This window comes from Chelonoidis abingdonii, chromosome 7 (assembly GCF_003597395.2).
Source record: "Chelonoidis abingdonii isolate Lonesome George chromosome 7, CheloAbing_2.0, whole genome shotgun sequence".
In the NCBI taxonomy this organism is placed as follows: domain Eukaryota; kingdom Metazoa; phylum Chordata; order Testudines; family Testudinidae; genus Chelonoidis; species Chelonoidis abingdonii.
The window spans coordinates 105385033-105527219 of record NC_133775.1 but is presented as its reverse complement, the minus strand read 5'-3'; the positions used below and the strand labels follow the sequence as shown (position 1 = coordinate 105527219).

Genomic DNA, 142187 nt, shown 5'->3' with positions numbered 1-142187 from the left:
GGGACAGGGGTAAAGAGAGGAAAATTCCCGCCTGATAAGAAGCCAGCACATTCTGTCTCCCTGACAACTCTAGCCCTGAGTCTCCTTCCTGGTCCTTCTCTTCAGCTGGAGATGCTCCATTGTTCCCTCTGCCTCTGATCAGGCCTTTTAGATTTTATATCAAACAACAAGAAAGGGGCTGTCACTGAGTCATCCTTCTTGTGGGACCTCCTTCCTGTCCTACCTACATACTTCCCTCCAAGTCCTGGTGGTGGGACACCTAGAACGCCTGCCAGCTCCCAAGCTTTAATTCACACACACTCCAGCTTCCTCGGAGCAAAATTCTTCTTTTATACTATAGTATGATACAGCTTCCCCCCCACCTCATCTCTGTTTTATTTCTCTTCCCCATCCCAGGTGGTGATGACAACATGGATTTTGATATTGAAAAGAGCACAGGCAGCCTGGTCATTGCAAGAGCCCTAGATGCAAAGAAGAAGCCAAGCTATAATCTTACAGTCGAAGTCACTGATGGGTAGAGTTTCATCAGGACCCAGGTAAGTTCCTGAAGGCTGTTAAAGTTGCTCATCTTTCCATTGTCTTCAACAGGCTTTGGATCGGGCCTTAACAATGCAAGTCTCATTGCATTGTGCCCATTTGGGCTGGGCTATAAATCCTTCTTACACTTCCCGAGCTCAGGGTTTATATATTGCCAGAGAGTCACACAATGAAGGAAGAGGAGGCCTGCACCCTAAGGACCATACACTCTCATTTAAACTCTTGTGCTCAATCCTTTAGTCATTTATATCAGAAGAGTCCCACAAGAAATCAACCTAAGTGAAAGAAGGGAGCTGAGAGGGATGAGTAAGAAGGAGGCTGTTTAATCCTTTTATCCAGGTGCTTTGCTCAGCTCTTCCGGTTGGAGGAGTGAGAGTGAGACGTCAGAGAGGACACGTAGCACTGGAGTATCAGGATGTGTACACAGTGGAGACACAAGGCCCTGAGAACCGAAGAGGCAGCAGTGACCGATATAGGGGGGATACACCCATTCAAATGTTATTCCCATTTCTTTCTGTTTGGCACTGCAGCGACCTCTCTCGTTCTCTGCACAAAGGAGACTAGCCTCAGGCTGGTGACATGGAGAGAAGGCTGGGGAGCAGAAAGAAGGAGGCCAGGGCTCTCTGCTCTACCTCTTCCTCAATTCTGTATCCAAAGGCACAGCCCCTCTCCACCTGTACAGGTTGAGATTCTCCATCCTGAGAGGGATTGCTCAGTCTTGGACCATTACCCTGCAGAGAAGTCAAAAATCAACAAGCATTTTCCAATGAGGTTCTAACCTTGACTGACTCATCAGTGCGCCTTGTGGTAACTCGTGGTGGGGAATTCACTGGGGTGGTTTGTAGGGGGAGGTTAGCAAGGATGTTAGATAAGCAGAGTCTGCCATTCCACTGAAATTCACTGGTGACCACCTGCTATCTTCAGTGTCACAAATTATAATTCCAAATAAAAAACAGCCACCACCTTGGCCGCAGTAGCATAGCTAGGGGAGGAGCAGGGGGAGCGGCAGCTCCCACTGAGCACATTCCCCAAAAGTGGCACCTTTTTAATTTTTACTCACTCGGGGGCTGGGCGGCACTTCGGCGGTGGGTCCTTCAGTTGCTCCGGGTCTTTGGTGGCAATTCGGCAGCGGGTAATTTGGTGGCAAGTTCTTCAGTCTTCGGCAGCAAGACTTGGGTTTTTCTTTTTCTTCCTTTGCTGCTTCGCGGTGGGTGGCACCTTTTTTTATGTATTCGCTGCCCCTGCTGTCAGAACCTGGCTACACCTGTGCTTGGTTGATGCCCATTTCCGGCCTCCCACAATCTCATCATTGGTTTATTTTGGTCCTGGTGGGTCCTGCTGGTTGTCAGCAAACTTGCTGTTGCAAAACACTGTGGCATGTTTGATTTTCTTAAAGGGAAGCAAATCATTACAGCGGGCTGGGTAAGATTTGGTCAAGAGATGCAGAGGTGGGTGTGTAATGGAGAGGGGAAGAGAAGGATTCAGGGGGATTAGACATTGGAGAGATCCAGCCAACCTCCTCAGCAGAAACAGGATTTGCAGTCTGCAGGCTTTGCCATAAAATATGCAAGGGGATTATTATTTTTTTTTAAAAATAAGTGCAAATGGCAACACTTGTTTTTGGAGCCATATTTTCACACTGCTCCTGATATGTACAAGCACCTCCCACTCACCATTCCCACTCCCTCAGTTTCCCAATGTGAAATTAACAAGAAGCAGCATGACATTAGCCAGCAAAGCCAAGACCAGTGGCTGCATTAATGTTTTCAGGGCAAACCGTGAGCGTTTCTCCATACACCAACAGCAGACACTTTCAGTCTAAATGGCTTTTTAGATTGAGAGATCAGCAAGACTACAGTGAGCAAAGATAAAATCTCAATGAAAAGAACAGTGTGCATCTTCTTGGACAGCCTGCACTGAAATGAGCACAAAATGGCTGCTAATCTCTGCAGAGTCCTAGGGGATTTAAAGGTGCTGCATTCAGCAAACCGAGGCACAAGAGTTACATACCTATCTGTACCACACAATATTTACTGGTCAGGCTGTGTTTTTAATTTTTCCTGCAACACTTTGATTAGTAAATAGGATTGGCCCCCAAAACAGGATACCCCTGCATAATATACTACTTCGTCTGCAGGCCTACATCCATGTGATTGACATTAACCAGCACCGCCCCCAGTTCCGGGAGAGCCATTATGAGGTGATGATTCCTGAGGACACGCAACCTGGGACAGAAATCCTTCGGGTCAGTGCAACAGATGAGGACAAAGGGAAGGGTTTGATCTACACCCTCCATGGCAGCGTGGATCCCAGAAGCGCCCGGCTTTTCCAGTTGGATGCAAGCAGCGGAGCCATCGTGACTGCAGAGAGGCTCAGTTCTCAATCCGTGCTGCAGCACGTCTTAACAGTGATGGTATGTTAGAGCAAAAGCGTCAGACTGCTGAGCTGGAACATGGTATGGGGTCCCTTTGTCCATCAGAAATACGGCTGGGTGACTTGAGAAGTTTAAACTGGGGCCAACGTTTTTAGAGGGGAGGGAAAGGCAAGCCTTTCACTTTCACCATGTAGCACACCAGATAAACATGCTAATGCCTGATCCACATTGAGGTTAAGAGCCTATTGCTGCTGCCAGCTAACAAAGTTACTCCTTCAACTCAATTGGTAGACGCCTGTGCTTTGGCTCTGAAGGGAATAGGTTCAGTCCCTGCTGAGGATAGTACAGGGTTATTACAATCAAAACATCTCAGTCTTGATGAGCATTTGGAAGAGTAACTGAGAAGCACTGCCCCATAATGGCCATCCCCTCACTGAGCATAATGTTAACCTGCTCTTCCTCTCTGCCATTCAGGTGAGGGACCAGGAAGTCCCCATCAAAAGGAACTTTGCCAGGGTTGTCATCCACGTGGAAAACTGCAACATTCACCCTCCACAGTTCGCCAGGGTCCAGTATGAAGCAGAGGCACTGGACTCAGCGGCAGTAGGCACAGAGGTTGTACAAGTCAGAGCCCTGGATCAGGACCAAGGAGCTAATGCTGAAATCCACTACTCTCTTCAGGCAGGTGAGGGACATGTTAGTAAAGAACATGTGTGCAACATGGATCCAGACACTGGAGCAATCTTGTCGAATTAGTGGGATCCACCATTCGGTGGCTGGTCCTATTTCTATGTACTCTCAATATTACCACTGCTGAGCTCTTGTGATCTGCAGAGCTGAAACAGAGCTATCTCCCTGGCTGAGGCAGCAGGAGCCAGGCTGAACTTCTTTCATCGGGAAGTTGCTTTTGCATTCCCCCTTGTAGAAACAGACCTGTTGACCTCTCCTGATGTGCACAGACTCAGCCTCACTTGATGTAGAAAGTATCATTAGGAACCCTAAACAGTTGTGGTTGGTCATCCAATCTCATTCCTTTCTGGGTTCTGGTAGAAGGAAACAGGCAGCTCCTAAAAAATGGAGAAAATGCCGGAAAATCAGCCCTCTTGGTGAACTGCAGGAGAAGGCTTGCTAGGAATAAGACCTCCTGGCATTTCTTCCTTGTGCCCAGTCCCCCGACTCTGACTTCAGTTCAGCACAAACTCACATTATTCCCTATTGCCTCATATCTTCAGGCCACCAGAGCCTAGCTTCTGCATGAACATGCTTCCAGGGCACACTTCACGTCTCTAATTGACGTACAGGCTGACTGCATAGGGTCAGCAGAGCTGAACGAGCTCCAGATTCCCGAATATCTTAAAAAGAGCCATAGCCTGCCGGACAATCACAGCACATTATGCCGTTTCTAACAGCTATATCTATCCCCAACCTGTGTTGGAAATTGGAGCAGTACATGGATGCACATTTAGAAATGGTTCATTCCTCTATCATGTTACAGAATATTAACATACTTTCTTAGAGAAGATAATTTCACCCCTCGGCCACTAGTTCAAGTCTAACCTAAGACGTTCATGACTGAAAGCCTGGGATCAGCTGCAGCAGCCTCCAGACTACTGTTTGATGGCCTCTGTGAAATAAGTGGATGGTTTCTGTCCAGCCGCTAATGATCCCTAAAACTTATCACCACCTTTCTTGTTGGCTGTCTCTGTAGAGGCGCCAAGAAATTAATTGCTATAGAAATTGAAGTACCTCTTTTCAACTCCTAGTGATGGTCCCTCCAGTTCAAAGGTGCCCACAGACTGCAATGGTCATGTCTTTTATCACTCTAACAGTACAACCCAGACACGTAAGGAGGTGCCACTTTGGCTGCTTAGATTGTCAGCACTTTGGGTAGGGCCTGCTTTTTGTTCTGTGTTTGTACAGGGCCTGGCACATTAGGATCCTGGGCCATGACTGGAGCTCATAGATTCTACTGAAAAACACATATTATAATAATAATAGTAAGGGGGGGGTGGCGGGGGGATATGGCACAGCCCACGCTGTACCTGTTCAATACAAAAATAGAAAACTTCAAGTGCACATTTCACCAGCATTAAATTCACCCAAGTTAAAGAATAATTTTTCTAATAATCCGTATCCTTTATTTACAAGTTTGCCTACAGTTTACAGCAGGATCATTATGTTTAGAGGAAGACCAGCCTATAGGTGCTGGAACTAGAGGTGCCAGGGGTGCTGCTGCACCCTCTGGCTTGAAGTGGTTTCCATTATATATGGGGTTTATATATAGCTCTCAGCAACCCATATACAAATTGTTCCACCACGCCTGGACCAGCCTATCCATTAATATTGATTGTTATTTCCCAATGAAAGAAACAGACAACGGTTAGCACAAGTCATTTGCTATGATACCAGGAATGTCCCTGGAAACAATCCAAGAGAACACAGCCAAAGAGTGGAGTCATCTCTTGATGTTGCCATTTCTTTTATTTCAGGTAACAATGAAGAGTTCTTCAGCATTGACTCTCTGTCTGGAATTATTACAGTTGCCCAGAAACTTGACCAGTCCAAGCAAGAGCGGTTAACGCTCATTGTAAAGGCAGAAGATCAAGGGTTCCCCCAACTTAAGGACTCCACTGCTGTCCACATTCACATTAAACCCTCTGACAGCACCCTTCCTAAATTTCCAGAGGTGGAATACATCGCAGAGATCAGCGAATCTGTTGCTGCTGGCTCTCCTCTTATCCTGGTTTCAGCCACAAGTGTGTCACCTGTCAGCTATGAAATAAAAGAAGGAAACGGGGATGATGTATTCTCTATGAATTATCAATCAGGTCTTATTTCCACTCAGAAGAACTTAGATTTTGAGCAGGTCTCATTTTACCAGCTGAAAGTCCGAGGCACCAACATGGGGGGAGCATTTACGGACGTAACAGTGCTTATCTACGTCATGGATGAGAACGACAATGCACCTGCCTTTGTTAAGCCTTCCTTCGTCGGCTGGATCAGTGAGAATGCTCCATTGCAAAGCATGGTTATGGATGGAAACAATGCCCCACTGGTAGCACATGCAACAGATGCTGACCAAGATTCGAATGCCTTGCTGGCCTATGAAATTTTAGAACGGGAGGCACTGAAATATTTTAATATAGATCCGAGCATGGGAACACTTACCACTCGTGCCGACATTGATTATGAGCTCATCCAAGTTTTCTACTTCAGCATACATGTCCATGACAGGAGCAATCCCTGTTTATCTGCATCCATGCCTGCCAAGGTCATAGTTTACGTCAAAGATGTGAATGACTCTCCTCCAGTATTTTTAAATGACACTTATGAACTTTCTGTCTGGCTGCCTGCCCACCCAGGCATGGAACTTTTGGCAGTGCAAGCAGAAGATGCAGATTCGGAGGTGACATATAGCATAGCGGAAGGCAACCTTGACAATGCTTTCTGCATTCACCCACTCACCGGTCTCATCTCCGTGCTTAATGCTACCCTCCTGGGAAGTTATCGTGAGCTCACAGTCAGAGCTGGTGATGGCTCGTATAAGAGTATGGCTCTGGTCAGGATAAATTTAATTGAAGCCCAAGTTACTGCCTTAAAATTTGATCAGGACAGGTACACAGCAACGGTGCTGGAGAATGCTACAGAGCAAGAGACTCTGATTGTTCTTGGAGTCAGGGGGAATCAGCTAAATGAGCCGCTCTTTTATTCCCTCTTAAACGGCACGGAGAAGTTCAAAATGATCCAGTCGTCAGGAGTGCTGCAGACCAAGCATGTGGAGTTTGACCGTGAAACACAGGACACGTATGAGGTTGCCGTGGAAGTGAAGGACAGTAGAAACCCACCCAGGGTGTCTCAGGCTACAGTCAAAGTTTACGTGGAGGACGTCAATGACAATCCTCCAGAGTTTGAGAACGTGCCATATTACACATTGGTTCAGGATGGTACGGAACCAGGCGATGTTCTTTTTCAGATATCTGCCACTGACAGAGACATAGGAGACAATGGAGCCATTACTTATTCATTAGCGGAGTTCTATGAGTACTTCTGGATTGACCCCTACCTGGGGGACATCTCGCTCAAGAAACCCCTCGATTATCAAGCTTTAAATAAATACACCCTTAAAGTTATCGCTAGAGATGGTGGCAAGCTTCCCTTGCATGCTGAAGAAGAGGTTTTAATCACAGTGAGGAACAAATCCAATCCTTTGTTCCAAAGCCTTTACTATACTGTGAAAGTGCCGGAAAATATCCCCCTGTACACACCTATTCTCCACACGCAGGCTCGTAGTCCCGAAGGCCTGCGACTCATCTACAACATCATGGAAGAAGACTCCCTTAAACTGTTCAACATGGACTTCAAGACCGGTGTCCTTACTGTCACTGGGCAGCTGGACTACGAATCAGAGACAAAACATACATTTACGGTGAGAGCCACAGACACAGCGTTGGGGTCCTTTTCGGAAGCCACGGTAGAAGTGGAGGTGGAGGATATTAACGATAACCCACCTGTATTTTCTCAGATGCTTTACACAGCATCTGTCTCAGAAGGCTTGCCAGCTCAGACTCTCGTTGTCCAGCTCTTTGCTTCTGATAAGGATTCAGGACGAAACAAAGTAATTTCCTATCAGATCTTGGACGACAGTTCAGATGCTACCAAGTCCTTTGATATTGACGCTAACACAGGAGAAATCACAACGGCCCATGTGCTGGATCATGAAACAAACCACCAGTTTCTCATGAAAGTAAGTGCTACAGATCACGGAACGCCCCCACTTAGCAGCGAAGCCCTGGTAATCATTGACGTGGCAGACATAAATGACAACCCCCCAGAGTTCAGCCAACCTCAGTATGAAGCCAAGGTGAGTGAAATGGCCACTTGTGGCCATGCTGTGATAAAGGTCCAGGCCCTGGACCCTGACAGTGGAGACATCACCAGACTGGAGTATGTAATACTCTCAGGCAATGACAAAAGACATTTTGCCATCAACAGCACTTCTGGAATAATTTCCATGCTCAACCGCTGTAAAAAGGACCTCGAGTCATCTTACAACCTCAAGGTCTCTGCTTCAGATGGGGTTTTCAAGACCACTGTGCCCGTGTACATCAATACCACCAATGCAAATAAATACAACCCATCTTTTTGGCAAAATGTGTATGAAGCAGAGCTGGCTGAAAATGCCGAGGTAGGAACCAAGGTGATTGAGCTTCTGGCTATTGACCCAGACGATGGCCCATATGGCACTATAGATTATACTATCATAAACAAGCTTGCACATGAGAAGTTCTCCATCAACAATAAAGGCCACATTGCCACACTGCAGAAGCTGGACCGGGAAAATTCCACTGAGCGAGTCATTGCTATTAAAGTCATGGCAAAGGATGGTGGCGGGAAGGTGGCTTTCTGCACAGTCAAGATAATCCTTACAGATGAGAATGACAACCCACCTCAGTTCAAAGCCTCCGAGTACATCCTGTCCATTCAGTCCAATGTAAGCAAAGGCTCCCCGGTCATACAGGTCCTAGCTTATGACGCCGATGAAGGAGGGAATGCAGACGTCACCTACTCCGTTGATTCAGTGGAAGGCATTGCAGAGGATCTTGTTGAGATCAGTGCTGTCACTGGGGTTGTTAAAGTCAAAGAGAGCCTCGTTGGGTTAGAAAATAGAGCATTTAACTTCAAAATCAAAGCTGAAGACAGCAGACCCCCTCACTGGAACTCTCTTGTCCCCGTGAATCTTCAGATTGTCCCCAAAGAAGTGTCCTTGCCAAGGTTTTCTGAGCCACTGTATACGTTCTCAGCATCTGAGGACCTTCCAGAAGGATCAGAAATAGGGTCAGTGAAAGCTGTGGCAGAGGAGCCCATCATATACAGCCTGGTGAAGGGAACCACTGCTGAAAGCAATAAGGATGAGGTATTCACACTAGACAAGCAAACGGGGGCTTTGAAAGTCAAGAAGGCCGTGGATCATGAGAAGACCAAATGGTACCAGATTGATGTCATGGCTCACTGCTCACACCAGGGGACCAAGTTGGTCTCATTGGTCTCAGTAAGTATCCAAGTGAAAGATGTCAATGATAATAAGCCGGTTTTTGAGGCAGATCCCTATCAGGCTTTTGTCACGGAGAACATGCCATCAGGAACCACAGTAATTCAAGTTACCGCTAATGACCAGGACACAGGGAGTGACGGGCAGGTGACCTACAGCCTGGAAGCAGAACCTGGCAACATCAGAGGACTCTTCACCATTGATGGTGAGAGTGGGTGGATCACAACACTGAAAGAGCTGGATTGTGAAGCTCAGGAGACCTATCGTTTTTATGTGGTAGCCACAGACCATGGCAAGAAAGTCCAGCTGTCTTCCCAAACTTTGGTGGAGGTCACCATCTCAGACGAAAATGATAATGCTCCACAGTTCACCTCAGAGGTCTACAAAGGTTCGGTGACTGAGAACGCTGAGCCTGGGCAGATCATTACCACACTCAGAACCACAGATGCTGATATCTCAGAGCAGAACAGACGCATCACATGTTACCTAACTGGTGAGTTGCTATTAATTTTAACGCTTGAGCTGGCAAGAATAGTTAGCGTATAATCTTAGGGACAGATTCTGCTACCTTTAGTCACACTGAATAGTACCTTATTCTGCAAACAGTCCCATTGCAATACTTATTTCATGCATCGTATTAAGTGCTTTCCAGCAGGGGTGTTGCAGTATGTGCCTGATTTTCTGGTATAGAGCATGTTCAGGATGCAGTCAATGAGATCTTTGGGCACTCCGCACTTCTGAGAATCAGTCCTTATATATCTTGTAATTGCCTATGCTTACCCAGTGATGTAGTTAGCCCATTGTCTGTATCAAATAATGTCCAATATTGTCGTTTCAGACATACTAAAGTTTTCCACTATTAAGAAACAATAAGGAGGTTATTGCACACCCAGAATGGAAGCCAGGCCAATCAAAATTAACCACAGCCTATACAAAAAAAAAGTCAAAAGATGATTAAAAACTAAAATGTCCATACTTTATTTCGACAAGTAATTGCATGATTTTGTAGTATGTTTTGACTACAAAGGGTCTTTCTCGACAGTGAAACAAATGCTTAAAATTAAAATGTTTGTTCCAGCTCAGATAAAGACCCTTCAGGGTCAAAGCATTTAGCCAGATCATGCTGTAGCCTGTGATCTGTTCAATCTTTTAAAACAGAAGAAGTGTGTCTGTTTTTTCAATCTCTTTTTAGCCTGTTTTTTTGAATGCCTGGTTATTTTTAACTCATCTGGCTGAGTATGTTAGGCTGCTTTTGTCAGAACATTTCTGGCTTAAGATCTGGTTTCAGATTACTTTACGCCCTGGAAAATGCACTTTGATGTTGTTTGGGCTTTATTTATGTTTTCACTATTTTGGGTTGGGAGGCTCCATATGTAGTTAAAATTCTAAACAATAAATGTACTAACGCAGGCCCTACAAACTGTAGCAAAATAACACAGAATGCAGACAGGAAGCACTTATCCTTTAGGATCCATAGAAGAGAAACCATTCAGATCATTATTTTAGGGAGAATCCTCTCATGCATTCTTTCCCCCTTCCCCCCTTAACTGAACTGCCTGTTTTTTTAGCTAATGGGGAATGTGCATCAGAAAGAAAAGTGGGGTTAATAGGAGGTAAGCTGATGCCCGTCAAGCGCTGATGAACTGGATCATGGGACACAGCACATGCTATTTTGAAGTAAACTTATAGAAGGGGTTCATCATAAATATGCTAACAAATCCGGGGCATTCTAGGTCTTGGTCAGTGTCACTCTTCTGTATGCCAAGGCCACTTGGAACTTCCTGGGGTCATGGTGACAGAACTCTGAGCCCGCAACACAAGGATCTGTGCTGCCTCAGGTAATGGTGAGTTTCACATTGTGAGGCCTGCGGTTTTGTAGGAGGAGGATCTGGGTGCTATTCCCATTGCTGCCGTGAAGTTCTCAGTGGCCTAGTGAATAGCATGACAGCTGAGGAGGCCTAGGTGGCCACTGACTGGTCATTAGATATTTTAAACCAGTGGCTCTCAAACTAGGGCACTGGAATTGTGCCAGTGTAAGCAGAGGGTATATCAGGTGAGGGGAAGCAATGTGTGTGTGTGGCACAGGCGCTGCTACACCAGGTTCCTCACTTACATCAGGCCATGAAGCGCTGTACACCAGCAGCATATGTTCGAGTTGCCTCCTTGCAACTTTCCTTTACACTGGGGCGGGGTGGCTGAGAAGCAGGGAGCCAAACCGGCTTCCTCCATTGCACCCCAGGAGAATCAAGCCCAAGCATTTTTATTTTTAACGGGGACTGCAGGAGGGGTGGCCAACACATCCCTCGGCCTGCGCCGTTTCCCACAGCTCCCCATTGGCCTGGAGCAGCAAACTGCGGCCAGTGGGAGCCACAGTCGGCAGAACCTGCAGACATGGAAGGTAAACAAACCTGCCCAGCCCGCCAGGGGCTTTCCCTGAACAAGCAGTGGCCCTAGTTTGAGAAGCACTGTTTTAAAACACAGAGCAAGTTAAAAATAAAAATGCTTGGGCTTCCTGCTTTTCAGCCACCCAGCCCCAATGTAAATGAAAGTTGCAAGGAGGCGATTTGAACTTATGCCACTGGCGTACAGTGCTTCATGGCCTGATGTGAGTGAGGAACCTGGTGTAGCAGCACCTATGCCATGCACGCACAGACCCATTGCTTCCCCTTACCCAGTATACCCTCTGCTTCTGCTTACACTGGCACAATTCCAGTGCAGGCCATCAGTTCTTTGCCACAGGAGATTCCCACAATATGGGTGAATTCTCCAGGAGTAGTCAGGGGTGCTGGAACTAAGGGTGCTGCCGCACCCCCTGACTTGAAGTGGTTTCCATCAGATGCAGGGTTTGTAGTTTGGCTCAATGGCTCTCAGCACCCCCCACTATACAAACTGTTCCAGCGCCCCGGGGGTAGTTTCTGGCCACTTTAAAGTTCACTTTCTGTCATGTTAGCAGCACAAAGCGAACTTGGCAGACCGGAGAATCTAGCATTTACGCAACCGCCTCAATTCACTTATTATATCATTAAAAGTAGCTACAGGAGATCAGTTGCACTAGTACATTTAAAAAATATATCTTTTTTTGCACTGCAATAATGAATAATCAGTGTTTGCATTTCTGTGTATGTGTAGTTTCCAGGTCTCTTTAGCCAGATATAATTCTATTGTGTTTGGAGAGTGAGAAAGAGATGGACGGACTTTTGGAAATGGGATACAGTACATGCTTTTGTGCTGGCTCATGCGTATATCGCTGGGACATTTCAAAGCTGTTGAAAATAACTTTTTGAAAACAACTTGTTCTCCCCCCAAGTAGCTCATGTAATATTTAAGGAACCAATGACTGAGGCATAAATGATATTTCCTGGGGCTTCAAGTGCAGTGGGGAGGAGTCAGAGGTCTCAGATGGAGCCAATAGGACATTCCTGCCCATTTTTCCTTACAGCTGCTTCTAACACATGCAAGTTCTGCAGCAGGTTGCATGGAGTGGGTGAGGTGGTACAGGAGACAAGCAGCATAGCCGTCCCCAACCCCTGTCCCTTCACACTTTCAGTGCTCACTGGACACTATATTTACTCACTCTGTCTTCTATATCTTTCCAGAAGGAGACGTGTTAGGACAGTTCAGTGTTAAACAGATTAAGGAAGACTGGAAAATCATTTCCAAGAAGCCTCTCGACAGGGAAAATATAGAGAAATATCACCTCAAGGTCACAGCGTCCGATGGGAAATTTCAGGCTGTCACAGAAGTGGAGATTTTTGTCCTCGATATCAATGACAACAACCCTGAATGCAAGCAGGTAAGGCGAGGGGAAAGGCAATGGAAGTGGAACTGATGACAGAGCTGGCAAAGTGAACGTGGCTTGGTCTTGTTGTAATTCTTGTACAGAGCTATCTCCTTATTACTTTGACCGTACTCACCATCTTTTAATTAAGCAACACGGTAACTAGAGGGTCAGACCCAGACTCTAGATGAGTAAGGTAGCTGTGGGTTACAACATGAGCAGTGTGGCGGATAACATGTAGAGCCAAAGGGTGGGGGAAGCTTCCTGGGTAGGGGAATGAAAATCAACAAGCCAGGTTTCCCATTAGGCTAAAGGATGTCCATCACAGGGGATGGCTAAGGGGTTTGGCAGTAGTGGCCTCTAGGTCACTGGTATGAATCAAGCTCACGTTGGGAATGACCAAAAAGTTGTTACTCTCCAAGCGATGTTCAATAGCCTCTGTGAAATGAGTTTGCTGACCTCAGCCCAGTTTCCAATGGGCAGGCTTCCTCATCACAAAAGACACAGATGCTTATTAACAACCGTGAGGCACTCTCAGCAAAGAGACCAAGGAGCAGACATTAAATTATCCTCTCCCACCAGAGGTGGTCCCCCTAGCACAGAACACTGACCAGCCACATGGAGACACATTGATCTGTGCGTAGTGGGTTGAGTCCCCGGGCCTATCGTTCTACCACTGGTTATGAGCACTGTAATACACACCCACACATATATCATAAAACAGATTTCCCTTTGTATCAAATAGAAGCAGCAGTGAGACCTGAAGGAGACTGCTGCAGCTGAAGCAGCAGGACCCAATTCACTGGTAAATCTGATAGCCTCATGTTTCAGAAAACTCTGCTAAAGGTTCACAAAGACAATAATAACCCACTCAAATTGCCATAGACATGGCCTCCCCATTTCCATCTGCTTGGAGAAGAGGTGGGAGAAAAGCAGGAGAAGCCTGGACAATGTCAGCCTTCTTTTTACCAGCTCCCTGCTTCTTTATTTGAAATCACAACATCTAGTCGTAAAGTAAAGTTTTGTTATGTTGGCTGGAGCTTGCACGTCCTGTACACAGAATGACTCCAAGCACATCTGAGCGCGGTAACTTCTCTCCTTTGCAGATTCTCTACACAGGGAAAGTCTCTGAAGATGCACTCCCTGGGTTTTTCATTTTGAAAATATCAGCCACTGACTCTGATGTTGGCAGCAATGCGCAGATAACGTATAGTCTGCACGGTCCTGGTGCCGAGGAGTTCAGACTGGACCCACAGACAGGTAAGACCTTCACCTGCCATATGGCAGTTGGCAGAGAACAGCGGGTTTATGTTCTCTTCCCCACCCACTCAGTTCGGAGATCAGTTGCAGCTGCAGAGGAGGCTCCCTGGTGCTGCCTGCCCCTTATCTCTTGTTGAATAAACAAAAAAGCCTTTTAATTTCAGCTCTGTCAAGGTAGCAGGAAAGGGCAAACAGGGAGCCTCCTTCATTTATTGCAATATCTTTAGAATACTGGTTCTTTTCTTGAGTTAACTGAGTGCTCTTGTCACTGACTTCCTTTAAAAATGTTTGGAGTTACCCGGGTGGGTTTTTAATGCTTGGGGAAGGGGAAGGACTAAAGTCGGGCATAAGAGGAGAAGGTGGATTTTAGGGGGCAGGAATGAGCCAAGAGCTTTGAGCAGGGGGTTGGACTAGATGACCTCCTGAGGTCCCTTCCAGCCCTCATATTTTATGATTCTATGAAGAGACATGGGTTCCATTTGAAGCTGTAGCAAGGTCTTTCTGCATGACCTTTGGCAAGATTTCATCTCCCTGGGTCTCAGTTTCCCCATCTCTAAAAGAGAGAGAATACTTGTCTGCCTGGGGGTGATTAACTCAATGTTTGCAAAGATTGAGATCTTGCTATCAAAGTGCAGTTTATGACAGCTCAGACACATCCTGTGCAAACTTCCCTTGCATAGTGTCCTGCCTGTTCTGGGCCACTCCTGTGCAAAGGCGGAGAGTGATATCGGAATAGCTTATAGCATTGAGCTGGGCTTTTTCTCGCGGCTAACTGGGCCAGAGCTAGGTTTTGAACCCAAGTTTGCTGTCTCCCAAGGCTAGTGCATTGACAGAGCGTGTCATATAGCCCTCTTTACCAAAATTCTCTTAGATTGCAGCCGTTGCCGTCTCTTTTTATTTCACTAGGGGAGCTGACCACTTCTGCACCTCTAGACCGGGAGCAGAAACCTACGTACCATCTTGTCTCCAAGGCAACAGATGGTGGAGGCCGTTCCTGCCAGGCAGATATAACCCTAGTCATAGAGGATGCGAACGACAACGCTCCAAGGTTTTTTCCCAGTCATTTTGCCGTAGCTGTCTTTGATAACACCACAATGAAGACACCCATTGCAGTGGTCTCTGCCAGGGATCTTGATGAAGGTGAGTCAGAACGGGATTTCTAGCCGGAGTTCTTTTACGTCATGGATAGAATTTCTCAAAATAAAGGGAAGAAATGCAGCAAAGGGCATAGACGGCTGTGACTTGGTGCAAAGGTGTCTGGCTCTTTGAGCCAATCTCCTCGTTGCTTGCACATTCTGGAAGACCTTGAAGACCCTATAGGAAACTTGATACATGTGTAAACTTCAGAAGATACTAGCTGAGGGCATCTTAGTAACTTAGAAGTAGCTTTATGCACAACCAGGTAAAAGACTGAAGTTCCAGTCTCTACTGGCCTCTTTCTCATTGGGCCAGTATTTGCGGGAGCACTGCAGAGCTGCTGGATGCAAATATCACCGCTGATGGAGAATGGGTGCCAATGGCAGTAGTGAGGACGGCATATAAATGGGGTGGGAGGAAGAGAAGGCGAGGGAAGAGAAATGAAAATGATCTTCGGGAAATGGCTTGGATTTTTCTTGTGACCCTGGGTTTCCTGAGCCCTGAATAAGGCTCCTGGAAGAGCTCCTCTGTGAAGGTTTTTTTTTACAGTGGTGATTGTATATGTGAGACTAGAATCTCAAAAACTAGGGAGCAACAGCATATCAGAGACAAATATCTGATGGATGGTTACAGGGATGGATAAAAGGTTGGCTCCACATTGGATGGATGCACATGTGAACTGGGACTTAAAATGCAACCAAAAGACTCACTGTCTCTCTTGGGTTTAAGTTCATTTGGGTATGCGTAGCTCTACTGATTATAAACTATGAACCCATGTCAGTGCTGCCCTGTAATTAATCCAGTCTGCCCCGTTATCCTTTCAGGCTGCAATGCAGACGTGATCTATTCTCTCACTGACTCAGCTGATGGATACTTTTCAATTGAGGAGACTACTGGGATAATCCGGCTAGAGAAGCCCCTAAAGGACACTCATATTTCAGCGTTTGAGCTGACGGTTTGTGCAACAGACCGGGGCTCCCCACGCCCCCTCTCTGCTCTCACCACCGTCACTGTCTCTGTGGTGGATCTGACTGAATACCTGCCGGTTTTCCTGAGCACCGAATATGTGGTCATGGTCATGGAAGACGTGGCCGTGGGCACTGAGGTCCTCCGCCTGTCCACGCTGACCAGGGACGGCGCTGAGAACACGGAGATCAAGTATGAAATTGTGAATGGGAATGATCACGGGAAATTCCAAATCAGCTCAAACACAGGTAGAAGGTCTTGTTCCATGGCACATCCTGCTGGACTGGCAGTGACACCATCCTAGTCAGTGCTCGTTTTCGTGGTTTCTCTCTGTCTGCCTCATGCTGCTTCTTCCTTTCTCCTTCGTATTGTAAATCATGTAGTTTGTTTGCATTCCATAAGCTCTTTACCTGACTTCCCTCTTTTATTCTAGCCCCTTCTCATGTTTCTTAATACTTTCTTCTCCCCTCCTCATCCTCCCTTCCACACACACCCCTTTATCTTTCTCTGGAGGTCTTTTCTTATCTTCTTTCATTCCCATCTCTCTCTCCCCTTCCCTCTCCTTTGATCTTTCTCTCTCTCTCCCCTCTTTATCTTCCCTGCCTTCATTTAACGTTTTTCCTCCCTCTCTCCCCAAGTGCTTTTTTAAAACCATGTTTCATATTTTAAAATAGCTTCTCTCTTCTTTCCTCGCTCGACGGCTCCCCACCCCTATTCCCCATCCCCTACACTCAGGCCTGTGCGCTTTCTTGCCCGAGATACGGAGTATGATTTGTGAGGAGGGAGGGATACGTAATTCTCCGCTATCCTAAATACAGATGCCAGATTCTCTGAGGGAACAATCCAAAGTCCATTGAAGTCAACAGAAAGACTCCTATTGACTTCAGTGGGCTTTGAATCACGCTTCTGGGGGATGATGGATAAACATAGAACAGAGAGTGAAGATTTTTCCACTGTGAATGCTCAGGATGGTTTTGTTCCCTTGTTGTTTGGTACTGGAGGAAAAACACTCCATCCTGATCCCACAAGGAATCTGACAGAGCAGAGAGTGCTACAATAGGTAGCTATTCAACGAGCATGGATAAAAATGGGATTATTACTCATGCAGCAGGTGCTAAGTCAGCCCTGACGACCTAGCGTAATGCGCCATATTGTTTACCCAAAGAGATGATAAAGGCTGCCTATTGCAAGAACAATGTCAGATTCCCTGAGATAGCCACTTCAGTGTGACAATGGAGGCCTTCAGCCCTTCGCTAGATCATCTCAATCCAAGATGCCATCCTTATCTCTATCGTCCCAGCCCCAGCACTCTCGCTAATTTTTCCACAAAGATCACTTCTTCAGAACGTCCATCCTAACAGACTTGGAGCAGAGTAATTCCTAGTGAAAGGTTAATATGGGATTTTTGTAATAATCTCATGATGACTTGATTCGAGTACATGGCAACATTCCATCTCCCTCTTTGCTTTCATATAGACCTCGGTTTCTTGCCAATACACAGAGACATACCCTACCCTTCTGCTTATATATCCACAGACAAACCCAGACTCTCATGCCACCACTCTCAAAGGGGGACAGCTGGTGATCTCCAGCTGATACCTATCTGCCGATTGTCTCTCATATGTCCACATAGGCTTCGACAAGCACTTTTTCTTTCCTGGACATGGCACTTTTGATTGAATACCTATCTTGTTCTGGTTTCACCATAACCTAACCTTATCACCTTATGTATCTTTCTACTTTACTGCAAGGTGCTATTGGTTTATATTGTCCCATATCTGATCTTTTCCACATACAAATCCAGAAGCTGTTATGCAGTGAAAGGATATTTTACTTCTTCACGCATTTGACAGCAGAGTTGGGCTAGTTATGAAAAGAGTCTGTCTGATTAGAGCTCGTTTTATGTGACGTCACAATTGTTAGTGGCCTCGTATGATAGAATAGAGGTGTAGCCACCATGGCTTTATCTTCCGATGGTTTGCCAGTCATCTTCTTGATTGATCTGGGGGTCTCTGTAAGACTTTACATGTCCTGCATTCAAAGCATCTCCTGTCTTTGCTGTCTGTACACATATACAGGTATCTTGTACGTTAGCGGGAGCCTGGATTTTGAAGTGAGCCATGAGTATTACTTATCTGTTGAGGGCACAAGGAAGGGCTCTGCTTCTCTCAGTGACGTCATCATGGTGGTGATTAATATCACCGACATCAATGATAACATGCCAAAGTTCACCCAGGATCCTTACATCACCGAAATCCGCGAGGATGCAGCTCTTGGGGAAACTATCCTTACGGTAAGTCAAAACGGAACTACTCTTGCTTAGCAGCCTAAAGCCAGGTATCCACCCACATTCTCATTCACATTGTAGTAGAGCCTAGAGGCCTCAGTCAGAGGTTGATGCTGTACACGCACATTGATTAGAAGATCCCTGCCCCACAGAGCTTACAGGCTAACTGTATTACCAGAGACAACAGGTGGATCCAGAAAGTGGGGGGCCAGGAGTGAGAGGCACAAGGCAAGAGTGAAACTGTTACAACTGTGTGAAAAACACTGGTCCCAGCACACCGGCTGCAAGGCTGTTGTTGAGTGTTTTGTAGGCACCATGGCAGAGGTGAGTTTTAAGGAGGGACTTACGAGGAGAGGCTGAGGGAACTGGGATTATTTAATCTTCAGAAGAGAAGAATGAGGGGTATTTGATAGCTGCTTTCAACTACCTGAAAGGGGGTTCCAAAGAGGATGGATCTAGACTGCTCTCAGTGGTAGCAGATGACTTAACAAGGAGCAATGGTCTGAAGTTGCAGTAGGGGAGGTCTAGGTTGGATATTAGGAAAAACTATTTCATTAGGAGGGTGGTGAAGCACTGGAATGGGTTACTTAGGGAGGTGATGGAATCTCCATCCTTAGAGGTTTTTAAGGCCCGGCTTTACAATGCCCTGGCTGGGATGATTTAGCTGGGGTTGGTCCTGCTTTGAGCAGGGGTTTGGACAAGATGACTTCCTAAGGTCTCTTCCAACCCTACTCTTCTATGATTCTATGATTTGAAGGAAGATAGTGGAGTGGCCTTGCAGAGTTTTCTCTGTTCCTACCCTTGGCTTCTGCAAGGTACTCTTAAGCCTTGTACCAAAAGCAAACAGTCCATCTTCCCCTCTCATGCCTTAGTCAGAACCTCCCACCCTCAAACAACCAGCAAGACATTGCCTCTGAAACAGGAGACATTTGTTCAGGAGCCCCACCCCTCCTCTTATCACTTCCCCAATAGGTGTCAGCTGATGACCTGGATGGGGTGATGAACAATCAGATCACATACTCCATTGTGGGAGGGAACCTCCTGGAACACTTCACCATCCATCCCAAGAGCGGACAGATCTGTACTGCAAAGCACCTGGACCGGGAGGAGGTGAGTTACAGTCCTAAGATAAGGGCCACCTAAGGCTTGATGCTGTAGATGGGCGAGTTAGAAAACAATGTTATGTCACACCACCAGGAAGAGGCTGAAGAAGACTGGGGAAGCGCACAGTGCTCATCTGTCAGCCAGGTTTGGAATGATCCATTTAAAACATCGCACTCAGCAGGCCAGGGTAATCAGTTGCCACGCACATGAAACCTTTGGACCCAAGATATTGCTGAAGGGCCAGGAACACATGTGCTGGGGGGCTGGGCTAAAGCAGAGAGAGTATGATGTAATGGTTAGCGCACCTGACTAGAAGCCAAGAGACCTAAGTTCTCTGCCTGGCTAAGCCAGTAGCCTCCTGTGTGATCTTCAGCCCATCAGTTCTCATCTTTGTGACTAAGTTTGTCCACTTGCAAATAGGGGACGATAATATTTACTTTCTTGGTGAACCACTTTGAGACATACGGATGGAAAGCTCCAGAGAAGGACTAAGTGTGATTATCATTAAACTGCCCATTACCCTGTGCTCTTTAATAAGCCTGCACATGGGGAGAATACAACGTCGGGACACGAATCCCAGGCTTCCTTCCGCTTCTCCCAATAATCAGTGCATGCCGTACACTGTCTAGGTTCCCAGCTATGCCCTGACGGTCCGAGCCACAGACAGCGGCCAGCCCGCACTGTTCAGCGATGTTGCAGTGCGCGTCCGGGTGACGGACGTCAACGACAACCCACCCAGGTTCTTCCAGCTTAATTACAGTGTGGTGGTGCAGGTAAGGCAGAGCCTCTGCTCTGCGGAGACACTGTGTTGCCTCTCTTTCATTTCAGGACACCTAAGGGACCCTCAACGAATTACACCAGGGCTGGGGGTGGCGGTTAGCTGTGAAGGGAGATTCTGCTTTGTGATTGTGACACAATGAACTAATAGCCCTGGGGTCCTGCCCTGCCGCACCCTCCTCCCTCTCCTCTTCGATCTACATGGCAAGAGCCAGGCCCTGCACCTCTTCCTGGTCCTTCTGCAGGCTGTGCCCTCCCGCGCCACTACACCACAATCTGGTCACATGTAATTATGACGGCATTTTCTTGCCCTAGATAACCTGGATTCCCTGGTTAAAAACTGTCCAGTGCTTTGGGTAATTTGGGGTGTTTGGTGATGGGTATAATAGGAACAGTTTAAGAACTACAAGTCTGATTTGTGGTCTGGTGAACTAGTCTAGTCTATTTAGTTATCAAAGAGAAAGTTAAGAGGCAATTTAATCATGGCTTATAAATACCTACACAGGCAGAAGACATCTGATAGTAGAGAGCTCTTTAATCTTTCTGACAAAGGCACAGCAAAAGCCAATGGCTGGAAGTTGTATCTATAGATTATGAATTAATTATTTTGATTACTTAAGAATTCTCAGTTATCATTCTGAGGTTTGACATGTTCTTGTTCCAAGATCAGGCCCATTATTATTATTTTTAGATAGATAGATAGATAGATAGATAGATAGATAGAGGGGGTGTCTGGGGATAGATAGATAGATAGAGGGGGTGTCTGGGAATAGATAGATAGATAGATAGATAGAGGGGGTGTCTGGAGATAGATAGATAGATAGATAGATAGATAGATAGATAGAGGGGGTGTCTGGGAATAGATAGATAGAGAGATAGATAGATAGATAGATAGATAGATAGATATAATTATATATAAGTTACTGAAGTCGCAAATACTCCAACTCAGTAAAGTAGATAGAGCTGCTACAAAGTGGAAGTCAGCAAAGTTCAAACAGGAAATATGATGCACATTTTTAACAGTGAGGGTAATTAACCATTGGACCCTTACCTCAAGATGCTGTAAATGTTCCGTTACTTGGAGTCTTTAAATCAGGAAGGCTGTTTTAGCCATTGGTAGTTGGACTAGATGCAGGAATGCCCGGGGTGAAATCTATGGCCTGGGTTATGCAGGAGGACAGAGTAGATGAGCACAATGGTCCCTGACGACTCTACAGCAGTGGTGGGCAACCTGCCGCCCATCAGGGTAATTCACTGGTGGGCCGCAAGATAGTTTGTTTCCATTGACCATCCACAGGCACAGCCATCTGCAGCTCCGAGTGGATGAGAACAGCAAACCATAGCCGCTGGGAGCTGCAGACAGTCGGTGTGAACAAACTCTCTTGCAGCCTGCAAGCAGATTACCCTGATGGGCCGTGTGCGCCCATGGGCAGCAGGTTGCCCACCACTGCTCTACAGCCTATTGAACCTGCCCAACTGACTCCAGTGAAAACCTTGAGAACTGCCATGCCCTGGGCTATCGGAGAGACTAAGAGAGCCAATGCTGAGCGACAAGATTCACACAAAGGGCCAACCATTGAAAGCCCAGGGAGAGTTAATTCCTCAGGAGGCAGGGGAGGTTTCTACCTCCTCCCAAAGTTACAAGGAACAACAGCAAGTCAGAGAGTTACATGGATTTTCAGCAGTTAGCTGCAGCCTTGCGTCCAGCCCTGCTCACTGTTCTTCCCATAGCACAAGTGGAGTTGCCGTTACAGGAGTTGTAGTAACAGTTATTTGGAATGTAAAAATGGGGGTAACAAAACCATGCCCGAGCTGCTGGCTGTTTCCCCTTATGTTTCCATAGGCGTCTTCTCACGTCACCACAACCACCCTGCGCCTTTTCAGTGCCACAATCGAACAGCAACCCTAGAGGCAGAGAAATTCCACCCTTATCTTGGCCAGGTGTCTTCCCTCACTTTGCTCAACCCCTTTTCTCCCATATTTCAGGAGGTAGCCCCAGCTGGCACAAGTGTCCTGCAGCTGATCATGAGTGACAGAGATTCCCCTGAGAATGGGCCGCCATATTCATTCCAGATCACTGAGGGAAATGACGGGAAAGCCTTTGATGTCACCCAGGACGGTCTGCTGGTGACCTCGTCTGTTCTGGATAGAAGAACAAAAGAGCAGTATCTCCTACAGGTCCAGGTATATCCTGCCTTACCCTTTTAGGATATGAATTCACCAAGGCCTGTACAGTAACAATGAAGGCAATGGAAATTACATCCAAAAATCCAGATAGAAGCAACTCTAATCTTTGGGAAGTTTGGGTCCAGATCCAAATTTTGAAACCTGGATTCGTCTGTAGAGCTCACTTCCCAAGAGCTGTGTCTGCACAAAACTGGGGCCAGCTTTTCCAGCAATAAAACCTGCTGGTGTAGTCATGGGAACCTCTGCGATGCAACTGACCCTGTATGATGCTTTTCCCGATATAATTCTAGAGACCTTCCACTTCAGGAGAGACTCACGTCTGTTCCTGAAAGCTTCACCTAAGTACTCCAGCAAGGAGCACTTCCCTTCTATTCATGCTCGCATCAAGTAAACAAATTAGGGGAAAATAGCTTGTTTTCAAACTGAACTGAAACTGGGGGAACAAATCAACAGGGTCGGGAAATTATTTTTTTATTTGCAAGTTAAAATGCCTGAGCAGGCCTCACCCCCACAGCCCTGCTAGTGCACCTCAGCCCTGTGCTGCAATGCTCAATGCTATTCTACCCCTGGGCTCCACACACAGCTCCCCCAGTGCCTCCTGCCAATCTACTTCTGGAGTTCTGCTGAACCAAACTGACGATTTTCCCAAACTACATGGAGGTGTTGTGATGCGCTCAAAGTTAGGGATTCAGATGAGATCCAGTAAAATCATATTGCCTGGTAAATAATGAAGAATATAAGCCACAGTCTCCAGAGATGCACTAATCCACTGTTCCAGCCATAGAATGAGAAGAGGTAACAAGATTAGAGAGCGTGATCAGGCTCCTACTGAAATCAATAGCAAAGGTCTCATTGGCTCAGTGGTGCAGAACCAGAGCCTAGAATTATATATAGCTTGAAGAAAGAAGGATTTAGAGGTGACGTGAGAAGGAAATATGAAGCATCATAGCCATGCCCATCCCAGGATATTGGAGACACAGTCCTGGACTATACATGAGTTCTGTGTAGCGCAAAAGCTTGTACCGGCTTCCCCCCTCACCCCCTGTTGGCCCTGCATACACTCCTAGTCTCTCGGGACTTTTGCTTCAGCTGCAGAGACTAGAAGTGGGTGGGCCGGGGGTGGGGGAATAGGAAACTGGATAGATCAGGATTGAGGTGTGTCAACAGTGCCACGTGAAAAGCAGGGCTAGCACCTCAAACACAAGCAGTGGCACCTCCTCTTGATCCCCAGCCTGGGTGCAGTGCCAATGTAACTCAGAGCAGGCCTGTAATGGGTCCTTTTGTTTTCCTTGACAGGTCTCGGACAGCGGCATCCCTCCTCTTTCATCCTCTGCCTTTGTAAACATCCAGGTGAGTGAGCCAAGCCAATATGCACCCTCGACATTGCCCCTGGAGGTATTCATCACTACGAACGAGAGCGCCTTCCGAGGCGGTGTTCTCGGCAAGATCCATGCCACGGATCGAGACCCCCATGACACCCTGGTGTACACCTTGGCAGCAGAAGTACCCCAAGAGGGGCGCTTCTCAGTGGGGACAACGGATGGCAAAATCATCGCTGGTGAGAAGCTTCCCCATGGCCACTACACCCTGAATGTGTCTGTCAGCGATGGCACGTTCAAAACCACCACCACCGTCAACATCCATGTGTGGTGTTTCAGCCAGGAGGCACTGGACAAGGCCGTGGTGTTACACTTCCAGCACCTCTCCCCTGAGGAGTTTGTGGGTGACCACTGGCGCAACTTGCAGAGGTTTCTGGGAAACACCCTGGTCACAAGACGTCAGAACATCCACATGGCCAGCCTACAGCCCACGGCAGCCTCTAATGATGTGGAGCTCCTCTTGGTCGTCGGAGAGTCCCCTGGTGCCTTCTATGAGCCCCGCGTCCTAGCAAACAAGATTTCTCTGTCGGCTGGGGAGATGGACCAGCAGGTGGGGCTCCAGCTGAAGAAGGCCATTCACGTGCCATGTCATGGGCCAGCTTGTGCCCGGCGTGTCTGCAAGGAGACAATTCAGCTGGATCCAAGCATGGTGTCCACCTACAGCACTGCCCGACTCAGCGTTCTCACGCCCCGGCACAGCTTGGAGCAAATTTGTTCTTGCAATGGTGAGAAAGCCTCCTTATTGCTCTTGAATTCTCCCCCTTGGGAAAGCAATGCCAGCCTCTAGTGTGGGGGATTATCCTTTCAGCACATCGTGAAACTCAGGGAGTTCTCATGCAATTACTCTGTTCCATTAACTGGCCATTCTGGCTTCGCTTTCAGGGCCAGACCTAGCATCCTTGAGCTTTAAATTCCATCTGGCCTATAGGAAGAATTCCACTGGATAATGCTAAGCTCTTATCATGTGTCATTAAATAATAACAGGATCTCTGTTGCCCCGATGAGAGTAAAGTCACTCATATGTGGAGCAAAATGGTCTGGGCTCTACGGGTAGAACTTCGATCCTTGGGTTCCCATGCTTTGCTCCTGTGCCCAGCAAAACACAGACTAGTTAAAAGTGATGAATTCAAATAATAGAATCATAGAATATCAGGGTTGGACAGGACCTCAGTCATCTAGTCCAACCCCCGGCTCAAAGCAGGACCATTCCCCAACTAAATCATCCCAGCCAGGGCTTTGCCAAGCCTGACCTTAAAAAGCTGTAAGGAAAGAGATTCCACTACCTCCCTAGCTAACCCATTTCAGTGCTTCAAATCAAGCCAAAGAATTTGTATTCATATTTTAGGTACAGTAGCATTCACTTAGCAGCAACCTGGCTATAGTAGGAAGAGGGCTGGAAACATAAGATCTTGTATTAGAGGCCTGGTATGAGGCCTGAGACTAAAGTAATGATCAAAACATCTCTATTCATCATGCTGTCATCCTGACCTTATCTTTAGGATAGGTCAGCATGTTCCTGTTATGTTTGGGGAATGTGCTGGTATTGAGGTGTTCTGGTACCACCTTTCTGGAATGTGTTTGCATGTATATTCTTATGTCTAGCACTACTTAGGAATGTGTGTTTCTGCAATATCAACCCTGTTCTTGCCAGATTCTATGAGCAGGGCCTGCCTCTTGCTCACAACTTAACTTTGCTCTATATTAGCAAGTTTTGACCATTACTTTAGCCCAGGTCTCAGGCCTTCTACCAGGCCTCTAATACAAGGCCTCATGTTTCAGGCCCTTTTCCTACTGTACTGGCTATTGATAACTTGCTGTTAACAGCAACATTTTGCCAGGCACCAGTCCCGTCCCATTGACTTTAATGTTAATGAGATTCGGGTCCTGGCAACGGTTTGCTGCTCATTACCAACGTTTTTCAGAAGCCTGGCCCCAGCTGCAGCCCAGGTTTGGGAGGGAAGCTGCAGCCGGGGAAGGAAGTGCTGGGACCTGCCTTCTCTGGCGGCAGCCCTGCAAACCAACCTGTGGCTCGTGCTCAGCCCGTCCCATCGGTTCCTTCTGGGACTGCAGCCCGACAAACCTGCTTGCACAGGAATGCTCATGACATAAGGTGCTTTGGGCTGGGAGGGGAGGTTCTTGGCAGGGAAGATGCCTCTCCAGGCTGTGCCCTGTTGGGGAATTACACCCAGAGAAAGAAGTGCAGAGGCATGCTCTGCCCCAAAGAGTGCAGGGAGAAGCATTGTGCAGCCCCAGGGGTCCCCAGAGCCTCTGTTCCCCATAGAAAGTCCCAGCATCCGGGCAGCAGCCAGGGAAGGCATGGCCCAGTGCTTCTGTCCTGGCTGCAGCCCTGCAAACCTGCCTTCTGCTTATTAGTAACTGCTGGGTAATAGCAACTTTTTGCTGCTGACCGGAGGGTTACTAATAAGTGGAATCTACTGTATTTCCACATTGCCCATGGAATAGCAGTGGTTGGTAGGTTGGGATGAGCTGTCCTGGCAAAGCTGTTTGCAGCCCCCTAACAGGAATGTCCGGGGATGCTGCAGGACAGGCCTGAGCTGCCGGGGCAGAGCCACACGTTCTAGGTGAGAAATATCAAGAGAAGCTGCAGCTCAGGACTGAAGTGCACTAATAAGAGTTAGTGAACTCTCAGGACAGGAATAGGAGGGCTGCTGCAGTTCAGGACTGGGCTGCAGGTCATTATGGTGGAAGAGCTGTTGGGGAGGCTCAAAATGTGAATAGACGGGGGCACTGCAGGTCCTCACGAGCTTCACTGGCAGAGCTATGGAGAGACTGGGGGCAGCAAGGACTCCTTCAGGTCAGGCTGGAGTTACGGTGCCTGAAATAGGGGAAAGCACAGGGCTGGAGAAAGCACTGGATGCCGTAGGTTGACCACAGTCCAGAATCTCAGACTGTTTTCAGATGACCTGCCTTGCCTGGTTATATTTCTAGGCACAGCTGTGAGATTCAGTGGACACAGCTACATCTGGTACCATCACCAAGAGAGAGGGGACTGGCAGATGCAGTTCCGCCTGAAAACCCACCAGCTGCATGGTGTTCTGCTCTTCATCAATGGGACCAACACTGCTGTTCTGGAGGTAGGGTTTGCAAAATCTGAGGATTTATTTCTGCATTAAGGAACAGTTCCATTGCATGTGCACTGGGAAATATCACTAAAGGAAGGAACAGACTGAATAAAGAAATATCCACCTATGTTTGGGTGTAAGCCGTTCTAAAATACCATGTTGTGAAGACCTGTTGGTAACCTGGGTACTGTGCAACTTGGTATGTTCACCTAGGCGAGTGACACGTGACTACAGCATGACATGTTGTGATTACAGCACGACTGCTTGAGATGGGCTTTTTGCACCAACGGATTGTGTACGCAGCCAGTCTGTACTAAAGCTGCCTAATGCTACTACCTCTCTTCCTTTACCCCTCCTTGTTTGTTTCATCCTTCTGTTACATCACGTCCATTTGACTGTTGGCTCCTTGGAGAAAGGACTGTTACATACCAGTTGGTGTTTTCAAAACCGCTCTCCTCCTGTTTAGCCAATATGAAAATTCCCACTGACTTGAACAAAAGCACAAGTTAAGCTGATGCTGAGCATCTTTCGAAATGTCACCTTATATGTTCGTACAGCGCCAGGTATAATGCGGTCCCAACCCCAAGGGTACCGCGCTAACTAATAATAGTCCAAACAGCCCAGAAGACAATTCCGGAATGATATACACATAGAGTTCCCATATACACACAGCAGTCACTCAGGAAGCACAAGGAGCCAGATTCTCAGCTGGTACAAATTGACAGTGCTCCGCTGACTTCAGCAGAGCTGAATGGACTCACATCCGCAGAGGATCTGGCCCATGGTACCTACAGACTCACAAACAGGTCATTTGAGGGCCTGTGAACATGGTGTTTCCACCAACCCACAAGCTTGTAAGTGAGCAACCCAACCCCATTTATCCACCAGGGAATTAGTCAGAAACCCCTAAACATGGTGTTACCCATTAACTTACCACAGGAAACAACACCTGCTTCTTCTAGTTTCCTCAGTGGCTGAGCTGAGCACAGATCCAGTGGCCACCCAAAAAGATGCAGAGAAGGTGTCCAGATGGACACCAATGGATTAAAGGCTCTTTGTTTTAATGGCGGACAGGGAGAAGGTGAGGACAGAAGTCTTATAAAATGGCTTCTCACATCACTTACTATTTTATGAACGATCCAGGCAACTTTAGCCAGTGAGATGGAGGAGAACCCATTCAAGCTTAAACTTGCAGGCCTCTTAGCTTATGTTTCCTGCAGTGGGTTTCGTCATTCCGGACAACTGCCAGAACCAGGAACATCTTAATCTGATCTCTCCCCTTTCTTTGGCTGCAGTTGCTGAATCTATAAAGAACTCAAAGGAGCATGTGTCTGCTCCCTTCCACCTTGGCAGCAGAAGGAAATGAAGAGCCCTCCAGAAAAGGGTTCTACTGTCTGTGCCTCATTAATTATAATGGGCCTAATTTAAGTTTCATATCTTATAACTCACTTATTGACTTACTAGGTTTTCTCCCCTGACCCTATCTCTGTGTAATCTAGATTTACAACATAAATTAAATACAGCATCATGCTCATTTAAAGGGACCCAATCCATTTTTTAAACTGAGTTTAACAATACTGTCAAGTGCTTCTCCAGCCCCTGAATCCCCTGCCTATTTCTCTGGTGTTTTCCAATGTCAAATGTTTTTCTCGCCGCTGTTTTGGCATAAAAGACCCCCATAAACAACAAGGGAAATGGGCTAGCAGCGGAACCAGTGGTGCTGACAATACATCAAGTGATGTTAAATGAACAAACTGAAAAAATACAGGGAAATATGTTTTTTCTTCTCTAATTTCTTGCAGCTACAGCAATCATAGGGGATGGCTGGAACACTGGTGGGGGAATAATATTCAGACAGGAGGATGGTTTTTAAGATGACAGTGTCCATTTCAAACTGCTCAGAAGAGGCAGCTCACACAGTCCCCACCCCTGAACCCCATGGTGGCGATAAGCCATTAGCTGCAAAGCACTGGGGGAGATGGGGAAAGGGTCTGCTTACCAGCAGGAGTCCTTGGAGGAATTTTCTCAGCCAGAATTCCTTCTTGGCCATGAGGAGGAGCTCGCTGGAGCAGCAGCTAGAGGGCGTGACCTTGCACAGCTGCTTAGATCTGCTGGCCCCTCTGGCTGGGAAGCAAGACTGGTGCTAGCTTGCACCAGTCATTGAGCACAGTGAATGCAGGGACTGCGATTGTATCTGCCCATTGCCCCTGACCATTGCACAGGCTCATGAAAGCTGCAGAAGGCTCTTGTACCCTCTTTTGCACCTTGCACAGCTCCAGAGCGCCCTCTCTACTGCCCCAACCAGCCCCAATAAACCATTCAGAGAGCTCTCGTCTGATCTAAAAGGGGTGCCTCAGACTTCGCCCTGAAGGCCGGCAGAGTTAGGCTCCAGCAGGCGCTTGGAACAAGAAAGTCACATAACCAGGGATGCTCCACTGGAAGCCCCTTGCCTCCAAGTCTTGGAGCAGCTAAGAGACTGGTCAATAAAATCACCTCAACTGATCTTAGCCCTCAGGAAGGTGCTCAGGAAAAGAGGAGGAGGCCTGCATAGTAACCAAAAAGACAACTTATTAGCCAACCCCAACACATAGGACCTGGTGACAAAAGGCTAGTTAATGACTGAGTCCAAAGCCCCAGTCGTTTGGCTGTAAATAGACAGCTGTGCCTGTCCAATGGGTAAGTCTGCCCTGCAGCTGGAGGGGCAGCAGTGCCTTTGGCTCATTTCTTTGTCACGCTGTTTGTGGAGAGCATCGGTGGGACCAAAACATTGCCAGGACGTGTTGTCTGAGAAACTCTGGGTGCTCTCGAGTTTTTAGTTTTGCAAAACTAGGCAAATAAGCACAAATCAGTAGCATCTGTTATTTATTTGCTTATTGTCTTGGGTTTGTAGTTCCAGTGTTTGGAATAAATTCCTCCCAGGGTGAACATACCTGCCTTGTCCTCATGATCTCCAAACACTGCACCCGTGCTGAAACGGCTTTGTGAACCAGGAGGAGCAAAAAGACAGGTTAGCTGGAGGAGACTCATAAAGGAGTGTCTTTTTGTTCAGGGGCATTGAATCCTAACTTGTCCCCAGAATCTGAACAAGCCAGTTACTGATGCTCAGCTTGTGTTTAGAACAGAAGGGAAATGGCAAACCCTTCTCTGATATTCTCACCCCACTATGCAGAGATTCACACGCACAGCTCCCCCAAGACTCACCCAGGAGGGATCATCCACCAGCTTCTACGAGTCCTTCCAAAACAGATTTCCCCTTATCTAGATAGATAGATGGATAGATAGATAGAGGGGGTGTCTGGGGATAAATGGGGGGGGGGTGTCTGAGGATAGATAGATAGATAGATGAATGTTTAAAATTCTACCTGTGCATTCTCCCTATTCATGGCCCCCTGGGTTCTACAGAAGACACTCCCCTATGAATCAATAGGGTAGGAGAAAAGAGGAGTTTTCACCTGAATTCACCCTGAAACTACATTTATATGCTTCTCTCTCTTTTCACTATCCCACCAAAGTTTTTAAGAGGAGTCGCAGGCAATGGACAACATTTTTCCCCCACTGCCCCTCCATTATAATTCAGAGGACGTTTGTGTGGTTAGTAATCAATGATCTGATTGTGTCATTCCCAGCCCCTGGTGCTGGAGAGGGAGTATTGGATTGCAGAGGATATTAGCAGCTTTGGCCCTAGTTTCCAATGCGCTGATAAAAAGCTGGGGACTACAGCAGGTCTCTTTCTTTCTTCTTCGCCTCCTTTACCTGCTCCTACAATGTAGCCCTGCCAGCTGCTCTTGCGTGCCTAGAGTCTTTCAGCATTTCTCGTTAATGCCAAATGAGAAGCTCCAGCATGGGCAGCTTCCACACCGGTAACAAGATACCAAGTAATCACTTGGCAAATGGAGTTCACTTGTGCACAGGCATCCTGAATGCCAGCACTACGGTGATCCAGATTAAACCCCAATGCAGCAGGTGGGGTCTGCAAGTAGCTGGGAAGTAAAGTCATGCAGCTGCTGCATGCTGCCACATGGCGGTGTGGTCTGGAGCACAGAGTGTGGAACTCGGGGTCAGAAGATGTTAGCGCCTTAGGATGGCAATTGTCTCACTGTGCCTATGTACAGCACGCAGAAGGGCCCTGATCTCTGTTGTGGCTTGTGGGTGCTACCACTATCCAAATCATACCTATTATAGCATGATGAATCACAGCACAGAGATGATTCCTTCCCACCTCCCAGCTCTTTACCAAGGGAAACAGGAGGGACTAAATCCCGCCTGTCCTAGCGTGCACTCTGAACCCACAGGGTGATGCAAGTATAAGTTAGAGCAGAATTTGACCTTACATATTACAGGAGTCCCAGCGGCAGCTAACAACGTATCTTTGGCCAACTGAAAAAGTGACAGGAGCTGGGTTTTGGTTCAGAGCCATTTCTAGAGAGAACGAAAAACAAAGGAAATAATGAAATGTCGTTAGGTTTGTTCACATTAAGAATGGTTTTCTCCTGCCCTGCCCTCTTCCTCCCCATTGTAACTGAGGATTGGAATGGTCCAGCAGTTAGAAGGAGGTGATCCTAGAGCAGCTTTCTAGAGACCTCACACAGCCCAGCATGATCATTTATAGAAGCAGTTCCCATCTAGCTGCTGGGGAGGACACAGAGTCCTTCTGTGCACTGTCCCAGCTATGCTGATTAGTGCACGATCTGCTTGAAACCCCTGCAAAAAATGGAGCAGAGCAGCTCCTGGCTTTACAGGCCATCTCATGAGCAGCACTCTCCACTTACCAGTCAAGGGCTGCAGGAGAGGACGGATCGAGCTGCAGGAGCAAGATGAGATGGACTAGTTGTTTTCCAAAATAGCAATGTGAACCTAATTTTAAAGTAGGTTTGACTTCTTGGGTGCGAAGTTTAGCGCTGGCGAAAGGTGACTGCCTTCTCCAGGCCAGCACCTACCTACTCCAGCTTCCCCCAAGACTGCCCTGCCAATTGGCAAGAGGAGACTTTTGGTTGCAAGGCTCATGTAATTCTTCAGCTTCCTGCTGAGGCTGCCAGCACAGTTAATGGTGAAGGTGGTAGTTCAGTCCACCACGAACTGCAGTGAGACGCATTGTAATTTAAAAGATATATACAGTCATCCCCCACCATGGACAGTCCCATGGGCATTTCATTTCTAACGCAAGGCAATACCTCAAAAGGTTTAGCTGGTGGAATGGTCCTATTGGCTGAATGTTCTTGGGTCCTGGAAATCCCAAGTGTTTGCCTCTTGCCTTGCACAGAAGGGGAAGGAGGGAAGCAGGGAGTGTTGAAAGCCCAGCGGCACAACGGTGTTTGCATCACTGCTAATTCTGGCTGTTTGGGCATGTTTTGCAGCTCGTTAACGGGGTGCCTCATCTCGGACACCGATGCCGTGGCAATATCAACGGGAACATTTCCTCCCTGCGTTTTGTGAGCAACGGAGAGTGGCACTCGGTCCTTCTGGAAATGAAAAGCACATCCCTCCATTTGCTCGTCAATAGCTTGGGAAATACGTCTCTCCGGCTGCCCGTGGCCTGCAGGATCTCCCCTTCCAGGAGAGATCTGCTCTTCGGGGGGATCGTCCAGTCCCAACAGCCCCAGCGGGTCACTCAGGGGTTTAGAGGTTGCCTGGATGCTGTCAGAATTGACAGCGAAGACGTGATGCTCCTGCCTGGGGACAGCCAGGCTAAGGGGATTGTGGAGGAGGTGGGGATAAAGCAGTGCTGCCCACATACCGGCGCCTGCAGCAGCAGCCCCTGCCTCAATGAGGGAATGTGCGCCGAGACTCACGGAGGAGGTACGTGCATGTCCCGCTGTGACTTTCTGGGCATTTAGAAATCAATAGTCTGGAGGCGAGCATGGAAAACAGCTGAGCTGAATGGGCCAATTTAAGGGGGCTGCCCCAGAGGAGGGGAAGTTCTGGCTTTTCACAGCGCTGCGTCTCCCAGCAGGCTGTCAGGGGGCAATGTCCTCAATCAGTGAAACAACACACTGGAAGCATTATGAAGCAGTCCTTGGCAGATCAGACTGGGTGCAGCGCTGTTTCTGGGTGGAGTGAGCACAGGGCCATGGGTTCAGCTGTATTTTCGTTCAGGCTTTTACAAAGCCTCAAGGAGCTGGAATAACGTGAGGTCTGGTCATCCCGTGATGTTCCAGCTCCTGGAAAGTGGAAACACTATGGGAAGACGAGATGTGGATTTGTTCCCATCCTATAAGTGACTCCCGGGGGCCGGGGAGGGAACCTGTGAAAGTCATTAACACAAGCTCATGCCTGCAATTCTCGGGTTCATCTGAACCTGGTTGCCCAGCAGTTATTTGTAGCAGGATTTCATCCATGTCGCAAACATGGGTGTATCTATCTGTGCACCTCATCAACCTCACCACTTCCCTGTGAGGCAGGGCAGTGCTATCATCCCCATTTCACAGATGGGGCGCTGAGACACAGAGAGACTAAGTGACTCGACCAAGGCCTCACAGGAAACCTGTAGCAGAGTTGGGGATTAAAGTTGGGTCTCCCAATCCCAGGCTAGCACCCTAACCACTGCACTACCTTTCCTCTCCAGAACATCCTGCTCTGATTTCTGTGGGTGAACATAGTGTGAGAGGAACTCATGTGGATAGCATAACATTACAGCACTGAGTCTCTTGAGACAGCCACTGCCCATGCTCAGGCTTTCCTGCTCTGGCTTCCATTCCCCTGTCTTGGGGGCATCTGGAGGCGGCTCTGATACAGCTACATGGTGATGGGAGACATGCACAGGGGAATCCTTTGAACCCTGTCTGTGCTTATTGATGTTTTGTTTTTCTGCCTGAGGTCTGCTGCAGAGTCCCACGCCCTATTGGGTTAGCAGCACTCAAAGGGCTGAGAGCACACCTCCCTCCTTCTCTCCCTGCCTGCCCCCTCCGGCAACAGGACTTAGATTCCTGTCAGTTAGGCAGCTGTTTAACTCAGGTGAACTTGTTCGAGGTAAAGTGCATAGACACAGAGTGTATGAGTGTACAACCCTGCAAAAGGGTGCATGTGTGTACAGGTGGACATGTGCACGTATGTGCAAATGTACTTGTGCAAGTGTGTGTGTGTGTGTATGCTGGAGTGCAAGGGCATGTGTGTTTGTGCGAGAAAGTGTTTGTGTAAATATGCTTGGATCTCATGCAAATGTCACAATAATGCCAATCAGCAAGTGACAGGATCACGCTCAGGGATACTGTGTGTGAGCATGTACATGTATCTGTGTTTGCATGGCTGGATGGTTGTGCCTGCCATGTGTATGAGTGTGTGCACATGTCTTAACTAGTGACGCGGAAGTGAGCCGGAACTTGCCTGAGTTACTCTATGCACAGAGGATGGAGACGTTTATTTTGTGGGTCATAACCAGGCACTTTTCTAGGATGCTCCAGGGTGGAGGGGCTGCACTTCCCCAGTGCAGCTTGCTATTGCATGGTGCGAAAGAGCTCAGCAGAGCGGTTGCAGTTCCCAGGATCAGAATTTGATTTGGCAGATACCAGAAAAATAGAACCTCAGCCACCCAACCCATTGGGTTTTCTCTCCTGCTGTTGACATGACAACCCCCATGGGGAAGTGGAACAAAGCGTGTCTGGACAGGAACTGCCTAGCACATGGCCTTTTGCTGGGCGCTCGGTGGGCTAAAGACTATCATCTTTAGACAACATCTCTAAAAGAGTCATAAAAATCTGCAGCCGGTGGATCAGCTTTGCCCTCCGGCGAGGGAGAGGGCCACCGGCTACATTTAGGACCTCACTTGAGCTGTACTTTGGCTTCCCCAGTGTTACAGGACAACACCTATGTGCTCTTCAGATGGCGCATTCAGGAGAGGCTCAGCGCTGGGCAGTTGTGGTGTGTCTTATTATGCAGCCTCAACCCCAGGTTCACCCCCGCTGCTAATTCCCACCGTGTCAGATTCCATCTCCAATACCAGTTCCCGCCTAGCTGGTGCAGCAATCTCACAGCTCTCTATCGCCCTCTCTAGGTTACACTTGCATCTGCCCGGTGCTGTTTTCTGGCGACCGCTGTGAGCTGGGGGACAGCCCGTGTGAATCCAAGCCCTGCTTGCATGGGGGCACCTGCCTCCTCTCCAAAACAGGCTACACCTGCCGCTGCCCAGATTGGTATCTGGGGGAAAGGTAAGGCCAAGGAATGGCTTTTTGACTGCATGTTCCCCTGTGCAGAGCCCTCAGCTTACAAGACACATTTAACTTTGGGCACCTTTTTCGTGGCTGGGGTGAATACCCAGGAACTCCACGTTCCTGCAGTTTACCTGGTCACAAATCTTAATACCCCAGACAGCCACTCCAAGATTGATTGCCATGTTACATGCACTTTTTGGATTGCATTCTCAGACTGTAGGAGGCAGAAGGTACCAGACAATGAATTAATCCCCCTGCGATTGCATTGTCACTAGCTAAGCCATGTACTCACAGTTCTCAGAGCCTGAGAGAATAATCTCCTTTAGTCGGCATTTCGCTGGGTGCCTGTGAATGTTTTGTTTGGTGCCGATTCAAAGTGTCTTCTTGTGAAAGAGCTGTTCCTAGAACTGTTCTTTTAACAAGTACACACTTCGCTCAGCTGTGTTACAAATTACCCGTGACATGTCAGGGCTCCTTCGGAACTGGGACCAGCACAGAGGATGCATTGTTCTGGGGAAGACTGATGACGGCTCTGTATGTGATACCTGTTGAGTTTTACAGCTGAAAAGCAAGTTGGTTAATATCAGCCAAGAGTCAGATCCTTACAGTTACCAAGTCACTGCTGGTGGGGATATTCCAGGGACCACATTTGTCAGACACCAGATCTGCAGTGCTAAGGAACATAGGAATGTCTACACTGGATCAGACCCAAGGGCCATCCAGCCCAGTATTCTGTCACTGATAGTTGCCAGCACCAGATGCTTCAGGGAAAGGTGTAAGAACCCTACAGCAGGCAGATATAGAATAATCTGCCCCTATAGTGGGTCTCATCCTGGTCTCCAATAATTAAAGACTGGCTTAAGCCCTGAAGCACACGGTTTAAGGCACCTTTCCAAATTATTGTTGTCATTAATTTTGATAATTCTGGCTATTCTTCATATCCACATTAGTGCATGTTCAGAATATGCATTCAGCACTGAAAGAGTTAACATGGCTCCAGAAGTAGATTTCACTGTGCATGCCACCTTGGGTCATCAGTAAGGAAGCAGTTACGCCTGCCGTAACCACATGTCCCTCTCTGGGCTCCTCGCTCCTGCCTGCCCTGCAACATGGCCGAAAATAGCCCAGCTCAAGTGGAATGTGAAGTGAATCTAGCACATCTCTACTGCCTTTCAGTTAAAGCTGCCCGGCATGTAGACAGGCCTCTTGGGTGAATATGAAGGTTGAAATTATACACCTTATTTTTGGGAAAATATGCAACTGATCACCAGGTGGTACTGATGTACCTGAAACAAGCTGCACCCGCTAGTCAGACAAGGTGGATGAGGTAATATCTCTTATTGGACCAACTTCTGTTGGTGAGAGAGAGAAGCTTTCGAGCTCCATGGAGCACGTCTGCAGGTTTGGGAAAGGTACTCTGAGCATCACAGCTAAATGCAAGATGGAACAGATTGTTTAGCACAAGGAGGTAGCCTTAAAAGGTGTGCGAATGTCTCCCTTAAATAAATTGTTATGCACGAGAAGACACTGAGAGGAAGCTGAAAAAGAAAAGTAATGTGATAAAAAAAGGCACCTGGAAGGCTGATGCTTCTGGATGGGAGGATCCCAAATCCAACTTTTCGAGCCCTGAAGGAGTTCAGAGTTCTAGAATCATTCCAAAGTTGATGGGATTCCTGTTCTATTCAGGAATGAGAGAGTGTCAGGTTTTTAAATGGGGGTAGGGATTTAGATCAGTATTTTGGTCTTGATTCCTCGGACTTTTCATAAAATCTCTAAGTGCCTAAGGGCTGGTCTTTACTGGAGCTTCTAGAAATTCATGCATTTGTCAAAGCTACTCTGGACACTCCCCAGATGTTTGCTCCAGGCAGCAAATATCTGTAGCTTCCCTTGCGGAGACAGCCTAGGGTAAACTACATCTGAGGAGGTTTCTTAAAGATCAGTGCAGTTCAAAGTGTCCCTGGATTTCCTAGCCTGATTTATCAGAGACTTCAAGAGTGGAGAGGTTCCAAGCATCCAGTTCTCCCCAGCAAAGGAGAGGAGTGTACTGGAGAAGAATCTTCCTCCGAACTTTGGAAAGAGGAGTTGTGTCTCTTGGCCTTTCGTATTGCAATGATCTGTTTTATGTCTCTGTGGTGTGGTGAAATGTATTGGTTAATGGCTGAGGAAGGTGGAGGCATTTTCAGGGTTACTTGGGTGGCATGACGGGGTAGTGCATCAACCTGCAGAAAACCAGGGAGAAGGAAATTTATGGTAGCCAGTGCTACCATGAAAGGACTAAAAATGGGGATAAAGCAGCTGCTCCAGTTCAAGTCTGCCTTTGAGAGCTGGCCATTCCTCTGCCCCACCCCATAAATCTCCTGCTAGTTGGGAGAATTGGAGAAAAGGGAACTTTGCTCCTGTTCCCTGAAAACTTATCATTTAACTTATTGCCAGGGGCAAGTCCCTGTGGGCCCTTCCTCGCCTTCACCAACAGAGGGAGCAACACACCACATTTCAGAGAAAGGCCCATTCAGAAATCAACCTCACAGGTTCCCCAGCCTGGCCCCACCTTCATCCAAGCTAGAGAACTTGGGAGCGCAGTGGACAGAAAAGTCCCACAAAATCCCCTGGTGGCAATACACCATCTCCTGAACTGAAGGGCTGGTTCTTGGCTGGCAGGTGTCCCCAGCTCTGATGGCCAGTGTCTCCCTTCCCCTTCCCCACTGCAGGTGTGAGAAGGTGGCTGAGGAATGTCAGGACAACCCTTGCCGGAACGCAGGGCGCTGTGTGAAAGCCGGCGGCTCCCTCCGCTGCATCTGCACGGGGGAGTACCAGGGGACATTCTGCACACAGAGGCTCGTTACCCCCGACATCGCGCCCACCAAGTGGGGGATGGGTCCCGAGGAGATCGGCGAGATCGTTGCTGGGGTGCTGGGCGTTGCCATCCTGGCGGCGGCCTTCGCCTTAGTCCGTAGGCGCTACTGCCGCCCCGCCAAGGCTCACAAGCCGGTGGCCAGCGAGGACCCAGACCTGCTCTCCAAAAGCGAGTTCTCCAAGAGTGTGGGGGTGGCCACACACGCCCCGCCACCTATCGAGCTGAACATCCTCAGCAACGGCCTGCACAACAACCTTGACAGGGGCACACCAGAGCAGCGCAAGCCCACCCCCACGCCGGAGTTTGTGACCTTCAGCTCGGGCAATGCCCAGAAACCCCGGGGCACTATCGTGTGCAGCGTGGCCCCCAACCTCCCGTCGGCAGCGCCGTCTTCCAACTCCGACAATGAGTCCTTCATTAAGAGCTCCTGGGCCAGGGAGCAGATGGGTCAGTGCTCCCCCTCCACATGCCCCTTCCTCCTGCTAGAGATGACTCCCCAATGCATTCGGGCTTCAGGCTTGTGAAGGGCCAACAGCACTGGCAAGAGCCAGCATAGTGTGGGCAGATGCTGTCCAAGCCTGTGCCACAGCCCTCCCCATGCGGTCTAGTCCCTACTGCTACACCCGACTATTCCACCTCCCAACCCCACCAACACCCATCACTCCTGACCTGCTACATCTCTCACATCTGACCAGCTACACCCAGTTATTCACCCCCACAGCCCTGCCAATACCCCTCGCTCCTGACCTACTACACCCGGCTATTCCCCCCACCACAGCCCTGCCAACACCTCTCACTCCTGACCCACTACACCCGGCTATTCCTCCCACCACAGCCCTGCCAACACCCCTCACTCCTAACCTGCTACACCTCTCACATCTGACCAGCTACATCCCCCTATTCACCCCCACAACCCTGCCAACACCCCTCACTCCTGACCCGTTACACCCAGCTATCCCCCCCCCACAGACCTGCCAACACCCCTCACTCCTAACCTGCTACATCCCTTGCACCCTGACCAGCTACACCCAGCTATTCACCCCCACAAACCTGCTAACACCCCTCAATCTTGACCTGCTACACCCAGCCATTCACCCCCACAAGCCTGCCAACACCCCTCAATCTAGACCTGCTACACCCGTCACTCCTGACCTGCTACATCCCTCACACCCTGACCAGCTACACCCAGCTATTCACCCCCACAGCCCTGCCAACACCCCTCAATCTTGACCTGCTACATCCCTCACACCCTGACCGGCTACACCCAGCTATTCACCCCCACAAACCTGCCGATACCCTTCACTCCTAACCTGTTACATCCCTCACACCCTGACCAGCTACACCCAGTTATTCACCCCCACAACCCTGCTAACACCCCTCACTCCCGACCTGCTACATCCCTCACACCTGACCCACTACACCCCTCTTTTCTACCTGTGCTCTCTTCCTTTCTCTCTAATATACCCAGATTTGGATGGATAGAGAGAGAGGGAAAGATGGCTAGAGAGGAAGAAGAGATAAAGAGCTATTGGGTGACTAGATGTATACTTATGTATACTTAATTCTGTCTCAGCACAGGGGATAGACTAGACGGCCTCTTGAGGCCCCTTCCAGCCTACCTTGCTCTGATTCCAAGTAGGAATGGCTATGGACAGCTGCTAACCTGATTCTGATTTATTTCCAGTATATCCAGCAGAAACCACCTACTGGCCTCCCAGGTACCACCCATCGGACGTCCAGGACCACCCCCACTACGACGTTATTCAAGGCCCTTTTCTGCCATCTCCCCATCCTCCTCCTCTTCCTCCTCCTCCCCAAATAGACTCTGAACCAGCTGGTCTTTATGGTGGCTTTCCCTTCCCACTAGACCAGAGCAATAAGCGGGCCCCCATCCCTCCACGCTACAGCAACCAGAACCTGGAGGACTTCCTGCCACCTGACCCAATGGAACTGTCCACCTCCCAGTGCCAGAACGAATACACCGCCATCAGCTACTACCCTTCCCAGCTGCTGCAGAGCGAGGGGACCCCCTACCCACCGGACGCTGGCTACAAAAGGGTGAGCATGCGCCTCAGCGTGGCCCAGCCATCCTACGCAGACTGTGAGGTGGGGCACCAGCCCGGCACCAGGGCCCAGCCAATGCTACCCCCACACTACGAGGGCTCTGACATGGTGGAAAGTGACTATGGGAGTTGCGAGGAGGTGATGTTTTAATGGGGCCGTATGCTTGAAACGAGAAGGAAGCAGCGTGAGCAGTGACTGGGACGTGTATGGAGGGAGAAGTTACCTTGTTTTAGTCCCCTCTCTCCTGGGCCATACAACGCCACCTGTACCCCATTAACAGCTTCCCCATGCTCAGTCGGGCTGTAATGTAGCATGGACTCTCATCCCTGGCGTTCTATAAATCGCTCCTGGTGCTGCTCCGGACTGGATCACAGCCGGGCAGAAAACACACAGGCCAGTGCTAAAGAACACAAAGGGAATTCCTCAGATGCCAACAGGCACTTATGGCAAATCACTCTTCATGCCCAGAGCTTCCTTAGACAGGGAGGCACCACCTCTCCCTGCCCTGGACATGGAGCCTGGTAGCAGGAGAGAGGACCATGGAACCTTGGGACAGTCGGTTGCCAGGGTAGCAGAAGGTGGGACTGGATTAGTTCCTCACCGTAGTCCAGGGAGATCTGAGCTATGTCTCTGAGCAGTCTCTTGTGCTTGGCTCCAAGGGCCTAAGGTGGGCTAATCATTCTCTAAGCAGAACTGTGGAGTTTTGATGACAGCCTGCCCCCAATGCCATCCATCCTCAGGGCTGGCGCCCCTCATGGCCGTGAGGAGGGAGAGAGAAGGGGGAATTTAGCCTTTACATTAGTTCATTCCTGGGCTTGTCTCCCTGCAACTGTAAAGAGCCCAGAAAAATGTCCATTTCTACAGGAGAAACTGAGCAAAGAATCCTGCCTCCCTAACCCACATCATGAGGTACCACAGGTTGCTGGCAGGAGAAGGCACAAGATATACAGGCAGACCTGAAATGAAAGTAGGTAGGTGTTTGACTGGACAGTTACTTCAGCACCTTCCCATCTGGAAATCTGCCAGGCTACATCTGCACTGCAAGTGTTACCGGTCATCTATCCACATCTACAGCATCCCTCGTGCTGGAGACATGGTTCCGTTGTCATCATATAAAGGGGGATTATTCATAAAGGCTGCTGGGTTCAGAGGGGAACCTGAGGTTCTCGCTGGCTCTCTCATGCCCAGACTCACACAGCCTATGCTGCTGAGCATCTCCACCCAAGGTCTGCCCAGGTCCTGGCCTAGGGATCAGGGACCCAGAAAGAACTGCTGCCTACACTACAGCAGCTCACTATGTGCAATGACCCACAGACATGTGAATGTGCGTCCTGTGCATGTGCGAGTGTTTGTGTGCGCGTGTCAATGTGTGTATGGGCGGCCATGAATATCCGCACGTCAGCGGAGGAGGAGACAGTGTGCTGGTTCCTCCCAGGTCCCCTCCCGGCGAGAAAGGATTATTTAAGATGGGATTCGCTTGGATCTCCTTGTGCTTGGGAATGGATTGTTTCTCTGAGAGAGTTTATCTTTTTCTGTTTGGTCAGTTTTTGAAAGCAATTAAAAAAGAGGCAATTTTGTATTATTATTTTACTTGAAAACTAACTGGAGCTCCTTTGTAAGCGCCAGGCAGCTGCCTAGCTCAGAGGAAAGACAGGCATGAGGTGCATCATTTGGATCTGGATGTCCTACATTTCAGGCGCAATCAGATTCTGGCTGTTGACTGAACCCGTTCTAAAGACAGAGGGCACCTGCACATTTTGGCTCTGGATCTGGCTCAGATTTCAAACACCCTCAAAGTCTGCAGGCCTTTGAATCCATGGATTTGGGCCCCGGCTCTAGAGGGTGGGGAAAGTATGAGCAAGTTTGTGCTGGGGTCACACACGACCAGGAACAGAACTCCAGCTTCTGTACATATTTTCCTAGCAATGGGCGCGAGAGCCCCCAGTGTTACGCGGGGAGTGGTCAGGACTCACGCCCTTGGTAAACATCCCTGCTTCAGTCAGAGGAGAGTGATTTTTCCAGGAAATGGGATGTTTCACACGAGGCTCCCTTTTCATTTCATTTATCAGTCAGCTTGAAGCCCTAGCATGTCGGGCATGGGGGGGCATGATGCAAGCAATGTGACCCCCAGAAGCAACCCCAAGTTGTAAACCCAAAGTCTCACACCACTAGATAGTCGGTCACAAACCTGAGATGCACCAAGGCCAAAGAGATCCGCAAAGCAGGACACGTATAGCCCCCCACGCAAAGGAACATTCATTTTCTCCCACTCAGAAACCGGATAACTGGGCAAAGGGAGAGAGAGGTTGTCCAGGGTGCTCACTGGCTGGCATTACTAGACCCTATCAAGTCCTGAATTGATACATAAATGATTTTGTGTTAGGAAGGCAAGTGACGATGACCCTACCCGTTCTCAGACTCACATAGGGTCAGTACCGCCCATATAGGAACCAGTTGTCCCCATGGGGGCAGAAGAGTTTGTATGGAAAAGAGATGCACTCAGAGAAGAAATGCAAACAGCACTCTGTTGTCCCCTGACACCACTGGAGACCTGAGTGCATCCAGGGTTAATGATGTCCTAGGAGTGCATCATGCCCACACAAGGGCAGAGGAAGGTAGAATTATAGCTGCATACATAGCTCAGGGGAGCAGCCATCCCTGGACAGAGAAGGACATGGCAGGATCAAGGAGTGGTGCAATAGGTAGGGTGGTGTAAAGGAAGCATCTGAGCCACAGGTACTAGGACAGTGGATGGAGCAGGCCTGGCAGAGCACGCCAGGATCAGGAGAAAGACCACTCTGGAAATGCAGCAGAGACAGCCCCAAGGACACAGTGATACACCAGGCTTTGCTTGCAATACCGGGGCACAATGCAAAAAAACCAGCACCCAAAGTCAGGATTACCCCATAAACCACTGAGCACTGGATCACGGGCAGCGGCACAGCAGTCTCAGCCCATAAGCCACTAGATCCTGTTCAAGTGGAACAGGAAATAGGGGACACGTATCAGCGTGATCCCCTGCCCCATTTCCAGTTGACAGTGTTATGCCACAGGGGTTATTTGGGGCATGTTTGCCAGCAGGTCCAGCGTTAACTGAGGGAGGATATGCAAGATTTCAAGACAGCAATCCAAGAGCTTTCCTCTGCCACAAGGCTGCACCTGCGCAGCAGTCACGAGGATCTGGATGACTTGTGCTTTCCGTGTGTAAAACACCCCCACACGTAGAGATTCAGGGGAGTGAAGGCCCAGAGCAGGCCACACTGGTGAGAACAGATTTGCTTGTTTATTGGAACCAATATTAGTGGACGCTTGTTTGCACTATTCAGCCAGCTCCCCCAGTGCCCGTCCAGGTGAACAGGGAACTCCCTCTCCCCCAGCCATGCCAGCCTGTTGGGCTGCAGAGACTGACAGCGTAATGATTGGGTATTAACCCCTTCCATGCTGCATGGAACGAGGCTCTCCAGCCCAGATGGTTATGCTGGGTGCTCTGTGGGTGCGAATGAGCAACCCAGGGATACAATGGTGGGGATGTGAAGCCCTGAGCAACAGCCGGGCATTGGAAGGTTTCACACAGAGATGGGGGCAAAAAGCAGAACCATCTCTCCAAGCCCCTCCCCCTGCTGCTCTCCTACATAGCATCATAGAATATCAGGGTTAGAAGAGACCTCAGGAGGCCATCTAGTCCAACCCCCTGCTCAAAGCAAGACCAATCCAACTAAATCATCCCAGCCAGGGCTTTGTCAAGCCTGACCTTAAAAACCTCTAAGGATGGATATTCCACCACCTCCCTAGGTAACCCATTGCAGTGCTTCAACCACCCTCCACATCAGAACTGCGGGGCCTGATTCTGCTCTCTCCACAGACCCTATTGTAAGTAACCCCATTAGAGTCCAGGGAAACCTCACAGTGTCAGTGAGTGGACAGGCAGGCTCTTGGAGTTCAGACAGCATTCACTGCCGCATCTGAGCACCGGCCCGTGGCACATTAAGCAAAGTGACTAAAATGTGTCCTGTGTGGTTGGTTCTCTCCCATCAGCTCTGTGTTCACAATAAGCCTCCCCATCAAATAAAAACACAGCACATTCTAACAGGGACAACTTGTCGCAAGCAACATGAGTTACTAAATCTTTATTGCAACAGCATACAAACGTTCAGACTAGAGCCAGCAGCGGTGAGGCGCTCACCACGTGGCAATGGCATTGGGGTGGTCTCTCAAACGAGCCAAGCAAGCATTAAGTGTAACCCTTTAAGCATATGCACCGTAACCCTTCCAGACTGCACATCTGTGCAAGCAAAGATGGGAACATGGTCTTACATACCAGTCTCAGTTTGGGTCACCTGAAGAGTTAGAGGGTGCCAAGCCCTCCTTTGGGTATACATGGACGGATTGAGACCATTTTGGCCCACATCATGGTTTAAGAACATAAGAAGGGTCATAATGGGTCAGATCAAAGGTCCATCCACCCCACTATCCGTCTTCCAACAGCAGCCAATGCCAGGCGCCCCAGAGGGAGTGAACCTAACAGATAATGATCTAGTGATCTGTCTCCTGCCATCCATCTCCACCCTCTGACAAACAGAGGCTAAGGACACCATTCCTTACACAGCCTGGCTAATGGACTTAACCTCCATGAATTTATCTAGTTCTCTTTTAAACCCTGTTATAGTCGCTGCTTCACACCCTCCTCAATAAAATGGCAATAGTTAGATCTCCAGTGCCATGCAAATAAAACAAAGCTCACCTAAAACCTTTCCTCTACACTTCCCTAGGCTCTGGGAGGCACGAGCTGGCCTGTTCAGCTCCGTGGGAAGGTCTCAGCTGAATGAGAACACCCCATGGGGAGGATACAGCCTAAAACAGCCGCTTTGAGACCTCTGAACAGCTCCACTCAGCTCAGTCGGTGTGCCCATCCCCCCTCCGGAGTGCTTTAGAGCCTGTGGTATGTATGAAGCATGCCTGTTCTCAGCTCCCCCACAAAGGGACAGGCCTTCCCAGAACCTGGCTCACATGGGGGCAGCAAGAGGGACTCAGAAAGCCCCAGAAGGGTAAGGGGCCCCATATCCCAGCCCCTAGGAGGGGGACAGGGAAATGAGCTCAAAATACCAAAGTGGGGCAAGAGCCCCCCAGATCTGGGCACACACATGGGAGGGGAGAACGTGGGCTGAGAGGTGCCCCTGCCCCTACTCTCCCCCAGTTACTCTGCCACTCACCCTTTCCCCATGTCCCACCTCTCCACTCCCTCACCTGAGCCCCCCAAACCCCTCTCCCCTCCCCTGTACTACTCATTCCCATTTATCCCCCTTCTCATAACCCTGTCCCCTCACTGAAGCCCCAAGCCCCCTGCCTCCTATGGCCCCTCTCTTCTGCCCCCTGATACCTCTCTAATTTCCACCCAAATACTTGGATTACTTTCCCCCCACCCCGTGCATGACTCACATAGCATAGCACTCCCCAGCCACTCACTCCCAAACTCCTTTTGTCTCAGGTGGGGCTTGTGATTAATTTATCCTTAGTTACATCAATTGAAGGGTGAATTCACAGCTATCAATCTCAGTGAGGTCTGACTCATCCAATCATTACTATCTAGTCAAACTGTTGGTATTTAGAATGGTCTCAAGCTGTTGAGTTTTACCAAAGGGATGCGTGTGCATAATTGGTTGGAAAATCATTCCCAGAGAGTAGTTATCAGTGGCTCACAGACATGCTGGAAGGGCATAACCAGTGGGATCCCACAGGGAGCAGTTCTGGGTCCAGTTCTGTTTAATAAATCAGCGTTTAGAAAATCAATCTTAAATCAGTGATTTAGAAAATGGTATAGAGAGCACACTTATAAAGTCTGTGGACGATACCAAGCTGGGCGGGCTTGCAAGTGCTTTGGAAGATAGGATTAAAATTCAAAATGATCTGGACAAACTGGAGAAATGGTCTGAAGTAAATAGAATGAAATTAAATAGGAACAAAAACCAAATACTCCAGTTAGGAAGGAACAATCAGTTGCACGCATACAAAATGGGAAATGACTGCGTATGGAGGAGCACTGCGGAAAGGGATCTGGGGGTCATAGTGGATCACAAGCTAAATGAATCAACAGTGTAACACTGTTACAAAACAAAGCAAACATCATTCTGGGGTGTATTAGCAGAAGAATTGTAAGCAAGACACGAGAAGTAATTCTTCCGCTCTACTCTGCAGTGATTAGGCCTCAGCTGGAGTATTGTGTCCAGTTCTGGGCACCGCATTTCAGGGAAGATGCGGAGAAATTGGAGAAAGTCCAGAAAAGGGTAACAAAAATGATTAAAAGTCTAGAAAGCATGACCTATGGGGGAAGATTGAAAAAAAACAGGTTTGTTTAGTTTGGAGAAGAGAAGACTGAGAGGGGACATGATAACAGTTTTCAAGTACATACAAGGTTGTTACAAGAAAGAGGGAGAAAAAATGTTCTTCTTAACCTCTGAGGACAGGACAAGAAGCAATGGGCTTAAATTGCAGCAAGGGCAGTTTAGGTTGGACATGAGGAAAGACTTCCTGTAAGAGTGGTTAAACCCTGAAATAAATTGCCTAGGGAGGTTGTGGAATCTCCATCACTGGGGATTTTTAAGAGCAGGTTAGACCTGTCAGGGATGGTCTAGATAATCCTTAGTCCTGCCATGAGTGCAGGGAACTGGACTAGATGACCTCTCGGGGTCCCTTCCAGTCCATTGATTTGTGCCTCCAAGTTTAACAGTACAAGACAGTGCCACATCCCCATGAGGCACACCATATTTCAAAGCAATCCAAGCAGCTAGTTGGATTTCAGAGCCCTTACAAGAGTCAAGTTGCAAAGCATAGAGAACAATGGGAATGGAAATTCTCTAGCCATTTTTTTCTACGTACCTGTCTGTGTAGAAAGGTACATTTTCTGAAACCTGTTCTCAATTTGGGTCCCCCAAAGATTTAGGGGATCCATACACACCCCTTTGGTAAAACTCAACAGCTTGAGACCATTCTGACCAGCATCATACCAAGAGTTTGATCTTTAGTTCTGTGCAAACGACACCCTAGAAACTGAAATGCCTATATTTTTCAGGGCTTATATCTCTGCAACTCCTAACTCAAACCACCCCAAATTTGGGACACAACCCCTACTCTGCACCCTTCTGAGGCACACCAAACCTCAAAGGTATCTGATTAAGTATATCAATTTCATAAGATTTAGAAAGGTCGCCCTTTGAAAAGAAGCAGTGATGCAACCTTAACTACAGCCACTCTGATGTAGCCAGCACTTCTCATTAAGGAAGGGTGAAACTGAATTGCACCGGAGTCAGGTTTGAATGAGTCACACAGAAGGCCTTAAGGAAATGGGTTTTGCTAGGAAAAAAAAAATCAAAGTAACACCCCTCCTCCCTTTTTCCATCCCCCCAGCGTGCTGAAAATGGGCTTGGAGTGGAAGTGGACAGGTTTATTCTGCAAAGGAGCCTTTGTTAAAGGAGCAACTGCCATTTATTACTGTCCCCTGGCTTTCGGTTAGTGCAGAGAAAATAAATTGTTCTTTTTTAACAGCCGCTTCCAGGAAGCACTCTGCATGAGTATGATTCCTCCCCCCGACCTCCTCGCTTTAATGTAAAAAATGGGGCTGATTTGTTTGGGAGAGGGGGCCTTTCAAAGCTCAGTGCTCGGAAATCTTCCTTTGTGCCAAGATAATGAAAGTGGGACCCCAGTCAGAAACTCTGGTGGCTCTTCAAAATGAGGCCCACGAACACAGAGGCGGGGTCTTAAACTATCTCCCTCACCCCCTTTTTCAAATGGACTCTGTCATTGGAAAAGGGAGCACTCTCTTCTCTCTCTCCCCCCGCCCCCAAAGGAAGAACCCACCCACCCCCTTCAGACACCAGGTGAAGAAGCATGTAACTTTTAAGCTGCAAGTTCCTAACCAGCTGCAGCAAAAACCGTCAGAACTAAAGGGAGGACACAGTGAATGCAGCTCAAAGCACCCGGCCATTTTCATTCCTTCCTTTTTAGAAGGCAAGGCAAGAGAAGTTAAATGTTAGAGGCCAACCTGCCCCTTCTCATGGGAGGGGCTCTCAAAGGGGGAAATTCTCCCAGAAGGGTCTCAAAGGAGAACAGGGGGTTGTCCATGCCCCCCATCACCACCAGAAGGAAGAGAGGTTCTAGCCCCAAGGCCCATAGTCTCACAGGATGTTCTGGAGCTAGTCATCTGCCTGGAGGCTCTGGGCTGGCTCCCAAGCATGCAGCCCATGGGGTCCCACTGACCAGGCTTATTCCAGGGGCAGATGTCCCTAAAGCTATATGGGCAAGTTCCCATAGCACCAAGCAGAGGCTTAGGCTGCATTAACTCTCTTGCATTGCTTGGGGAGGGGAAGGGGGAGTGGTGCATGTCCCCACTAGCCCTGCATCCAGCCCTTCCAACACACCGAGCTTCTGCCTGACAAAGGCCACTTGGTGGGGGATCCAGAACAGGGGGCCTTGTTTCCCGCAGGTGGCCGACCCTATCACCACCACTCCCGGCCTGCAGGATGGAGGGCTGCCAAGTGGGAAGGGTCCCTTCTGCACACTGCTATGTGGGGATGATCCCGCTTTTGGATTGTTTCCTCTTCCTGTGAGCCAGAGGGCCAAAATCCACCTTGGTGGAAATGGCCACAGCTCCAATACCTTCAGCAAGGTCCTGCAGAGAGTGGAGGGTGCTCAACAAGCCAGTCCCCACAAAATACAAGAGAACTGGCTCAGCACAGGACAGCAGTCAGATTGGGTTTAAGATCTTGGCCTTCTGATTGTGATCAGGGGACCGAGGGGGTGGCTCCAGCCCCACCTTCCCCCTCCATCCATACCATTGTGCCCCAAAATTGGAGTTAAAGACGGACGTCTAGCAGAGCAGCTAATGCCCTGGTGCCAATGACTGGAGCATATGGTTTAGCACCTCTGTACCTCTCCTGGCCCACTGTGCTTCATTGGCTGGCCTCTGCTTTCTTCCCCAGCTTCGCGTGCTCAGAGTTCCCTATTGCTGGCAGGCATGCACCAGTCTTAAAGGTCGTGCTGGTTTTTACTGGCCATGGGTTCACTGCTGCTCTCCGTTACACCCTGGTCAATCAGGAGTCACTCCACTGACCTCCCAGCAGATTTACACCAGTATCAGAGACACAGGATTGGGCCCCATGAATTCAGCTGGTTCTGAATCTCCCCAACAACAGGGGGTGACATCAGCACTGAAGCCCTTCGGTGTCAGTGATGTCATCAGCAGTTGCCATGGAGTCAGACAAAAGGGAGAAATGGGGGGGGTTGGGCTCACAACCCAGGGTAAAAAAAAAAAAATCACCAGTGATTTAGATAATGCCATAGAGAGTACACTTTTCAGACAATACCAAGCTGGGCAGGACTGCAAGTGCTTTGAAGGATAGCATTAAAATTCAAAATGATCTGGACAAACTGGAGAAATGGTCTGAAGTAAATAAGATGAAATTCAATGAGGACAAATGCCAAGTGCTCCACTTAGGAAGGAACAATCAGTTGCACACATACAAAATGGGAAATGACTGCGTAGGAAGGAGCATTGTGGAAAGGGATCTGGGGTCATAGTGGATCATAAGCTAAATATGAGTCAACAGTGTAACACGGTTGCAAAAACAGAGAACATCATTCTGAGCTGTATTAGCAGGAGTTTTGTAAGCAAGACACAAGAAGTAATTCTTCCGCTCTACTCCGCGCTGCTTAGGCCTCAGCTGGAGTATTATGTCCAGTTCTGGGCACCGCATTTCAGGGAAGATGTGGAGAAATTGGAGAAAGTCCAGAAAAGAGCAACAAAAATGATTAAAAGTCTAGAAAAAATGACTATGAGGGACGATTGAAAAAATTGGGTTTGTTTAGTCTGGCAAAGAGGAGACTGAGAGGGGACATGAGAACAGTTTTCAAATACACAAAATGTTGTTACAAAGAGGAGGGAGGTAAATTGTTCTTGTTCACCTCTGAGGCTAGGACAAGAAGCAATGGGCTTAAATGCAGCAAGGGCAGTTTAGGTTGGACGTTAGGAAAAACTTCCTGTCAGGATAGTTAAGCACTGAAATAAATTGCCTAGGGAGGTTGTAGAATCTCCATCACTGGAGATTGTAAAGAGCAGGTTAGACAAACACCTGTCAGAGATGGTCTAGATAATCCTTAGTCCTGCCATGAGTGCAGGGGACTGGACTAGATGACCTCTCGAGGTCCCTTCCAGTCCTATGATTCTATGAAAACTGAGCCCTGGATGGCAAAGTCTGTCACTCAAACTAAAACCCACTTCCCTCAAACTAACATTCAGCACTTTGTGCCTAGTGAAGGGTGGAAGGTCATGCCACTGCTCACCCCTTCTGAGTGCTACTGCTGCTGGAAGAGCACAGAGGCCAAACCGACACAGGGAGGGGATACTCAGGAAAGTGGAGGCAAATCAACTACAACTGATGTTAAGGCAACACGCATGAATTAAGGCCCCTTAAGCCCCAGGTGGATGTTTTCAGTTCATCGTAACTTAACTCTCCAGTTGGCAAGGCCACTGCACTCCCAAAAGCATCTGCACTGGGGGGCAATGGCGAGCTGTGAGATGTTTCGCCAGGCATGCAATGCTGCTACACATACATGCAAAATTGCCTCCTCTGCGAGGCGAGTCCTTGCACATACGCTGCACGCCAGGTCATGCTGTGTGGAGAAGGCCATGTTGTCCTAGAAAATGGTCTGGCAGGCACATGTCTGGGGTCTGGAGGGATCATCCTGCAGGCACAGCTGGTCCTGGGCCATGTGTTGCATATGCAGACAGCAAGCCACTGCTGGGGGCGCTGGGGAAGTGAGTTAACCAATGTGCAACAACCTCACACCTTGGGTTGATTTTCCCCTAACGTTCCTGAGCATCCCCCTGTAGAGGAGCCCCCAGACCAAGTGGAAAGTGGCTCATACAGCTTCCCCCCACCCCACAGGGCAGCAGCATGCCATGACCACACCATCCTCTCCAGGCATCCCAGCCTGCTGCCTGTAGGATGGAGAACATTGGCGCAGTGCTTCTGCGTGCTGCTTTGGCAATTTACTCTGTGATGTTTGCCTTGGCCTCCCTTTGGCTGGAAGAGCAGAGAAGGAGAGAAACTTGTGGGAGATCAAACTAGCAATCGTGGAGCCAGGCTTCCCACAGCGACCAAGGCCGCAATGCCGGGACTGTTACCAAGTGGCCAAAACAGAGGCAGAATTGAGGTCCCACTTCAGACATGGGTCACCGGGACTCCTTTGCTAGTGGGCTGATTGTACCGGGTGGGACAGGGGGCAGCATAGCTCGCCTCGCTGAGAGGGGTTGAGTGACTGTGACCAGCTGCCTGCAGGGCTCCTGCCTTCCCCTCGCACCATAGGGACCTGTTCCCCACCTGCGCGCATCCAGAGCTTGGTTCAGTAGGCGGGGCTCAGTGAGCCGCTGCTCTCCGCCCCGGGCAGGGAGGAGTCACCAGCCCCTAACCAGGAGCAAGCAGCGCACCCAAGGCAGGTGCCTATAAATGCGCGAAGGAGACAGCTGCGGTGCGGAGGCTGAGCCTCGGAAGCTACTTCACGGGGACTGGGAGACACGGAGCTCTCCTGGCCCAGAGCCGCAGCTCAGGGGGGCTGAGAGAGGCGATGGAAGGGCCAAGGGCAAAGAGGGGAACGTGACCAAGCGCCGCTGCAGGAGACGGGGACTGGAAGGCGCAGGGCAGCGGCAGGGCTCCGCCAGCCGGGGCCCCGGGGGAAGCGTGGCGCACGGGCAGCCTGGCGCACGGCTGCGCGGCGGTGTCCGGTTCTGCCGCAGGCTGCAAAGTTTCTCCCCACCAAGGGGAACTTTTTCGGAGGAGCGCACGGGACAGCGCGGAGCACCGGCTGCCGAGGGAGTCCGGGGACGGGGTTGAACGGAGCCGAAAGGATGAACGAGGTGGGAAGAGCATCAGCGAGGCTGGAGAGGTGCCCGAGGCCCGGCGCTTGGCACCCAGAGCGCGGCACCGGGAAGGGAGCGCCCCCTGCAAGGGGCTGGCTGCGCTGAGCTCCCCCGGGCTCCTAGCGCTGCCTGCGGGAGCGGGACTTCCCCAACCAGAGCCACAGAAACCGCTTGACGCGTGTGGGCAGCGGCCCCCGTCCGCCCCCCAGGCACGAGGCTTTGGAGAGAGCGCCCCGCGGAGCAGCCAGAGCGCCGGTCGCAGAGCAGCGTGTGAGCAATTCTTAGCTCCCCTCGGGTGCCCGAAGCGGTGATCGGCCGGGGAATCCCACCTCCCCGCAGGGCCTGCGGACAGGGACAAAAGGCGAGACCCTGCCACGCCGGCCGCGGGAGCGAGCCAAACTTCCAAGGAACTTCTCCGGGAGGGGCCCATGCGGCTCTCCTGGCGCTTTGAGAGAGGCACTGAGCCTTGCCTGACCTCCTGGATCAGGGCCACTGGAAACTCCTAGTCCTGACTGGCTGAGGACTCTGCTCTGCCCTGGGAGGCAGGTTAGATGATCCAGGATGGAGGAGGAAGGTTCTCTGCTGAAGATCCTGTCTGCTGGCTTGGGAAGGGAGGATGGTCTCTACCCCACCTGGGTGGTGATCACACTGGCTGTCATCCTCATCGTCACCATCGTTGTGGACATCCTGGGCAACCTCCTGGTGATTGTCTCAGTCTTCAAGAACAAGAACCTGAGAAAAGCAGGTAATGGCCTTGCTAGGATGGGGGTGGGTTCGCTCTCCAGGCTCCCTGGAGCAGCTCTGCCTCCCTCTGCAGGGCCCAGGAGCAGTAAGCCAGCCTCCTGCCCCACTAGTGCAGTGACATACCAGTGCTAGTAGACTCCACCTTTATGTCTGTGTGTCGTCCCCATGTGTGTCTGCCTGTCCGTCCATCTCTGGGTGTAAACTTCTCCCACCCAGCACAGCTGGGATTCAAGGCAAATTTCTAGTAGGTGTGGAGTGCCTGGAGTTGGAAAGGCTAATAAAATAGGCTACCAAAGCTTAGAGGGGGAAATTCTGTTGTCCATACTGACCCGGGCTTCCATGCCCGAGATACATTGCACCCATTGGCTTACAATCTCAACCAGATCTGCGGCTAAGTGACTAGTGATTTTGGCTGCTCAACTTGGGACACCCTAAAAAAGAGCCTTATTTTTCAGAGAGTGGGTACTCAGTGCTTTCTGCAAGCCCTTTTGAAGAAGTCTCAGCCAGGGCACCCCAAAAACTGAAACACCCCAAATCACTCATCACTTCTGAAAATCTTGACCCAGATTCCACCAGCTGGCTTCAGGGCTCATCAGCACCCTCTCCAGGGGAATTCTGGCCAAGTTCCTTGTAGGATCTAGATTCTTCTTAGCTCAATTAAGGGGTTTGGAGGACCTAAAGTTCCCCCCTCCTAGCCTGTCTGGTGATTTTGTAAGTGCATGGATAGAATAGGACACAAAATGAATGGTAAGAATTGTTCTAGCCTTCATGCAGGAGAAAACAGCTATTTTCCATTTGCACAGCCTGATTCTAGCAGCCAACTACTGTTCAGTTGGCATTTAATAAATCCGGGTGTTTTGGTTTTTGTCCATCTTAATGCACTAAAAAAGTTAACAGTAACTTTAGGTTAGGTTGTTTCTGCTGCAACGAAGTGAAGAATTTTGCTGACCTCACTCTCTGCTTGCAAGCCCCATATAGGTAGAAAGTTTTCTGTCTTCCCTTGCCTATAATAAACCCAGGTTACAAACCAAGGTCTTGGTCAGTAATCATTAGCCTCCATCCCTGGAAAAGCCCTTCAGTCACTTCATGTAACAATACTTTGTACTTCTGCAGCATTGGATCCCGAAGCATTTTATACTAAATCTGACTCTCAGCACCACTAGAAAATTATTATAAGGGGGGACACTGAGGCAGCAACTCGGCCGTTTATACTGTCAAGGATGTCTACTAGTTTTTGATGTCTAACTGGAGATAAATTGGGTCTGATTTTTCAGTGGTGCTGAGCATCCAAGAATCCCAAGTGACTTCGGTGGGAGCCAGGCAAATCCCATGCCTCTTAAAAGCAGGCTGTCTTTCTCCCCAGAATTCAGTGACTCAAAGTCAGCATACCTTGGAAAGCTCAGGTCTAAGAGGCAAAGCCAGGAATGGAATCTAGGCGTCCTGACACCTAGTCCTGTTCAGAAACTGCTAGACACTACATTTCTAGTTATCACCTCCTTATCTTTGAATAGGTCCTCTCCCTTGCTGGGCAGGGACGATGGAATCCTTACAACATCACAGTCTTTGCAATAGGAGCGGAAGCAATGCTATGTATGCTCCAATACGACAGGCCTTCGCTGGCATGACTAGGTATACAAACGTGGAGGGCTCTCAGGCTTGGCAGAAGTAGGTCCGTGATGGCCAGGGTTGGGTTCCAGGCTGTGTCCGGGGTTTGATCCCCTGGATCTCAGCATTCTGACTTCACTGCTAGGAAAAGGCAGGAGGGGCTGAGAGAGCAGACAAATAACTTTGATAGGCGTATGTGCACCTGCATGTCCCTTACCAGAGGGCACCTAACCACTGCTTCATTTATGCTGCCTAGACTGTTGCTGCCTAACCAAATTCGAAGTCAGTAGCTGGGGATAGCCCAGGTGCCACTGGTGCAATCTAACACCAGGATCAATCTGATCCTACAAAGCCGAGAAATGTCAAAGGATGTTGAAAAGCACAAAGCCAGAACCAAATCGGTCATCACAGTAGGACTGACTTTAACATGGTCCTCAGTGTCAAAATCCAGAGCCCATCCCAAGCATCTGAGTATAACCAACCCCGCCAGGCATGGAGTGGCCAATTCCACATCCCTGCTGGAGCGGAGCCTTGGCGAGGACAACTAAGTGCAGCCAGCTTGAATGGACACTCTGCATTAAACTGAGTGGTTACCATCTGCTTTGGCTTCAGCTGCAAGTGCCATCCAGGAGAACACGTCTCAGTTGTATTGTCTCCCGGAAGAGCAATGATTTAAACCCCTCGCCTGCTCTTTTCTTTCATTGCAAACCATAGAGGGGTCAGGTTGGGTACAGAATATTGCAAGCTCTCTGCCTCTTCCATCACACAGTTCCATCTGACTGTTGTCCTGCAGCCAAGACATTGTATTGTATTCTCTCACCTACCACCGCACAACCAGTGCACCATTTCCCTAGAGCTGCTCCAAAGAGAGGGAAAACCCCACCTCTCGCGTGTCACGGTGAGGAAGAAAAAAGATCCCTGCATGAAAAGACACTGCCGGTGGCTCAGGAGTCCTCTTGCGGAAGAGGAAGCACAGATAGCTCTGGGCAGCATTATCCCCTTTGGGGCTTTAATTCCCAAATCAGCCCAGCAGAGAGCAAGCACGCTTTTGTGGACCAAAGAACTGCAAAGCATCCATTCGGCTTTCCTTGCCCAACTGCTAGATACGCAACTCAAATTTGGCCCAGTGGTTAGGGTCTGACACTGCAGGAGACCCAGGTTCGATGCCTGGCTCTACCACAGACATTCTCTGTGATTTTGGGCCTGTCACTCACAGCCCAATTTTCAAAAGTGGGTTTCACTTTAAAAAACAAATCTAGCCACTAGCTCGTCTGTTCCTCAGCTGCCCATCTGTACTAATAGCACTGCCCTGCCTCCCAGGGGTGTACGAGGATAATATATTGGATGGATGGTCAATGTTCTTTAAATTGTGGTAGCACATAAGGGCAATCAAGGCCCCGTTGCGCTAGATGCTGTACAAAATGAATAAAACAGACAGTGTCTGCGCCAGGGAGCTGAAAATCTAGGATTGTGACAAGATGCAACAAAGGGATAAATAGACAAATAGGGTTGGGGGTACAAGGTAGCGATGAAAGGAAGCAGCCGTGATAGTTAAAGCAGTAATAAGTTAAGTATCAGAGGGGTAGCCGTGTTAGTCTGGCTCTGTAAAAAGCGACAAAGAGTCCTGGGACACCTTATATACTAACAGAAGTATTGGAGCATAAGCTTTCGTGGGTGAATAAGTCTGACGAAGTGGGTATTCACCCACGAAAACTTATGTTCCAATAAGTTAAGCTACTCTGTAGGTGATGCACGAGCCAGAACAGAATCCAGCTCTCAAAGCCATCTCTGTCATGCAAAAAGAAGTAAAAAGACAGTACGGCAAGCAGGTGTAATTTGAAGTAGGCACAGGAAGCTGATCTGTTTGGCAAGGAGAAAGCATTTTCCTGGCTGCTGCTGCATTCCGATCATAGGTTTTAACTGGTTTTTTTGTGTTGCCCTCCCCAGGCAATGCCTTTGTGGTGAGCTTGGCCATTGCAGATCTACTAGTGGCTTTTTACCCTTATCCCCTGGTCCTGATGGCTATTTTCCATGATGGCTGGGTGATGGGGCACCTCCATTGCCAGGTCAGCGGCTTCCTGATGGGCATCAGCGTTATAGGCTCCATCTTCAACATCACTGGCATTGCCATTAACCGCTACTGCTACATCTGCCACAGCCTGAAGTACGACAAGCTTTTCTCAGGTGCCAACACCATGTGCTATGTGGGGCTGGTCTGGGCGCTCACCTTGCTGGCCATCGTGCCAAACCTCTTTGTGGAGTCCCTGCAGTACGACCCGCGAGTGTACTCCTGCACTTTTGCCCAGTCCGTCAGTGCCCTCTACACCATCGCCTTGGTGGTCATCCATTTCTTCCTACCCATTACCATCGTCAGCTACTGCTACCTGCGGATTTGGGTGCTGGTCATCCAGGTGCGGCGCAGGATCAAGCCGGACACACAGCCCAAAATCAAGTCCCATGATTTCTGGAACTTCCTGACCATGTTCGTGGTCTTTGTGCTCTTCGCTGTCTGCTGGGCACCGTTAAACTTCATCGGCTTCACGGTGGCGGTCCAGCCCACACTGGGTTCCTTGATACCCGAGTGGCTCTTCACGGCCAGCTACTTCTTGGCTTACTTCAACAGCTGTCTGAATGCTGTGGTTTACGGGGCAATGAACCATAACTTTAGGAAAGAGTACAAGAGAATCATACTGACTGTGTTGCAGCTGGCTTACAGGGCTGATGGAGACTAGCACTCATGTGCTGAGACAGACGGGAGGAGGTTTTACCGTATTCACACTGATCCCCTGCTCCACTTGTAAGTGAAGTGCAAAGAATGCAGCCAAAACAGCGAGAGGTTGGCAGAGGACACAGCTCCATATATAAGCTGTCTGCAACAAGAACAGTGCAGTTCTGTGACATACTGTCCTTTTTAGAATGCAATGAGGTTTGAAAACGGCTCCTCCTCGCTTAATTGCCCTGGCATAGTCTCCCCAGCCTCAGTCGGATAGGCATGCTGGAAACAGCTACGGCAAAGTGATTCCTAGTAAATTTATTCAGTGAACTATCCACAAACTTCTCAGCATTTTCTCTAATTTTTCCATGATTCGCCTGCTAATTCTGTGCATCTCAAGGACGTTTGTGAACAGCTACCTGAGTGTTGGAGACCCCAAATCCAACTGGTTTCATTTGGACCCATGAAATAGTTACTGTTCTACGATTGGATGAGCAGAAGTCCTAGCACTGAAGTTTCCCATGTGAACACTCACCTCTATGACTTGGGATCTGTCTTCCCTAAGTATTCTCCAGTATTGACTGAATATTTGCACTAGCCACAAGGTTACCCCAGAGTGAAAGCAGAAAGGGGTGCAAACTCAGCCAAAGGGAATTCAATATTTTTATTGAATGGTGGGATTTTCCAGAAGCTCCTGAAGGAGACAGGTACCCCTGAAAGCCCCACCATACATGAATATACACAACAATTGTAGTGTTTGCTAGGTCATGTGAATGAGCTGAGGTAGTGAACCGTTTCCCTTCTCTTTGGAGCCAAGGGTGAACCCATCAACAGACAACTGAATCCACTTCAGAAGAAGACAATTGTCAGTGAGACTTGACTGCTCCTCTTATGAAAAACCATCACAATGGGAAGTGGAAACCACCACAGTGAGGCTGAATCTAAAAGTCAGAAGATAATCCACAATGATGACAAGTCCTTTGCAAATGGCAGCGGCTCGGCTCGAAGAGAGCATGTTACTTTTAAATGAGACCAGACCTGGAGGCTCTTGACAAGCTATTTAGAACACAGGTGTGAATACTGTTCCCATGCTGAGAGGAGCTTATGGAAGCCAATTTTTCTCTTGTTTGGTATTTAATTCAAGAGATATTTTGGACTAGAGGAAAGGGAGTTGGGCCCAGATCCTTAAGGTATTTAGGATTCCAATTTCCATTGATTTCATTGAAGAATCTGGGCCTTGGTCCCCAGTGGTCCCAAATGGCAATGGTTTGTTGGGCTTGAATTTAAGGGACTGAGGAGAAGGGAATAAGGAAGACAGAGCCAAGATGGTTCAACAAGTCTGACCAGCAGTAAGAAAATTATCCACTTGTTGTACTTGCATATGCAACATGTTCCAGTGTGCAATGGGGTGTGGCACCACAGAACAAATTTTGCATGAGATTTTCCTTTGATCCCTGGAGATGTTCTGATCTGGTTACCCCAGCATGTAAAGCATAAAGCTGCTTTTGTGCATGGCCATCCAGGAAGACACGAAAATGTGTTTTAAATCAGTGATACTCAGACTGAGGTTCCTGAGCTGCAAGTGGCTCTTTAATGGGTTTCCTGCGGCTCTTCCCACCACATGCTATTAAAACACTGTGTGATTGAATTATTACCCAATCAGGAGGCTTCTACTATGTTATTAACCAACTGTAGTTTATAAAATAATACTATTTGGTCAGTCATTTTGCTGTGAGAATAGTAAACTAAATATTTTCCATCACACTGTTTAAATATGACTATATAGTAAATGAAATAATGAATTCACACAATCATGGCTCTTTTGGGTAATGTTGATTGCTAATTTGACTCCTGAACCACTGAGGTCTGAGTATCGTTTTAAATGCAAGTTTACAAGTGAGTATGTCTGTAACGCATTATGGGTGGGATTTTCAAATGAGCCTAAACTACTTATAAATGTAAGTCCCATTGACTTTCAATGCAACAAAAGTACCTCCCTGTATATGTGTGTGTGTGTGTGTGTGTGTGTGTGTGTGTATACACACACACACATACATACCCCTACCTTGATTAAAAACATCATCTTGTCTTCCTTGATAGGCATGAAAGAGAAAAGAAAAATCAGTGTTTTTTCCCCAGATGCAGTCATTGGTTTAATGAGGTTATTTTTATGTGGGTTCAAAAAACAACACAAATACCCAAGTAAAAAAGCTTTTCTGTAGATTCAGTCAGATCTGATTCACCTCCACCTCACCCGTTGCTCGGACAGAGCAAAGGGATAACTAGGCTTACGACAGGTATGAACTCACCTATTTTGCTCACCCTGCTCCCAAATAAAATGATATTTTCTGAATTGTTGTTATAGAATCTTTGTTGCAACAGCACTAGAAAGGCAACAAGAAAGATTTAAGAGATTTAAGTGACACAGACCCCAGAATTGCTCTATGCCACCATAACATTGTGATGAACTGGCGGGGAATGTCTTTCGAACACTAAATAGCCACCATCCCATTGCCACAAATAAAGAAGTCCCTGCCACCCCAAGCCACTATCTTAGTACATGCCACCAAAAAACCCATAGTGTAATAATTCCCTTGTCGGATTGTGCATCAGCACGTCAACTGCTGTGCACCTCACTGCAGAACTCCGAGGCCACGCACAAGCCTGGAAACAAACAAGAGGCAGCAGTGTCAGCGTCTGATCCAAGCCTGGCCATGCAAGCTGTTTTGACAGAATACTGGGGGGCTGACGGAACATTCATGCTTTCACAGCAGTCTCTACTTTCCACAGAAAATTTTGACATATCAAAAATGAAAAAAAGATTTTGGTTGAAAACCAAAACTTAACAGGTTTTGAGTTTTTTGACCAAAGGAAAAAAAAAATCCAAATTTCCCACAATCCCCCTCCCTGAAAAATAACCTTTTCTCTGACCAGTTCTAATCGGCTCCATTAGAAACACCTGAGTGCAACAGAAACATTACCTTGTGCGACAGATTCCTAGGGAGTCTGTGAGCTCACATGGACACAGCCATTCACTTCTTGGTCAGGACACCGGTTTGACGGAGCTTGTGGAGATTATTGTGCCTTCCATTTAGCACAGAAACCTCTAATTTGTGCCAAAAATGACAATGTCCCTGCACTTTATTTCAGCTGGCTCTGAATGCTTTGTGCCACGGTTCCTCAGACCCTGATGGGAAGGCTCAGACAAGCCAAAGGGAGAATGAACAACGCTAATCTTTTATTCATACCAACCCTTTCAGCCGGGAGGATCCCAAAGCACTGTAAAAACTGATCCATGAATGATGCACAGGGATCGCTTCATCTGTCACTGAAACACAGCCCCTGTAACAGTGCCCAGCAATACTATCCAAAGATGTGGGGCACAAGATAAAAGAGAATACTGTGGCCGAGGAATCTGCAGCCAGACACATGAGCAGTTCAGTCACCCTCTAAGAGTGTACAGGGGCTGGAATATACCCAGTGCAGGTGGAAGGTTTGGAGATTTTAGCTGTGAAGCTTTAACAAGCCTTCATGGCTTATGTCTGAGGAGATTATTCAAAGGCTCATAACGTAGCCAAATTTGGGCGTTTTCTTATGGGAACAGTAATAGGCACCTCACTGACACCCCGATGACACATCTGCTCATTTTCAAGTCCCTGCTCTCAAGCACAGCGGCACGAGGGCTTCTCAACACGACAGTTAAGAATATTTTTTTAACCTGGCAGAATGTATTTTTTTACCCATTCTCATTCTCAAAACCAATATAACTGGTCTGGCTGAAATTTTCAGAACACATGAGCCTGAGGCAAACTCCCAGCATGGAAAATTTCAGCCCTAGTGGGTAACATTGGGCAAAGATATAAACATCTGGAACCAGGCGCTTATAATGGGAAGTGCCAGGACACCCTAATTATAGGTGTGTCTACCTGCGCCACTTATACATAAGACCCAAATCCTGCAATTCTAACATTGAGCAGAGGCTGACTGTGGGAGCTGTCCCCCTGGAGTGAAAGGGACCAAGTGTGTTAGGGAGGAGGACGAGAAGCAGAGGCAGAGATAGATAGGATTTAACAGGCACTGTTCTACAGATGCACACCCACTGATGGAGCACACACCCGGTTCGGGAGAGAGCAGGCGGTGGCTCTCAAAGGAGTCAGCACTCATCCACAGAGAATACCTAATCTTGGTTGATCTCTTTAAAAAAAATGCTCCCCCCATCATTGCTAATATGCTAACACCCCAGAAATGGGATTTTAATGAGTTTTGTTGCCATTTGCCAACTTCAGACAGCGGTGGCTGGCTGCCCTGTGAATTCCAAATGGCAAATAATAGTTGTTAAAATGCGAGGATCAATTTCCAGCCTTTTATGACAGTCCACGTTCAAGAGTGTCTGAAGTGCTTTGGAAAATTCAAATGAAAACATAATCCCTGCACTTGGGGATGATGATAGAGGGAAACACGTGTTCCATTAATATGGCTCACTCACAACCTTGAATTGTGAAGTGCAGTGTCACGAACCGCAGGGAGGCCACATCTCCTCAGAGGTGATGTCACAATTGGGACTCTGACCTTCTTAAGAATTAAAAGTCAAGCTGTGACGAAACTCTACTTTACAACCCTCAAAGTGGCTAGAAAGAGAAGACATAGGACCAAGATTTCCAACCCTGGATCAGACTTTAGTCACTGTCTGATGTCAGAGGCTTAGAAAGAGACTACAATCTGTAATGCATCTGGCAGATTATTGTACAATAGTGTAAAAAAAATCCTTAATACTCATGCTCTAGCAGTGATGGGAGCTATCGCCTGAGTGTATTTTGTAGGTGTCTTTAAAAGAATTATTAAAGCTTGTGAAATAAACCTGACATCGCAAGCCATTGGAGAGAGGGCAAAGGCCAAGGGGATAGTCTGTGAAAGGGTCAAATTGGTAACAGCTATGATCTGTAATAAAATTCCTTATTGAAGCTCGGGGAGATACAATGAATCCCCCACTTGCGGGGATGGTTTCCTCTTTCGAGATACTCTGATCTTGAACTAATGAAGCCTTTGGAATTGTTATCATGGGGTAACATAATGGTGGAGTTTTCTTTGGAGCTGAAAGAGATCCCTGTGTTTGCAGCTGGCCGTGACATTCCATTTTTGGGTCATGTGGAAGGGGCTGATTGGCTAAAACCAATCGGGGGAGAGAGAGCTCAGCGGTTTGAGCGTTAACCTGCTAAATGCAGGGATGTGAGCTCAATCCTTTGAGGGGGCCATTTAGGGATCTGGGGCAAAAATCTGTCTGGGGACTGGTCCTGCTTTGAGCAGGGGGTTGGACTAGATTACCTCCTGAGGTCCCGTCCAACCCTTATATTCCATGATGATGAATTCCGGCTGGGAATACCTCACTGCAGCCTAGGAGCTCAGTTTAGTCAGATGTCTATTCCAGCCCTTCAACATAGTCAGGAACCTGGTCCAACCTAGAAATTTAGCACAACTCAGGACCTTGCTCCAGTTCTGGGAGCTCATCCCAGTTTCAGAAGCTTAATGCAAGTTAAGCACTCAGCCTAGACTAAGATGTAGAGCTGCTAGATTTTACCTAAGGGTTTCAATTAAAAGCCTTCCCACCTTAAGGTGGAGTGGATTTATTTCTTAAGAAGCTGCTGGTGGAATATTGTGAATTAAATGAACAGATTTTGTGAGCTTGGATATTAGAAATTCTTTATTTTCTAATGGACCCCTGGCTTTTTTCCTTGACCTACAGCACATATGCAGTGACTAGTGTAAGGGTTGCCAGGTGTCCGGTTTTCAACTGGAACACCCAGTTGAAAAGGGACCCTTCCTAGCCTAGTGAAAATGAGCGAGTGAGCGTGGGGGAGAGCGAGTGACGGAAAGAGGGGAGATGGAATGAGTGTGGCAGAGCCTTGGAGAAAGGGTGGGGCAAGGGTGTTTGGTTTTGTGCAATTAGAAAGTTGGCAACCCATTGCATGGTGGGAAAAAATCAGCTCTCCTTAAACTTTCAATAAAGCATATAGAGGTAACGAACAGAATGACGCAAACTCAACTGATCAACTTCAGTGCATGCTGAGGACACCCAGCACTTCAAATGAAAGGGCCCTTAAATTAGTAAAATCAGATAGAGTTAGAAGGGCTCTAGCGCTGGTAAGTTGGCCCTGAAGAAAATGAGATGTATTAATTTGCAGTCAGTCTGAACCCAGCTCGGCCTAGGGTAGCACCTGCTTTACTAAATGCATGCTCAGACTACAAACAAGTGGGAGAGGAGGACGTGTAATTGAAACCTACTGGTGAGAGCAATGGCCATACTGAATACCAGTGGACTGGTTCTCAACCCACAGCCCAATTAGCACACAGCTGGGCTGCAGCTGTGTGCTAAAAAAATTCATAATTTGCCGCTCCCATCTGGCAGGGATGGCTGAGGAGGAGAGGGTGCCAGACAGTCCTCTGGGGCCTGGCAGGGTGCAGGAGTTAGGGCAGATGGACTCTCAGAACTGGAGTAAAGTCCTGAGCTGCCCTAAACTTCCAGGCTGGAGCCACTTTGGTCCTGTTCCAGGGCTCATACATTCCCAGTGCTCAGGCCTTCCCTCCATTATGGACAATTTCTTATGGTTGGAAGCCAAGCATCCTTCAAACACAGACTAAGTTCTTTAGAGTTGATTTTCCAAATGGCTCTGCTAGCGAGATACTGCTGAATAATTCATGTTGCTGCTGTATCTGAAGAGAATTCAAGTTCCAGCCTTGTTGCTGTACTTTCCAAATGAATAACTATCAAAGAGTGCAGGTTGAATTTCAGTTACTCAGTGCGTCATACCACGCTGTTGGGTGGATCAGGTATAACTGTGCATCCATGTGCACACAGACTCACTCTCATATACGGGAGGTAGATCTACAGACCTTTCTGATCATATTGATACCTTCTGAAAACCCTAGCTCCAGCTGCAGTTTAGAAAGAAAAGGCCCTGTCCGTACTGTAGAAAGGTTAACATACCCCATACTTAGAGCCCTGCAAACCTGCAGCTATCTGCTTTGTATCTGCAGACCAAGCTTCAGATGGATGCAGATAGGAATTTTGCATCCATGCAGGGCTCTACCCAGGCTTGTCTCCCTCGCTGATAGGAAGAACAAATTAATTTCAATTGATAAGTCACAGCCATTGGAGCCACAAGCTTGACCTGCTAATTGAAGATCAAACTTTTGTTTCTGCTTTGCACACTGGGACTAGCAGTAAAGATTCTGTAACAAGCATTTAGGCAGCAATTATATTGATCATGCAGGAGGCTAATAGAACACAGTTGGCTTTCCTGCAGTCCCTCCCAGTAGGAACATTTTGACCAACACTAGACAGTGACAGGAAGAAACCCAGGTCCTTCCACCCAGATGCAGGATTAAGATGTTCTTACAAGTAGGTTCTAAAGTGAGATGATGGTCAGAACTTATTATAGGAGAAACAGAAAATGTTAAACTGAATACTAGTAAGCTGAGCCATTTACTAGAGAGGAAAAATCATTTTATGGGGCAGGCACAAGAGGAGGAGCAAGGACACCCAAGTCCTATTCACAGCTTTGCTGCAGCTTCCAACATGACCTTGAGTAAACTCACTTAGTTTCTCCCTGCCTCAGTTTCCCCACCTGTAATATGGGGATACATGAATTAACTGGCGAGTTAGTTCATTGGTGTTTGGAAGGGGAAGTACTATACAAGTGCAAAATCAATTCACTGGGTGTACCAATCCGTTTCTCGGGCACTGGGAAGCGACATTCCAGAGTTACGGTAATGGTGTTAAACACAATTTAGCATTCAGTGTTCACAACTCGCTGACAGAATGTCAAATGACAGGCCTTGCTTGCAATTCGCCAGCATAGACAAGTCACTTGGAAGAAAATAAAAAGGAAGGTCATGCCATATGAGGGCAAACAGGCTGGGCTATTTTAATAAAGTACTTGCTTAGCATACTGCCCAGTAAAATTAGCAGTTTCTGTTGCTCCCATTTGAATTTCTTGGATGCACCATGATGCACCTGCTCAATAATCCACTCCCAACCAGCTCCCATTGAGTATGATTTCTTGCAGATGAAGCCCTGTGAATTCGCCAGTGCCGTAGAAGTCTCTACACGTTTAGATACAGTGCTTGGAACTGAGGGATTACAGGGTCTGCGTGCCCACCGCAGAAGGGCTGGTTCGGTCTCTCTCAAAAGCAACTTATTAGAAAGTGCTAGGAGGGAAGGGAGAAGAGCGAGTTAGGAGGTGTAGGCATAGATTTTCAAAGCTGCCTCATGGCAATTAGAAATACATGGGAGCTGGACAGCTATTTCCCCTGCTGGCTTTGAAACCTCTTCTCCCACAATGCAGATTTATAGTCACCATGACCTCTCCTTTCCTGCTCAGGGGAGATGTAACCAATTTGCACAGATCTGGGATACTTTAGAACCAGACTTATTCATTTTATGTTGCACATGCAACTTCCGTCTCCTTATTTCCCTGTCAGCTGCCTTCTCTTTTGTTTTTCCCTCCCGCGCCATTGCCATGACCAATGTGTCTAAAACCTGGGCCCAGAAGACTCCTGAAGGTCAATGCTCCACCCAACAGCTTAATGGTATCAGCTAGAAGGCTCCACCTCTGGGTTCTGGTTGGCGGAACACCCGATGTCTTGATTGGCCTATGCCCCCCCCACCTACTTAAGCCAGGAGGAACAGGAAGTCATCTGTACAATTGGGCTCCACTCTGATCACTGAATGCTAACTGCTCCTGTCTCCTGATCCTTAACAGGCCTGATTTCTGACCCTCAGTTCCTGACCTCAGTTCCTGGTCCTGAACCCCATTCTGACATGGGAAACCAGTCCCCATCCTACACTAACCCCTAGGCCCAGCCACCTATGCCCTGGATCTGACAGGAGTTTCATCATTTACATGCCAAGCCCTTTGGAGGCTGGGACCCATGGCTTAAGGTCATTGATAAAAGGGCCTTGCACATTTTGGGTGCCAAACAATATTTAACAGTGTTAAATAATTAAGAACAGCCTATTTGTTACATATAAATGATCACAGCTGGTAACTATGGACATTTAACCCAAAAGGGTAAAATTTATCCAACATCTAAAAAAATTAGATTTAGTATAAAAATTGCATCATGGAAGCCTTTGATAAAATAAAAATAGACCTTTTATTGAATAAAACAACAGAACACATGATCCAGGTACAGCACCAAATACAAAAGTTCTTTCACTGGGCAGATATACATAATGTGTGCTGGCAATATACATACATACTGGCACAAAAAACACACACATCAACAGATTAGATATATTTACACACACACACACTTTTCCTGGTCACTGACCTGCTGACAATGTAGAAGTCAAATGGTAGGTCTCACTGATCATCCAGTCCAATGTTGGCTGTGACTACCTTATGTCAAAATACACTTCACTCTGCAATTATTCAGTTATTCCATGGATAAGTGTAACCCCAGATAAATGCACCCTGCTCCCCACCCCTTCATTTTCATTTAAATATAGTGGAAAGGCCCAACATTTAAGCTAATCAAAAAAATTTGAATAACGTTGTCCTGATCATAAGAATCTACAATGCGAGGACTTCAGCACTGATTACAGTCTAAATTCACAGCTATTTGAGCTGCCAGGTCAACCATTCATTCTGAACACCAGGGACCAAATGCTGTTCTCATTAGGGGTAAAGCCAGCGCAACTCCATTCACAGTCAATGGAGTTATTCCAGGGGCAGATCTAAAGTGGAATTTTGTCCCAGGTTTCTTGACCATTGCAGATGGGCATGTCATGCACTCCTTCCCTCTGCTCTGCCACGAAATGCCCTTTTCATTCCCTTGATTGAAGACGTGGCACCACACCAGAACTAGACTCCCACTGGGAGTGAAGAGGGACAGCATGATATGCATGTCAAATGCGACCAGGGGCTCCAAACGTAGATATGGCCACTTTTGCAATAGCCTTCTAAACATGATTATGTGGCCAAAAGGCAGTTACTACAAACAAAACTGTTTTCCCCCTCTTCTGAGCCAGCAGCAAGCTGCTAATATTCAGAGAGCAAATAATCCCATGTTATCCAAGTGCTATTCAACGTTATATTTAATCTATATTGTGTTCTGTGCAAGAGTGCCCACTGAGCCAACCCCCCCAAGCAGTACAGTGTTGCATCAGCTCAGGGCTGACAACAGAAAAAGCTTTTAAACAGAGGTGGGGGAAGAGGACACAGACATGTTATTGCCCCCAACAGTACGCGTCCCATTAGCAATCAATCATTCTGACATTAGTATTTTACATGGCGTGAGGGAGGGGAGGTTGATGCAGTGCTGGGGTTAATTTGAACTGCCACTTCTACCTGGGGAAAATGGAGGAGACACACCCCTCAGTGGTCAGTCAGGACTGCCTATGGCCAAGAGCAGCATGTGTGGATGGGTGGGAGTGGCAGGGGGAGCAACACACATTAGTGTTCCATTAGACGTAACAATCTTTATGCTGGCTGGCTGGCCGGCAGGCGAGGAGAGCCCTGCTGATAACAGGAGGTAGTGGCTATCAGTTGCTGCCAACGTTCCATCAAACAGAAGACAAAGCCATGAGACTGTTCCCCAAGCCTCCAGCACGCAATGATGCTGGGTAGAAAAGGTGAGGCCCAATGATTTTGCATGTCAGTAATGAAACCAGACACCAAAGTAAGTTCTACACACACACACACAATGATATTTTACATTGCACTCTTGCCATACAAAGTGTGCACGTCAGGCTCCATTCCCCAATGCAGTTCCATGGAACAGGAGCCTGCTGATCCTGATCTCGCTCACACTGATTTCAGGGCCGTTACTTGAACTTTACATCAAAGCAAGCAACATCAGGGTCAGGTCCTTGGTCTTAAAGGGACACTCCAGCTAGACATCAACTGGCAACTCAAGAGCATCCCCTAAGTAAACAGTAATAAGCCCTCACTGGCTGCTAGGCTTGCTATGACCTTCAGCAGGAAGGCTGCAGATGGAGCAGGTTTTGCTTTGCAACTGCAGCCACTCCAATGATGTGAGTGGCAGTAAAAATGTAAAGGGTGGGGACCTGCAGCTAAAAAAAAAGAGCTATACCACCACACGACTGTCTTGACAATCTTGCAGAAAGACACCAGGCCTGGGCACACTAGTGTAGAGGTCTCAACAACGTATGCACCCTGTGCTGAACTGAATGCAATTTCTATACTGCGACTGCACTGCGAGGAAAGAGGCTACGTAAGTAGCCTCTGCACAATAGCAGGGACCCAGGGGCAGCTTATGTATTGGAGCTCGTCTCTAGATGGCTTCTCATCCTGGCATTTTGTCTTCTCTCCAAAGAGGTCTAGAGAACCAGAGAACTGTAAGCCCTGTTGTTCTCCAGTGTCAGAAACAAGAAGCGAGCATGCCAGATTTGCCTATATTTCCTCAAGTTCAGTTCAAACCAATCACGGTGTTCCCTGCTGAAACCAGGCCTGGCTCTCGGACCAGCTGGGACCTGTTCCTAGAATCTGTTGGCTGCACTGAGGCTGCAGAGAGAGCAGGGTATCTGTGAGGTGGGAGAGGGGATCTCTAAAGGAAAGGGGTGCCCCTGGGGAGGACACACTTTGAGGCTTTGAAGGAGAGGTGATAGAGAGTGGAAAAGAAGCTTGGCCCACACGAGGGGTTGGAGAGGTGCCAATATGCATTGTTTTGGTCAGGCTGTTTTCAAGGAGATATGAACAATGCTCTGTGAAGAGTTGTTTGCTTCAGGAAACAACCTGAGAAACAGGAGCTGATGAAGGAAGTGAACTCTCCATTTAATGAAAACATCTGTGTTAGGAATGTACACGGAGAGAGCAGCACAGAAAATGTAGGTCCACAATTGCTTCCTAAACATCCCCCTAAGGGTTCCTGGAGCCAGAAGCAGCTTTTGGGGAGTGCAAAAGCACAACAGCCCTATTTACCAGGTTAACCTCTAAAACCAACCCTTGGTACTGCCACAGCATAAATGGACATCTTCCAGTAAAGCCCTCGGGGTCAGGTACTCACAACCCAACCTCTTGGGTACAGCAGGACCTGCCAGCCGTGTTTTGGAATTGCCATTAAAAAAAAAAAAAAAAAGAAAATGCACATAGACTTAATTTCCAGGCCTGCGTTAGGGCTGCAGAGGTTAGCAGCTAGGCCCTGCTAGTTACCTACGACAGCCACTTTGCAGCCAAGGGGAAAAAATCAAACCCTGCTCCCGTTCTAATTAAATGAAATGCTCCAGCCATTGTATAGACTGAGCTTTCCATTGCTACACTAGTCCAAGAGCTCAGCGGTTTTGGATGGTTTAGAGACAGCATCAACTTTCCCTTCTGACCATTCATATTACAGCACAGGGCTTTGGGAACAAACTTCTGTTGATCACCTGCTGCAAGTCTGGTTTCCAAGCTTCTATTTCAAGATGAATATACATTGGCCCTGCCTTGCAAAAAAACCACCCTAGCAAATAAATAAGTTCAGTCCAATGCATGTTCAGACTGTGCTTTCTTTTAGACATGAGATTAACTAACCATCCTGCTGAGCTGTCGGTGGCACCTTTAAAAATCAATGTAAAGCTAAAAAATAAATCACTACAAAGTCATCCTGGACGGGTCTGCGTGCTGAAGCGCACACTGGGATGCTATTTGATTTCCAGCCGTCGCTCTACGAACACTCCATTCATTAGCACTTTCATTCAGACGTGAGTGATGCTTGCCTCTTACGCTAACCGGAAGGAAGAGATTAAGTCAAACCCTCCACCCAGGTCCAAGATCGCTTACTCTAGTCCTTTGGTCATTGATAAACTGTTACAAGCCGCATGAATGAGAGCTATGGCGTCCTGACCAGCCTCGCTTTACCAAAGCATGACAATGAAAGCTTTAAACAGCTTATCGCTGTCTAGAGATTAGCATGAAGTAAAGGGAAATGAATGAAAGAGGAACACAAAAGAGACAGCTCCCTTCCCTCACTAATCAAACCAAGTGGGTAAAACAGATAACGCTTCTTCCTACCTAGCAAGTGGTGGGACCCCAACTTAACTAGCCGGAGAACAAAAGATAGATCCAGCAAGGGAAGAGAAGAGGAATGCAGGCTCATTATAACAATGTGCCTTCAGTTCTCCTTGTCATGATTCAGCATTTGTGCTATCAGTGATTTATAACAAACAGTGAGGTAGCACCACCCAGCAGGGGCGTAGCTATGGTGGGTGTAAACACAAGACATCCCTTGTAGGCAGGGTGCGTTCCAGGGGGAAGGGAAGTGAGCTTAAAGTACTGACAAGGGGACATCCCGGTCCCATGCTCTGTTTTTGAAGAAAAGGTGTAAAGGAAAGTGGGCTCCTAGTTCAAGAATAAAATAACTGCCTCAGCAGTTAAGTACTTTAGAGCCCTCAGACACCCTCCCAGCCTGCTCCTTGCGTACCTTGTTCCTAGTGCTTTCAATAAAGCCCATATCCCTTATACAGAGTCCACAAGGGGGGTGAGGGGGGAGAGAAATCACAACTAAACTTTAAGTCAGGGATTTAGCACAACCCCCCATTCCTCTCTGAAACCCAGACACACACACTTGCCTCAACCCACACTACCTAGAATGAACGGAGCTGGAGATGGGGTGTGGCAGGGGGGTCTAGGCCCAGACGGGGTTTGTAACATGGCTTCCAATAAACGTTGCCATCTAATGCTCATGTGTTTGGCTCGTCAAGCTAGAGAGCGCTCTATCCACTGAGGCCTGGCTTATACACAGCGAGTGTCAGACGGGGCTGTGACGTCAGCCCGCCAGGGCAGCGCACACAAGAGATTTCCTCTCCTTGTGCAGTTTCCTGCTCCCTTTTCTCCTTGTTGTCACTGTAACTTTCTAGGTTCTACGGCTCTTAGGGATGAGGGCTCTAATGTGTCACTCACTGGCTGGAGCTGCTCTGTTGCCATGAATTAAAGTGCTCAAAAAAAGAGTTGGCACCAGAAAAGACTCAGATTCTCTTTTTCTGGGCAGAGGGGAGTTTGGAAGGGTAGAGGTACCCTTGGTTGTGAAGCAGTCATCTAGATCCCTGAAACAGCCCAAAGGTTTCTCCCCTCCCCTCGGTACTCTATAGTCTAGAAGCATGTCCACTTAAAACTGCAGTACCTTGGCACCTGTAGGTATGTCATCTGAATCTGCCAGAAGGATCCTGGTGGAGCAAAGGAAAGCTCTCCATCCCAACCAGGGGCCGCAAGTCATCTCTGCAGGGCTCCCAGACCCAAGCAATGAGACCCCCAAAGTGGGAACTGCACGCTAAGAGGAGAGGGAAAGGAAATCAGGGTCCTGTCTTTTCTGGTTGTGCACTCACTCTCATTTCTCCTGGACAATGCCTTTAAAGAGAAGGAAGGGAGATTCGCTGCCATGACCCTGAGGAAAACCCAGTGAGCGGCATTGCTGGGGTGGAGCGGGAGAAAGAAAAGGGGTCACTGTACCAAGGCACTGGTGGTGTTGGAAATGGGGGGGGTGGCCAGTGCCCAAAGGGACTCGTAGGTGCCCACCACAAACCCCGCAAAGCCCAGGACGCTGATCAGGATGTCTTTGGCGATGGTGACGGGGTGGAGACCGTCTGAGTAATAGGTGGTGATCTCCAGCAGGGGAGGGATGATGAGGGCGAGAGCACTGCTGCTCACGGAGCCCACCAGAGAGATGACGATGTCCAGGCGGGGAATCAGGATTGCCAGCAGGCCTGGGAGAGAGAGAGAAAGAAACATAGGGCTGTTAGTACTGGCACCTGGAGAGAGACCGCTCTGCTCTGAGCAGGTGGGAACAGACAGGCCACCACAGCATAAGGTAAATGAGGCATGAGGGGTCTATGTTTGGCCCCCTGGATTATCTCTCTGCCTCTGCCCACCAATCAAAGCAAGCTTTGCTGGAAGCCAGCAGCCTGGGTGTCTCTTCCCACCTCCCTCCCCAAGACTGTTAAAGTGACAACACACGTCTAGGGTACAGAACGACCCAATCCAGGCACAACTTCCCCCGAGGCAGCATTGTCTGTTAGATAGGGCACTCCGGAGCCCTGGGCTTTACTCCTGGATCTGCCAATTGAGTTGCTGTAAGCTGGGCACGTGAGATTCTCTCTGGGGATAGCACTTGCCCACCCATCTAAAGCTGAGAGAGCTACAGATGATGGGCGCTGGGGTCATTAACCAAAGCAAGCGGTAGTTTTTCAGAGATTGGTCTTCCTGAATGGCCCCTTGGTGCTCAGTATTTAGAGGCCATTAGGAGCTCTACCTTGCCCCAGTGTGCACACAATGTACGAGGAGACTTTGGCAAACCAGTAACGTGCCTAAAACCACTATGGCTTATTGTTAAAAAGCAACCTAATCAGCAAGCTGTAAAGTGGCCATTCAGCTTGACCAAGGCAGGAGGGGAGGGGGGTTTTGGGTGCCTCAGAAAGGGCAGCTTGACCCTGCGTCCTTCCTGATAAGAATTGTGTTGAAGTTGCTGACGCATGCTTTTTAAAAGAGCAGGATATATCCTCAGGAATGTCTAATAGGGTGTCTAGGCTGCAGACTTTGGAAAAACCCACACTTGGTTAATCAATAATCAGAAGGAACCTCTTGCTTGACCATTGAAACTGCTCACTTAACAAGGTTTAAGGGACATGTCATTCTATCACTAACATATAAATAAGGGGAAAAAGCCTGAGATAGTTGGACTCGTTTGTGGACTCTTTTTGGACTCTCCCTCTGGATTCATCTCGTGGTCCCCACCAGCAGACGGAAGATTTGGCCACCGGAAGCCTGCCACAGTGTTACTCAAGAGCCACACAGCTCTGGTAATTATCAAGGGTTGATTTACTTATCTGTTGCGGATTTGTGTAAGTGCTTGAGATTAAGTAAAGTTTAGCTTTAAGCAAAAGCACTCGTGTGTTGTCCTGTTTGTGCCAGCCATCGATCGGTCGGATGGCCACGCCTCCCCTGATTTATTTCCTGACACAGAGTAAAAATTACCAAGAGCTTTGGGTTGAAAGAACCCCACGTAACAACAAGAGTGGCTAGAGAGACTGTGACCAGATTTTGGGGGGCGGGGGACAGGACGACTCTTCCTCCAGGAGTGCACTACGGCGCCATGGAAAGCCATTGTGCAAAGGGATTCGGCATCATTATTCCTGGACTCGCATATTATTAAAATGATGAGAAACACACTAGACAGCACCCAGAAATCCCCATGGTGGCAGCTTCGCACCAAGAACTGGTCAGGTTCACGGTCCCAAGAACCATGGCCACTATCTTTTCCCAGAAGAACACTGACACACGGCCAAGCCCTCTCCCCTTCAGTCCGGGGAGTACGGGGTCCCCTCAGCGGCCACCAGACCAAGGTGTCTTGTTTGAGCGAGAGTCAGCTGAGAGTCAGAAGGGTGACGTGCTCCCAGCTGGCTAGACCACAGAAAGGCCAGCAGCCTGAAGCGTGAGTGCCTCCTTGGAATGGGGAATGCTGCTCTTCAGCAGAGGGGAGGTTCCTTCAGAGCAACAGGTCATGTCAGACAACAGCCCTGTACAAAGGAATAAGCCCCAGATTCCCAAGCCTCATCTGCTGTCTCAAGACTCCCTGGGCATACAGGGCAAGTTATTTTAGAGTTTAAGCTTAAGCCCCATCTACTGCCAATGTAACCCTCCCTATCCCTTTATGAGTTCTGCTGCCTCTGCAGGAAGGTGGAGGGAAGATGAGGCTGGATCATTAGTGCACTGGGCAGCTTGCAATGGAGGTGGGGAGGGGCGACCCAGCGCTCTCACTAGTCAAACATTTACATATGCAAGGGCTCCCTATGGAACAGAGGCCCACCAGCTAGGGTGAAGCAAGGCACCAATGTGGAAAGCAGAAGGCAAAGCCCACTGGACAGGAAGAGTTCAGACCGCTGTTCGGAAACGGCATTTTGAAGTGAGAGCCATTAATGGCACCATGGCAATAGGACTGGACTACTCGCAGAGCCTCAGTTTTATGAGGCAGCTCATTTAACTTATTTCTATAGGGGCTATGATTGTGGCAGTGCGACACCCACTTATGGACAGGAGGCGCGTCCCCTGAGAACAAGAGCTAAAACATAGCTTGTTGCTAAAGACCCAGGCCTTTGGCATCATGCCCTGGAGGTCTGCTGGACTCTGGCTCCAACAGGCTACAGAGACGAGCGAGCCTATAGCTGAGAAAGCCGGGCATGCACAGGGCCAGACAGCCAGAGTCCCCCAGCCAATCTTCACAGCAGTGGCAAAAAGCCCAGCTAGGCACTAACAAGCCTTGGGCCAACCTGGGCCTTTACAAGCCTGCCAAGGCCTTGGACTGCATCTGGAGGAGCCAGCACAGAGACCAGGTGGTATGTGCTTACAGCAGGTGAGCAGTTGTGTGCTGCACCCTCTGCACAGGGACACCAAGGCCTTTGTCATTCTGCGCACAAACGGAGCTTTCCAGCTAGTCCAGAGTCACGTTTCCCCCCACCCCACCCGGCCAAGTAAGGACCCAATTTTCAAAATCAGGGGGTTAAACTCAGATCTACGTACCCAGCGTCAGGAACCCACGCTTCACATTAGGGCCGACACCAGAAGGGTTGGCTGAGTAACAGGTGCTCAGATCGATGGTTGTGGGGACCATAAGAGCAATAAAGAGGATTCTCGAGGGACACTGATCTCTTAAGGCAGAGGAAGGGTTAAACAGCCATGACCTGCTGCGTGTAAGGAACACCACGAGATCCACTGCCTTCGTAGCATTCCAACTGCCAACAAGCACCATGGCCATTAGCAACCATCAAGGCAATATGCATCAACAACATGATTGTTTTTCTTTCCAGTTCTAGTATGAAAATTCCTCCCCAACAGGCCAAGCTCCCTTTTTAAAGCATCATGTTCCTTGGCCAGGCATTTTCTCTATTTGCCAATGTGCATGTATCCGATATTGTGTTGAAACAGCAGCTCTTTCCTTAATCCCCCAGCCAAGTCAGAGTCCTGAATTAGTGGAACCATTCTCTTGCTATGGAAGGTAATCGTAGTGTCACACGTGGCATGGCAACTTCAACCCTTCCCGCCTCAGGGCTTGGATGGTAGTTAGAAACATGCAGACATTCGCCACACATCCCATTTTCATGAGGAACCTCCTGACTTGAGCAGCTAGCAGTGAAGGGAAATTACTGCAGTTCTACCTTCGTCACTAGAGGATGCCTCTCCTGGCCATCTTCAGACAGCCATGAATGAGGGTCACAGTTCTGGCTCAGCCCTCACTGAGAAGATGGGAAACGTGTTCAAACAAGAGGGAGGAGTGGAGGGTGACACCACAGAGGCCAGGGCAGAGGTGGGAACAACACAGAGCAGGAAAAGACGTCAAAGGCAGCAGAGGAAGCAGGACAGCGCTGTCTCCGAGTTTACCACTTAACACGCTGAGTTGGTTAAACAATGATCTCCATGATAATGACCCAAAACAAGGATCCTGCTGCCGGGCCAGTGCCTTCGTTTTTTTGTTAATAGAATCTGTAAAGTATTACAGGCCCCACTGAACTCTATCTGCAGTCCCAGCATTCCTGCACAATTCATATTCTTCACCCAGACTAACTGCCCAAAGGAAAAAGAAAATAAGAAAAAAACTTAGCAAACCCTACTCAACCCCAAAAGGTTGAAATTAAAACAGAGGTCGGTGCCCATCTTCTGGCACCAGTGCCGAAGGGCCATCATTGCAGTGAAGAAAGGAGCACACGACGCCAAGTCAGTGAGAGTGACAGCCAATAGACTCCACTTCCAGAAATGTGAACAACTGACACTCAGGTCCAACGAAAGGCCCTACCAGCCACATGCTGTCATGAGACTCCTCACATCCATCTGCACCTTTCCCCACTTTCCCAGCGTCTCAGGCCACTCCAGTGCTCCACCATAGCCACCAGAACACCTTGGGTTTCATACCACAGTTTAAACCATTGACTCTGTGAGCTCCAAGCCCATAAATCCAAGAACTCTCAAACCACAAAGAAGAGGAAGAGGAAAAGTTGTATCCCACTGCCTCAGAATAGAGCAGAGAGTTTTTGTTTTTTTTTTTATTACATTCAGAAATGACACCAGCACAGATGAGCCTATCAATAAATCTAGAGAGGTTTTTAGAGTTAAGGAATTACTTAAAAAAACCCACAGGTGGCCTAGTTTTTTGTTTGACATTACAAGAGCCCCCAAAACAGTGCAAGCTTCATTATTTTGACTTTATTCAGTTGTCGGGGAGAAGTATTCCCAAGATGGCGCACACCTCCAGCCCCAGGCCATTGATTTGGTGGGTGTAGCTCTTGACATGATTTGTAGAACCGGTTGAAAGTTTTTTGTTGAAGCTGCACCCAGCAAAACATGGCTTTTTGATAAGGACAAAAATTGTGGAAAATTTGTTTTGGGTCAAAATTTTGAAGACTGAAAACACTAGACTGGCAACTGAAAAATGTGGAGAATCTGGGATTCTCTACCCCCAAACCCCCTCAATTCCCCCTACTCTTCCAGTTGGGATGAGATGAGAAAGACAAAACTCTCAATTTTTGTTTCAAGCCATAGTTTTATTTAGTGAAAACCCACAAGATTCCATGGATAGTTTCAACTCCCCCCACCCCTGGCTTCAACACTTACAGAAACCACTTACCCTGGTTTAACTGCCCCTAATGATTTCCATTACTGAAGTTGCATATTGGGCCCTGGGTGTGACACATGCTCTGCTACACAGAAATGAAGAGAGAAACTCCAAGCTAGTTGGGAGATATTCTCTCACCTGCCAGCCACATTAGCCTGGCTGTATGCAGTTTCATTTTTTGCAATTCTAAGCAGAATGATGAACCTACAGCACCGAAGAGAGACGGCCCAGTGGTTAGGGCACTAGCCTGGATACTAGAGAGCTGAGTACAATCCTCTGCTCCGCCACAGATGTCCTGTGTGACCTTGGGCAAGTCACTTAGCTTTATACTGCCTCCGCTTCCCATCTGTAAAATGGCAACACCACTACTTCCCTACGTCACAAGACTGTTGTGAAGATTAGTGCCTTAAAGACTGAGGCACTCCAACACTACAGTAGTGGGGCCGCATAAGTACCATAGACAGTAGTTCAGTAAAATAAATCAAATTTAAAAAATTGCTGTAAGGGCCAAAGCCTCAGACAGCCAACTTATTAGGAAAGGAAAAAAAAGAAGGTGGGTAGCTCTCCAGCCCGCTTCATCTCTGGTGCTCAATGGCATTGTTAGGATTTTGTGTAACTGAAAAGCCCTAAGGAAGGAAGGCAACTGGATTCTGCACAACAAACAAAGATTCTCGGCAATGAAAGTAGGGCACTTCAAAGCATAATCACCACAGAGAAAAGGAAATTGGTTGACTGCTTTGAAAACGCGGCCTGTCAAAAAATACTGTCTGCTACACACTCAGGGGAGGTGGGGGGATCCAACTCCTCGAGCCCAGGATATAGAAAAAACAAAAAACATTCCATTTCTGCACCCAGAGCTTATTTGTTTCAATATGGGTCACCAGAAAATGGATCTCTTGTGCAACGGAACAAGAAACGTGCTTGGAAAGAAACGTGGCTCTGTTCCGCTTGCATCACAACACCCCCAATGCCAGGGGTCATTCTGCCAATACAGCTGCAGCATGAGGTCTGCGGGCAGCAGGGTAAGATGGCAGCTCTATTACAGCCACGGGAACCAAGGGTTCTGACAGCATGGGAGTCTGCATCTAGTTCAGTTGCTACGCTGCCCCATGACGCTCAAAGTTAAGTACAGAGCCGCCACTAAAGGCAACTTGCTCAGGTTAACGCCTCTGACAGACCTTTCTAATCACGTCACAAGATCAGGGCCTTAAAAAGTAACAGCCATCTAATTCCACAGCACGGGCAAGCCTGGCTGGTTAGCTAAGGACTGGCCACGGTGAAAGCGCAGGGAGGCAGAGGGGTTGCAACAGAAATCTGTTCTCTAACGAGTTTTGCTGGAATTAAACACAATGTGTCAACACAGGCAGCAACTCCTGAGTTAAGGCCAACTTGTCCTTCCGTGGCCCCACTGTGCTTAGACAGCGCAGGACCTTTAGCATGTGCTGCAGTCAGACTCTGGTTAAGGTTAGAGCAGCAGGAGACCAACTGAATGCAGCACTCATCCTAGCCCTTTCCACTGTAAAGGTGACCTGAGAAGAAAACAAATCCAGTGTGTGCTCTTGCCTGTCTTTGGCGCATAGGGAAAAGGGGCGGGCAAGTAGTCTTAGGGTTTGTCTATCCCTTACAACACTAAGCTGCGGTGGCGCTTAGCAAAGGCGCTATCTTTGCGGACAGGAGAGCTTCTCCCATTGGCATAGGTACTCCACCTCCCTGAGAGATGGTAGCCATGGTGACAGGAGAAGCCCTCCCGTCGACATCGCACGGTCTACACCAGGAGTTCAGTCGGTATAAATGCATCACTCGGGGGTGTGCATTTTCCACACCCATGAGCGGTGCACTTACACCAACATACGTCTGTAGTGTAGCCCAGGGCTTGGTGTCAAGTCTACTGCAAGTCTCCCTGGAAAGTCCAGGAGCACTGGACTTAAAGTTGTCTCATCACACTGATCTGAGGCACAGAGGAATATGGCTTTTATGGTTGAGAGGTTTGGAGCAAGTAGCTACAACTCACTCCACCTGCTGGAAGAAGTAGAGTAGGCACCAGGGTTCTGGCACATTATGGCACTTTCCTCAATGAGGCGACATCTTTTTGCATGGTACGTAGCAGGAGCCAGCCCACTAGAAGGCATGCAGTACCTAGCAAAGGAGACGACATGTTCACTGATTAAGCAGAAATGAGGATAGGAGAGATGATCACAATCAAGCCAGCAAGCAGCTCACCCTATGAGTGCTGGAATGACAGTCCTGCTACAACAGGGGTTCTCAAACTGGGGTCAGGACTATTGTGTGTGTGTGGAGGGTGGGGTCCTGAGCTGTCAGCATCCACCCCAAACCCCGCTTTGCCTCCAGCGTTTATAATGGTGTTAAATATATAAAAAAGTGTTTTTAATTTAAAAGTCGGGGGGGCGGGGGTCGCACTCAGAGGGTTGTTGTGTGAAAGGGGACACCAGTATAAGAGTTTAAGAACCGCTGCATGCACCACAACCTGTTCATAATGCAGCATCCTCTAATGCCAGTAGGGGCACCTTTGAGCAACGTGTGAACTTGTAGCTTTCCTGTAACTTTTCCTATATTACCACCACAGCTCTGTCTGCCTGGAGTCCTGTGGTTTGCTCTAGAGAAACATCAGTGCATTGAATTTTGGTGTCACCAGCTCATCTAAAGATAGTAAATTAGTCTCTGTAAGCAGGCTGTTGCTTGCATAAGATAGCCACAGATGATTGCACGTTATCCCCCGAACCACAGCATCAGGATGTTCATTTGAGTAACACAGGGACAACCTGCAGACATGGAACTGGCATTTCAAATGGGAAGGACCCAGTGCGATAACTCTGCCAGGATCACAACGTCCCCCCTCCCCATTCTTCTCTTCAGTAGCAAGAACAGCTGAGAGAGGGGGCCGCAGTGCAAGAAAAGCTTGTTGTGAAGCGTTCTCAGGCATTGAATATCAGAGGGGTAGCCGTGTTAGTCTGCATTCACAAAAACGAGGAGTCCAGTTGCACCCTGAAGACTAACAGCTTTATTTGGGCATAAGCTTTCCTGGGTAAAAAACCCACTTCTTCAGATGCATGGAGTGAAAAGTTACAGATGCAGGCATAAATATACTGATACATGGAGAGAAGGGATTTACCTTACAGGCATTGAAAAAATCCCACCAGCTAGTCTGAGGGCACTTTTGGAACGGTTTCTTCTATCACCTCCAGATCTTCCTTTGCAAGAGTGACTCACCGTCCATAAGGATCATGTTAGAACTGGCCTCAGTCTCAGGAATTGTGTGCATGGACAATAAGTTCCCACGTCACCTGCTGAGAACTAGATTAAAAATCCTGACTTGGGTAACTAATGCAATGGGGTCTGATCGTCTCACTGCAGTCTTCCAGGGGGCTTTTCGTCCCTATCCCAACACTGTGGTTTGCCAGAGTTCAGCTGGACTGAGAGCTGCAGGGTTAATGGAGAACAGACCCACAGTCTTGTTGCTGCCATCATCAGTTTCTCATTTATGTGCACTAAAGCCACAAACCAAGGGAAGCCTACAATTGTGCCAATGAGAAAGGGAGCAATCTTGTTTTCCCACTTTTGATGGTTTTGCACCCAAATATTATTGGCAGGGGTTATACAGAGAACCCTACGAGCCTGGACATTTTACACTGGGGGGGCGGACCACATGCTTGTAGATCTTAAAAACTAACGTGTTCTGACAATACTGGGACCCAACTCTGTCCTCAGTTACAGGGTGTCGTTCCCACTGAAGTCAATAGGAATTGTAGCCACATAAGTGATGGCAGATGCAGCCTCTCAGAATTTACACAGTCCTTTTCACCTCAAGGTGAACCACCTTGTCAGGAAGGCTGGTTAGTGTCAAAAGCAACATTAGAACTCAGGTCTTTGGCTCCCAGGCCTCAGACGCAGGCTCAACAAGTGGTCCAAATACGACACCGGACAGAGTGGTCGTATTGAGATACTGGCTGCTACATAGAAGCAGATATTTCACTGACACTGAGCCACTTCCAGGAACAGCCGGCCAACGGGCCACGGCAACAGAGCGAAGGAAGCCAGGATCACTTACAAAGCTCCAGAAGGAAAAAGAGGCTTCACCTCTTGACAAAAGCTCCCAACTCCAATGCTGCAGCTTGAGGAGGGGGCTGCCCTGTTCCACTGCATAACTCAAGTACGGTGCTTGCTCCGTTCTGGCTCAAGTTATGGGAGGGAGGATGCTGAGGGATAACAGGAACCAGACATTTTACACCTCATTTTCCGCTCTCTCCTCTCCCTCCCGCTTCCCTCAATCAAAATAAATTTCCCCCTCCCCAGTCTCCAAAGGGCACAACCCTCCAGAGAAAACTCACAGGACAAGCAGAGTAACAGGCTGCAAAATATGCCATCGTGAGCCCCCTACGACTCCTTGGATTGTGATGGCTTAGAGTAAACAAGCTTAAAACCCCACTAAAAACAAGCAGCAAAAGTAAAGCGCCAGCGGCAGTTCCGCAGCCTCAGGGGACAACCATTGTGCTTTGCACAGATATTAACTCAAAGGGCTTTTAACAGTGTAGGTTTTGAAGTGCTAAACTAGAACAAATCCAAACTGCACCCTCTCTCCAGCCACTGAAGCTGTGACGCAGGCTTGGTCCAAGGCCATGAGATCATGCCAATTAATATTCATGCAAAACACTTAATGGCTTTTATCCTCTCCGAGAACCTGGCACTGATCTCACACTCATTCAGCCTGTCCCCTTAGCACCTCTGGGATGATCGTTAATCTACCATCCACTTGCTGACAGCCACCAAAACCCATCTCCTTTAACCCTTTGTTCTTTCCCAGCCTCTTGACATATCTGCTCGGTCCCAGCCCTGGATTCACTCCAGCCTATTCCGCTTAGCTGCTTGAAACTGTCAACTCCAGGTGTGTCTCGGACCTGGAGAGTCTGCATTGTGCTGCACTACTAGGGCAGCAATGGGGGGAAGCATTCCCAGCAGAGCATCCCCCAGCACCAGGGGATCTCTGCTCCTGGAGTAAAGAGCCCCGCAGTAGAGGAAGGCAGAAGGGTCTGTTTCCTGTGCACACCCCCACCTTATTTCATCTGTTCTGTCCCACTCTAGCACTCCAGATGCTGGCAAATTCCTGTCACCCTATCCTTCTGAATGACAGTTCTAATCTTTCCAGTATTATCCTTAGTTCAAAGTAGAGCGGAGACCACCACACCTGCCTTGCACTCTTTAATTCCATCTTCTGCTAGCTACATCTCTTTTCAAACTCAGAGAGGAAGGAATAAGTCACTAGAGAATTAAAAAGGCCCCACACTTATTAGCCGGGTGGACAATAGGTCTAAGGCAAGGAAGGGTTCTCAAACTGGGGGTCGGAACCCCTCAGGGGGGTCGCAAGATTATTAAGTGGAGGGTCATGAGCTGTCACTTTCCACCTCAAACCCCACTTCACCTCCAGCATTTATGGTAGAGTTAAATATTTTTCAAATGTTTTTAATTTGTAAGGGGGGGAGATGGAGATGCAGAGTTTTACTTTCAGAACAGTCCATAGAATGCGAAAGAAAGAGGCCTGGTGAAGTAGGTCAGTTATATATGAAAGTGTGGTTGGCCGATATAAAATGCTCCTCCTCCCTATCTTGCCCCCTCCCATCCAGCTACCGTGTTAGCCAGCCACTTCTGAGTCACTGGAGGGAGTTGCCTATTTGTGAGCTGCTCACAAGCCTTAAAGCAGGGAAGAGCAGCTAGAAACCATCTGCAGGGCGTGTAACGAATGCACATGAGCCCCTACACAAGCAGCCAGGGAAGGCACTGCATGGTGTACTCAGTGGATCAGGTTTGCCCCCACCTCTGCATTCAGAAAGGGATTTCATCGCCCAACAACCAGCACTTTAGGAATGTGACCTAACACAGGCAAGCATTGTGCAAGTTTCCCACGTGCTGCTCCAACACACAGATCACCTGCAGCTCCTACTCTGGGTGCATGCAGAGCCAAGCATGACAGCCCCTGAGTAAAGCCAGGGAAGGGACAGATGCTGGGCAAATCCTAACCAGCAATCTCTGATCCCACTCCACGGGCTCTCCTGGGCGTGTCCGACTGTGTGGAGGAGGCGAGCGTCCAGTAAGCAATGGGAGAGATTCAAGGATACGCTGCCAATACTTTCCCAAGGGGTGCCACAGTGCTGGCACCCCATCCCCTCCCTAGAAGGCGAGCAAACCCAAGGGCTTGGCTCCTACTCACATGTCACGCAGACGAGGCATGTCCTGAGGAGCAGGTTGACCCACAGTGCCCAGCGCTCCGGCACCTGGGAAACAGCCCCGGGCACAATGATTTCAGCAGGGACGTAGAACTGCAGCGCATAGGTGAAGAAGATCCCAATGGAGTAGAGCAGCTTGACAGATTGGTACAGCCTGCAAAGGGAACAGGGAGAAATCCAGTCACCTCCACTCACACCCCAGCTCCCTCGGGGGCAGATTTAAGACAAAGCAACATAAAAATACCTCTGCGACAAGAGTGAATTTAGACGGGAAAGAGAGCCGGGCTTAATCCCCGTGGCTGTGAAGCCTGCCCCGCGATCCCTGGTTAAGGGGGAAGCGAGCAGCTCATTCCCAAGACAGGACAGCACCAGCCTTACACCCACAGCTGAAAGGCACTTGCTCTGGCCAGATGGCTCTGTATCCGCGGGGAGAGAGACCTCAGTGTGGGCTGGTGCCCTAGGAGTCAACAGGACCAGAGTTAGAGGACAAGCATTTCGAGTGCTCTGACCCCGCCCCGCCCATCGTGAAGGTACGAAGGGCCAGACTGAAACAGGTATTTAAGTGCTTAAAGGTGCAGCTGGGTGCTTGGGGGAATTTACAAAACTGCCTAAGGGAAGTGCCTGCCATTGAAAACAATGGGAATTAGGCACCTAACCTACTTTGAATGTTTGGAAAATCCCACTAGATGCCTTGCTGGGCACCTAAATACCTTTGGCTTCCGTGGAAACTCCTCAGACCACATGTTCAGCCCCTGGCTTAAAGCAGGCTGCTGCTAGTCAGTTCTGGGGCTCTGCCGCTTGCATAGGAGTCTTCTCCCACTGCTCAGAAAGGGGGACATTTCATACCCTAGTCAGGGTGCGTCACAGGGGCCAGGGATTTGAACTTGTGAGCACATGCACACACAGCATGACACTGTCCACCAAACTCCTGCCGACTGGAGTCCGAAGGCCTTCACTCAGCTACAGAACAGAACAGGCACTGTCCTGGCAGCGCAAGCTCCCTGACTTGCAGGGGCCACCTTTTAAAGGAATGCAGGGAGGTTAATCCCCACGAGGGCACTAATCACTGGGGCACCTGGCCAGCCATCCACCAGGGACCACAGGTCACCTCACAGAGGAGCCAGCTGATCAGACTTCAGTTTTCACCAGCAACCTACGCTGGCTGTGAGCCAGAATTACAGAAGTTGTCTCTTATTACCTGTTCCCTGGGCTCTCTCTCATACCTACCTTTGCTAGCAAAATTTGGGTTCTTTGCGGGAGGAAGAAAAAGCTACTTTTCGCCTTGCTCTGAGGCAAGCCCGATTTTACTCTGTGCCTTAAAATAAAAAGATCAAGGCTATCTTCAAAGCAGTTTATCAGCTTTTGACATGAATATTTCACAGTTTTTGATTACTGTCTTTCCCTGCAGCTAGGGGGAAGGACCGCACTGCCATGATTAGCATGGGCTTAGGAAGTTAAACGTAACGCGGACGTTACCACTGCCAGCACTTTAACCCGCTTGATTTAAAATAAGAACGACTATTTTTGGAGCTCGGCGCAGAGGGTTTGGGGGACAGGACTGTTAAAATAGCAGTGCTGGGCAGGTTGTGTGTCCTGGTAGAGACCCTAGCTAAGTTCCCAAGTCAGCAGTGTCTCGCTAGGTACTCATTCTACAGTGACAGGCACCAGCGATACAAAGGGAAGGAGTTTGTGTTCTCTGTGCGAAAATGACTCCGTTCTCAGACCAAGGATGACTAGGGGATACCAATCGCTGTGCAATGTCAAGGGATCCATAGGCAAGAGAACCAGCCTTTTATAAAAGAGTGTTGTATTACCTAGGCCACCCAGCTGACTAGATCCAAGCATTGCATGTGGCAATCTAGATCAGGCTTCCAGCTGGTGCGCGTGCACGCGCCTGTCTGGAGAAATAAGAACATGCATAGGGGAGCAGAGCTAGAAAGCACTTGTGCAGCACGGGGGAAGACAAACGGAAGCTGGAGACTCAAAAACTCCAGCTAAGGCAGGAGGGGCTAGCCATGTTTTTACAATCCTTTGGCTTCTACAGGCTGGAGGTGCTGCCCCTTAGTAATCATACAAGGGATCAAAGCAAAGTATGCTGAGAAACTGCAACTCTGTGAAGTCAGGGTTGGTGCACAGGTGGGGGGGAGAGGAGGAGAAGAGGCCTGAACACATTCTTATGGGCGAGAGGCTCTTGAGCATTGCAACCCACCAGTGAGGGATTCAAAGATAGGAGTCAGGCAGCTGCGATGAGGAGAGAACCGCCTGATCAATGGGGCATCGTCAGTGTGAGGATGAAGCACTTTGCAGTTCTAATCTAGAGACAATAAAAAAATAAAATAAAAAAAAAAAACACACACACACCCTTCCTCTTGAGACTCAGTTTCAAGCAGTGTTGCTTCTCTGCTCCACACACAACCTGATGGGGGTTGTGGTGAAATGACATTCCTGCTTTGGCTTGGGAAGATCAAGTCAATGGTGGCGGTGCTGGGAGAAAAACCTATACCCTGGCTGAAGTAGTGATGGGGACAGGTGAGGTACAAAGCACAAGCTATACACAGGAGCTATTTGCTGCACATATTGGAATAGATCTCCCTCAGGTTATTCCCACGGCAATATGCCTGGAATATCTTTTATAAATTCTCTAGTCACTTGATGCAGTCTTCTTCAGATAGCGAGTAACTCAGGAATTCAGACTACATGGCCCACAGAACATCCTAGCTTCTGAAAATGCCCACACTTATCAAGGCAGCCTAATGTACAAAAAGCTACAGGCAAAGTTTTCACATTGGCGAGAGTCCAATTTAAGGGTGTAAATACTCTGATGCCTGTGCAAGGTGGGGCGTGGGGCATAAGCCACATCCAGGTATGGGAGTGAGGTTCTGAACATCTGACCGTAAGTCACTCGTTCCTGTGTTTGGTTATATTCCTACTGTGTCACACTAAGTGACCACCAAAGATGGGAAAAGGCTACAGAGAACTAGTTCCTAAAGCAAGAAGCTTGTATCAACGCAATGCAGGTCTTCCAAAGATCCAGGGCAGGGCTGGCCCAGGAGTTTGTGCAGGTCACAAGGAGTCAACAACTTCACCCCTGCTCCCCTAGGTAGGGGCAAAGCACAACAGAAGCCCGAGTGCAGGAAGAGGGCCAGGAGGCACTAGCGACTGCTCAGCCTTCACCCCCAGCAAAGATGGTCCTAGTCAGGGATGATAAAGAAGAGGGAGTCCTGCAGACGAGTGGTGCCGTCACTGCACTCTGAGGGGCAGACATGCCCACCTTTGAGGCCATGCTTCAAGAGCTCCCACTGAGGCTGTCGTCCACACCAGCTCCCACCCAGGGTGCCATCAGTGTCACAACCGCTCAGCTTTCAGTCTGCACAGTTTGACAGCCACGGCCATAAACCCCTGGAAAGGAAGGAACAGTGCAAAGCCCTCAACAGCCGCAAACCTGGCATTGCTGCTCAGCATCCCACTAATGCTGTGGTTACACGGACTTGCATTCCTCCATTGACGTAGCCCACCAGCTTATGGGGAATAAACCATTCTGCGTATGAACAGCAGGCTGGGACACATGCTCCATGGACAGACATTCATCAGCCACCTTAACTCAGCATTTTCACACTTAACAGAAAATTTTTTTACCCTAATTTAGGATCCCAAGTTTGTTTTTTGTAATACTTCCAAGTTACCGATACTTATTTACAACTTGATCCAAGTGTTCTGTCTGGAAATATAAACAATGGCTGCACAGTGCTATGAAAATATTAAGTGCTCTGCTTGCAAGGTGTAGAGGATTCCATTTCCCCCAGAGACTGTACTGTCCATCTCTTCATCTCCACAAAAACCCACCGGTCGGCGATCTCTTGAGGTCAAGGATGATATCTTTCACAGGTTTTATTTTTCATGGGATGGAGCAATTGCCCTTTAAGGGGAAATGAAAGCAATGTTGCTTTAAGGATGAGGCATGCCGGGAGTTTTCTGCAAAGTATAAGGCCCAATCTCTGAGAGGACTCAATCTGATGCAGACTCCAAGGACCCGCAGGGGACTGGGACATAGTTCAGAATCTAGAGATGTATGTATATAAAAATAAAACTCTGGGGCAATCTGGTCCAAATGGGTGGAGATAGATGTATATCTTTGCAGCTGGATTGGAGCCTGATAGACTTCCACCTCTGCATTGTGCGTGATGAATCAGAAACCCCAGCAAAGTTTCCGCTTACAAAGGAATACTCACCGCAGCATCCCAAGGAAAGGGGCAGAAGTGGCACTTAACCAGTATCAGACGACGTGAGCCCGGAGAGAAAAGCTCTGCAATCTAAGCACCTGCTCGGCAGCTATGGGTTCAAGGCCCACCAGAACCAAGCTTAGTCCTTATACAGCTGCAATTTAGTGCCTGTCTTTTGGAGACCACCTTTACATTAAAGCTCCTATGGCACTTTTCACAATGGAAGGGGTCTCCCCTGGTGACTTTGGCCAAAACCTCCCTTCCTGATACACTACACTCCACACCTGGCACCAGCTGCGTGTCACTGAGGCATTTCACAGCTTATGGCTCCTTTGAGATAGAAAGTGCCATGTTCACATTAACCCTGCCTTCCCTGCACCCACATGACGAAAACAAGTAGAGGGCTCCATGATAGTAGAAAATCTGGGCTACTCTTACAAGTATGCTGAGGAGACCAGGACAGCCAGAGCCAAATCTCTCCAGAAATGGCAGACATTCACTTTCGCTCTCCTGCCACAGAGGAAGTGACAGCAGACATGGGACAGGGCAAAGGCTGCAGGGCCATACACAAGTGTCAGTCAGACCACAGGACAAGTGGTATCCCGATATGCTTCTCAGAACAGCAGGCAAGTGTGGTCAAGCTACACTCCTCCCCTCAGCAGTCCTGCACTGAGACCAATTACATCCACCAATTCTCTTTCGGCATCACGTGAAATGCAACCTCCACACACAGAGAACACAAGAATGGCCACACTGGGTCAGACCAATGGCCCATCTAGTCCAGGATCCTGCCTTCCAAGTAACTGGTGCTACAGAGGCAACGGACAGAAAAGGGCAATTTATCGAGTGATCCAGCCCGTTGTACAGTGGCAGCTCCTGGCAGTTAGAAGTTTAGGGACACCCAGAACACGGGGTTGCATCCCTGGCCATCTTGGCTAACAGCCACTGACAGACCTATCCTCCATGAACTCATCTCATTCTTTTTTTTTCTTAAGCTATATTTTGGCCATCACAACATCCTCTGGCAAGGAGTTCCACAGGCTGTCTCTGCACTGGGTGAAGAAGAATTCCTTACGTTAGTTTTAAACTGCTGCCTATTCATGTCACCTGGTGACCCCTAGTTCTTGTGTTACGGGAAGTGGTAAATAGCATTGATTGGAGACTCACCAGCAGTCGGGCAGGTTGAGAGTAATGCTGGCCTGGATGCTGGCTCCAAATCGCAGGTAACCCAAGGTCCCCAGGCTGATGTACAAAATGGTGACTATGGCCATTCCCACATACAGGACCACTGGGAAGTGTCGAGGATTCTTCATTTTGTTTTCCAGGGGGAGCACCTGGGAGGAGGAGGAAGAGGAGGAGAAGGAAAAAAATTGAATTCATTTCCCTACCCTTCACCTCCATGGGTTCGGAGTCTAGCACATCACCTCTGAGCAAGCATCTTCCTGGACGGGGCTGGCTCGGGAAGACTCTTTGGGTCCGTAACCCATAGTCAGAGGAGACCCTAAGCAGCAGTGAGAAGCAGCCATGGCACACAGTGAACTGCTGCAGTTTAGCCATTTGCTAACAGTGCAGCAGCCACACAGGACGAGATGTCCCTGGATCACAGGGAACCTTCCCCACCTATGCCATGTTGCAACAAGACCCAAGGAAAAGGAGCAGGGAATCATGTGACTGTAGAGACTAACCAAGTCACTATGCTGCAGAGGAGTTAAGGAATTGGGAAGGTAACAGTAGGGTGAATGCAGGCCCAGGGGTGGATTACATGGTTTAAGACTCTGGCATGAGGTATCCAGACTCCTAGGAATCATATGGTCAAATTCTAATGGGGTCAGCTCATTCCTTCAACTTTTCAAAAGAAGAGGAGAGTGCCGCACAATGTACCATAGCACCAAAAGCCCTGCTGCTACCTTCTGTGTGCGGTTAGACACCCATACCATAATCCGTCCCCCTTAAATCCTGCTCTTGGGCAAGATTTCCTCTGTTGCATCAGCTGGTCACCACACTCCACTCCAGAGGCAGGCATCATCACCATCCCCCTGTCCAACCCAGTCTCCCTGCACTGCTGGCTCTCAGAGAGCTACTGGCTGGGATTGCTGGGGGTGGGGAAGAATTCTATGGCATAGGTGGGATTAGTCTATACTGGGATGATAAAGTTATATTTTAGTTTGTCCTATATCTAGAACTGTTAACTGGCTTAACTACCTTTGTGAATCCTGTAGGTTTCCATTCCCCCACTTCACAATAAATGGTTTCAAGAGACCACCCCCCCTCTTCCCTTAATAGATAAAAAAGGAACCCCCCTCTTGCGTTCTTCCTCATTCCTTAAGACTAACTGGCTTTACCATGTCATGTCCTGGTGAAAGTACCAGCACTGCACCCCTGTAAGTTATACATGAACTTCACTCAGGATCTACCAGAACGCCATTAAACTCATGTACTTTCTCTGTACAGCCTCGTCTGCTATTCTCATGCTTGGGCCGCAGGTAATGTAGCTACTAAAGGAGTTGCGTAGGAGTTAGCAGGCATCAGGTTTTATTTACAGGAAGCTACTATGCCTTCCCTACTTTGTAAACACAGTGCAATCTTGAGTAATTTTCTATCATCTGCAAATTTTGCCACCCCACTGTTCACCCCTTTTCCAGATCATTTATGAATATATATTGAACAGCACTGGTCCCCATACAGATCCCCGGGGGGGAGGAGGGGGGGGGCTCAGCTATTTACCTCTTCATTGTGAAAACTGGCCATTTTATTCCGACCCTTAGTTTATCATCTTTTAACCAGATCCTGATCCATGCGAGGACCTTCCCTCTTATTCCATGACTGCTTACTTTGCTTAAGAGCCTCTGGTAAGGGACTGTGTCAAAGGCTTCCTAAAGTCCAATTTCCTTTTCCCACTAGACCACCCTTGTTACAAGTTTGTCGACATCCTCAAAGAATTGTAATAGATTTGTAAAGTGAAATCTTGCTGTGAGACCTGTTCCCCAACAAATCATGTTCATCTGCAGGTCTAATAATTCTGTTCTTTACTATAGTTTCTACCAGTTTGCCAAAGTTAGTTTTTCCAGTCTCTAACTGCCAGCACTGCTTCTGCAGTGAAGCCTTTTTCAAAAGGAAGTTAGCTATCAGCTGGGCATCTAGTACAGAGGCTGATTGAAGCAATAGGCTAGTAGTTTTGCAATTTCACATTGGAGCTCCTTCAGAACTCTTGGGTGAATCCCCTCTGGTCCTGGGGACTTGCCACTGTTTAACTGATCAATTTGTTCCCAAACCTCCTCTATTGACCCCTCAGTCTGGGAGACTTCCTCAGGTTTGTCACCTAAAATGAACGGCTCAGGTCTGGGGTTCCCCCCCACATCCTCTGCTCTGAAAACGGACGCAAAGAATTTATTTAGCTTCTCTACAATAGCCTGGTCTTCCTTGAGGGCTCCTTTAGAACCTCAATCACCCATTGGCCCCAGAGACTATTTGGCAGGCTTCCTGCTTCTGATGGACTTACATTTTTTTCTATTGGTATTTGTGTCTTGAGTTAGTTGCCCTTCAAACTCTTTCTTGGCCAGTCTTATTCTTTTACAGTTGATTTGTCAGTGGTGCTTTTGGGTTTTCAAATATAGACTTCTGCGATCTCCCTTGATAGCGGCTATATGTCTTAGACTCCAGTGGCTTGTAAAGAGGGTGCACCAACAGGGCACAGAAGCACAGCTGTTGGAGCAGCAAACTAAGCCAAAGAAAAAGCTTTTGTTCCCACCGCCCCATGCTTGCTTTACAGTTCTGTGCAGTGCATTTTGTCACTACTCTGGTGTTTCAGATAAGCACTAGATAAGTTCCTGGAGGGTAGGTCCATCAATGGCTATTAGCCAGGATGGTCAGGGACGCAACCCTGTGCTCTGGGTGTCCTGAGCCTCTGATTGCCAGAAGCTGGGAGTGGACAACAGGGGATGAACACCACGATGATTGCCTGTTCTGTTCACTCCCTCTGAAGACCAGTGCTTTGGCCACTGTCAGAAGACAGAATACTGGGCTAGATGGACCACTGGTCTGACCCAGTATGGCCATTCTTATGTTCTTAATGGACTTGGTGCTTCTAGCTCATGTGTTTATGCAGCCAGGTAACACAAAACTGAAGACAGCTGTCCTCTTAGAAAGGGAGCTCTGGGAAATAGCCTATGACGTTTAACCAAGAAAATAAAAGTGCTCCACCCACCCACCTCCTCCTCCTCTTCCACATCAGCATGCTGCTCTATTTACAGCACCTACTAGGAAGTAGATAAACATAATTGGCACCACCGGAAATTAAAGCGAAACCACTGCAAGATAGCAGGCTACTCAAGTGGAGGGAATAGACCAAGCAGTCCAATCTTCATGTCACTTTGTCTTTTCTGTCTCCAGCAAGGCAGCTTTAAAACCCAACCCGGTAGAGATATTCAGGGAAGCTCACTCCTATAGGCCACACAGGTAGACCCAAGGTCTTTAAGTCAGAACACCAGCTTTGAAAGTATTAGATCTGAAGAGGAAGTAATTGAACAATTGCTGCTTTAGTATAAAGGTCTTTCAAGATTTCTTTAAAGGGCTCGATACCCCTGCATTCCCCCAGTAGCAACGAGGTTAGACGGAGGGAAGCTGTGTCTGTGCAGTGACAGTCACCCAGGTCAAACATTTGGCTTACAAGCACAGAGAGAAATCTCAGCACATACAGAACACACACTGCAGAGAGTCCACAGAGCAGCTGGTTCTTGGACTGCCTACAAGCCAACACTTACCACGCCGATACCTTCAAAAGCAAAGATAGCCGTGCCAAAAAACAGAGGGTAGGTCTTCCAGCCGGCTACGAGAGGCAGGTTGCTGGGATCCGGAATGCCCTAGAAAAGAACAGCTTGGATTTAAATGCAAGAGAGAAACCGAGGCCTACTCCAAAGGTTTCTTTTCTGTGGCACTTGCTCAAAGTTTCATCTCACAAGCACTCAGTGAAAACATGGAGTAGAAAGCTCCTGAAAGCAGGTGTACACCCGGCATTGCAAGAGTGGAGTAAGTTTTCCCCTGTCCAGTGTACCTAATGCTTTAGCTACAGTACCGCAACTACTCCAGTGTACACCCCCACTCCTCGACCTGCAGCAGCCCCGTAAGAGTAGTTCATATAATGCAGGGGTAGCCAAACTGGGGCTCTTTTACAGTTAAAGTGCAGCTCACACAGCCTTCCATGCCCCCCGCCCCTGCCCGATTCTCCACCTACCAGACTTGGGGCAGGGTGCGAGCTCTGGGCTTCTGCCCTGCAGCAGGGTGGTGGGTCTCACAGCTTCTGGCCAGTGGGAGGGGGGCTCTTGGGGTTCCAGCCCTGCTCCTGATCCCCAAGACACACATCCCTCCCCTATGAGCCAGGCAGAATCCCCTAGACCCCTTCCTACCCCGCCGGGCTGAAGCCCCGAGCAGCACACCTGGCTCTCAAACATCTGGAGATCATCATATGCAGCCCCTGTAGTGAGGTCTGGAAGGTGTCAGGAAGGTCTCTAGACTAGAGAGGCATTCGGGTTTGGTCTTCACACGTACCGTGATGATATACCAGTTTATCATGAGGAGACTGCACAGCATGGCGAGGTTGGCCAGCATGGAGAAGATGGACAGGAACTTGAGATTCTGTATGTACACGAGCAGCACCAGGAACGGCAGCAAGGAGAGGATGAACAACCGGGAGTCCATGGTCGGAGTCAGCACCGTGGTTTTGTTGGAATGGCAGTCATTGGTGGTGCCATTTGCTGCAGAGATCACCTGAAGGGAGGAGCCAAAAAAAAAAAAACCCCAAAACCCTGGATCCTGAACTATTCTCTGTCATAACTTGAACTTGGCAACCGAGTCGCGTGGCTGATGGCGAGTCCTAGCCACACAGTTATGGTCTCACAATTTAAGAGCTACACAGTCTCTCTTTCAGAGAGGCTGCATCTGCAAAACTTAAATACTGCAAGTTCTTTTAATAACCCAGGGAGGGAAGGGGACATTTAACAGTGTTTTCACAGGAAAAACCATGAACTTCTATAGCAGCTTCCATATGAATTTTATCGAGCTTTGTAAACACCAAAACGAAACTCAGACTCCCAAGCAAGACGCGTTATGGTCCCTGGATGGGGAAAGCGAGGCGTAGCAACTCAGACTTGCATCGAGGTCATACAGCACGCATGATGAAAAGCTGGGAACAGAGCCCAGTCCTGTGCTTTAGACACAAGAGCATCCACCCTCTGCCATGCTCACAGATCCCGGATCCTCAAAGACACTTGAGAAAAACACCTTGCCTATCACGTCAAGCGTAAATCCGTCAGATTGCTGGACAGCTGAGCTAGGATTTCCAAACAAGTTGCAGATAACTCTTTTTAGCCAACCCATGACTAGTCTATTAAAAAGATCGCAAAGTATATTTTTGTAAAGAACTCAACATGCACACACACGCTGCATAAAGCAGAAACAGCCTGTTCCTTTTTATGCCACATCATGATTGGATTAAAGACACTTTGGTGTTAGCATACAATGCATTACCCAAGCTGTAACCACTCCTGGGGTGGCGAAGCATAGCACAAAATATAAACACATATTGTGCAAAGACTTAATGCTCAAGATCTCATAGGAAGATTACCTTTACCATCATGTAAAAAGAATGCCCCCAAAATATGGACTTCTGAAACCAGCAAAGGACTTTTCCCCCACTCTCAGCCAGTAAATAAGCAAACATCTAAACTCCATTTCTAATGGTCTGCTCCTTTGTAGCTCAGCCAGCATTGGAGCTCCGAGATTGGTCCATTATTAAAGCAACATGAAGGGTTCCCAGAGAAGGAAGCCTGCCTCGAAATAGCAGTGTCAGCCGGTCAGTGAACTAACAGCTGGCTGCATTTGTCCACCTGCCCTCTATTCACGACTGAGTATGACATGGTCTGTGAGGTGAAGGAAAAACAGCCCATCATACAGAGAGCAGTGATACAGAGCAGCCACTTCACATACTAATTCACTACCCTGTGGAGAGAGAGACAGGACATCTCCAAAAGACAGAAGGCAACGTAATGCTGGGAAAGATATGAAACCCCCAGCAATTCATTCAGGTGTACTCTCAAATGTGGTGACTGGGAGATCCCCTCCCTCCTCTCTCCACCTCCTGAGGCAACTGGTTATCTTGACATTACGGCCCAGTTCTTTGGAGCAACCTGAGGTTGTTCTCTCCTCTTCCCCCCTCCTCTCAACTCCACCCTTTTCTAGACGAGTAATACTTTACACCGATCTGAATAAAACCCAGCTAAGCCTATTTCCAGCATTCTCACACTCCCACCAGCATCCAACAGATCAAAACACTAGCTGAGCTGCTCCGCATCTGTGGATTTCTCCCAGGAACTCAGCCCCCCACAGAGTGTTTATTAAGTAGGCACGACTGCTGATGCAGTCTCCTTTCCAGTCACTTTATTAAAAAATATAAAGATACATCACAGCATCAAGGGAGCTCCCCTAGAAAAGCTCCCCTCATGCTGCGGAAGCAGGTGGGCAGGGTCTCCTCAGACACTTTGTGGACACTTAGCAGCGCTCCCCCAGTACACTGCCTGGCTCAGAGAGTGGGGCACAGTCAGCTCTTCAATGCTTTCTTTTTATGCCCTGTCTGCTGGATTCTGGTCATTTAGAAAGGAAGCGGTGACTGGCATGGGGAGGCATGCAGGGAATTCCCAGCTTGCTTTGAAGTTTTGGAAATGCCTGTTTCTAGGCTGTAATATTTTGGTCTAATTTCAGTTGCTGGGCTTAGGGTGTAGGTGCCAGGTGGTGCTGGTAATGTGTGATATACAGGAGGTCAGCCTACATGATCTGATGGTCCCTTCTGGCCTTAAACGCTATGATCCCTGCCCTGGGAAGTCTGCCGTCTGGAGAGAAGAGACCTTATTAATTTGTTCCTGTTTAAAAGGGCTCTCGTCAGCATCATTCTACAATAGGAACCTCCCCCTGAAACTGAGATTGTCTCAACAGGAGCTTCTAGGGACTACCATTCTGTCTAGTCCAATATCCCATCAGATTGGGATCAGTACCAACAGTTTTACAGGAAGGTGCAAGATTCCTGCAATAGCCCATGTGGGATAATCCCCTTTCCCTCTTAACCCTTGAGGCTTGGAAGCATCCAAAGCCAAGGGATGTGGCAGGCAAGTTTTATCTAGTGCAGATTTTTTCCCCAGATTGTGGCCTTAGTTCGCTCAGTGAGCGTGGAAGACAAGAGGTCTAGCAGCCATTTATCACCTGTGACAAATACATGGTAGAGGGAGGTTGTATCTATCACTTTCCCACTTTGCACAAACGCAGCCGGGATATTGATCTTTGCCTTTGGGCTGAAGGGTTTATTTTCCTGTACTGCTCTAGTTATGGAAGTAAGACTCTTCTCCCTGGGTTTGGGTTTTAGTTTGCAGGAGGAGGAACAATCTGAGCTCCTCCCTCATCCCAAATCTGGAAGAGACTTTTTAAACAAGAACTCCCCACCCCCTTTCCCAAAAAAGCCAAAAAGTCTTACCTGTTTCAGATTGTCAGCCAGAAATACGAAATACACACAGCAGAACCCCAGCTGGGTGAGAATCAAGAAAAATCCCACTATGTACCTGGGGGGGGGTGGAGGAAGAAGACAGAAAGTATTTAAAAAAGAATCATTAATGCTAAAACCATACAGCCTGCAAGACACGGACTCATGCTAGAGGTGCATCTTTTAATCCTAATGCTACACCAACATTGTGAGCAATTCCTTGGCTAGGAGGCTGCAATACAGAGCTAGAGGTCAAAGGGTGACCCGGATGGCTTGCTTTTGATGATAGGAGGAGGGAACATTGCCAGAGGTAGAAGCTTCCCCTCTCCCTCTGTTTCACCAGGGAGCTTGCACAACAGAAGGTCCTTTGTGTCCTCTCAGACCTTTTTAAGGCTGCTCCAGCAACTGTCAAACTAAAATGTTCTGGGAAGGTACCAGGTGGAAGCTCTCAATGCGGAGACAAGCCAGTACCTGGAACAGGCCCATCAGAAGAGCTGCATGCAGAGAAAGGTGTGTGAACAGATCTCAGCTATGCAAGAGTGGTTTCCAACCGCTGTCTCCGCAAAGGGATAAGATGGGATCCTGCATCTTATGCTTAAAAATGCCGCTCTCTCTATTCACCTTCTCCACACCATCTCTAATTTTAGAAGGGGCTTAGTTTCCTGTGCTAGACATGGGTATCTGACAGTGTGGCCTCTAGAGATTTAGCCCAAGAGACCCGTAAAGGCATCTCAAAAGATTGTGGCCAAGGAGGGGACATTATCTTGCAGCTTGGAGAGGCGCAGAAGCAGAGTTTACACTGGGTGGGGATGAAGATCTGGACCCCCAAAAGTCATAGATTCCAAGGCCACACAGGACCATTGTGCTCTTCTAGTGTGATCTCCTGCATAGCACAAACCACAGAACTGCCCCAAAGTAATTCCACAAGCAGATCTGTTAGGAAAACGTCCAGTCTTGATATTAAAGTTGCCAGTGATGAAGAATCCACCCCAAGCCTCGATAAGTGGTTTCAATGGTTAATTGAAGAGTGTCCCTCCCCACCCCCAAGAGTTTGGATTGCCCGTTCCGTGGAAGAGACCAGCACCACCCACTGTAAGTACAGCCCTGCCGTCTGGGAGATTCCGCCACTTCTCCCTCCTGCGTTCAAAGAGATCTGTTCCAGCAAGAGGTGTTACAGGCTCTTGTTGCCCCACAGAAGCACTGCCTCACATACGGATTGTCAGTGTGTGTAACAGGCACACTGCTAACGTACGGACTTTGGCAACACCTGCAAGGCGGTGGAGTTACTGAGATGGACGGGAAGCCTTTGAACTGGCAGTTAAGCTTTCTCGGTGTCCAGCAGCTGACAGAAAGATGTGCTAACATGCAACAAGGTAATTAGCATTATCTGTCCCTTCCTTGCTAGGCTGCGGAGCAAATGAGTTTCCTTTTCCCACCCAGATATGTACACTGAAGTACCACACTGCCCCTACAGCACCACAGCTGAGCATATGAGGAAGGATGACCTCTCGCATTTCAAGGCAATAAGCACAATCCTTTCAGCAAGACAGACTCCAGCATCCTTCCAGGGGTGTCTACAAGCAACTGCGGAGCGCATAACAGTTGTGTTTGGCTAGAGCCTGGCCAGACCCTAGCGCTTTGCTTTGTGCAGCCTCTCCCAGGGTAAGAAAGGTGCCACGCACAAAGCCAGGCTCCCATCAGAGTGGGACAAAGCCGAGAATGCAGATGTTGTGTCCCCTGAACTGGAAGAACCGGTTAAGTCTCTTATTTTATTCACTGTTTGATTAGCATGTTTTAGAGCCCAGCCAGTTCTTCCTCTCCCAGTCCAAAGCCAAAGCAAGAAGAGAACACAGTACCTTCCCCAGATGGCGTGGGTCCGAAGCCAGGTGCTAGGGCTAGCTTCCAGCCCGTACATCACAGCATCTCCATAGTCCACAAAAGGTCTTTGATATCTGAAGGGAGAGGAAGGCGACACTGGTGGCCCAGTCTACTTTCAGAGGCACACATCGGGGGAATAACACAAGATTGCTGCTACTGGATGCAAGTCTGAAGATATTTCTGATTGGCAACTGTTAGCCCAAGGTCCCCAGACTTTTTCCATCATTCCCCCCGCGCCACACAGGCCACAGTCAGGACCAGAGCCATGGCTAGGGCCAGAGGCTGCAGCCGGGGGCAGGGCTGGAAGCAGAACGGAGCCGCGGCTGGGGACGGGCTAAAAGCAGAGGCGCGGTGGGGTTCGGCAGCAGGGGCAGAGGCCAGGGCCGCAAGTGGCACTGTAGCTGGGAGTCAGGGCCACAGCTGGGGGCACAGCAGGGCCAGGTGGTTCTCCCGTGGAGGTTGACCCAGGCCGTGCTGCACCTCCCCAAACAATCGTCTGCATCCCCTAAGCGGGCACACCCCATAGTTTGGGGACCACTGTGCTAGGCCATTGTAAATAACTCTCATGCTTCTCTGTTGAACCCAGATACCATATAATGGAGATGGAAGCTTCAGAAGCTTGTGTAACCACAAGCAATAACCCCACAGTATCTGCTCAGAGGAAGATGGGAAGCCACCCAAAGCAGTATGAGCCGGGGACTCGAACCAACAGACAAGGAGTGGTCCTGGCTATACTGGTGCAAGCAGGGAGATAATCCCCAAATCAATCAGGCCACGGGAAGGGAAAGTGACCTTCTCCATTTTCTGTTTCATTCTTTAATACTTCCCCCCTCTGCAGCTCTTCCCAATCAGTGATCTCACGGCACATCCCAGGTGTCAGTGATGTGCACCTCTCAAGACCCCTGGGAGGTAGGGAGATGTCGCCACCCCACTTTTACAGGTGGGGAAGCAAAGGTGGAGAGCGATGAAGTGATTCACAAAGGAGTCGGCAGAACCAGGAGAGCTTTGATTCACTGCCTGGTGGTGACAGTCTGAGAGATCAAGGACTGGGACAACACACACAGTGCTGTCAGGTGCACTGCCAGGCTCAGCACTGGGATAAGGGGGTGTACTATGACATCGGGACCAAGGAGCACACTGCGTGAGTGACTGAGGGCCAGGAATGGCACGATCACGTGCTGTACACACTCGCCTTTATAATAGCCTCTCTCCTTACCCCCAGTGTCAATGTTACTCCCCATCAGCTCTCTCTCTCAAACAGAAACTGACCAAGCCCTCAGAAAGTCTGTGTAACTTACCTAACCTGGTAGCTTGCAAAAAGTCTCTTCCCAATATGAAGAACTTGGTGCAACGCTCTGCGAATCTGGTTACAAGATTACAAAGGCAACATCCTCTCCAACCCTCTACGCCCACCATGCGCCACCCCCAGGGATTCAGGAAGGAGAGCTTTCTGTCCACAGGTTGCACAAGGGCTTTCAGCACTTTGGCATACTTCAATTGACAGAACGCTGCCTGAGGGCTTTAAAGGACTTGTCACCAAAGAGCCCTATTTCTAATGGGCTCCATAAAACTAAGACAAGGGAGTGCTGGGGAGGGGATAGGAGGCCAACCCCTCAGGCCCGACAGCAGCGAGGGTTTCTCTTACTTGTTGCAGAAGCGGTGAGCGCATTTAACCAGGATGCCCATACAGTGCACTGCGGCAATTCCCATCACCAGCAAACTGAGCGGGCCCAGCTAGACAGCAGTAGGCAGGGGGAGAGAGAGAGAGAGAAGAGCGCACTTTGATGGTTAAAACGAGAACTGCAGGGCTGGGTTCACATTAGACAGCAACGTAAAGATAGCTGAGAACACAAGCGTGGTCCTGCCTGCATTAGACAAGCGTACCAAGGAACCCATGCAAAACTACTAACACAGTGGGACACCCATCTGATCCTGGAATCAGAACTGCAAGGGGGAAAGCTCTAAAGGCAGAGCCTGAATCCTACAATGCTGGATCGTTCCCTGTAGTACAGCACAGTCCCAGATTTGGGGCAACCTCACGCCTGCGGACTGGTGGAGAGCAGTGGAAGCCTCAAGCGAGGTATGTTGGCTTTGTCTGATGGCAAAGCTCCTTGAGTGGCTTTACAGAAGATGGATGATATTTAAACCTCACAAGGCACCAGATTACTAGCAAAATCAAGGGGGAAATGGAACCGCTGAGGTTTGACTCAGTGTCAGGATCCCCAGCATCTCTGGAGCTCCAGAGGGAATGGGCAGAAGGGCAGCCTGCTCCCTCCACAGGTTCTGAAGCTATGCGCTGTATGGCCTGTTCTAGATACTGGCAAGATGAATACACCTGTATCAGTGCCTGAGGGTTATAGGAGCAGCTAGATTCACAAGAATGTTAATAAGCAAGCAGGCTCAGCAGCACCTGACTGCTTACGAATGCAGTTCAGAGTGAGGTGCTTCTGGGACAGCATTAACACCCAAGTTCTCCCACCTGGGCTAGGCGGAAGTGTTGTCACACAGCAAGGCTTTAAGTACAAGTGTAAGTCATGACCTAATTACTAGGCATCGAGAAGAGCCAGCCTGACATTACACAACATGTTTTCTCAGTCTAGATAAGGGGGTGAGAGGACACCTAGCAGCCAGGGGCTTTACAATCACTGGTCTAACCGCAGCATTGCAAAGAGACCTGCTAAGGGTCGCTGTACAATTGGCAAAGAGCACCAGGCCCACAGCTCTGGAGCGTTCAGCCCTCTGTTTGTCTACAGGATACAGCATGGTGACCAACGCATGGGCAAACCTTCCCCAAAACCCTGTTTCAAGCCCGGGCAGAGGAAATGGGACCAAGAGGAACACAGCAGCGAAGCCCTGCTGATGCCTTCCCCCAAGGAACCAGCCCGACACTGCAACTCTTCACTCAGGCTTCTGAACAGCCAGCCACTAGCCGTGCAGTCACTACTGACCTAGCAGGAAGTGGAACCAGTGATGTAGGGCTGGACGCCTTCTAGTCTATGACTAATCCCAGTAGCCATCTAAGCAGGAGGTGCTAGACACCCAGAAGGCCTGAGTTCAAGTCAGCAACATGCCTCTGTCTAGAAACCAAGCAGGAGCCCCGCCCACAATCGGAGTGGATGCCTCCGTGCTATCAAGGAAAACGCCGTCTTACCATGATGCCAGCGTTTTTCACAGCCAGGGGCAGTCCCAGCAGGCCAGTGCCAATATTCCCTTTCACCAGGTGGATCAAGGTTTGAAGCCATCTGCAGAGGAGAAGATACAGAGACGGTCAGGAGTGCCACAGGACATTCTAGCCCAAGTGCAAGCCTGCCAGCGTACTTCAGCCCCAGCCTCCCCGCCACACGGCCACTCTAGTCCTAGGCTGCTCTGGAACAGAGATTGCCAGTGGTTGAGAACAGAAAATCCCCTGGCAAGATCTCTGAGTGGCGGATATGTTTGCCAGAGCAGCAAGAAGAGCTCAGCACCTGCAGGTCTTTGTAAGCCCAGCTGCCCAGCAGGTGACAACGCAGCAACTGATACCAAATGGGTCCGTGAACTCAAGCGTCCTGCACTGCCTTTCGGGGAGATGCTGTGTAGCCCCAAGCAAACTCTGCAGGTCAGGAGCTTCCCCATTCGGCAGTCTGGGCACCCAGGCTGTTAAATCATTTTTTATTACAGCTGCTTCAATGTTAGCTGCCCCAGCGGGTGCCTTTTGCTTGAACTGGGAGCAAGGAAGATGTGGAGACATTACTGCAAGCATGCCACTGATTTGCTGTAAATTCAGGAAAGTCATTTGCCTTCCCCATTCCCAAGTCAGAGCTGGCTGGAAAAAAAGTGGCAGAGGAAGGGGTGGGGAGAAGAGGGAAATCCAAAGCTGCTTTTAAAAAAAAAATAAGATGCTGCCTCTGAGTCAGGCTTCACAGAGGAAATAAACTGCCTCCCCTCCCAAAATAATCATCTGCTGAGACACAGCATCTGTGGAAAGTACCCGATCTATCCACACCTGGACTGAGCTTACAGCAATCCTGGCGGGTGGCGCACTTGCTCCCAGAGACCTGTACAGACAGGCACGAGAGAGTCTGCAAGGCATGTGTTCTGGCTGGAGTGCTTTGCTGACCACTTAAGGATGCTTTGTTTAACAAACGACCGTCGTTACCTTTAATAGCCCTCCCTATGCACAGCTAGCAGGGAGCAAGGAAAAAAAAATTCTCTGGCTGCAGTTTAAAAAAAATAAACCTTCCCTCTGCTTATAATAGCTACAGAGAAGCAAATTAATAATCTTACTGGTTTTTGGATTCTTATCTTTCCCACTTCGCTGCCACTCATATCATAGCTTCCTACTAAGATTTCAACCTTAGCGTTCATAAACTGAGAGGCTAGCATGAACCTCTAAGCTTAATCACCAGCTTAGATCTGATATCGCTGCACCAGCCAATTTCCACTGTTTGGCTCACTTTGGTCTCCCAAAACCTTCCCTGGGGAACCCCAAGACTCAGAGGCTCTGAGCCTTACACAAGGGAAATAAACCATCCCCCCCCGACTTCTCCCCACCCAGAATTTCCTGAGAGTTTTGATGCAACCTCTTTACATCACAATACCAAGAAGCATGTCTCCTCTTCCACAAAGAGACAACCAAAGACAAGGAAACAGAAAAGATCTCTCTCTCTTCCCGTAGCTTCTTCCCGCCCTGGGACACTAGGAGAGTTAAACACGAGAGCATTTCCCCTCCCCCGTCTTTCCTTTCTCCCACCAATTTCTGGTGGGTCAACTTGAAAAAAAATCAACAGGTCTTAAAAAGCAAAACTTTTAATAAAAGAAAGAAAGAATGGAATAGAATAACATGTTGTCTGTAATCTAGATGGTAAGATACAGGGTTTCAACTTATAGAAAATGAATAAACAATAGAAAGGGATAAACAGCCTTACCCCAAAACAATACATTTAAAGTACTTATAGCCAAATACACATAAAGACTCCACCAGCCAGATACACAGAGTCAAATACTTTTGCTACCTTTGTACTTACAACTGGGAAACAGAAGATTAGAAGGACTGAATAGATCCTCTCATAGCTGAGAGAGCACAGAACAAACGAAGACCCAAGACCAAGAAACCCCCACAATATTCTCCTTAAGCTTTGAAAGTCGGTTTTCCAGATTGGTCCTCTTGTCAGGTGTTTGGTTCCCTTTGTTAACCCTTTACAGGTAAAAGAAACATTAACCCTTAGCTATCTGTTTATGACACTCCCCCCCCCAAAATAATCATCTGCTGAGACACAGCATCTGTGGAAAGTACCCAATCTATCCACACCTGGACCGAGCTTACAGCAATCCTGGTGGGTGGCACACTTGCGCCCAGAGACCTGTACAGACAGGCACGAGAGAGTCTGCAAGGCAAGCCATAGCTCTTTACTGGTTACACAGCACGTTTCACGCCCAAATGATCCCAGAGCATCTTCTGAAGAGTACAGTGGCGCCGTGGTGGCCAGCAGCTGAATGCAGTGCCCACTCTCAGTAACGCACAGGCCGCCTGCACCGACAGAGAGAAGAGGTGGTTCTGAACCAGTCACTTACGTTGTCCCATTGCTCTCCCCGAACCGCCGGTAGGCTGATGGAGCAGCAAAGCTGTTTATGCCTTCAGGGGGGCTTCCGTCAGGGGTAGCCTCTGTGGAGCTGTAGTCGTTGTAGTCCTCGCTGCGCAGCCTCCTGGTGGACATAGTGGCTGTGGAAACAGTCGTATCAGGAACTGCTGCTAACTCTATGCTCCCTGCTGGAGTCACTTCTGTGCTCCCTCCCTGGAGTTTCTTTGGCTCAGCCATGGTCACAGGACCAGCTCCCTGTGTTATTGCCAGGGCAGGCTCGCTCTGGCAGGCTATTATAGGGCACCACCTCACCAGCCTGCCCAGGCAGTCACAGTGTCGGCATGCCTGAATGGAGCCTCCAGACCAACCAGAGAGCTTAGGCCTGTGGAGGGGTCAATACAAGTCCCGCACTCCTCCTTGAAGCTAGACACACCCACCCGAGATGCACCCAGCAATTCCTGCGGGGACAGATCACTCGGAGGTGACCTGCCCAGATACTGAACACCAGATGACACTGATGTCTGTATCGCTTCTCCCAAACAGGCTGGGTATGCAGAGCAACCAGCCCATGCAAGCTGGCAGCGCACAGCCCCAGAGATCTCCATCTCCTTGCAGGTCACCTTTACGGAAGGCTGTTGACAGGTGCTCAGAATGGAGGGTCCTGTACAGGCTAAATGGTGGCTGTAATACTGGCCAACCAGTGAAGAGATACTGATTGGGTGCAGGTGGACAACTGACCCCCCAACACATCCAGCAAAGTTCCCAACTGTCTTTCATCTATTTCATCTTGGTATTTTGAGATCCGTGTTGACAACAAGCAGGCCCCAACCCCCATTGCCAGGGCCAGCTCCAGGAATCTTTACCCAGGGTTCAGGACTTCCCGTCCCTCCGCCCCATGAAATCAGGCTGATCAAGTTGGACTAGGGGTTTAAACTGCTTTCTGGACAAGATCTAGGCTGACCAGACAGCAAATGTGAAAATCTGAACAGGAGGAGGGAGGTAATAGGAGCCTATATAAGAAAAAGACCACAAAATTGGGACTGTCCATATAAAATCAGGACATCTGGTCACCCTAATAAGATCTGCTAAGAGAAAACAATGGTGAGGCCTTCAGGAGCCTTTCTGCTCGGTCAGTGCTCTAGCAACTGGGTGCCCTACAGAACCGATAGGTTATCACTGCAAAGGAAGGCCTTTCTCCTGGGGGCGAGCCAAGAAACAACCAGATGCTGAATTCCAAGATTAAGCCTGGAGAGTCTCCAGATGCCTTTGCGCTCTGCATGCTGACTGCAGGCCCAGGCACTACTCCTCCCCAAGCATGATGTTTGCTGTGTCTTAAGATGGCAAATGTTCAAAGCCTGTAAATGGAACGAGGAAGCTTTGGAGGTTTGCAGGAGGACTGGGAGGGAAGACATGGAAATCCACCCAGCATCTAGTTTTACTGCTGCTGGCCCAGCCCTCAGAGCAGCAGTTCCACGTGGGCTGATAACACCAGGCAAACCTAGAGACAAGTCAGCTGCTGGGGTGACCAATGGTGGCAGCCCTACAAGCAGTAGTAGCAACTGGCTGGAAACCTGCCGTTAATTTGCAGAGACACGAAGAGAGAAATAGGCTTTAATTACTGCTGGGCTGATCCAGGCTCAGTTTCCACTCCTACCACAGGAGTGTCTCAACTCACCTTTAAGTAACAAACCACAGGCAGAACCAGCAAGCACCACAGCCTCAGAGATATGCAATATACTTGCATGGAAGTGTGTGGTACCATGCGGCTCTGAGAGACTCCCCTGGGCACAAGGGGCCTGCCTCTGCTCCGACTGAAGCAATTGCAAGACTGCAGTGAAAGCAGGTTTGGGCCCAGAGCAAACAGCCATTCAAGTATTTGCTATAGCTTCTGGGCTGGTCAGGGAGACGCTACAGAGAGGGAGAGAACAGAATGGGGAAAGAGAGGTACAGAGAGCGGAGGGAATTGCTAGAGAGAAGCAACAAGGAGAGAAAACAGAAAGCAAGGCCCAGAGAGAGATAGGACACAAAACAAGGGATGGAAAGATGGATGGATGCCTGGCCTTGGGGTTACACCACTGGAGGGGGACTCAGGAGTCCTGGGTTCATGTTTCTGGCTCTGCAACACAGTCATGTGACTTGCCCAAAATCCAAGCCTTGGATCCCTATTTGGCAAGCAGGGATCATACTCTCCTCTGACTTGTCTGTTTAGACTGGAAGCTCTTTGGGGCAGCACCTGATTTGACTAGGGATCTCTGATGCAAATAATAAAAGGACAGAGGGAGAACAGAAAAGCCAGCGGAGACAAGGCAACAGAGTCAGATACAACACATGGGGGCACAGCAGGCCAGACAGGAGGACAGTTTGCTTCCCCAGTGCTGGGAAGATGAGATGAGGGTGGAAGGTAACCTGAAGAACGCTAGGGAATTTCTACCAAGCGTAACCCCCTGGGCTTTCAGAGCACCAAGCTCTTCCAGTTCCCCTCCCACCTATCCAGCCACTTCCCAGCATTCCCTTCAGGACACCCACCAGCTCCTGGGCCCCTCCTCTTCTTCCATACTCTCCCCCACGGTAACCTCCTCTTCCCGGCCTGGGGTCTGTCTTTCCAACACTGGTCAGCTGGCACTAAATGGTGAGCAGTTGAGCTCCCAACAGTCACCCTGCCCCAAAACATTTCTTTGCCACTATGACAAGTCCACTGTCCTCCTCCCTCAGGATCAGATGCTCCATCATCTTCAACTCTTCATTTTCCTTCTGAACATCCCAGCTGCTCTCAATAGCAGCACAGCAACCAAGGGTTCTCTGGAAACATGCCACATTTGCTTTTTCAGGCTGGGAGCTATGACAAGAGTAAGAGGAAAGGCAGGAGAAGAGAGGCATAGAAACAATCTTACCTAGCAAGCCTCACGCAATACGTCCGAGAAGAGCTTGCATGTCAAGACCACCACGAAACAGGGATAGAAAAGCATGGCATCTTCCACCCGGTAATTATCTAAAGAGATCTTTGATGTCAAGCTTTAAGATTCCATATTGTAAGAAATCCAGCAAGCAGCGACCTCAGCTTAGTAACTGCCCCAGTGCCTCTAAAATCTAGTCTCTGAAGTTTGGCAACTTAGTAGACTGAGGAACGGAGGGAGTCATTGCTCCGGCTGGAGCCAAACGTAGCACGGACAGATGTCCCACAAGCTTCCTCCTACACAGCCGTGCACAATGCTATTAAATCCTGACCTTAAAAGTATAACCCCTGCTGTTCCCCTCCTGGCTCCCCACACTACTGGGAGTGCACCCCACTCCCAGCCTACTGCTAGCCCAATATATGTTGGACCATAAACATTCTCTCTCTAAATGCTCTCAGCAAGTGATCGGCAGATCTCAGTTAGAATTGTAGCTGGAGGAAAGCAAGACTCTGCATATAGACTATTTGGATAAAGCACATGTATTAACCTGCTCCTCCACTACCTGAGACAGCAGTCACTCTTAAGAGGTTCATTTCAACCCAGAACCCTTTGCTCCAAGGTAGTCAATCATCTTATCCTGTTGCAGTCTCCCTGCGGTTAGAGTCAAGTCCACACTCGGCACGCTGTTGGAAGTTTTACAGCCATGGAAAGTACATACTAGAATGATGATGCAGCTGGGAAGCTCAGGTTCCAACTGTCCTTCAGGCTACTTTTCTCCTTCCTTAATCAGCAGGGCACCTATTTCTGTCTCACCTGCAGTTAGTTTACATCAGCCCCTCCTGTCCTGGAGACCCAAGTGGTTTCCTTCTCATTCAGAAAAGGTCCCCTCAGACAGGGGTGTTCTGCGAAGGAAGGGAAAAATAAAAATAAAAAAAAAAAGTCTCTCACCACACTGTGTCCTCTCTCAGTACTGCTCTTATTTCTGAGCAAGCTTTAACCCTGAATCAGCTGACACAGAACACGCCTTGCGGGTCACCAGAGTGGCCTACAGGAAGTTCATTGCACCAAGCTGCGAGGAAGGCAGCTTTGAATTGAGGCGAGGCAGTCACCTAAAGCTAGCACACTGCTGCAGAAGTGCTGCTTCTAGTTTCCATGGTAAAGGCAAGATCTACTGCTCCACAGCAGCATCTAAGAAAACTGCATGATCCCCCTTCTCAACAGGGAGGGGAGTTTTGCTGAAAAGACGTGTGAGCCACGTTATCAGGATGGGGGCGGGAGGACTATTCCTAGAGCAGAGGTTCTCAAACTGGGGGTCAGGACCGCACAGGTGAGTCACAAGGTTAATACCTGGGGGGGGGTGTCACAAGCTGTCAGCCTCCACCCCAAACCCTGCTTTGCCCCCAGCATTTATAATGGTGTTAAATATATAAAAAAGTGTTTTTAATTTATAAGGGGTGGGGTCACACTCAGAGGCTTGCTGTGTGAAAGAGATCACCAGTACAAAAGTTTGAGAACCACCGTGCTAGAGGTTAGAGAGAGGTGTAAGCATTCATACGAAACTAACATCATAGTTCAAAGGGCCAAAATCCACTGAAGGCTGGGATGAATTTATCCTCCAAAGCGTTCGTTTAAGCTTCTGGCATTAGGTGAATGAAGGAGAGAGGCTCACACAGAAAAGGAAGTTGAATAATATTCTGCAAGGCTTCGAGAAGGGACAGCACGGGGAAGATAATTGCAGAGAGAAAGCAAAGCCTTTGGGAAGGTGCAGGCTTGTGCCAGACCCCACCATCCCTAACCCAAATAATTACCTCCCCTGCATAGAAAGAATGAAGTGAGTGAAAAACATAGATGCCCAATAGAAGAGCAAGAAGCAATCTCCTTCATGCTTAGCTCAGCTTCAACCAAGTCATTAAAATGGGGTCCTGCCCAAAAGGTAATTAGCATAATTTCAAATCCAGTCAGTAATACAGCTTGATCCCCCCAGCTCTTGGGCAGATTCATTTCCAAATTCTACCCATGCCCACCAAAACAATTGATGATATTTTTACAAGCAGCATCCTATCCACTCTCAGAACAGGCAGATGTAAATGGCAGTGGCGAGGGAATTGTTGGTGTATGTACTGTGAACAGTAAAGACAATTGTCAGCCTGGGGATCAAAGAGAAACTCTTCCAACAAAGCAATCTGACTGTAATTACACAGCAACCAGCTGCACCACCTACTCTGCATGGCTCATCTAGAAGCAACCATTAGCGGAGCAGGAGCCTGACATGCTATTTGAGGCTCACATCAGGGATGTTCTCTATACAAGAAACAACATAGTTATGTTATCCTGCTATCCAGTCAGCGCTCAATTCCTCCCTTGAATTTTCCCAGAGCACACCTCGCTGCTCTTCTCTTTTGAAACCCAGGCAGATCTGCTCATCGTGACTTGACATCTCCATTTCTGGATTAAAGATTGCACAGTAGCAAGAAGCACAAGTGGTCAATTTCCATGCAATCAGCAAGAAGGAGAACCACTAAGACAGTTTGGAAAAGCACTGATAGGAGAAAGAGGGTTTCCCTCTTATCCATGCAGAGAATGTTCTCAGCTAAAAGCAAAAGCCACCAAGTTATTTCCTCATCACTTACAGAGAGTCAAGACAAGAACATTCAGTCCCTCCTTTGACCATACAGGCAAGTTTACCCAAAAACTGTCCCTCTGAAGTCACTGGGGCTACCAAGTGCATAAAGATAAGCATGTGTGTAAGCATCAGCAGAGTCTAGCCCTTTGAGGTCAGGATTCTACCTCCAGAATTGAAGTGGAGGAGCCATTTCCTCCATTATTATGGGTTTTCTCCTTGTCTAGTTTGGACACGGAAGGCTGAGGGGCTGATATTGCTTTCAAAATTAAGGTGCTGTTCAGGTCTCTGGAAAGACCTTCATAATTTGAATTCTGTGTCAGATACCAGGGCTCTTTTCTGTCAGTATTCTCCTGTGAGATGACGTGCAGCACCAATGCTCTGAATGCCCCTCCAAATTACTCACCCTCCACAGGCAATTTGTATTTAGTAAACTGCCCTCATGATGCCAGCTTGCCCATGAGTGGGGGGCTCTGAGGCACTGACAAGCATTTCCCTGTAGCTGCTCTGACTTTTCCACCTGACCAGGGACTTGAACCCTGGAGCCTCAGATTAAAAGTCTGATGCTCTACCAACTGTAGGTAGTTTGCTTTGCCCCAGCCTGACACACGACTCCACCTCTCACTGCTCCACAGCATCTCCAGATGATACTTAGTATCTCCAGTACAGAGAATACTTAGTGCAACTTCGGCTAATAGACATTGCCCACTACTTACTCTTCCTCCTCCTCCCCCAACCCCATGCACCATATAAATGGGTCACCTAGGTGTATGGTCCACTTTAACTGGCACTACCAAGCACAGCCCCTCTGCAGGGTACATACCACCTGGTTCATACTTTCCCCCCAACATAACCCTTCCCTTGCACAGTACAACACTCAGGCTGTCTCACTGCACCTCTGTTCTGCTGCGTGCACCTGCAGCCCCAGATTCATCCCCACCCTGGAGGTGGCTACCCCTGGGCTTTAACCCTCAGTGCAGCCTCTGCCTCCACCCTGGTGCCTGCAGACACCTGTTGCCCCGTCCAAGCAATTAACACTGCAGAGGACTCCTGAGGGTGCACTGTCCCCTTGCAGCCTCAGGCAGGCACTCACACCCATTCCCCCAGGGCAATGCCCCCCATGCACGCGCCCCCAATCCCCGGGCAGCGCCCCCCATTCACACGTCCCCCAGGCAGTGCCCCCCATTCACACACACACTGAGCAGTGCCCCCCACGCACGCGCCCCCAATCCCCACGCACTGCGCCCCATTCACACGTCCCCCAGGCAGTGCCCCCCATTCACAACACTCTGGCTTAGCAGTTGCCCACGCACGCGCCCCAATCCCCACGCACTGTCCCCCATTCACACGTTTCCCCGGGCACTGCCCCCATGCCACGCCGCCCCCCATTCACACACACGCTGAGCAGTGCCCCCCACTCACGCGCCCCCCGGACAGTGCCCCCGGTGCACGCGCCCCCAATCCCCGGGCGGCGCCCCCCGTGCACGCGCCCCCAGCTGAGCGCTCACCGGCAGCTGCCCGGCGCTCACCGGCCCCGCCCCTCCATCTTGCTTTTCCGGGTGCCGGTCACGCGACGCCCAGTCACGTGACGCCAGCTCAGCTGACTCCCTCTCCCGCGGCGCTCTCACTTCCCCGCCCCGCGTCTCCAGCCAGCGCGTGCGCAGCAGGAGGTTGCTGTGCCCCCTGGCGGCCGGAGCTGGCATTGCGCAGGGCGAGCGAGCAGGGCCAGCCGCAGCCGCAGCCCCAGCCCCAGCCCCGAGAGGGCTCCGGGAGCAGAGCCCCGGCCAGGCTGCTGCACGGCGCTGGGCCAGCTCAGGGCTCCCTCTGCTGGTTCCCCTGCCTGGGGTGCTTGCAGGGGGGCTCCCTGGCCGGGCTGGTGCCGGGGGGCTGCTCTCGGGCATGTAACCCAGCCCTCCCTGCAGTCAGGGGGAAAGGCGCATGCAGCATGCTCCCCAGGCCCTGCTGCTGCTGCTGCCGCCTCCCCATGCCTGGAGGGAACAGTCAGGCCTCAGCCCGGCTGCCTGGGGCCGGGGTTCATCTCTTTGCAGGGTTGGGTCTTTGCCCACTGGGGTTCGAGAACCTCAAGGCTTCGTCGTTCCAAGCTTTTCCCCACACCCAGGGGTCGGGGGGATGAGACACGTCTTTTGTTTGGCAAGGAAAGCTGAGATCCTGCTGGGCGTTGGTGTGACTCCAGGACCTGCTCCACAGAGTCACGACTTGGAAATGCTGTTCCCCCTCCACTGTGGGGGGACAGCTTGGAGCCAGAACTCGACAGAAGGAGAAATACCCACTGACAACGTCAGCGATGTGTTTCCAGGAGCTGCAGGTTTAGACTGCTGGGCCTATGAATCCTGCATCAGCCTCTCACCTAAATGCTGTCACTCCAGCGCTCACGTGGCTATAACAAAAGCCACCACTACACTTGGCATGTTTCACTGTCAAGGGCTCAAAGAAAGGAGCGCGCACCACGGACACATATCCAGCCTGGGGCCTGTGTCTGGGGAATACCAATGATGGGTTTTGGGGAGGAGAGCATGCACAGGGCAGCCTGGCTAATGGTATGTTCTGGGCAATGCTGGTCAGAGCCTGAGTTGCACCAAGTGACACCTGAATCGGAGAATCTGTGGAGTAATGACCCTGGGGCATGCGTCAGAGCAGGGGCACAGTGGTCTGGGGAAATGTCTAGTAAGAGCAGCTGCTGGGAAATGCTGCCCCATACGGGGAAGTTGGGGGAGAATTCCTCCAGGCAGTCTGATAAATGTTAATTGCCTGACAACACAGGGCCCTTCCGAGCCCAGCGATGTATTAAGAGAGGGATTTTGCACCTCCTTACTGAGATCCTTTGATACAGCTGTGTGGGTGCCCAGGACAAGGGAACATTGCAGGTTCAGAGTGAGATGCACTGACAGCAGCATGGGATAGGAGGGGTGGGCAAACTTTTTGGCCTGAGGGCCACATCTGGTTATGGAAATTATATGGCGTGCCATGAATGCCCACAAAATTGGGGGTTAGGGTGTGGGGGGCAGGGCGGGGGATGAGTGGTTGGGGGTTCAGGAGGGTGCTCCAGGCTGGGACCTAGGGGTTCAGAGGGTGGGAGCGGAATCAGGGATGAGACAGGAGGTTGGGGCACGGGAGGGGGGTCAGGGGTGCAGGTTCCAGGCAGCGCTTACTTCAAGCAGCTCCCAGAAGCAGCAACATGTCTCCTCTCCAACTCCTATGTGGAGGTGCTGCTTCCAGAAGCCTGCACAGTGAGGCAAGGCCCAGACCCCACTTCCTGAGTGGAGCACTGGAGTGGAGCAAGCCTCGGACCCCGCTCCCCGGTGGGAGCTCGCGGGCTGGATTAAAACATCTGGGGGGCCAGATGCAGCCCCCTGGGCCGTAGTTTGCCCGCCCCTAGGACAGGAGCTTAGACCAGCCGGGGAATCCACTATCACTAGCTCCAGCCAGTGCTGTCAGACCATCATGGTCATCAAACCAACTCACCAGATTTTCATTTACATTTAAAATAAAGAAAATCACCAGTTCTAATTTTACCGAAGGCACAAGAATCACTGCCAAGGACTCAGCCCTCTAGTTAAAAAGATTTATTAAGCACTCGTTATGGCACCAGCACTAATAGCCGCTGCCTCCCAAAAAAACAGCAGGCTTCCGCTAAGCAGTAAGGATGCAGGAGTCAGCAAGACGGTTAGTGCTTCTCCACCCAGAACAAACCAGAGCAAAACCCACTGGCTGTTAGGATGTAGTATAGCGTAGCAAGCTTAGGAAGCAGAAAGGTGACCAAAGGTCTTTGTCTCTTAAACCTGTCATGAGCACACAGACTGTGCAAAACATAGTGATTAGCACTGGGTTAAAGCACAATCACACCAGCCCATGGACTGCGGGCATTCAGTAGTTAAGGCTTAGAAAGTGCTTTGCAGATCAGCCCTACACCGCTGCTTAGTAGTATTAGGGTGTCATACCCAGGTATCGCAGCTGTAATACAGAGCAGGGTGAGCAGTGGCTGTCACATGTGCATGCTCAGAGGGTAGCAATAGAAGACAGAATACATAGTGATGTACCACAACAGCACAGGTGTGCACTGCTGATGTCATACACACCTGCCTTGCAGGAAATACTACAGGAGAGGATGTGCGGTGACAGTGTCTTGTCCACACAAATCGACTGTAACAATACAGGGTACAAGGTGGGGATGGCATGGTACACACATGCACCTCAGCTGCAATAGCACGTGTGCAGTGATGGTGTAAATTGACTCACCCCTCAGGTCCGCTAACACAGCAACGGTTATATACATAAAAACAAGGAGTCCAGTGGCACCTTAGAGACTAACAGATTTATTTGGGCACAAGGTTTTGTGGTTAAAAAAAACAAAAAACACTTCTTCAGATACATGGAAGAAGTTCTCCATGCATCTGAAGAAGTGAGGTTTTTTACCCAAATAAATCCGTTAGTCTTTAAGGTGCTAACGGACTCCTTGTTGTTTTTGTGGATACAAACTAACAGGCTACCCCTCCGATGGCTGTATACGTACAGCTCCAGTGCAATAATATGGGACGGGGTGTTCGGTGATTGGGTTATGTATTCTATACACATCCTAGGTCAGCTGCACTGAACTGGATCTGCAGGTGCAATGTCAGCCCTGCATGTGAATCGGGAGGCAGGGACTTAACAGTGCTGAAAAAACACCACCCAAGCAATTTGATCCCATACCCACTGAAATCAACAGCAAAACTCCCATTGACTTAATGGTGCAGAACCGCACCCAAAGTGAACAAATCAGCAGCCCATAGCACACTGACTCCCTATTTCCTGGGGCACATTCTGAGCTACAACAATTTACACCAAACAGAGACTCTTCTCCCTAAAGCCTGTCAAGACCGATGAACCACGTCCTGTAGAAAGAGTCTGATCAGCACCAGTCCTTTGCTGTAGCTGCTAAATATGCCGGCTGCAAACCTAAGAAGTTCTAAACTCATTTGTTCCTCTGCCCAGGACATGGCAGTGTGACCGCCTGCCTCACCATGGGTTAGCACCTTTAAGAAATGGTCACTCTAACATTGTAGTTGAGAAGTTCAGAGTCGGGCGATATTCAGTTTCATAATTACACTGCTTGGAATCCTCATCAGCCAATCAAATTGTTCCTTTGGTTCAAGCCATTCCAACCACATCCTTTTTAGAGTAAGAGAAGCCCAGAGCAGAATGAGTCATTTGGTCCCCTGATAGTGAGAATATTAGTACATTGCTTTCTTGGTTTGTTCCTCTTTTTTTTTTTTCAATGCAGACATGGGAGAGAGATCATGTCCATGCCGTTGAAGATCTGTCTCTTTGGCTGGTGATGCCCACCCTCCCAGCTCACCTTATATTACCATAAGCAATGATTTCTTCGGAATGGACCTGGTCCAGCGTGGTCCTGTTTAGGAAGGTTATTTGTTGCCAGAGAATTCAGTGCTAGCTGTACAGCTCTTCGTGTTGACAGGTTTCCTGCTGCTGCTGCCCAGGTTGACTCAGAAACATAAGAAGTGCCACCCCAAGATAGACCAATGGTCTATCTAGCCCAGTATCCCATCTCCAGCAGTGGCCAGTAAGAGTGAACATGTCATCTGTCCAGTCAAGTCTCAGGGCATACATGCCTGGAGGGGGCTTGCACGTGCCTCTCTCCAGTCCAGTGTCGGGGCACACAGGCCTGGAGGGGGCTTGCACGTGCCTCTCTCCAGTCCAGTGTCGGGGCACACATGCCTGGAGGGGGCTTGCACCCTCAAAGTATACAAGATGGCACTCCTGACCAACAATCGACCCCATATTGCAAAGAGGGGCAGCCAGCTCTAAGCCTCTTTTTCTTTTTCCAACTGACTGTTTACAAGAATTATTTCTTTCTGTTTTCTTCCTTCAGTTTTGTTTTCTAAAATTCCCTGTGTGATATTTAAAAAAAACCCAGACAAACAAAAACAGCCCCACACCCCAGCCAACAGATGGCAAAACCCCCTGGGATGGTAGAGTTAACTAGGCCACTCAATGGGTGGAATATTATGATACCTCATTTTGTTTACACCAGTCAGCTGGAGGGCTACCGGGCCCTCCCATTGTTACTGACTGGATGGGGGGAGAAGGAGGCATTAAGCAACATGAAAAATGCAATTTCATTACATATGTGGGGAAGTAATCAAACTAGACCCCCCATCCCAGGCTGGTTTGTAGCACAGTGATACAACTCTCTCAAGGCGACAGTGCGCACAGGGGACATTCTGGCCTGGAACGCAGCTCCAGAAAGCTGGAGCCACCACTACGATATGACGGAAAGACTCAGCGTTGGACCCAAGCGAGCAGTTTAACCTGATATTTCCTAGGATCAGAGAAGTCTGGGGCAGAAGAGACCCATACGGCCATCCAGCACACAGTGCTGCAATGCAGGGCGTTCCCCAGCAAAGCGCAGCTGGGAATCAAACACAACTGTGATGAACAGTTCTTTTTAGTGCTGAGTGCCTCCCTACGGGCCTGAAATCAACGGAGGGGTCTATTGACTTCAGGGGATCAGCCCAAAGCTGGCATGGTGAATGGTGCGCAGCCGACCAGGACCAGGAGAGGGGTGGAGGGAAAGGATCTAAGCCCCGCTGGGAAACGCAACAAGTGGGGCTGCAATTGTAGGGACTGCGACAAAGACTCAAGTCTCCTTGCTAGGAGCTGGACCCTTGGAAAGGCTCCTGTTGACTTCGACAGGCTTTGAATCAGGATCAGGAGGGACCCAACCCATCTGCCAACCTTGCCCACCTCTAAATCCACCCTGCACAGAAGACAAAGGCCTCACCCCACCATCCCCCCTCTCGTTGGCCCTTTTTCTGAGTGAGAGAAGGGCGAATAGAGGCGGGAAAGGGCAAGCAGCAGTTGTGTGAGAGCAGGCGGCAGCAAGAGGCAGCGGAAAGAGGAAGAGAGCTGCCAACAGGCTCCGATGTGTCTCTCTGCCAGAGAGAAGTGAAAGGAAATGCAGCAGTCTGCAGCAGAGGGGTGGGCTCGTGGTTGGGCAGGGCTGGCCAGCCTCACTCAGAATGGAGGGACAAGGTCACCTGGACACAGGCGAGCTGCTTGGCACTGCTGCTCAGGACAACCTGGACGCTGTAGTCGCCATTAGTCAGCCAGGAGGGCAACTGTATGATGGGCAAGTAGAACTCACTGGATGGCAGGGAGTAAGAGCCCTATGGAGGGAAACAGATGCCAAGACGTTAGCACACAGCAGCTCCCGCCTCACCCCACCACCGGCCTCTCCTGCCCCATGGTACAAGCCCACTGAGGGGTGACCCCCACCAAGCTTTCGGCTTCTACCCCCATCTGCTCCCTGCCCTGCACCTCTTGTGGAATCTCAGTCATTCTCAAGATGAACAAATCAAGCATGTTTGAATATCCATAACTACTGATCACTAATTACTTCCCCACTGGTGCTCTTTGCTGCCCACCCATCCCTGGGGGCACCCTGCAGCCCACTGCCCAGTGATTTCCAGATCAGCCTTTCTGCTTGGTTCACAGACCTCAGCACCTCTGGGTTTCCGCCTGTATTACCGAGCCCCATTTCCACTGTCCGGACTAGCTCAGTATGACTGGCTCTGGCAGTGTCTGGAAGGTGACTTTCTCCACTCCAGCCAGCTTCACCACTGCAGGAAAGTTACTCCCTGCCCCTAATCTGGGAGACTTTCCCAGGCCAGAGCGAGTCCAGGGGCCTTTGGGGCAGTGTTTCCCAGCAAGGTCACAAACAACCCCCAGGTGGCAGCAGTGATCAAAGTGAGCTGACACCGGATCAAATCCATCTAGAATCATCCTTTTTAGGCCAGTCAAAGCGCAAGAAGATCCAGTGATCATACAGCGACTGAGACCCCCCTCAAGGACTCCCTCGCTCCCAGCCTAGCCCACAACTCTGGGGGCCTTCCTGCACTGCTGACTCACAACGGCTGCAGAATGCCCCCAATGATGGGGAGGCAAAGCCCAGATCCCCCTGGCACGGGCCTGCTGGACCCAGACTCTGCCTGATTCCCCACTGCCTTGCACCAGGTGTGCAAAGTGGGTGCTTCAGATTGGGTCAGAACAGGTCCATCTAGTTCAGGGCCCTGTCTCCACCAACGGCCATTTCCTCTGACCTGACCCACAGGCTGCACGGCAATGGAGAATCCAGCCAGCTGACATGCTGCCCTCTAACTCCCCCTTCTCTCAGCTGCCGGTTCCATTTGCTCTCCTCCAAGTGCTCACAAAGCCCCTTCCCCAGCACCCAGACACCTGACTGAGAGAGCAAGGGGAGAGGAGGGCTGCTGTGCTGAGCCAAGGTCCTGGACTTAGGGGTTGTGGCCACCCTGCCCTTTCCATGTGACCAGAGGCTCCCTGCTGGCTCATGGCTAGACAGGAAGCAGGGGGTCCTGACAAGGAACACGTGGATAACAGCTGCCTTAGCGCTGACCTGTTTGAAGGGGCAGTGGCAGGGGATGCCGTAGCTGAGCAGAGGCTCAGGGCATGGTGATCCAGGGGGGATGACGTTGTCCAGGATTCCACAAAGGCCATCATATGTGCAGCTCCCGATCTCATCCACGCAGGGGATCTTTATCCATATGTCAACTATCTTCTTTTCCACGGTAAACACTGCCTGGGACAAAGGATTGCATACATCACATACCAGAGAATCCCAGCTGGTTCGGTCTCCCCTCCACCCTTCTCCTGCTCCAGGAAGCCTTCCTCTGCAACCTTGCCATACACCAGCTTTTCTGACCAAGCGGTCAGTGGCCCATCTTGGTCTCTCTTGGTGGTTTTCAATTGTAAGCTCTTCCAGGCTGGAAAAGCACCTCCCTAAACTCATAGACTCATAGACTTAAAGGTCAGAAGGGACCATTATGATCATCTAGTCTGACCTCCTGCACAATGCAGGCCATACAGTCTCACCCATCCACTTCTATAACAAACCCCTAACCCATGTATGAGTTACTGAAGTCCTCAAATTGTGTTTTGAACACCTCACGCTGCAGAGAATCCTCCAGCAAGTGACCTGTGCCCCATGCTGCAGAGGAAGGTGAAAAACCTCCAGGGCCTCTGCCAGTCTGCCCTGGAGGAAAATTCCTTCTTGACCCCAAATATGGCGATCAGCTAAATCCTGAGCATGGTGGGCCAAGACTCACCCAGCAGCAACGCCCAGAAGATTCCTGTAGTAACTCGATCCCTCCCATTTAATCATCCGCATCGCCAGAACCACTGGGCATATTACCTGCTGAAATTTGGCAATTGATCTTTGATTAATGCCAAAATTAGGCTATCCCATCATCCCACATCCCTCCATAAACTTCAAGCTTAGTCTTCAAGCCAGATATGTCTTTTGCCCCACTACTTCTTTCGCCCCTTGGAAAGGCCGTTCCAGAACTTCACTCAATCTAACGGTTTTAGAAACCTTTTGTCTAATTTCAAGGTCTAAAACTTCCTAGTGTCCAGTTTATATGCATTTGTTCTTGTGTCCACATTGGTACTACGCTTAAATATTCCTCTCCTCCTGATATTAATCCCTCTGATATATTTATAAAGACCATCATATCACCCTCAGCCTTCTTTTGGTTAGGCTAAACAAGCTTGAGTCTCCTTTCATAGGACAGGTTTTCCATTCCTCGGATCATCCTAGTAGCCCATCTCTGAACCTGTTCCAGTTTGAATTCATCCTTCTTAAACATGGGAGAGCAGAACGGCACACAGTATTCCAGAACTGCAAACTGAAGGCACTGGTACTGCTCCAGACTGACAGATCAGAAACCAGCCCTCTGTCTGCAAAGAGCTGAGTTCTTAGGGCACAATGCAAGAGATTTTTAGGAACAATAACACCTGGGGAAACCTTCCCTGGACTGCAGGTTTCCTATTCAGAACAGCCCAATGGAGGCCCATTCTCTTTAATTCTGTTCCCGAAAAAACACATGACTCTACCCAGATTCTAAACCCTCACTATCACTCTGTGGCGCTCCTAACACAGTGGGACCTCGATCTAGGCAACTTCCAAGCATTACCAGAACACAAACACGAAATAAGAGCAATGGGAACAGCACTAAAGGCTGCAAAGTCTTGCCCTTGGAGGTGCCGGCACATAGCTCCCACCGAACTCCAGGGCAGAATCTGACCCACTCTGATTCTTTGGCATGAGCAGCAGTGTGACAAAAACACCACAAGGAGCAGCAGAAAGTTAATCCAGAGCCACATTCCACTAAATAAAAGAAGCGGGACAGAAATGTACCGTCCTGGCAGCAATTCCTGTTTCGCCTTGCTGGGTGCTTGGCACTGTTGCAGCTACACGGCTGAGGGAGAGGAGGCACTTGGGAGACCGGTGTGAAAGGCGGGCTGGTTCTTCTGTAACTTCTGCAATCGCAGCTATGTCCCTGAGTCAGCCCTGGTTTCTTCCTGCCCCAGCATCCCCAGTGAATCCAGCAGCCATCTCTCTGGCTGCTGCAGCCAGGACACGTCAAGCCCTGCGTCCTTGTTTAGGCCAGAGGTGGCTGGCGTGCCAGGCGAGTAAAGGGGAATTCCCACTGGCTCAGCCCAGCGCCGGCAGTGACCTGCCCAGATGGAAAGGGCAGGGGAGAATCAGGCCTGCTATCACTCGCTACACACGCTCTTGGGAAAGAACACTGGCTCTGCAGGCGGGGCAGCCTGCTGGTTACACCCTGCATCAGAGACCGGATGGGAGAGTCCTGCCCCTGCAGAGCACGGCCCAGGGCAGAGCAGGTGTAACTGCCCCCATCTGGCCAAGCTCTCGCCCGCCACGCTGACACGAAGAAGGGCGGGCCGGGACTCACAGTGTCACTGATGGGAAGGGAGCCCTGCAGCGAGGCCTGCCTCCCACACTATGATCCAGCTCGCACGGCAGGGGAACTTGGTGAATCAGAGCCACCAGCAGCCCTTCCGCTTTCAGCAAGGCTGAGGAACAGCTGAGCCGGCCGCTGCAGCCTTCGCCATAGCCCTCAGACCCCCTCCAAGAGGCACATGCCTGCAATGCGCACCCCTCAGCCATGTTTGCAGCCTGGGCGGTGCGTGTCACTAATCTCTAAAGGCCAGCCCCTCTGCCAGGGGTCCCAGGAAGGCGTGTGGGGTCAGGAGGGCCCCAGCCCCCCAGCTGCAGTGGGTGCTGTGCACATGCAGAGGAGCTATAAGGAAGGGATTTTGTTAGTTATCGGTGTCTCCGCAATCAGGAGCCTAGTCTAACATTTGGGAGTGGGTAATGGGGCTGCTCCCCCTGCCAGTGTTCTGGGGAGGGGGAATCACCTGGTAGAGAGGCATCTCCCACCTGTGTCTCTGCATCTCCTGGTGTCCTATCTCTCCCCCTCTTCCTCTTCTCAATTTCCAGTGAAGGTTTCCCCTTGTCTCTTCCCCTCCTCCTGACCATAATCTGACTCCCCTACTCAGGGTCTCTGATTTCTCTGCCCACCAGCATCCCCCTTCTCATTGCTTCTGTGTTTCCTCCTTCCTCTCGCTCCCTCCCCCTGTGTTTCCTCATTCTCTGAACACCCCTTTGTGGCCTTTAGCTAGGTGAAATCATTCCCCACCCGGGCAAAGAAAGATCAGGGAAACGGCCCCCGTTGGAGCTCACCGCATCTAAAACCCTCGGCCTTATTCTCAAAGGTGCTGAGCGCTCAGCAGCTCCCGCTGGCTTCTCTGGGATCTGCAGGTGCCCAGGATTTGCCAATCAGGCCATGGCAGTTTCAGTGCCCGCCTTCCTCAGATTTGGCTGCGTTCCCTCAGAGGCGAGTCCGAGACTCATTCATCATCCCAGCCTAACACAGACGCCACCAGGTTGCTCCAGGGAGCGGGAGGTGGGAGCAGCTTGGATCTTACCCAGTTCCACTTCGCAGGCCGGGCCCGTGGGGCGTGGAGAGAGGTGGGAAGTCACAGGGGAGTGACTACACACAAATAAATGGGCTGCTTTAACTTTCCTGAAGGAAGGGGAATAGCTATTGTGGTACGAGCACCTTTCTGCCCATATAACTGCATCCGTCCTAGGGGTTGCACTGACCCATTTTAGTGAAAAGTTGCTGCCCAACAGTCAGATCGTGCACAGACCAAGCCAGCCTTCAGTCTCCCAGCAGCAAATATTGCTATGAATGAGAAACTCTGGGCCCTGGAAACTGACTGCAGCAGTGGAAAGTCTGGGGCAGGAAACACGCCCCAGGTCTAGCAATCCCAATTTATTCACACCTGTTGGGCATTTCAGAGAACTGAAAGGCTGCTGGGGCCAGGTGTTGTGGTGGCTTTGGGCACTTTCTTTGCCAAACACTCCACAGCATGTTAATGGGCAGATTCTGTGTCTGAAGAGGCCTCTCAGGCGGGCTTGCCTTTTTCACGTACCTTCAGAGGTGAGCCGATGTCAGCTTTACTGGAAACCTCCACGCTGACTTTCAGGTTCCCGGGGATGTGGATCGGGTCCGGAGCTACGGACAGACTCTTAATCACAAAGGGATCGGTCCCATTGCCACAGTTCTTCCACGAGAAGCCACCAAGCTACAGGATTGAGCGAAGGAAAGGGTTAAACCATCTCTGCACTCTGCTGGGCTGGCAGCAGCTTCAGAGTGACAGCCCCTAGAATTCTATTGTGGGGGCAGAGAACCCCATCCACTTCTCTCTCTCTCACACACACACACACACACACACACCCCCGCACACATGGAAATGAGCTTTTCAGACATGCAGTCAAACGCTGAAGAAATAGTAACACTGTGCTAATATCTCAGGAGGAGATTTTCAAAAGCTCCCAAGGGATTTAAGAGCACAAATGCCATTGCCTCTGGGATCCTAAATCCATCGGGCATTTTAGAAACTCTCCTCGGGCAATAATTATAAAGGCTTTTAACACATTTGAGCCCAACGCATGCTCCTCTACTGGCATTTCCAAGCTTCCTGTTGAACATGCATCTCCCAGATTTAACATGCGCCTAGAAATAGCACATTCGCTGCTGACATCACCGACAAACACCAGACTCTGAAACTCAGAGGGCTTGTTTTATTAAGAGGTTCTGAACTGAGTATATATGGCCTAGTCTACACACACAGTAGCACCAGTGTAATTGAAGGTGTGGTTTTATACTGATTTAGTTAAACCAGTGCAGCTTTGTGTGTGGACAGTCTTAAACTGATTTAAATCTGGTTTAATACCAGGTTAGCTGGTGTGGGTAAATTAACAGGTGCAAGCTAAACCACCAGAAGAGTATCTACAGTGGTTTGCCATATGGACTTATCTACACACAGAAGTTGTCCCACTTTCACTTAAATCAGTTTTGTTGCACCAATGCACCAACTTTTGTGCACAGACTCTTATATTAGTTTAAAACTGGTTTGATCAGTTCAGCTTGTACCAGTAAATTTAACACAAATTACACCAATATAAACTAGATTTAAACTGGTATAAGAGCATCCATGCACAAAGCTGCACTGGTTTAACTGAACTGGTATAAAGTCACACCTCCAGTTCAAACCAACAAAACTTCGTGTGCACGACTGGGGCTAAATCAAATTAAAACCAATTTCATTCAAACAAGTGAAACTTCTGTGTGTAAACAAACCATTTGAAACCAAAGTCTATTTATCCACAGGACAGGTACAGCAGAAGCAACAACAGTTTAATTGGGCATCCCCTCACATAGACTCATCAGCATACCTTGCTCCCATATTGGGATAGACTGGTTCTGCGGGGACAACCCCCTGATTTACAGTCGGTTTTATCTCACTGATGTCAGTGGGATTGCCAACATGTCACCAAGAGGAGAACTTGTCCCAGTAGCCCACCTCTGTCTAGTCCTAGTAAATTCCAGCATGTAGCATTCTGCTGGAGCGGGTATATATCTATAGATTCACACCTCCAATATCAGAACATAAGAATGGCCACGGTGGGTCAAACCCATGGTCCATCTAGGCCAGTATCCTGTCTTCCAACCGTGGCTGGTGCCAGATGCATCAGAGGGAATGAACAGAATGGGGCAATTACTAAGTGGTCCATCTCCTGTCATCCAGGCCCAGCTTCTGGAAGTCAGAGTTTCAGGCCACCCAGATCATGGGCTGCTTAGGATTTCCATGGAACATCGTGTGCTACTTACTCAGAGTGCTTAAGTCTGAGTCATGGATAACTCTGCTCCTTCAAAATAACATTTCTCCAGCCACATCAGAGGCACATTTCCCCAGGAAGGGACAAAAGTCCAGGTCAAGTTTGAAGCTTTATCACTAAAGCTATTTACTTAATTTGAGTGCAAACATGTGTCTGGACAAGCAAGAGACAAAGTTTCGTCCTCCTGGATAACTAAAGCAAGCCCAGCTCCCTGGGAGGGGACACTATGGAACTGTCCAATGTGAGCCCAGAAGGAGCACAGAGTAATTGTTCTGACAGGTGGGGGCTATATGGGAAAGTAGGGAAATGCTGCTTCCACTGGAGTTATAGCCCAGGTAATGGGTACTGGATGCCCCTTTTCACTGCCACAGGGGTATAAAGTGGCCTCAGTATAAAAGCGAATCGGGCCTTCGGTATCAACTCAATGTTTGCTTTTGACTAGATGCTCTTGTATAATGGTCGGGCACACACTAAAACCCCATCCTGGCAGCACGGAGCGGCTCTAGCCCTGGCATGGCCAGCCTGGGGGTGGGGGGGTTCACATCAATGAGGTGTAATGTCAGCGTAGCAGCTCTTCCACACTATGGCTCCACCCTTCAAGCCAGCCCCAGACACCCCTGCTCCTTTCTGGGCTCCTTGGGGGTCACTGGCAACAGCATCATTTAGAACAGGCCTAAAGCTGCTGAATTTCAGGCTGAGACAAATCCAGAGCACAGCCCCATATAAGGAGAGCATAAAGAGGGATAACAGACATCTCTGTACCTCCCTTCCCAAGCTGCACCCCTCAGCTGCAGTGAGGCTCTTGGCCATGCATCCATGTCCGTTCTGCAGCCTCTGTACATGCTTATCTCCCTAACCTAGAGTTTTTGGACAGAGCCTCTGGCTCTGGGGTGATCTCTCACATGCACAGAACTCTCTCCAGCCTCTCACGACTTTGGCTGGTGAGCAGGTTGCTGCAAAAGCAGAACTGAGATTTAAAAGAACAAAATGAGAACTGAAAGTTGGGCAGGCCCCTGATAAGGCAGCACCTGTGCCCGGCCTCTGTGCTGGTTCTCCTGAGATCATGGGCTATTACTGCACAGATTCAATAACAATGCAATCTATTGCATGTCTGACTTACGGTCCACATGGCAAGGACTCCAGGAGGCGGGTATGGAATGGGGCAGCCATTAGAAACAGCTCAGGCTGCAGTTATCCATACTATGCGAGTATGGCTGAGGGACCTTGGTGGACAAGCATCCGTGTCACCAAACCTCTACTGAGACCCTCTCTGGCCATGGTCACAGGCAGTGCTGGCTGACAGAAGGGCAAAGCCTGGGGGGTCTGATTCTCCACCGGGTGTCACCATTTGTACCACGCAACAGGAGCTCAGTGCACTGCCCAATCAGGACGGCAGCAATTCACACCTGCTTGGCACAGGTGTAAACAACTCCACAAGGTGCAGGGAATCGAGTTCATTGTTAGCAGCACCAGGTTACAGGCTGGCAAGCAGCCCTGCTCCCACACATGGACGGGCAAGCAAGCAGGGTGCTACGCTCCTAGGAATCCAGGCCAATGCTCACCACTGCTCTCCTGGGGACAGAAGTGGGTGTATAGCCCCATGCTGCCAAGGGCGACAGGTGAGTAAGCAGTACCAGCCCTCATGCTAAAAGACCCTGCTCCCCTTCAGCCTTCAGAAATAATAACGATCCAGAGCCGGTGCTTAGAAAGAGCTTTTCGTTAAAGCCATACTTGACTTTTCCTTCCAAATGGTTTGTTAATTTATAGCCCCAAAAAGGTTAAAAAAAAAAAAAAAAGTCAAAATCAAAACGCGTTGAAATGATCGAAACAGGACGTCTCGACTGACCCGACAGGAATTCTGTTCCTACTCTCAGTTTGCTAAACCGTTGGAGTTTTCGGCTCCTGGTCCCGATGCAGGAAGGGACTATTTTGGGAGACCTGGAAAATTCTGGCCAGGCAGGAAAACCATTTCCCACCCAGCTCTCCCACTCTGGCTGCTGCCAGGGGCTGGGACCTCGCTCCCCGCTCTCTGTCCACACAGGCCAGCTGACCCCAAGCAGCCAGGGCACTAGCAGGCTCTGACACTTGGCTCGTGTGGGCTAGTGCACATGATAAGGTGCCCAGACAGCAAGTGTGTAAAATCGGGACGGGGGTGGGGGTAACAGGAGCCTATATAAGAAAAAGACCCCAAAATCGGGACTGTCCCTATAAAATCCCGACACCTGGTCACCCTAGGTGAGACCCTGCCCCACTGCACAGCCCCTGACCCGTCTCCGGGTGGGGTGAAGACCCCTTACCTTGCTCAGCCGCCTGGACTGAGGCCTCTCCACCTGGAAGGGCTGCCCCCACCGGCCGCCCAGCACAGCTGGGCACAGCTGCAGAGCACAGAGCGCCAGGGCCAGCGCCTGCATCGCTGCGGGGCTGGAGCCGGAGCGCGATCGGGGAGGCTCGGCTCGGGACGCCGGGGCAGCCGGGCTGATGCCGGGTGTCTGAGCCGGAGCCAGGCGGGCAGCGTAAGGCGGCGGCGGCAGCTGGCTCGGCAGCTCCGCCTCTAGGCTCGCTCGCCCCCTCTCCCCAGCCACTGCCCGGCCTCCGCTCCCGCCTCCTTGCTGCTCGGCCGCTTCTCTCTTCCTCTTTCGCGTGGGTCTGGTTAACCCCCAGGCGGGAGGCGCAGGTAGCCGGGCCGGGGATGCAGGGAAAGGGGCCCTGCCCTCTGCCGGCAAGGAAGGGCTGAGCTGGAGCAGCTCCCTTTATCTGCCCTGCATCCCTTACCATCAGCCCCCTAGCAGCCCCACTGCTGCTTTCCAGCAGCCCCCGCCTTGGCCAGGCGCTGGCAGACACAGGACAAGCCGGGTCCTGCCCCAAAGAGTTTGCAATTTAAGTAGAAGACAAGAGCCCACAGGTGAGTACCGACAGACACACCAAGGTAGCACAAGGAAATAGTGCCACAATGCTGGCAATGATCTTGGCACGCTGATTCTCCAAGGGCCCCTGCCAATGGCACTGCTGACAATCAGCCACCCAACGGTACAGGACTATCCGAATAGTCCTACTGAGTGAGGCCGATGGCCCGCCTAACCCAGTATCCTGTCTCTAACAGGGACCAGTACCACATGCTCCAGAGGAACATGCATCATGGACACTTAAGGAGCCTGCCCATACGATGTTTTTTTCCTAGCCCCAGTCAATTAATGGTTGCTTTATCCTATATAATGTTACTATGAATATTAGTCATATAAATGTCTAACCTGGTTTTAAATCCTGCTAAACGCTTGGTGTCAATGATATAGAGTGGCAGTGAGTTCCACAGGTTAACTGCATGTTGTATAAAAAAGAATCAGTTTCTCTACCTGAGGAATGTTGGTATCTCCAAACCTGAGGCTTAGAACCCTTAGCCAGCCCCTCCAGATCAGTCCAAAAGTGCCACAGAACTTTTCCCAGTGTGTGGGTTTGTTCCAGGCAAACAGAGGCAACGTGTCTGGGCAGCAATATACCAGTTAGGGAAGATGTGGAGGAGAGGGAGGGGCAGGTGGTGAGGATCCAAGTTTCCTAGAATCTGAGTGAACCAGGAGAGGATTTGAACAGGAAGGGGACAGTCCAGTTCTGTGCTCTGGGCTGAAAAGTTTGGAGCTTTTATTTTTTTTAACTTCTCAGTGCTTGAGGTACATACAGCAAAATGCATGTCCAGAATTCCGGCAGGCCCATCACCACTGTGGTGTCAAGGTGGGCACTCCAAGGCTATCTCATTCTGAGTGGGGGTCCAGCAGTGCCCAGCAGCGAGGAGGAGAAAATTGGCAGCGTAAGGCACTTGCTGAACATCAGGCAATCAGCACAGGCTCTGACTAGCTGCACCTCCTTGACCTAATGTAAGAGAGGTGGGCCGGAATCTGAACACCCACAAAGTTATTTAACCCAAACACCGTTGCCTTTGTCTTTATATCGGGCCAAACCACAACCCTGGGATCCAAACACCCCCAACTTTGGGGGGGTTCACGATCCAGAACCCCCCCCAAAGTGGCTTAGACCCTTCTTACCATAAAAGTGAGAAGAAAGTGCTCTGTGAGACAGAACATCTTTCCTCGCAACAAACCGGCGGGGTAGCTGCAATGCAACTGCCCAGGGGATGGGTGGAAGGGATGAGGGGGTCTGACTGAGCGTAGATTGTAACACACACAGGGCACCTATTAAAGGCTTAGTCATGTCTGGGAAGTGGTTGCGATGTCTTCCCTGAGGGTGTCTTTATCCAATGCATTTGGTGCAGTGCTGATAACGTAACACCCTTACTGACATTGGGCTGGGTGGGTGGAGGGCTCTGCAGAACCAGCTGAGCTGCGTCTCTCTCCAATGAACACCCTCATTCTGGTGCCTGCTCACGCAGTCGAATCAATCTCTCCATGCTGAGGCGGTTGTTACCCTCTCTCCATGGCCTCTGCCTGATTCCTCTGGAGACAACGCACTGACTCTGTCACCCTGCAGTGTGGACGAAATGTATAGAGACAGCGCTGAGGCCTGGGCGTTCCATGCAGTGTGTATGATTGGCGCTACAGCAGCACCATGTCTCCAGCCGCAGCAGCAGGTTTGGCAAATGGAATGGAATGGGTCATTGGTAGCGGGCTGGAGAGTGAGCCCATCCCGCACTCACCCAGCAGCAATGTCTCCCTTTCTGTCCTGTGGGGCTTGGCCCAGCTCCCCATTCCAGACTTTGCGACCCAGCCCCCGGAGTCACAGCACCATTCAGGTTTGGCTCGGCCACCCCCGCCATGACAGAGAGGCAGCCAGACCAAATAGTGGCGCTGCAACACAGCACATGGGAAGGCAATGCCACTCAGCCCTAGGCACCATGTCACAATCCCTGGAGCTGGGACCTGAGCCACTGCTGATGGGTGTGTGTAGGGTGGGCTGACACCTTCTTTCTCAATTGCATAATGTGCTTGGAAAGGTCTCACACATACACCATTAGCTCCACCACTGCATGTCACAGCCAACACAGAGAGCCCAGCATGGCCTGTACAGAATGAGGCCTAGCAGCATAGCTGTGTTGGCTCACCTTATGTAATGCCACCGGTGGATGCAACTACAGCCCATGTCTCTGTGCAGCATAAGTCATACTCAGCAGTGACCAGTCACTGGCACCCTGCTGCATATGACTCTGTGCTTTACCATCACCAGCCCGTCACTGTCCTGCACCCAGGGGATGCTTTTCCTTGCAGCCTGATGAGTACAGGAAGGTCCCTGACAGGCGCAGTTCCCCAGCTGACATCCTGCAACTGAAATGCAAGATTGCTGAAGGCGTTTTAAGGTTTTGGGTTAGCGTGTGTGTGTGTATCCAGTGGTTCAGTATCTGCAGTCTAAATAAAGTTCTAAAGAAAGTGACTCTGCCATTCTTTACCCTTTAAATGGCTCCAGCCGCCACATATGGAGGCAGATCTCGAACATCGCTGAATTGCAGGGTGGTTGGGTCTGGGGTTGGGAATTGGGTCTATTTCTATCAGCACAACTTTTCATAGGACAAATTACGAAGTCACACACAAAAAGAAAAGAAAAAGAAAAAAGCCCCAGCAGCCTCCTGAAGAGCAAAATTTTATCCGGGGAAAACACCTAGCTGTGCAAATAACAGTAAACCTAGAATGTGACTTTGAGCCAATGACAGCATGTTTAGTTCACGTGTCTATCACAAATATGACAAAGACGTTCAGAGAGAGAGAGAGACCCAGATGAAGGAGTAGAAAGTTTACAGGAAGAAAAGAGAAAATTCAGCAATGAAAACAACGTAATCCACATTTGTTTATTCACATTATAAGTTCTTTGGGGCAGGGATCCCATTTTCGTACATTTCGATGAAGCGCCATACAAAGCTCAGGCCTGGCATAAATACGCTACTTTAGATGAGTACTTCACCCAAGCCTCAGGGGGCTGCTTGTACACCTGATCCTGCAAATGCTTCCCCAAATAGTCCTTCCTCACTGGAATGGCCACGCAGACATCTGAGCTGAAACCAAGTCCAGTTCTTACACATTCGGAGACTGTGAATATTAGAAGAGCACATGGAGATGCTCACAGCAGATGCAAAGGGTGCTCTCAGGACCACACAGTCTGCAGCATTGTAAATGGATAATAGGAGTGAGTACTAGCAGGGGAACCGGCTGGTTGCCAGACCAGGCTAAGTCTGTTGCTCCTTGCAGCTGCTCACGTGTGTTCCTGCTGGAGAAAAGGCCGTTCCCTGAAGGACCGTCTCTGCCTCCTTCTCACCTTCTGCTCTGTTTGTGGCACCTACCCCATCTGGGATCTGCTGTGCGTGTCTAGGCTTCAGATAATCTGCCTGTGCTGGAGAGTGGGAGGTTCGGCGGTGAGAGGTCTGGAATGATGAACCTCACAAGAATGGGATGTGCACGCACCTATGCAGAGGCTCTTTTTCCCAGATGTCTCTGATGCAAGTGCATTGTGCTCCAGCCCGACTAATGGAGGGGTTTATTTCTCACACTTAGGGGAACTCTTTGGACCTCCTGCTCCCAGCACCCACACACCCATCCTCTCCTTTAACTGTCCTAACAGTTTCCCACCAGGGAATGAAGCATCATCGGGGCAGGCAGCTCAGGATGGGGATAAGAAACGGCACTTTGGGACTTTACATTTATTTGCTCAATAGATGCCCTGCCCACAACATGCAGAATGCTGCAGCGAAGAAAGAAATCAATATAAGTGACATTCAGACGAAAGTGATTGGGGACAAATGTGCTCCGCGCTTCTGCGGGGGTCAGCAGATCTGCAAGCGCTTTGAACATTAGAATTAATCCCCATGCAGCAGAGAAACACCCGCAGGAGCTGTTGGAGATGTAGGTGCAGCCAGCGCTGCCCCCTCCACTCTCTGAAGAGGGAAGGTGGGCCTGAAGACTGGACGGGAGATGCAGTTTTCCCTCCTTCCCTGGCAGATCAGACCCAGCGTGACCAGCTGCCCTGCTCTGGCTGCGAAAATGCATGTGGAGCCGTGGGGAGGGGAGCAAGTTCCAATGGGCCCCAACTTACACGCCCAGTCACTGAGTCCGGTAGGGGAAGGGTCCCGAAGGTCAGCAGAGCTCTTGGCGCAGCTCTATTTTTAGCAGCCCGGTGTTTGCAGCTCGTCCTTATTTAGTCATCAGCCAAGCAAGCGTGTGCATGAGGGGGGTGTGGAGGGGGGTGACCGGGGAAGGGTGCCTGGAACGTATTACCTCGCCTCACACCAGCCAGGCAGCGACAACTGCTTCACTTATCATCCTACAGTGGCTTAGGGCTGAGGAATAAATAGCAGCAGGCCCAAGGACCTCTTCCTCCCACCCACCCCTTGAGGCAGCCGTGAACTTCCCATGCCCTTGGCAGGAGGGGCGAGAAAGTGTAAGTTATGCAGCATGGACCAGTTTTCACACTCAGGGCCAGAGAGCTATCTGGGAAACCCCTTAGTGTGCAGAGAACTTACCTGGGAAGCGACCCTGTGCATGGGACAGTCACACCCAGCAAGCAACCTGTCATTAGACTGAGACAGAAGCCAACATGGTACTGGTTAGTCTGTCACTTCAGTGCCGCAGCAGCATGACCACACAGCTCTGCCAGCGCACCTCACACCTGGCCTGCCATACCTGTCCAGTAACAGTCCTGAGCCTCCACACAGCTCTGCCAGCGCACCTCACACCTGGCCTGCCACACCTGTCCAGTTACAGTCCTGAGCCTACACACGGCTCTGCCAGGGCACCTCACACCTGGCCTGCCACACCTGTCCAGTTACAGGTCCTGAGCCCTTACACACACGGCTCTGCCAGTGGCACCTCACATCTCCTTGCGCCTGCCATACCTGTCCGGTTACAGTCTGAGCCTTCCACACAGCTCTGCCAGCGCACCCTCACACCTGGCCTGCCATACCTCGATTACAGTCCTTGAGCCTCCACATGGCTCTGCCAGGGTGTGACGAACTGGGACTGTTCTTAATGTTGCTCTGAATACTGTGTTGGTGCCTCAGAGTGTCCCGAGGCAGTTCTTAAGTATCTAGGTGGGGATAAGGTGATGTGATTGCTGCAGGAGGAAGGGGCAGTGCACCTAAATGCCTGGGCACTCTGTCTCCTAGAACTGATGCCTGGCCCCTCCTCTGCAAAGGGCCAACTGAAGGTGTTGGAGACAAAGGCGATCAGGTGACCTCCTGGCCTGGGGAAAGGAGCTGAGCAGAGAGGAGGGCTGGTGGGGGGGGTGGTGGAGTCTGGGGCTGCTGGGGACGAGGAGTGAAGTGCAGACCTAGGGGTCTGGCTCACTGCCCCCAGAATGACCGCCAGGGATAAACTGGATGCCAGTGCATCTACGGCTAGCTGCTCTGTCCGTTGACACCTGTTTACAAGCTCTGTTTTAGACCTGTCCTGTCACGAATAACCTCTGTTTTGCTGGCTAAGAGTCACGTCTGACTGGCAAAGTGGGGTGCAGGACCCTGTGCTTCCGCCAGACCGCCTGGGTGGGCTCGCTGTGGGAAGCCCACGGAGGGGCAGAGGATGCTGAATGCTCCAAGGAGAGGACCCAGGAGGTGAGACATGTGAGCTTTTGCCCTGAACAAGTCTGCTCCAAGGAGAGGAGGTCCAAAGTCTGACTGGCTTAGTGGGAGCAGTCAAGCATCCCGGGACCGTGACACAGGGGCCTCACCTCACACCTGGCGCTGCGCATTACCATGTACTCGATTACAGTCCTGAGCCATCCACAGCTCTGCCAGGCCACACCTCACACCGGCTGCGCATACTGTCCGATTACAGTCCTGAGCTCACAGGCTTGCCAGCGCACCTCACCTGGCCTGCCGACTGTCCGATTACAGTCTGAGCCTCCACATGGCTCTGCCAGGCACCTCACACCTTGGCCTGCCATACCTGTCCGGTACAGTCCTGAGCCTCCACACGGACTCTGCCAGCGCACCTCACACCTGCGCCACACCTGTCCAGTTACAGTCCTGAGCCTCCACACGGCTCTGCCAGCGCACCTCACACCTGGCCTGCCATACCTGTCCGATTACAGTCTGAGCTCCACACGACTCTGCCGCGCACCTCACCACCCTGGCCTGCCACACCGTCCAGTTACAGTCCTGAGCCTCCACAGGCTCTGCCAGCGCACCTCACACCTGGCCTGCCAACCTGTCAGTTACAGTCCTGAGCCTTCCACACGGCTCTGCCAGCGGCACGCTCACACCTGGCGCTTGCACACCTGTCCAGTTACAGTCCTGAGCTCTGCCAGGGCACCTCACACCTGGCCTGCCATACCTGTCCAGTTACAGTCCTGAGCCTCCACATGGCTCTGTCAGTGCCCCCAATCCTGATGCACAGCGTTCGCGTTCCTCACATTCTAGGCCCCTCTTGAGCAGAGATGGAGAGTGCCCAGTTCTGTACTGGTGACTAGGCTGAGAACACCACACTCATTACACTCGTGACCAAGGCCAACATTTGAAACTAGATCCCTGTCCCCAGGTTCGGGGGCGGGGGGGTGGATTTTGCCCTAAGCCCTGTGGATTTCACCTGTCTATAAGCCTCGCTTGTTGCTCTTTGTAGGCAAAGTGAATTTCATCCTCTCTTTCTTCTTCTTTTTTTACTTAATTATTTTTTCCCGTTAAAAAGAGAGACCAGAAAAGGAACACAGCTGACTGGCTCTGGCTTTCTCCTCTCCCCACTTTTTGCAAAAACACAGGTTATTCCTCCAGAATGACAGGAATGCTCTGAAATCACCGCCCCCAGCCCAAAACCAGAGCCACACTTCCCATGAGGCCTTAGAAGACTCCCCGGTTTCCATCTAAAGGAATCTGTGTGGCTATTTCCTGTAGGTCCAGTGGGCTTGAGCACTTCGTCGCGTCGACTGACCTTCTGAAATCTCACAGCCATGCTCAGCCAAAGTTGAAGCATCTCAGCTGGTTGGACAAAACCCATGAACATACGAGGCTGGGTGAGTAGCCAGCAGAGATCAGCGACAGCATTAATATCTCATTTGTTTATAGCCTATCCAAAAAAAGGCCTCACCCCGGCAAACTGTGCATTTAGCCAGGCCGCATGCACATGGACCCCTGCTGTGGGTCTCCTCACCCTCCCTCCCATTGTCTTCCAGTTCAGGGCCCAACACAGTAAAGTCGTAGCCATGCGGGTAACTACGCAGGGTTTCAGGCACGTTTGCACAGCCCACGCTGAAAGGACCTGAACTAGCTGCTCGGGGATGTCAGCTCCAGTGGCAATCACATCCTGTGACTGCAGTATAGCCATGCACCGCCCCAAGCACGGCGGCACGCCTTGGGGGGCCTCTGCCGCTCGTCGGTCTTGCGGCTCTGGTGGACCTCCCGCAGGCTTCCCTGTGGGGGGTCCGGTGGTCCCGCGGCTCTGGTGGACCTCCCGCAGGCGTGCCTGCGGATGCTCCACCAGAGCCGCGGGATCAGCGGACCCTCCGCAGGCACACCTGTGGGAGGTCCACCGCAGCTGCCTGCCGCCCTACCGGCAACTGGCAGAGCGCCCCCTGCGGCATGCCGCCCCAAGCACGCACTTGGCGCGCTGTGGCCTGGAGCCTGCCCTCCATAGTGCCATGCATGATGCCATGCCCCCAGTGCTGGGAGCTGAGAGCAGGGCTGGTACAGAACCCCTGTGCCCACTCTGGAAAGCCCTTTGTCCAGCGGGCGGTGTGTCCTCCAGAGGCCATTTCCAGCCACTTTTAGGTCCTTCGCTCTGTGCAAATCTCTCCAGCCCATTTTGAATGACAGAAACATGGAAAAAACAAACCAATCTCCTCACATTCCTACTGGGAGTGAATCTGATGAGTGGTAGCCATGTTAGTCTGTAGGAGTCCTTGTGGCACCTCAGAGACTAACAAATGTATTTGGGCATAAGCTTTCGTGGGTTAGAACCCACTTCATCAGATGCACGGAGTGGAAAATACAGAAGCAGATATAAATACATGAAAAGATGTGAGTTGTGTGTGGTCAGTCTAATGAGACAATTCAATTGACAGCAGGATCCCAAGGGAGGAAAAATAACTTTTAAAGTGGTAATGAGAGTGGCCCATTTCTGACAGTTGACAAGAAGGTGTAGCCATTTATCAGATAGTAACAATCAAAATAAGTGAGTGCCAGATTGTGCCCTTGGGATCTGCATGGGGAGAGAACCCTGTGCTCACAGATCTCCCACCTCCCAGAAAGGTGTGTGTTCTGTCTCCAAGAACCAGTCCCATGGGCCCATGACGGGGGGTGCTCTCTGTAGCTCTATCCCGGGGTGAGCCAGGATAGGATGCTGCTTTGTGCTTCAGGGCTTCTGTTCATCTCCAACTATTAGAGACCAGGATAAGGCCTAATGTGGGGGGTGGGGAGATTATCCCACATCTGCTACTATAGGGTTCTTACACCTTCCCCTGCAGCATCTGGTCTTGGCCAGCGTCAGAGACAGGATATAGGACGGGACTGATCTTGGATCTGACCCATCTGGCAATTCCTATGTTCCTAAAGTGACTGTTTCCCTGCACCGAAATGCATGCATAGAAAGACACCGAATCCCCTTAAAATGGCTGTCTGAGGAAGGAGTAAACTCCCAGTGCATTGGGGCAGGGGAAGCAACATCAGAAACAGCAAAATCTTGCTCGTGAGGGCACATCCTGTGTAGCCTGCACAGGAGAAGTTTCATAATGATTTACCGCCAGTGAAATGCAGAGATCTTTGGTGCAGCAAAGTTACACAGTGAACTAGATCTCCAGCAGGCACCAGTGCAGAGTCACCCGCCTTGCTGAGGGGAGGGCCTCCAGGGATGTAACCACCTAATCTGGCCCAAGGCCCCTGATTTAAATGGCAGTATTTTAAAAACAAACATGTGTTGTAACCGCACTCAGTAACCATAACACTCCCTGCCATGTGGCTGCCCAGCACAGGAAGCCTGGGCCTATCAGCACATCCGACATAGTTATCGTATTACAGCTAGTAGCAGAGAACAGAGAACAGAGCCAAACATGGATCCAAGCCCGCATTCACCGCAAAACCATCCCCGGGTTCCCATTAATCCTGATGGATGGAGTGAGACCAGCCCTCCAGCTCCACAAGCCGAGAGGTGGGAACAGGAGCGCTGGGAGGATGGGAACTGACCCAAGATCAGCGCTAAGCAGCAGATGGCATCTGCGCACAGTACCCAATGGTTCTGCGGGCAAGGAGGGTGGATCCTTAATTGAGTCAGAGTTGTTAGAGCTGGTCATTTAGTGCACTTCCCTGCCAAGGTAAAGGTGTTCCCGACAGTACAGATCAATGCCCAGATATTGACCTTGCATGAGATAGTCAGTTCCAAAGACCACTTTTGTATGGCTGAGTTCATGAGAGCAGCAGGGCCTCCTTCTCCTCCTGTGACCAACCACCCTGCCCGACCTCCACTCTGTCCTCTAATGCCCTACTGCACCCCCTCCCATCCCCCCAACAGTTCCTGCAACACATCATCCCTCCTCTTCCCATAATCCAAACAGCCTACACCTGGACTTCCATTTTGCAGCTGGGTCCTTGAATCCAGACATGCCAGAATTTGGGGGAAGTTTTATCTGGATCTGAACTGTGTGATTTAGACTTATGTCTAGGACAGACTACCAGCCCCCTGCCCCACTCTGCTAAAATCAGAGGCATTTATGGAATGAAACCCCAGGAGGGGGATAGTGTCTCAAATACCCGTCACCCTGCACAGCCATTGACATCACACGGCACATGATCACTCATTTAAAAGGTGACTGGCAAAGCCCAGTAGAATTTAATAAGGTTCTAGAGAAATCATTCTAAAAAGCTACCAAAGCTATGGGATTTTTAAAAATGTCTTACAGAATGATCTAGCAGCTGGAAATTATTTTCTATTTCAGTCCAGAGAAAAAATGATAGAAGAGTTCTCATTTCCTAATAATTAAGTTCTGTAGGATTTTCCATGAGCGAAGGGATGTGGGATTGTGGCTGTGCCTTTTTATGATGTCTAAAGAAATATTGCACCAGATTTCCAAAAGAACTCAGGTTGCATTTAGGAACATTGGACAGATCTTCAGCAGCTCCCATGAAGAATGATGGGAGTTGTTGGGTGCTGAGCACTTTTGAAAATCTGGCCCATCAGATCTGGTCCTTCTGGGGGCCTCCTTGCATGTAATCTCCACTCCGGTATCCCTTTTCATGTTATATTTAAAAAGCAGTAAGACAAAAACAGTGCCTGGGATTTCTTCTTCTTTTTGTAATATATAAATTAAAGATGCCTTTGCATATCCTGGCCAACCAGTGACTAGCTGTCTGAGAATCGGCATCTCAAAAAATGTACATGCACAAAATTGTGTGCAGATTTGGGCACTCCATTTGCACATACAATTACCAATAATGCACTTGCAATTGCCATAATTTCAAGTGCAAGTGACCAATTAGACACATAACTGCTCAGTTGCACATGCAATTAATTTCTATGCTTCTGTGCACAATCACAGCACAATCACAGCAACATTGCATGCAAATTAGACACTAAAATGTGCATGTATTTTTGCATTTCTGTTTTGCATGCCTTAAATTTTGAAAACCTGGGCCAGTATTTTTTATTAATTCTTAGTCATCATTGAGTCCAGTTCCTTGTGCTGATTGACACTTTGCCCACCACATGGTATATTAGGCACATCCAGCAAATATCCTCAGCTGATGACCCAGGCTTGCCAGTTATATTTAATGTTCCCAAGGAAAGCGCTGCCAGGACATGCTTCCCTTATGGCAGCCATGGAAGAGTTAAGAACACTGGCCTCTTATCTGTGGCTCCCACAATACCTTTGCAAAGAAGCTGGTAAAGACTGAATGCTGGGAGGCAAAAGTGACTCACAAAGATGAGCTCAGACCTAATTTGCAGCAGAAAATTAAGATTATGCAGCATCTGACCCAAAAGAGAATAGGCAAAGCTGGCTCTACCAGTCCCAAGAAGACTTCTCTGATGTACAGAGCTGCAGATTGACCTGCTTGCTGCAGCGTGTCCACTGCACCCTGTTATCAAACCAACGTTTCACAATTCTCTGGGCTTTTTCCTCCTGTGGTTGTGACAAAGCAAACTCTGGCATGCGTCAGCCAGGAAAACCACCCACAAGCCATTCTCTCCATTCACACCAGGACCGGGAAAAAATGAGCCTGGTGCCTTCCCAAAGGCCTTGTCTACACTAGAAAAGGTTTGCCAATTGAGCTATCCATACCAGCAAAGCCTCGTAGTGTTATGGAGCTAATGCTGGTTGAAAATATTCCTATGGAATGTTTTTCCATTAGAAAATATGGTTTCATTTATATCGGGGTGGCCAAACGGCAGCCTGCAAGCCACACGCGGCTCTTAAAGTATGGCTCACAGAGCCCCCACACCATCCACCATTCTCCACCTAACAGACTGGGGGCGAGGTTGGGGCTCCTGCCCTGTGGCAGTGGTGAGGCAAGAGGCTTCTGCCCCATGGGGACGGGAGACAGTGGTCGGGGCTTCAGCCCCACTGGGCACGCCTGCTAGGGCTCGGGGCTTCAGCACGAGCATGGCTGAAGCCCCGGCAGGCGCACTCTGTCTCTCAAACTTTGGAATATTGTCGTATGCGGCTCAGAGGGTCAGAAAGGTTGGCCACCCCAGATTTATATGGAAACATGGTTATTTTGATGAAGTTTTGTGGCGGGGGGAATAAAGCATTTCAGTAAGGTTGAAACCTTCTGTTTTGACATTTTCAGAGTGGAACATTTTGATTTTTCTTATCACAACAAGTTTTTGTTTAAACATTTCTTTTATTTTATATTGAAAACATTAAAAATGTTGAAATCAAAACGAAATGTTTCTGTTGACACAAAATGATTTTTTTTCTCCTGAAAACTTTCATGTTGTGGGAAATTTTTTCTTTCCAGTCCGATCTGGAACAAAACACATTTAAAAAAAAATGGAATTTCCTACAAAAGAGAAATTCCAGTCCTGCACAGCCCAGGACACAGCTTATACCAGCAAAAGTGTTTGCCCCTGTAGCTTATACAGGTTCCCTGCCTGAAATAAAGGATACCAGCTGCACTTACACCAAGACTTTTGCAGGTATAAAAATGTTGTAAAAACATCACTGGCCACAACAAAGATTGGCAAAGTTTCTGGCCGAGACCTGACCCAAGATAACAGCTGGGGCTGCCCTCTGCCCAGAGGGATATGGGACCCTCTTTCCCCATCTGTTCCTTAACACATAAAGCTACCAACTCCGGGGGAGTGAGGGGGGACATTTGCAGGGCAACAGGCAAGTATTTTATTTTGAGACTCCCACTGGCCTCTTCCGAAAAGCTCCCCGAGCAGTTATGGGCTTGATGGCTGGGACGGTGTCCTCTGGCCTGGGGGAGGACAGACTGGAATGGTCCCCTCTAGCCCTAAAACCTAGTAACCGCTTCCTCCCTCCCCCAGCGTAGGGACAGAGGGCAGGTGGCCCCGCGTTTGATCAGGAAAAGCGGGGGAGCACGCGGTGCCCCAAGAGAGAGGAATTGAGACCCCAGAGCTGCCCAGCCCTGCACCAGGGGACCAGCTGGGGGCTCAGACGGGTGGCTGCCTCCCCGGTTTGGACATGCAGGTTCCCTGCGGCGCTGGGCTCCGGAGCGGGCTCCCCCTCCCCCGGCCATGCCAACGCGTGTTATCGAACAGGCGCCTGATATGCCGCTCGGCTCAGCCCTGCCAGCTGGGGATGTGGGGTTTTTTTTTGCAAGGGGGCTTCTGCTCGGGTATTTACGGCGCGCGGCGGTCCCAGCAGAAGTTCAAGCCGATTACTCGCGGTTCGCTCCCGGGCTCGCAGCTACAGCGCCGGGCACGGGGCGCAGAGCGAGTCCCGCCCGCCCGGCCATGGGCTGCACTTGCAGCACGACCGGCCGCTGCCACGCCAGGAGCAAGGTAACGGCGAGCGACGCCCTCCCCCAGCTGGGTTTGGGATGGGTTCCGCTTTGACAGCGATTCCAGCGCCGGGGAAGGGTGGCAGCCCCCAGAGCCTGCCCTGCTGGGGGCCCCCCGCCAGCGCCCCGCTGCTCCAGCCCGGCACAGAGCTTACCGGGTGGGGGGCTGGGCGTCTGTCCCCACCCCCTTTAGACAAAGCCCCTTCCCCCAAACCATGAGCAGGAGAAGAGGGGGTGGCTGAAGGCCGGGAGACTAACAGCTGGAAAGGGGTGACACGTTGTTCCTGAAAACTGCAGCGGGTGTGTTGATTGTAGAGTTGTGTGTGGTGAAGAGGGTGTAGGAGTTCCTTCCCCAGTAATGTGGGGGGGGGGCCTTGAGAGGGTCTAGGGGTTCCTTCCCTAGTAATGGGGGGGTGTAGGGGGTGTTGGAGAGGGTCTAGGAGTTCCTTCCCCAGTAATGTGTGTGTGTGTGTGTGGAGGGGTCTTGAGAGGGTCTAGGGGTTCCTTCCCCAGTAATGTGTGTGTTTGGGGGAGTCTTGAGAGGGTCTAGGGGTTTCTTCCACTGTACTGGGTATATATATATATATTTATTCACAACATGGGAAGACTCTGGTGAATCCCAAAGGCACAGCAAAAAAGTGCCCATCAGAAGTGTCTCCCTGAGCCTCAGACAGCAAAACCTCTCTCTGCCAGGAAAGGGTTAGCAGCAGTACCCGGAGAAGGGGTGAATTCCACCAGAGGCCTCAAAATTGGGCCAATTCTCCTCTCCGTTCCCTGACCTTCCTTCCACCTCTAGCCCATCACTGGTTCCAGGGATGTTGGGGGGAGGGGGAAAAGTTGCTTTTAAGATTGAAGGAAACTAACTGTTCTACAGCAGGGAGGGTGGCGGCCGGGGAGAAGGCATCTGAGATAATGCCGTGAGCCTAGAACATTAAAGCAGCACCAGAGCAGGAGGTCTGCAAACCTCACCCTCAAGCATCTGATGGTTAGATCCTTCCTTGTCTTTCTTTGCTACCTGAGCTGCTAAGCAGGAATTGCAACAGCTGGTTTTCTCGGGGTGCGAGCTACATTTGAGCAAAGTACTCTCAGTGAACTGTTTATTCTGTGGATTTAGCTTGTCTCCAGTTCTGGAATTATCCTCAAACAGTCTGATCTTAACAAGCGTGTTCATTATTTGATTGAAACTTCATGTGTCCATTGTCAGTTTCTGGGGTGTTTCTGAACTATTGGTTTCCCTTGTGCTTACAGTTATTCGCTATTTCTTATTCGGGGCCTGTGATTGGTCACCTTAGCCAGGCAGTGCACACTGCATGGATGATTTTAAAAGGAGGGAAATCACAGAGTTTGCAAGATGGCTGCACAGAGCTTTGCACAAATTAATATTTGCACGAGGGAGTAGCTCTGAGACTTCCAGGAACACTGAGCCGGAAAACAACCACTTGTACAGATACTAAGGGAAAACGGAAACAAAGGGACACACCTGTCCAAGAGAACTCACAAGGGAGTTGCAGACAGAGGTCTGAATGTTGTTTTGTTTTTTTTTTCCCAGCCCAATGCACACGAATAGCTGTCTATTAAAGAAATGTACTAATCTTCTATGCACAAGGTCAAACACTTCTAGGCCAGTCCATGCCTCTAAAGGCTCCCTGTACAAAAGAGATACTGGGTGAGAAATGCTGCATACAAAAGGCCCCAGGAACTGAGACTGGGGCATTTTGTTGACATGAGATGGAGTCATTTGGAGACACTTCCCTTGATTTTGATATGTCCAGTTAATACCATGAACTTAGCTGGGGCAAGGAAGGGAATACAGACCTTGCTGGTCACATCTTTAAATCAAGACTGGATGCCTTTCTAAAGGGTATGTCCTAGCGCAGCCAGAATTTATGGGCTTGATGCAGAAAGCACAGGGTGAAATGCTACGGCTTGTGTGAAGCAGTAGGAGAGACTAGATGGTCACAGTGGTCCCTTCTGGTTTAAAAATCTCTGGCACAAGGATAGATCAGAAAGCCTGAAAGGGGGAGTGTAAAAGGGACTGAAGGTGGGGGAAAGTCAGAGAGTCACAAGGAAGTAGAAGACGAATCCTCAATGATAGGATTTGAGAAAAATAAACTGTCAGACGCTGCAGGCCTGGTTCCATTCACGTTTACTGACTTCTCAGACTGGGAGAAGGTCCTTGGACCCCAGTGGTTCTGATGTTTTAAATGGAAGTGGATGTTTTAATTGCTGTGATTCTTTCACCACTGCATGGGGTTAAACCTGATTGCCAGAACTGGGGATGGGAAGGAATTTTTTCCCCAGGACCCATGTTGTAAATGACCTTGGGGAGTCGTCACCTTTCTCGGGGGTACGAACCAGGGATCATCTGTTCAGATCAAGTGGGCGTATCATATCTTCTGAGTGCAGGGGGGAGGGCATTGGCAGGCCTCAGTCCTTCGTGTCATCTATTTCTGTCTCTTAGAAGAGCATAAAGATAAGAAAGTGATTGTGCAGGTGCCGAGTGCAAGAACCCAGCTGGGATCTTGCAGCTATACGACCACTGGAATGTGATCAGCTCTGTAACTCAGCTGCTTGAAGTAGCAGGACACAACCTGCATTTTGTCTGACATCCAACCATGAGAGGTGCCGAGAGGTCTTCTTAAAAGATCAGAGCTCAGGCCTATCATCATTCCAGCAGTGGGTTATATACATTGTAATTAGTGCTGCTTACACAGAGAGAGAGAGACACACACACACAGTAGAACTTCAGAGTTATGAATAGCAGAGTTACGAACTGACTGGTCATCAGTCACACACCTTATTTGGAACCAGAAATACACAATCAGGCAGCAGCAGAGAAAAAAAGCAAATACAGTACAGTATTGTGTTCAATGTAAGCTACTAAAAAAAAAATGAAAGTAAGATTTGACAAGGTAAGGAAACTGTTTCTGTGCTTCTTTCATTTAAGTTAAGACGGTTAAAAGCAGCATTTTTCCTCTGCATAGTACAGTTTCAAAGCTGGATTAAGTCAATGTTCAGTTGCAAACTTGAAAGAACAACTATAATGTTTTGTTCAGTTAGGAACAACCTTCATTCCTAACGTGTTTGTGAGTCTGAGGTTCTACTTTATTTACTTGAAATCAGAAAGAGTCAGAAATTAAGATGCTAACGAGACGGTTAACTCAGCCACAAAGCTCAGTCTATATGTTTATGTTGCAGATGTAATTGCACGAATGGTAGTATGTTAAAAGCCATGAATAGACAATGGGATATAAGTGGACCGTGCCTCTGCAAGCCCTGCTCTTGAAGCATTGAGCACCTGCTTCCATTGAAGTTATTGGCCTAACCTTCCTCCCATTGATGTCCATAGCAGTCACAGAGCAAAGCTCCTAGTGACTTTAGGGGGAGCAGCATCAGGATTTAAACACACATCCCTTGTGTTTTGGTGATTTCATTCTGCAACATAAATGTTGCCTTATGCATTAAAAATGCAATTTTAGAAAAAAATCTTGCTCGAAAATCTAAGGCACAGATCCTGCACCATTGACTGCTCCTGGGTGCATCTCTCTACACACGCCCAGACTCACTGACTGCACAGGGCAGCACACACATGTAGTCAATTGCAGGACTGGTGCCTCCTCAGTTCCTGAAGAGTAGAGTAGAGTAACAAAGGGACACAGCAAGTACACACTGAACAGTGCATGTGCTCCAAGTACCTCTGCAAACGTGCCAGTACTCCATTGGCACATCCAAAACTTTCTTAATTTTCAGCCAG

The 142187-nt window shown here is 49.5% G+C and overlaps 5 protein-coding genes across 12 annotated transcripts in view; 3 read left to right on the top strand and 2 right to left on the bottom strand.

The window, feature by feature from the left end:
* FAT2 (FAT atypical cadherin 2) overlaps nucleotides 1-41545 on the top strand; it is a 77206-nt gene extending 35661 nt beyond the window's left edge. The window contains 18 exon segments of the mRNA XM_032771750.1: nucleotides 397-536; nucleotides 2675-2950; nucleotides 3386-3596; nucleotides 5401-9453; nucleotides 12557-12753; nucleotides 13845-13998; nucleotides 14905-15138; nucleotides 15960-16349; nucleotides 18180-18394; nucleotides 19361-19498; nucleotides 20122-20265; nucleotides 22256-22453; nucleotides 23753-24560; nucleotides 26785-26930; nucleotides 32273-32714; nucleotides 34906-35059; nucleotides 37771-38363; nucleotides 39601-41545. Coding sequence (XP_032627641.1) covers nucleotides 397-536; nucleotides 2675-2950; nucleotides 3386-3596; nucleotides 5401-9453; nucleotides 12557-12753; nucleotides 13845-13998; nucleotides 14905-15138; nucleotides 15960-16349; nucleotides 18180-18394; nucleotides 19361-19498; nucleotides 20122-20265; nucleotides 22256-22453; nucleotides 23753-24560; nucleotides 26785-26930; nucleotides 32273-32714; nucleotides 34906-35059; nucleotides 37771-38363; nucleotides 39601-40130 — 9023 coding nt within the window. The 3' untranslated portion in view covers nucleotides 40131-41545.
* Nucleotides 41546-52160: 10615 nt separating this feature from the next.
* LOC116820072 (melatonin receptor type 1A-like) lies at nucleotides 52161-56969 on the top strand. Its single transcript, XM_032772290.1, has 2 exons — nucleotides 52161-52633; nucleotides 56185-56969. The coding sequence occupies exons 1-2, from the start codon at nucleotides 52450-52452 to the stop codon at nucleotides 56967-56969; spliced, it is 969 nt and encodes a 322-aa protein (XP_032628181.1). The 5' UTR covers nucleotides 52161-52449.
* A 7881-nt stretch (nucleotides 56970-64850) lies between these two features.
* Nucleotides 64851-110064, bottom strand: LOC116819771 (proton-coupled amino acid transporter 1-like). Of its 8 annotated transcripts, XM_075068188.1 has the most exons (14): nucleotides 109982-110036; nucleotides 102952-103099; nucleotides 100553-100643; nucleotides 99047-99135; nucleotides 98700-98764; nucleotides 97380-97475; nucleotides 95518-95602; nucleotides 92547-92765; nucleotides 91763-91861; nucleotides 88170-88336; nucleotides 82767-82936; nucleotides 71464-71651; nucleotides 71072-71218; nucleotides 64851-65155 (listed from the first exon to the last, which is right to left on the bottom strand). In XM_075068188.1, exons 4-14 carry the CDS (start codon nucleotides 99068-99070, stop codon nucleotides 65132-65134), a joined length of 1284 nt encoding a protein of 427 aa, XP_074924289.1. In that variant the 5' UTR covers nucleotides 99071-99135; nucleotides 100553-100643; nucleotides 102952-103099; nucleotides 109982-110036; the 3' UTR covers nucleotides 64851-65131. The 8 variants fall into 8 exon arrangements, with proteins under 8 accessions (XP_074924289.1, XP_032627651.1, XP_032627683.1 ...); XM_032771760.1 differs by lacking the exon at nucleotides 98700-98764 and having other exon boundaries at nucleotides 109982-110064; XM_032771792.1 differs by lacking the exon at nucleotides 98700-98764 and having other exon boundaries at nucleotides 71605-71651; nucleotides 109982-110064.
* Nucleotides 110065-112042: 1978 nt separating this feature from the next.
* Nucleotides 112043-125230, bottom strand: GM2A (ganglioside GM2 activator). The gene is made up of 4 exons (XM_032771821.2): nucleotides 124860-125230; nucleotides 120813-120965; nucleotides 116908-117090; nucleotides 112043-115660 (listed from the first exon to the last, which is right to left on the bottom strand). Exons 1-4 carry the CDS (start codon nucleotides 124971-124973, stop codon nucleotides 115505-115507), a joined length of 606 nt encoding a protein of 201 aa, XP_032627712.1. The 5' UTR covers nucleotides 124974-125230; the 3' UTR covers nucleotides 112043-115504.
* A 13118-nt stretch (nucleotides 125231-138348) lies between these two features.
* Nucleotides 138349-142187, top strand: part of CCDC69 (coiled-coil domain containing 69) — a 22060-nt gene continuing 18221 nt past the window's right edge. The window contains exon 1 of the mRNA XM_032772291.2: nucleotides 138349-138434. Within this exon, the coding sequence (XP_032628182.1) occupies nucleotides 138387-138434 (48 nt within the window). The 5' untranslated portion in view covers nucleotides 138349-138386. The remainder of the gene's footprint in view (nucleotides 138435-142187) is intronic.

Excerpts from the sequence above, each read along its gene's own strand:
- GM2A (XM_032771821.2), bottom strand. The coding sequence starts at position 124,973 with ATGCAGGCGCTGGCCCTGGCGCTCTGTGCTCTGCAGCTGTGCCCAGCT. Across the intron at positions 117,091-120,812 it reads ACATCGGCTCACCTCTGAAG|GCAGTGTTTACCGTGGAAAA; the intron begins GTACGTGAAAAA and ends CCTTTGTCCCAG. Across the intron at positions 115,661-116,907 it reads GCCACTGCCCCTTCAAACAG|GGCTCTTACTCCCTGCCATC; the intron begins GTCAGCGCTAAG and ends TTCCCTCCATAG.
- LOC116819771 (XM_032771760.1), bottom strand. The coding sequence starts at position 103,094 with ATGTCCACCAGGAGGCTGCGCAGCGAGGACTACAACGACTACAGCTCC. Across the intron at positions 71,652-82,766 it reads ATGCCTCGTCTGCGTGACAT|GCCTGCTGGCAATCCTGATT; the intron begins GTGAGTAGGAGC and ends TCTCTCTCCCAG. Across the intron at positions 71,219-71,463 it reads TGGGCTTTGCGGGGTTTGTG|CGTGCAGTTCCCACTTTGGG; the intron begins GTGGGCACCTAC and ends CTCTCCTCTTAG.
- LOC116820072 (XM_032772290.1), top strand. The coding sequence starts at position 52,450 with ATGGAGGAGGAAGGTTCTCTGCTGAAGATCCTGTCTGCTGGCTTGGGA. Across the intron at positions 52,634-56,184 it reads CAAGAACCTGAGAAAAGCAG|GCAATGCCTTTGTGGTGAGC; the intron begins GTAATGGCCTTG and ends TGCCCTCCCCAG.